The sequence below is a fragment of the Xiphophorus hellerii genome, chromosome 9 (assembly GCF_003331165.1).
Source record: "Xiphophorus hellerii strain 12219 chromosome 9, Xiphophorus_hellerii-4.1, whole genome shotgun sequence".
NCBI lineage: Eukaryota > Metazoa > Chordata > Actinopteri > Cyprinodontiformes > Poeciliidae > Xiphophorus > Xiphophorus hellerii.
The window spans coordinates 27333758-27477936 of NC_045680.1; the positions used below are offsets into that span (position 1 = coordinate 27333758).

General features: G+C 39.2%; 6 protein-coding genes and 1 long non-coding RNA gene across 13 annotated transcripts; 3 read left to right on the forward strand and 4 right to left on the reverse strand.

The window, feature by feature from the left end:
• Positions 1-2479: 2479 nt before the first annotated feature.
• Positions 2480-18882, forward strand: LOC116725164 (protein shisa-like-2A). The gene is made up of 3 exons (XM_032571051.1): positions 2480-3268; positions 6163-6299; positions 14664-18882. Exons 1-3 carry the CDS (start codon positions 3087-3089, stop codon positions 14849-14851), a joined length of 507 nt encoding a protein of 168 aa, XP_032426942.1. The 5' UTR covers positions 2480-3086; the 3' UTR covers positions 14852-18882.
• A 12515-nt stretch (positions 18883-31397) lies between these two features.
• Positions 31398-40821, forward strand: c9h19orf44 (chromosome 9 C19orf44 homolog). 4 transcript variants are annotated; one of them, XM_032572881.1, is made up of 11 exons: positions 31398-31831; positions 32696-32857; positions 32983-33104; positions 33181-33676; positions 35055-35382; positions 35505-35516; positions 37196-37257; positions 37363-37774; positions 37859-37948; positions 39514-39680; positions 40655-40821. In XM_032572881.1, the coding sequence occupies exons 1-11, from the start codon at positions 31712-31714 to the stop codon at positions 40700-40702; spliced, it is 2019 nt and encodes a 672-aa protein (XP_032428772.1). In that variant the 5' UTR covers positions 31398-31711; the 3' UTR covers positions 40703-40821. The 4 variants fall into 4 exon arrangements, with proteins under 4 accessions (XP_032428772.1, XP_032428773.1, XP_032428770.1 ...); XM_032572882.1 differs by having other exon boundaries at positions 35508-35516; XM_032572879.1 differs by having other exon boundaries at positions 37196-37774.
• A 58-nt stretch (positions 40822-40879) lies between these two features.
• On the reverse strand, positions 40880-47813 carry akr1a1b (aldo-keto reductase family 1, member A1b (aldehyde reductase)). 2 transcript variants are annotated; one of them, XM_032572888.1, is made up of 9 exons: positions 47651-47813; positions 46535-46630; positions 45399-45518; positions 44999-45150; positions 43928-44123; positions 43653-43852; positions 41458-41530; positions 41277-41363; positions 40880-41146 (listed from the first exon to the last, which is right to left on the reverse strand). In XM_032572888.1, the coding sequence occupies exons 2-9, from the start codon at positions 46613-46615 to the stop codon at positions 41081-41083; spliced, it is 975 nt and encodes a 324-aa protein (XP_032428779.1). In that variant the 5' UTR covers positions 46616-46630; positions 47651-47813; the 3' UTR covers positions 40880-41080. The 2 variants fall into 2 exon arrangements, with proteins under 2 accessions (XP_032428779.1, XP_032428778.1); XM_032572887.1 differs by lacking the exon at positions 47651-47813 and adding an exon at positions 47515-47643.
• Positions 47814-48830: 1017 nt separating this feature from the next.
• uhmk1 (U2AF homology motif (UHM) kinase 1) lies at positions 48831-63434 on the forward strand. 2 transcript variants are annotated; one of them, XM_032572885.1, is made up of 9 exons: positions 48831-49609; positions 50313-50442; positions 50827-51016; positions 51088-51279; positions 51565-51659; positions 51738-51814; positions 51950-52048; positions 53335-53423; positions 54117-63434. In XM_032572885.1, the coding sequence occupies exons 1-9, from the start codon at positions 49315-49317 to the stop codon at positions 54261-54263; spliced, it is 1314 nt and encodes a 437-aa protein (XP_032428776.1). In that variant the 5' UTR covers positions 48831-49314; the 3' UTR covers positions 54264-63434. The 2 variants fall into 2 exon arrangements, with proteins under 2 accessions (XP_032428776.1, XP_032428777.1); XM_032572886.1 differs by having other exon boundaries at positions 50830-51016.
• Positions 63435-63849: 415 nt separating this feature from the next.
• Positions 63850-75768, reverse strand: mep1ba (meprin A subunit beta a). Its single transcript, XM_032572884.1, has 15 exons — positions 75670-75768; positions 75560-75587; positions 74561-74611; positions 74440-74483; positions 74169-74247; positions 73964-74081; positions 72160-72338; positions 71381-71599; positions 69101-69250; positions 67543-67758; positions 67093-67349; positions 66236-66446; positions 65978-66154; positions 65177-65439; positions 63850-64162 (listed from the first exon to the last, which is right to left on the reverse strand). Exons 1-15 carry the CDS (start codon positions 75709-75711, stop codon positions 64118-64120), a joined length of 2079 nt encoding a protein of 692 aa, XP_032428775.1. The 5' UTR covers positions 75712-75768; the 3' UTR covers positions 63850-64117.
• A 509-nt stretch (positions 75769-76277) lies between these two features.
• s100p (S100 calcium binding protein P) lies at positions 76278-89971 on the reverse strand. Of its 2 annotated transcripts, none has more exons than XM_032572891.1 (5): positions 89095-89971; positions 81511-81618; positions 81224-81394; positions 79729-79924; positions 76278-78080 (listed from the first exon to the last, which is right to left on the reverse strand). In XM_032572891.1, exons 2-5 carry the CDS (start codon positions 81558-81560, stop codon positions 77796-77798), a joined length of 702 nt encoding a protein of 233 aa, XP_032428782.1. In that variant the 5' UTR covers positions 81561-81618; positions 89095-89971; the 3' UTR covers positions 76278-77795. The 2 variants fall into 2 exon arrangements, with proteins under 2 accessions (XP_032428782.1, XP_032428781.1); XM_032572890.1 differs by lacking the exon at positions 89095-89971 and adding an exon at positions 83392-86403.
• Positions 89972-132007: 42036 nt separating this feature from the next.
• On the reverse strand, positions 132008-133126 carry LOC116725339 (uncharacterized). Its single transcript, XR_004340386.1, has 2 exons — positions 133079-133126; positions 132008-132910 (listed from the first exon to the last, which is right to left on the reverse strand). It is a non-coding gene; the product is annotated as an uncharacterized LOC116725339 (long non-coding RNA).
• Positions 133127-144179: the final 11053 nt, after the last annotated feature.

A 144179-nucleotide genomic window follows, 5' to 3' on the forward strand; every position in this document is an offset into this window, starting at 1 on the left:
TTGGACATTTTCTCTCTTCCAACTTGAAAATAATGCATCTATCTTTTCATAAATGTACAACAAGGACAGCAGCTTTAACTTTGTGGAGAATTGATTCTAGTTTCATTATTATTTTTGTGTATTTTAATAATATTTTTATTATTTTCATTATTATCTCATTTTGGTTAGATCTGTCTTGTTCCTGTTTTCCTCTTAGTGTTCCTGCTTATGTTCATTTCTTGATTATAGTTATTCTTTGTTAGTCTAGCTTTTCTTAATGTCCTGGCTGCTTTGTTATGGTTTGTTTTTGTTCAACTCTGGATTTCTGCATTTTTGTAAGTTTGCCTTTTTCCAAATTTTTTATTAAATATTCAAAAATCACCTGCTGCCTTCCTCTCTGCATTTGGGTCACCTTTAAAAACATTCAAACTGCATAATGCTGCTTAATCTATGTAAACGATCATCTGCTATTTAACAGCTTAAGTGAACGCTGTCACATATGAAATGATCCTTGTATGATTCAAACCCAAAAGTCAGAGGATTTATTGACAATAAATGGAATTTCCAAAAAAATCAGCAGCTTCTCCTCCAGATAGTTTACCAGCCAAATTCTGCAGACTGCGGATTTATAATAACGTTGAAACAGGAAGTGAGGCTTTACATGATTAAAGTGAATTCTTGGCACCAAGGAATCCAGCAACCTAGGAAACTTGGAGGAAGTTCTTCTGGGTGACAAGAGGAGAAAAGGTTGGGGTTTACTGGGGATTGTTTCACTCACAGGACTGTATGAATATCAGAACTCTATAAGACAGAGCTGGCAGTGGGGGCATTACCGAAACAAGAAGTTTAAAGCAGGGTTAGGTTAGAAAACAATGTCACAAGCTTTGAACACCTCGCATAACTCTGTTCAGTCCATCATCTAAAAGTTAAAAGAGTGCTGCAAAACCACAAAAACGTGCTAATCTATCTAAACTAGCAGACTGGGCCAGGAGAGCATTAGTCAGAACCCCCTCTCATAACAGAATTCATCAAAACCCAAAAAAACATACAACTATTACAAATTAACTCTCTAATGCTCTGCAAGGTTGCTTATAACATATTTGTAATTTAGGGTTTGCTTGTATTCATTGATTGGTAATCCAATAGATGATCATCATCCCTAATAATTTCACAAGTGCTTGTGCCCTTTTTCTGTTTTTCTCTTTGCACCTGCATGGTTGCTACGGTGAAGTGAAACCTTTCAGCGAATCTTAAAACCTCTTAGGAATCCATAAAACCAAACCGCATTTCCTTTCATTGGATGACTCTCAAGAGCTACTGTTTGACATACAAGTGGAACCTTTTTTACATTTTTATTTTGCAGTTCCCATTCAATCAGCCTATTGGACCCGTTTGTCTCTTACCATTCAGTGAGCTGCAGTTCAACATTAATCTGGGTCAGAGATCAGATGGACCCATAGCAGAACCAAAGAGCAGAGATAGAAGTAGGAAGTTTAAACCATCATGTCCTCGATTCCAAAATCTCTCTCCGAGACTTTCTAACCTCACAGAGATTTAGAGGGGAGAGGCAAAAGCAAACAAGGTGGATTAGCAGTGCTTGCCAACAACCAATGATGTCATCCAAGACGTGTTGAACATTGTCCCTCTGCTGTCGAGGAACTGAGCTGTTATGTCATGATCGTCACTGGACTCATACAGGAAAAGTGTTTAGTCAGAGGCTTCTTCAGATCTGTTGCAACCCTGACTGCTTCCTGCCCACAGAATCACAACCCACAACGAGTCTTTGAAAAGACTGAGATGATTATGAGTCGCGGCAACATTTATGTCCCTTTTTGGAGAAATAACAAAGAGCTGTTTAAAGACTTTGATGAATGTAACTCCCTAGCAAGCACATTTGATTTCACATCAATAACACATCTTTCAGATATGTTATATTCTATTTTTTAAAATATGTTTTCATATATTTTCAATTGAGATGAAACTATTGACAAATGCCTCCATTGGTGTACAATAAACCTTTTGTATCTGTATAAAGCTGTCTGTTTTACAGCGAGGCTCCACACATGAAAAACTTCTCTCAGTGTATTTGTACCAGACTTCTGTATAATGAAAGAATTTAGCTGACTTCTGTCAGAACAAAATCACAGACTAACTATATCAGTCCTTTTGATTTCCATCTCTAAAACTGACTTTATATTTACTAAACACAGCCTGAAGCATTTCACAAGCATATTTCTATAGCAATGTTTTTATACAATGTTTTCTTATTTGCCATTTTCTCTTGCTCCACATTTTACCTTTTTAAATTAGCTGGGGAGGAAAACCTGTTTGTTCACTGTCTTGTTGATATTGCTGTAAAATTTAAATTATATACAAGTTTACATAATCAAAAATATCAGTTTTTCATTTCCACACTTCCCCAGTTTACCATGAGGTTCATCACTGTGACAGTTCTGTAACATTTTTACAACACAGGGAAACAGTTTGTTGAAATTGTCACTATGTAATGACAGTATAAGACTATACTGTCTCATAGCTACTTCTGTGGAAAAAAAATCAACCTCTTCTGTCTTCTTCCAGTTCTAATTAACGGCCACAAATGATGGCAGATTATGTTTTTCCTGTAATGGTAGGTTGTTTCTCTTCCTTTAGCATATTTAGCAACAGTCCATGAGGATGATTGACAGCGCTAAATCCTCCTCCTGGCTCTGATTGGTTGTTATTGATCGAGAGCGGTGCATTGCTTCAGACAGCAATAGCAGCTCAGGGAGGAGGAGGAAGAGACTGATCTGCTCACAGATTAAATGTCTCACACCAAACTGTCAAACATTTTTAATATGCATAAATAAAAGTTATGCTACAGCTAAATATATTTAAAGTTGCGCTTTTTACATTTTTTTTCCCACCCAACTTTAGTCCATGATATCTAAAGGTGAGTGGGGAGCTTCTGGAGCAGGTGAGGCAGTGATGGAGAGAGGAGAGGCGGGGGCTCTCTCTGTCTTTCTTCCTCTCTCTCTCTCTCTCTCTCCCCCACTCAGCTGCAGCAGCTGGATCAGAATGAGAGCAGTCTGTTCCCACTGGCCGGTTGCGCGTCCTGTGCGCCTGACATGAGCGCGGTGTGCGAGAGTTACCACTCCAGGGAAAAGCTGTTCGTGGACAGCTTCACGTGTCCGAAGGCGGGGGGCGAGTCCACGGCGGTCTTCTGTTGCGGCTTCAGTGACTTGAAGTACTGCTGTGATGATCCGAACAGCTTCTTCCCCTACGAGTATGGATACATGTGGTGGCTGAGGTGAGGGACCACTGTGACTGTGTGCAGAGGTGGAGCTCCGTTTGGGTTCAGGAGGTGATCAAACTGCCTGTTGCTCAGTTCAGCAGCAGCCCACATGTTTCAGGAGCAGACTGGTCTCTGCGTTCCTCTCTGACCTGCCTGGCTGAACTGAACACCTCCGGTTCGCTCAGGAAGGTGTTGCTGACATTTAGCCTGCAGAGTTTCCGCGCAGTGAGGAATTTGCATGCTGTGTTGCTTTATGTCAGATAACAACAGCGGAACTGCTTCTGGGTTGATTAAAAACGTTCAAACAATGAAGCGTAAAATAAACGAGGCGCTGCTTAATGTCAGCAGGAGCTGATGAGTTTATGAAAGCTTTATTAATGAACTGAGCAAAGAGCAGCTATTCAACAAGTATTTCAATGAACAGTGTGTGTGCTGAAGTATCTCAGTGTGTCTGACAAACCGGTAATAAAACCAGAATCTCGTTAACACTGGAGTTTGGGGCGTGCTGTGGTGGCATAGGGGATAGCGCGACCCACATTTGGAGGCCTTGAGTCCTTGACGCGGACGTCGCGGGTTCGATTCCTGGACCCCGTGATATTTGCTGCATGGCTTCTCCCTTTCCTGTCAGCCTACTTTCATATAAGGGACACTAGAGCCGACAAAAGACCCCTGGAGGGCAGAAAGAAAAGAAAAAAACACTGGAGTTTGATTTAGTAGTGAAACTCCATTCAAATGTTTAATTATAGTTATTGCAGCATCTGTAATTAATAAATTGCAATTAATAGCTATTCAGGCTAAAAAATAGCTGAAGTGCTTATTTTAGGATAAACACCAATGTGTTTGACGAAACACAAACGCTCAATTTAAAAGCCTCGTTTGCTGCTAAATTATTGAATAAATAGCAAGTAGAGTTCTGTTTTATTTTTAGTCTGTTATACCAGCCATCAGATTGGATCAAAGTTCTGTTCTATCGCTTCATCTTTCCAGAGTTTCAGGAACTCCTGATGATTCATGAACTTCTTCAGAAATGTCGCCTGTAGATGCTCACATTAATGTTAGAGACTCTGCTGCTGCTACATGTTTAGCACTGAGATGCTATTTTAGCCTTGAGTAGCTTCATGATAGGCTAACTCCTTTTAGCACAACTTGAACACAATAGTCTTTTCCAGCAAATGGTTTTTGAGACGGGCGTTGACTCCCGATGGACCAAGAGAAGTAAATGCCTGTACTTATATAGTTTTATCAACTCCAGAGGATCCTAAAGAGCTTCACACCACATTCATCCATTCACACATTGATCGTGTCAAGCTACCTGATAATAGCCACAGCTGCCCTGAGGCAGTCTGACAGAGGAGAGGCTGCCAGGCCCTCTGACCAACACCAGCACTGCAAATATGGACGACAATACCAGAAGTGATTTTATGGGATCAGTGTACCTCTCACACTCTACATCTATTAAATCAACTCTTAAACTTTTAATAATTTAATAGTTGTTGCAACTCTAATTTCTTGTCATAAACCAGAAAAACAAGAGGAGTACACTGATCCTGTAGTGAAGCTGCAGAGTCTTTCTAGTGGTCTTTTTTTTAATATATAACCCTGAAGACGTTTCATAGTTGAATCCACAAGTCAGAAGTGATTTTGTCATTCATCACTGCTGTTCGTGTGTGGATGTCGATTCTGCATCAGATAAATGGAAATACCAGAAATGCGTGAATACAATAGTTCCGGACGGAAACTTTGTATGTTAGGGAAAAAAAGTGGATTAATTGCATTAAAGTTTTCTGTGTTTTTATTTTAAGATCCACGTAACACTTCAAAATCAACACGTTAAAGTCACGGTTGTAGTTAGAATAAGTCCTTGAAGGTTAGACTTCTGCTGCCAGACGGACTCCATGAAATGTCATGATTATTGCCAGATTGTGAAAACATTCCTAAAGACGTGTTAATTATTTAAGAAGTAATTCATGTTACTGTTTCATTCCACACCTGCATTCCACGCGGACAGAAGCAGCCTTGGATCAATCCAGGTGTCTGTCTTCTCTGATGGAGGTGGAGCTGAGCTGCGTGTCGCTCTGTAGCTAAAACATATTTGCTGAAAATGGTTTATGAGCTGAGCAGTCACTAAGTACATTTGCTTTTATATGTTTATGAAATGAATATGCTGTTTTAGTCCCAGCCAGACTGTGCAACAGCTCTGAGGTCCAGGAGAATTACTGGCTCTGGTCTGTGTATGCTGGCCACTATGCATCGTTATGTGGCATTGTGTGTAATGAGTTTGTGGCTGTGCTGTAGATTCTATTGCTGCATAATGTATATTTTGGGAAGCACACCAGAATCTCAATATGTTTTTATGAGCGCAGATGTTTCAGTTCAGTTTATGCTGAATGACTGTTGCTTTCAGCCGGTCGGTATGGGTGTGTGTGGGTGTGTGGGGGCGTGTGTTTGTGTGTGTCCGGACGGTGAAACCAACAGAACCAGCACATTAAGTCCAAATTATCCATCATGTTTTTAATGGACACACTAATCTGAATCTGACATCCAGCTCGGAGTCTCTGCCTGAAAACTGGACCGTGTTTCCAGGTTGGCTGATTTTCTTGACTTAATTTTCATTCTTGTATTTGCAGAATATAAAGGTAATCACATGAAATGATCTAGTAAAAGATTAAGCAGGCTTCATTTCTCTCATCACAGAACAGATTCTGTCTTATCACTACTATGCAGACAAAAAAGTTGTCAGCTTTAATTACTCGACACACCTGCAGTTTTTATTTTGCAAAATTGGAAAAGAGGTGCAAAACTATCTTTCCTGCAGGAAGCCGAAGTGCTGCAGCTGCGAGCGGAGACAAAGAAACCTTCTAGTCCCGCTCTGTTCTCTGCTCTAAGCTTCCTTTTGCTGTGCCCTGCAGCCTCGGAGCTCTTGTGGGTCTCACCGTTGCGGCTGTGGTCCTGCTTGCTTTCGTCATCACTCTGTGCGTCCTCTGCTACCTGTTTGTCACCACCAAACCCAGAGGTCTGGACAGCGGACTGCCCCTTCGAGCACCAGGTACTGTCTCCAGATGCAGCGTCTGTGTGGGGCCCAGTCTACTAAAACATTGACATGCTTTAAATTATTCAGTAGTCCACTGACAATAGTGTTGGGGGGGCGAAAAAAAGATGGACTGGGCTGTAAATGTATTTTCAAGGTCTTAAACTTAATATACAGAATAATGTCAATAGTTTTAGCCTGTCTGTCTTCACACACTTGACATTAAGTGTTACCCCACAGCATTCATCCCTTTGGGGTTTGAATAATCTTGGGAAGAATTCAGTGGAGTTTATAGGGCTGTAGAGGATCATCTCTGTGTGACAGGTCTCTTACTCGTGTAATGTGCTTAAAATGATGTTTCAAACTAAATTTACCTAAGTTCCAGAAGTGAAATGCTTTAAACGTGTTTTCAGTTTAGAATTGGTGAGTGGGAAGTGATTGAAATTCTAACAATAAGCCCATTGTGACAAGGTCAAATAAAATCCAGGCAGCATCAACCAAGTAGGAGAAATATTCCAAGTTTGAGTCTCACCTGATGTCAAGAAAATCCGAGCTCATCCCACTTCCCCATGCTGGAGATTTTAGTTTAACAGTAATAATAAATAAAGTTATCTTTAAAATGAATCACTCAAGTGACATCTAGACCCAACAGTAGACTTAGGTGTCAATAAAATAAATCTGGTTGTGTGTGTTGTTTTTGTCTAAAGCAAACTTTGCTTTAATTCTACTTTTTTCTATCTAATCATAAGAAATCATAGTCAGTCGGAGAGAGTCATTAAACAGGAAAAGCAGGTTTCCTGGAAAAAGAGGAAGTTTCCAGCCTGCAGATTTATAAAAATAGCTGAGACTATTTCTTAGGTTAAAGCATGAAAGTTTTAAAGAATGAAATCTAAACATTTGAGTAATTTGATAAGATTCAAAGTAAAATGCTTATATTAATATTGGTTTACTTGTAATAATACTTACACTTACATTTGTGAGAACATTTATAAGAAAAACAAGTAACCGTAACTTTAGTATCAAATAATTAGAATCATGGATTATTCTTGGTTTCTTTTCAGAAAAACATCTGTAATAACTCACATTAGGATTATAATAAGGATAATTAATAAGTTATGGTTATAAAATCATAAATGAATGATAAATCAGAGAAGCTGAAGAAAATAAATGTGATATAAGTTATGGTTATAAAATTATAAATGAATGATAAATCAGAGAAGCTAAAGAAAATAAATGTGATATAAATGTGATTTTGACATTGAACTTGAAATGGTGTAAAAAGGTGTAACTGCAATTAAACATCACTGATATGTTATAGGTAGATAGTAGGTGAAAGGTGAACGGTTAAGGGAAAAAGGGGAACTATAGGAGAGCAGAGATGATCAACGCCTTATTTAGAGAAAAGGTGAAAGGCAAGAGACACAGGAGGTTGAGCAACTCTGAGACATTAGCACAGACTTCAGGACATAATGTCTGAAGGACAGTGATGGATGTGAGGTCATCTGTCTAAGCAGACAGCCAATGAAAACGCACCAAAAGGGTGGATAAACCCTATATAAGGTGGGTGCAAAAGAGGAACCTTTCGTTGGATCCTCCGGGCAGCTTCGAGCCAAGAGATGGACAAAGAACTCTGCAGCTGAAGAAGAGCCGGGGCCACGGAGCCGAAGACTGTCCTGCCATGAGGACCAACCCGTCAGCCCTGCAACATGTGGCTTCGAATCGCACTTCTCTCATCAGCTGGGTTCAGACCCCAAAGACAAAGATGAAGACAAAGGCAAAGACAAAGAAGAAGAACTGGTGCCTTTTTTCCTGCCAGCACCACATCCTGTGTGACCTCACCATCCATGCGGAGAGGAGGCTCATCAGACCTGCGGAGATCCCTGCCTTCATCGATCGGCGTCTTCCTCCTGCTGCAGCACCTTCTTCATCTTCAATCATCACAGAGATTCCTGCCTTCGCCGATCAACGTCTTCCTCCTGCTGCAGCACCTTCTTCATCTTCAATCATCACAGAGATTCCTGCCTTCGCCGATCAACATCTTCCTCCTGCTGCAGCACCTTCTTCATCATCAAGCCAGGTCTGGGGTTCGAAACGCCAAACTCCGTCCGTCTCTCTCAAAGGTTCTCTTTTTTAGTTCTCAGTGTCAGCAGTAGGGAAAGATAGACTAGATGATTGATTTTACTTATTTGATTATTTCTGCTACTGAATTAAGCTGTACTGACCCTTGCAAAACTGCCTTATTAATAAAATATTTAGCATAAAGAAAATCTAAAAGATGTTGTGGACATTCAGTTAATGAGTCACCTTAAAGTTCTTTGATGGTTGTAAAATAGCTATGATGTTTGATTCTGGAGAGGAAAAAGTTTAAAATGTTTTATAGGTTGCTGGTAGCCCAAATTTAAAACGTCATCCTTGGGACTCGCCCGAGTCACTAAAACCTACCTGGTTCAATAACAAATGCAAGTTGTAAAATAGAGAACGAGCGACCGTTAACAGGTGTGCTCTGTGAAACTAGTTGGCTGTAGGCTGCTCAGTCTGGCTAATTCACAGGGGGAAGAAGGGTGGGACACCTGGATGTTGGCCGTCAGAAACCAGGCGAATCGTTTCTCGAAACCAGCTTAAACAGAGTTTACTTCAGTTCTGGGCAGGGTAAATCCCAGCAGATTTAGAAAACTCAATTAACCCGTTAGAAGGAGAGCTGGTAGCACATCTCCCCTCTCAGAAGAGGAAGTAGAGAGTGAGACAGTAGAGACAGAAGGGGGGGGGGGGGGGGGGTTGCGCAACAACACTGAGGCATTACTGCATCAGACTGCAGGATCCCTGTGCCTGTGGGGCTTTTCTCTGGGCTCCTTCTTTTCCAAACTCACATGCATGACAGGTTTAGTGGTTGGTGTGTGACGGTGTGCACGACCGACAATATATCATGGTGTTAGCATTAGCTCTGTAACCTCTTTGACCCTGGAAAGAATGAAGCAGGAACAGGAAGTCAGTGACTGGCTGCTGGGTTCAGATTTACATGAATCAATCAAACTAAGAATTATTGAGTATGAATGTTGTCAACCAGCTTTATATAAAAATTAAAAGGCTGATGTACCTTAACTGGTTGTTGCCCATTTTTAGAGTTTTCAGATTCTGAAAATGTTTGGATTAGCTGACTTGGCAGCTTGAAGGATTGATGTATCTGTTTGTGTAACCAGATGGCCAAAGATACACTTTTGCACATTTGACCAGGGACGACCCATGGTTTTAAGAGACCTTAAAAAGACTTTAGATGCATTTCCATTATCCATAGAATAGTGCAAATTAAAACTATGACAATAAATATGCTCAGTGGAGGCACGCTACTTTTGAAAAAACTCAGGTTTTTCAATAAAAAGTTTTTGCGCTAGGATGAGTTGGTTTTTCAGCCGTATCATATTTCAGAAAGGTTGCAAAGGAAACACTGTTTTCGCATCTCATGAGTCACGTGATCAACAACTAGAAGTTACTACTGGCGAAAACAACAAAGAAGACAACAGGAAGTGGTAGCAGGATGATGTTTTTTCTCAGACAATGTACAGCTGGAGCTACACCAGAGCTCTCACAGCATCACACAGTTCATAAAATGTCATGTCATTCGGATATGTTGAATCCGCATCTCCTCTGTAAAACAGCCAACTACGACATCCCCAGAACACAGCCGCTGCCAGGTAGGCGGAGCTTGTTGTTCCAACACCTGAATTAGATGCTGAAGTCTCCTCTGATTGGCTGATAGACGGGGATCGTTAGCACCATGGCTGAATTATGAATAAATCTCATGTAACTATTTACATCCGTCGCTGCCATGATTTTAATGACTTATCACATGAGCAAGCTTATTCACATAAAAATAATACATTTTATTTATAATTTATTTATTCAGATCAAAATATTAAAGGGACATTACTAGATTGCCCTGGGCAGGCAAGGTGCCCAGAGACCGAACCAGCATGCCACTCTGTGCAGCTGAAACTCCTGCTTCCATCTCCACCATCACGCTGTGTATTACTATGCATATTGTTTGATATGTACACATTGACATTTCACTTTGACAGAAGATTCCTGGCACTATTTTTACGTGAAATGCTCCGTATGAGTTCTGTTGAGTTCCACTCCAGGCTTAATCAGGGCTCTGCAATGCCAGCTTGATTCATGAAGGCTCACATCTGTTTGGGTCTGTTTCTGTAGGAGCCTTTAAAGTAATTTGTCTGATGTTCATTTATTTAGGTTTCAAGTTTCATAGTTTTCTTATTTGCTTATGAATATGTAGTTCAACTAAACTTGTAACTAGGGGCTATTCACCCCCCTGCTTGAGTAGCAGGGAAGAGAGTGTGACTGCTTCACCTATTGCAATCATTTTTAGTTTAATTGTGTCTTGCACATAATTTTTCTAAGTTGTATGTTTTTATGTAGTAAATTAGTGAAAGGCATGTTTTAATCTCAATGTCTCTTTTTTAACCAGCAGCGTTTTGGTCCTCCTCTGAATTTGCTGCAGTATCAGTTAAGAAATCAGCAGCGGATAAAGATGAATTACTAGAGCATCAAAGGAAACAATTATTGAACTCTTCATTCAGAGGTAGTTACGTTAACTATACATTGTGTCTGTATCTAATAAACGTCATATCCTGCTGCCTCAATATGATAACAGAGAGAGGACAGTGCATCAAAATGAAAGCATTCAAAATGTGAATCACAGCTCAGGAAAGAGGATCGTAACTATATGCTGTACATAATGAGGGCACAACACAATGCCTTCCATCTTAACAAAAAAAAGAAAAAGCTAGGTGTCACGGAGTGGTTGACTTTATCTTCTGGAACTGAGGCCCATCAGACCTCAGTTCCAAAAGATAGATTGATGGGCTACAGGAGCCCATCAATCTCTCAATTCTGAAAGCAAAAACATTATTTAGCAGAAAATTGCCCATGCTTTCATGGAACGAGTTTTCTCACAGCCTCCAATAAAAAGGGATGATGCAGAAGTGCTTCAGGATCACAGCCGTTTCTTAGAGGACGCTCCAGTGAAATGGAAGGAATTCATTACCTGGATGAGTTTGACATCAGATAGAGTAGAGCAGTCACCACAAAGGTGCTCTACAAACTGCAGGAGAAATTTAAAAGCCAACTTTATTCTCTCTTCATTGAGAGAAAAATGATCCTAACTTTCCCTTTATTTGGAAATGCCAACAATGTTCCCTTATCAAACATAAATAATTGTGTGAAGGAGCAGAGATCACAACCTCATTTTGGTAAAAAGCACAGGTGTCAAACTCCAGTCCTTGAGGGCCGCTGTCCTGCAGTTTTTAGATGTGCCACAGGTACAAAACACTGGAATGAAATGGTTTAATTACCTCCTCCTTGTGTAGATCAGTTCTCCAGAGCCTTAATGTCCTAATTATTCTATTCAGGTGTGGTGCAGCAGAGGCACATCTAAAAGTTTCAGGACACCGGCCCTTGAAGACTGGAGTTCGACACCCCTGGGTTAAAGGGAACTACAGATGCTACAGATGTCACTTTATTGGATTAGAAAGAACAAAATGTGAAAGTGAAAGAGGCAATTCTGACAGCACAAAGTGTCTTTGTTGTGGAGGAGTCGATGTGCCGGTATTATGTGCACAGTTGGAACAAAAGGTTCACTGAGAGACGATTGGGTTCTTCAAGGAGAATGGCATCTGTTTGGCTGTTTGTGTGCTGGATACATCAGTGATGATTGAAGAAAATGGATTCCCATTGAAAAACCTGGTTCTCAACACCCAACTGTGTTACTCTTTCATCCAGAGGAAAACAAAGACAGCTATGAGTTTATTGATATGGACACAAAAATTGTAGAAAACAATACGTCTGTGTCAAGCGGCTTAAAGGGGCAGTATTATGTAAAATTAACTTTTTAAGCTTTACATTATGTTATATTATTCCCTCATCAAAAATATTCCTGGAGTGTTGCCTTGATTCTTTCATGCATGTTTGAGAAATCCTTTAATCACTATGGCAACCATTCAGCTGTGCAAAACGTCTGGGTGGACCTAGCTCCGCCTTCAAGACTCAGACTCAGTTTCCAAGGACAGTTTCCTGAGGAAATGTGCAAAAGATGAATGAATGAGTTGAGTAAAGAAACTGTGGGTAATTTGTTTCTTTCTACATGGATGACTGTTTGGTGTTTGTGGCTCCTAATAACAAAGTGTGATTCTGGATGTAGTCATCTCAGACCAGGGGCCTCTCTATGAAACTACTCTCTACAGCCTGTCTGTGGCGCCTTACTGCTCTCAGAATAGGTATTTTTGAAATATGTTTAATCTGAAGGTAAATTCTTTGTAGCAGTTCATCACATCCCAGGAGTTTCATCTTTGGCATTGTGGGACACTTTGAACATGGGGGTCATAACAATTTCATATAGCAAAAAAGGAATGTCTTAAACAACTAACCAAAGAGCTTCTAAATGTGGAGGAGTTTTACCGTAGATCTCCGACAGCAGAACGTTTTACAAAACACTAATCACTAAAACTGAATTTGATATTATTTCTACACAACAACCTGAATATATTGTATCCAAAACGATGGCTGAAAAAGTAAGAAGACAGGTTGATTGCTTGCACATCAGCTAACATCAGTGAAACAAACAATCCCAGTGGTAAAACATGGGAGACGAGGGGGCGCGACACACTAATGATGCAGAAATAAATTCCTTCTTTAGAGATTTTTACAAATCAATGTACAGTTCTGACTTGCCCGCTGGCGCTGATGAGCTGAGAAAACATTTTCAGATCTCTGCAAATCCCTTCTGTCACTGCTGATCATTTTAATGAGCTTGAGGAAGATCTGACAACTACAGAAATAGCGTCAGCATTCAGAAGCATCCAAAGCAGGAAAGCACCCAGTCCGGATGGCCTTGCTACTGTCAGTGTGACCTCAAAGGCAGTACCAATACTCATCCATCACGCAGTTTTATCTTTATTGTTCAAAAAAGGCAAAGATCTGCTTAGTTGCAGTTTTTAATCACCCTACCTCTCTTCTTAACACCGACTCAAAAATTCTTGCTAAAGTATTGACATGTCATCTTCAGAATTTAATCCCAATGATTATGTTCCCTGATCAGACAGGATTTAGAAAAGATTAATATTCTTTTAACATCAGACACCAGTATAATATTCTATACCATTCATCTACATCCAGAAACAAAAACCTGTGAGGTAATAATGTCATTTGATGCTGAAAAAGCATTTGATTGGTTGGAGTGAGACTATCTTTTCAAACCTTTAGTCTTGTGAGGAACGAAAGTCTTATCTTCTAATATATCTGAGTCTCTGCAGAGGAAAACCTGGGAAACCACCTGCTGCATAAAACACAACTTCCTGTTTTAGCATTCTGTCCTGGTTGTGTTACCAGTCAGTCACCATCCTGTCTCTTTTACAGTCTGACCTGAAAAAGAAAAAGGGTAATGTTCTGTTCCTGCTTTCACCCTTTATTATTATTTCAATAAAACTAATTGTGCCTCTATGCAATAAAATCTTAAAGTTGATTTTGTCATTAGACACTCAAATTACCTGACATTTAGACTGTATGCTTCCGTCTTCATCAGAGGTGTGACAGCTGTTGTTCCTAAGCCTAGCAACAAGACGAAAAAAAACAGACATTGCAAGAAATCTTGAAATCAGCTACAGCGGACCACGGTAAACGGGAAAATCACATCATGGGTTGGGAAAGGGCCAAGATCATCTAAAGGGCAAACAACAGACAACAGACATCATGGAAACGGTGGAGGTTAGGAAACAAACCCACACAACCATTCTAGCCTTCCTACACCTGGAATGACATTGCACAAGCAAAAAGCCAGCAACAGTAGGCGGTGTTAGTTTGTCGTCATAGTGATGGGTTGATGCTCCCTTTGGAAACATCTAGGACACCTCTTCAAGTTTTCTTTTTTCTGGTTTTTCAGACTAAGGAGAATACCATGGAAACATGTCAGGTATGCCTGAAGAGACAAAGTAATCTGAGCGTCTGATACAAAAGAAACTTTAAGACATTCTTGATAAAAACTGTTTAACCTTTATTGCTGCCTCCGTCTTGGGTGCAATATATTATCTCGGTCTCAGTTGGGTTTTAAGAAAATTATTTTATTTTGTGAAACACAGCTTGAATGTATGTGGGTCCCACTTTTTCAGTATCACACCAAGATTACTGGCTTTGTGCCATTTGTGTCATGGACAAGCCTATCTCTTCCTCATTATGAATCGTGTCTTGGTGCATGTTCCTCATAGTCATCATTCAAGCTTAAATGGGTTAAGTTGCTTTGATAAATCTGTTAGAGAAGCAGCAATATGTATTTCATACTGAATCCAGGCTCAAGTTTTCTTTTTTTAATTTTTCCAGACGCCATCATCAGTCAACAAGGAGCCGAAGCCAGCCACAGCAGCGCCCCTGCTGGCCCACAAGGCCTCAGGAAACACTTTGTAAGAGGCAAGCTAGACTGTGACAACCAGCAGCCAGACCCCGACCGCCTTTTCCAACGCTGTTTCATGGCCACTGTCACATCCATCAATGTGGAGAACCCTACATAGGACGACACTTTTTTCAACATTTTGGATTTGAGTTAACGTCTTTTTTCTTCTCTCTGCCCCTATAGTATAATCTGAGTTGTTGTTATTTTTATTTTATCAACAAATACAGTATTATTGTGTAATTGAACAGAACAAAATTGCAAGTGCAAAATCTTTATTGTGGCCCCCATCTGTGGGAAAACCTGAACTGCAAGTCAGATTTTTGACAGGTAACATTTAGTATTTGAGCTTAAGTTTTGTAGCTGTTTAATTAGTTAACATTCAAGTAACCATTATATCTGTCTTGATTTTAAAAAATGGGAGCTTTACTGCCCATAACAATGAACAAAAATAATTGAAATTCCGATGGAGATTTATTCTTGTTTAACAGCTCAGATTATCAGAACTAAACAGGCAGATGGGAAACTGGTTCTCTAATAGGAGAAAAGTGAACACTTGCTTTTCTGGGATTGCTGTTGTTAAGCCCTTATTTGGCATATGATTTACTTCATGTCGTTAATTACTTGTACTTTTATTTAGCAAAAACAATGTGAGCAGTAAAGTCTGTTTATCACCATCTATCCTGTAATTTTACACATTCTGCTCTAGAAATCCAGATTGAATTCCCTAAAAGCTGTCAGTATTCTTTGAGATCTGAATAGACTTTATAACCACAGTCCATTAGCACATCATGCCCGTCTTTTCTCTTGCATCATTTACACAGGCGCACATATTTAGCTCAACAGCACCCACACCAACACCATACTAATGTCGTGTGTGTATTTTCAGTTCTATTTTTAAGGATTCAGGGATAATTGTGTTTGTCTGGTATCAATGGAGGAAAACCTTTACAACCTGAAGATGTCAAAATTAGTTTTTTGGTCATAGTAAAAGAGATTCAATGTGGGGAAAATGAGGACTGAAAGCATATACTGTATTTTGGTGATAAAAGTACCTAATATCTTTAAAGCTCTAGAAAAAAAGCAACATGCAGTTTGTTAGGGCACCTTGGGTTTCAAAAATACACTCATAAAGGTTAAGCACACAAATAGCTTAGTGGAATGAAATGGGTGAAACAATATTTGACTGTTGTGAGGATTATTAATATCAGATCAAATAAGTAATAGGTGGCATAACCTCCACCTTGGATACCGGTGATGATGTTATCAGAGTGTTGTCATGCAGTCATTCTGTCTTTTTCTACACTATGTTGGCACAGCTGTTGTAACTGTGTGCCAGATTATCACCAACTCTAATCCAAGTCTAAGTCAATTTCTACACGTTCCCTAGTAGTGGAACGATTTATACGGTTCTCTCTCTTAACAATATTGGCGGGACTGATCCTCTTTTGCATCTTTGCAGGTTGCATTCACAGCCTGCAAATCAAACTTTTTAAGGCAGTCTGAACAGCCCATTTCTGATCTTTTCACCCTCTAAAAAATCTGTGTATGTATTACATATAGAACACAGACACACTATGAAAATACGCATCCATATTTTCATAGCATCTGCAGCCTGAACTGTTATGTTTTTAATCCCACTTTTACGTCATTAACATGAAACATTCTGAAGAAGCCAGATGCTGTAAATCCGGACCTTAGCAATGTTTAAACTTATGTCTAAATGTACGTGTATCAAGTTTTCGCAAGTATTTCTGCGTCAGTCAGTCAGTCAGTTAGTCAGTCAAACTTTTATTTCAAAACAGAAAGTAACTAAATTATTCCGTTTTATTAGATATGTAGTTTAATGATATGTGGTAAAGACCCTCCCTTATGGGCCTTTGTTAAATGTTAAATATTTATCACTCTCTCAGCTCAGACTGTAAGTGCCAAGCAGACCATTTTTCATTCTGCTAATATTAAAGTGGTTGCTGAAAAGTGAAGAGAAAAAAAGAAGCAAAAATTCCATTGCCAATTCTTAGAAGCATTAGTAATCCTGCTGAAAAGTTCTGCTGAGAAAACCCACTTACACACTCCAATCATGTTACAGATGGTCAAAAGGGACCAGCTCCATTTTCTAAGGATATTAGAAAATATGGTAAGCACATTACAGCAAACTGATTTAATCTACCTCAAAAATGAACACACTAGGGATAAATTGAGCAACACGGAATTATGGGGATTTGATCCTTTTGAACTGACTGCTTTCCCAACCGTTACCAGTTCCCATCATTCATACAAATGGGGCTCTTCTTTATAGATAGACCAATGGCAGCTGTCTAAGATTGAACTCACGCTGAGGAAAATGTAAATATTAAAAGGTTATTATGGCTGCTAAATATTTATCTGTGTGGCGTCTTGTTGTATAAGCTTGTCACTTTTGCTTTTGTGCAGATAGGAGAATGTTTTTCGCGCCGTTTTAAACCTGAATATAAATTCACATTGTAGTTTTTGGCTGTTGAATCAAGCATAGAAAACTACTCACCAATAGAAGAATATGGTGGAATGAAGTTAAGTGCCTCAATGCATTCTCTACATCTCTTCGCTGAGGATGCACATGGTTTTCAGCCATGTACACTCATGGCTGAAAACCGAGATTTGGGTCTTTGTTGTTGGCTTTTTGACCAAAGAATGTCAGGCGTCTATTTCAGATCTCAGGAACTTGCGTCAATACCTAAAAATAAGCAGAAAATGTCTCCTGAACTTTGGCGATTGTCTGTTTTTAGCAACATAGAAAAAGAAATGGCTTTATGTGACCTTAGTTGTGACATGAATTATACAGTGAAGCTAAAAATATGAGCTGTAACACATGCTAGCAAAGTGATTTTGTGTCTTGGGCTAATAAGCAAACAAGCTAGTACTGCTTTGTGAGCCTCCAACCATCCTGTTAGCATTTGGCTCAAAGGAAAACTGTGCCTATGAACAGAATTAGTACAAATCACTTCCAAATTAGTTTTCGTCTTTTAAGCAAACGTTTTAAGTAGTAATTATTACAATTTTAGTAGCAAATAAGTTCTGCTTTATTTAGCACTTTATAGCACCATTTCGTGTTACCATTCTGCTCCTTTCTACTTTGATTTCATACCCATTAACAGACAATTGGTTCTAACCCATAGTCTCATCCGATATAAGATATTCAGAACTCTTCACAGAACTACATTTCCTCCTGGAATACTATGAGTAGAATATAGAAAGCTACCTAAATAACTTTTTGCCAAATAGCAGATACGAAATGTTCCATCAGTGGGTACAAACTGATATGGTTGGTAAAACTCATCTCATGGTTTACAAATTGATTGTGGATTTGAAAAGACGGGTACAGGAAAACCAAAACCTCAATGTGATTACGGTGCAGGTGAGGCCGTGCTTCGTTTTATGCCTGTAATTTCTAAATATAAACACTACACCGGCTTTTATCTGATGAGAGGTCTGCATAAGACCTCGTAAAAATTAAGTACTGAAGCTGTTAGGTACATGTAATGCAAAGCTGAGATCCTTCAGTAACTTCAACTTTTCACACAAACATGGGCCATGAAACATGTCACTGTAATATGGATCTTTTTTGCCAAATGAGTTAAAATAGTCAAGGTGAAAGTACACAGGGCCACCAAAATTCAAACTACAAATGTAGTCTTTTTTAAGGGACTTTTTGGTAACACTTTATTTGAATAGGTGTGCATAAAACTGACATGACACTGTCATAAATATGACATAACTCCTGTTATGAACATGGAGTCTTCATGAATGTTTATGTTACCAATGTATTTTGGTTTTTTGTCTGTTTTATTTTAACAACTTTAACAATCCACTAATCATGCAATATTTGAAAGAATTGAAATAAGAAAAAGGGATATGCAAATTAATGCACACCCAAAATATATCAAGGGTCTTATATTTGCCTTACTTAGAGACAAGCACCTAATTTTCAAAAAGTTTGTGGTTGATTCTTTTCTATCTTGATCACCAAGAAAACAAAATGTTTTGTCTGTTCTCTGCCAGGTTTAATGCCCCAAGTTTCCGACTCTGTAACAAATCCTAGATCCTTGTGGCCCCATTTAACGGTCAAATTTAAACAGAAGCATAAAGTGTGGCAAATAAAAGACAAATATGTTTTATTGTATAATTTTTTAAAATATTTTATGAAGCTTTAAAATTATTTTTTTTCCATCTGCATTCCAAGAACCACACTTTTGCCACCCATTGGTGCCTAAAGAAAATTTTACCTCTTAGCTTACTAAGAAGTAAAAGCCATTTTAATTTAAGCTTTAAATTTGGCTTTTGATATTGATCAGGGGCTGCACAGTGGTGCAGTTGGTAGCACTGTTGCCTTGCAGCAAGAAGGTCCTGGGTTCGATTCCCAACCCGGGGTCTTTCTGCACGGAGTTTGCATGTTCTCCGTGTGCATGCGTGGGTTTTCTCCGGGTACTCCGGCTTCCTCACACAGTCCAAAAACATGACTGTCAGGTAAATTGGTCTCTCCAAATTCTCCCTAGGTGTGAGTGTGTGTGTGTGTGTGTGTGTGCATGGTTATTTGTCATGTCTGTCTCTGTGTTGCCCTGCGACACACTGGCAACCTGTTCAGGGTGACCCCGCCTCTCGCCTGGAACGTTAGCTGGAGATAGGCACCAGCACCCCTCCTGACCCCACTAGGGACAAGGGTGTTAGAAAATGGATGGATGGATATTGATCAGTAAATTCAAAAACTAAGAATTACTCTACAATCCAGCTTTTATTAATCCTGTAAGATGTTTAAATGAAGTAACTCTCAACAGAGCTGCTGCACCACGCCGCCACATTGTGTGGTGCCACATTGTGGCAGGTAAGGTTGGAGCTTACCTGCTTTAACCTTGTTGTCCCGTTGTGTTGTGCAGTCAGAAAGAAACAAATCTTGTGACACATGGATTCACCCGTTCTCCACTCTGATATGATTTCTGCGGAAAGGATCTAAGTGAATTTCAGAGCCACGATGCTCACGGAACAACGCCACAAATGCAGCTTTTAAGAATATTCATGAATGTAAATATCTTTCAAGATAGTTAATGTTGTTTACACAAATGTTTATGTTTCATATTATTGTACTAAATATTCGCTACTGTACCTCTTGCTTTTATGTGTGTATTTTCCATTCTGAGGACATTTTTGTGTGTTGTTTTCATTAAATCTTAAATTGCTTAATCTTTTTTCCCTCTTCTACAGGTTCTTTTTGCCGTATTGGTATAAGAAAACAGTTTGTTTTTCTGTTCCACGTTAGGGGGGGAAACATGCGACTTTTTGCTGTTGCCTTGTTACTCTAAAGTTTTTTTTAGTGGGATTTGTGCAGATCGAAGAGCCTTTCTACTCCTCTTTCTGCCTTCTGCATCCCTGCTGAGTTTCAGCTGTTCTTATCCTCTGTGGAAGCTAAAACCTGAGACAAGCACGACAAAGCAAAACATGATATCTTTTATCATCATAGCAATAATGCATGGCACAATTGTTGCTATGACAGCATAAAAAGAGTAAGTGCTTTATTGTAGACAGAAGAGGTCAGAAAGGTGTTCAAATGACAGGCACTAACAGAATGTCTCAGTACATTTGCCTTCATCCAGCATAGTGGTGGGAGCTGATATTAACTAATACAAACAGAGATCATTTATATTGTATTCAACGACGAGCTGCAAAGAACATAGTTAGTTTGATCTAAACCAACTCAGATGTAGTTCAGTTTAAACCATGAGGCGCCTTGGGATTCAAATGTGTTTCTGTTTTGCTTCTTTTTTTCTAGACTGACAATTTATTGGTCATTTTTAAAGCTAATTATATGAAACTTGAAACAGTTATTGGATATCTTGGTGATTTTAAGGGCTGGGCGAGGCTTATTATGCCTTCATAGAAGAATTAGATCATGAAGACCTGAGTGCATAATATAATAATATAATGTAATAATATGTCATACACATATGTATATGCCAATATTACTATTATTGCTGATGTGGCAGATAACTTCCCTTTCAACACCTTGGGGAAAACGACCACACTGCTATCTTCACCCCTGCTTCTCTGCTTCAGTTAAACTTCCCACAATCTTGTGACACTATCACTGTCATGTGACCAAACAGAGACCACATGACCGACCTCCTCCTGTCTCCAGAAGAAAATGGTAACAAGAAGGAAATAAATACCATTAACATTGACCCAGTTTTATTCATCTGACCAATACGATACGTAAAAAAAAAGACTAATATCGGCTGATAGTCTTGAAAAAGAATTACATAAGGGTTAGCAAAGGTTCCCTCTAAAAAAGAACTTTGTGCTATTGTCACATGATATCAAAATGGCCTCACGTGTAGGAAAGTTCTTGCTGACAGTCACTAAGAACTTTAAGTTGCAAGGTTCAGTTATAATGAAGGAGGCCTTGAAAAACATCCAGCAAGTTAGTGAGGGAGTGCATCTGCTGACATAGTGAAGTAAATCCTTTTTTTAATGGCCTTGTAGTAAGAAAGGGAGAAAAGAGGGACAGGGAGAAAAAGACAGGTACAATTTTGTTTTAGTTGAATACTCCTTGTTCTGTGTGTTTGTACCTCCCTGTCTGTGAGGTACAAACAGCAACAAAAAAATTCTTATACCATCTATGTGTGCATTTGTTGGGTGGGATTACTCCCAAGTTCTTCCGTAAAGACTGCCATGAAATAAAATGTGGGCTGAAAACATACAATGGCATCTTCGTCCTGCAGTTTAGGCATAATTTCATAAAGATCTGAAAATTGTCATCATTTACTTTCAACTCTTTCATGGATTCCCCACTAGCTTCATTTCTTTTCAGGAGAAACAGAACTTGTTAGGTTATTACAGTTTCCATCCTGAAGTTCTGCTGCAGGTACAGCTCAATGATAGAAAGCTTTGAGTTTCTAATACTGCAATTTTTAAACATTCGTAAGCATGAAAGTTATTAGTAAAAGTTACTTTTCTGTACTATCTCCCCTCCCAGTGGAATAGTTCAACAAAACAAATAACTTTAAAAGTGTGAATTGATTGTAGATTTTTTTCCAACCCACACAGGGTCACTATCATACATATTTAATGCAGGACTAAAGGTCAACCCCACTGATTTCTGTTTAGTAATCTCATGAGACAAAAGAAGATTTTGTGATCATTCTTATTTTGAAGTTGCTGCTTTTCTCAATCTGTGAAGGTCCTAATATTTTTTAAAAAAGTATTAAAAACAATAAAAACTGTAAAATAACAGTTCAGTGAAACATCTTCAGGTATACTGCCAGAGATTTTTAGCAGTAAGCAGTAAAGGCTGTCACGATGTCTTATTCACATGTTGTTTGTTGCTATAGCTTCTCAGTTCTGTTTTTGCTCTTTTTCTGCAGGTGTAGAAGCAGATTTCTAAGGTTTCCTTATTCTCTTTATCCTTCTTTCTCATCTCTATTCTTATCTCCTCCTTTTTAAATGTTCCCTTTCTTTCCCTTTCCATTGGTGTGTATTTGAAAAAAAACTCAACACCCCAAACCCTTAGGTGGCTCACAAAAGACGAAACACAAACAAACAGATTTAGAGGGGTATGTGGCCTAACAAACCCATTATTATCAGAGGAAGCTTGACGATGCAGGACTCTGAATGTTAAAGTCTGGCACAATAAGCTGCTCAAAAAGAAACAATAACTGTGCCATTAAAGTACTGGAATAGTCCATAAAACCCTGAGCCTGGACTATTCTGAAAAGCTGAATCCATGCAGGAATTCAACTATTTTAATAATGAACACCAATCAGAGGGATCAGATGCTGGTGGTATTACCTCAGTGGTGGAGGAGCAGATTTCAAATGAACATCAAACAAAATCTGTGTGAGGATGCATGTAATCATACTGGAGCCTCTGTTTGTAATTTTGCTCTTTTGTGGATTAGAGAAAATCCACAATAAGTTCAGGCTGGTTTTCTAAATTCTTGTTTTTGAACATCCTGTGATGCTCAGCCTAGAAAAAAAAAAATCAGTCAAATCATTTGAAGCCCCATATTAATATGAACACCACTCTGTACTTTCCAGAAGCCCTTTATGTTCTTTGTGTTGAAGAGATTTCACTGTAACACCAGAGAGACAAAAACTAACTTTTTTTATTTTTAGTCCTCTTCATCTCAAGACTTTATTACAGATGTTCTCATGCGCAGGGGAAAGAGGAGCTCCAATTAGGGAGAGGTTTTGCTTGGAAAGTAATTCTAGCAGAAGTCTGACAGAACCAGGTGTTGATTATCCATCATGTCCTCAAAGAAAATTTGTAACATCCTTGGCAAAACAGGCAGACAAAATTAGACTTTGATACTTGTCTTTGCATTAAAATCCACAAACAACATTTGTTGAAAGACAACATTTTGGGTATTGTGAGTCATCAGCGCTGTACGATGCAAACAATTTAATATTTGAGAGTGACTCACCAGGAGACTGGCCCAATTCTGACCAAGATACTCCAAACAGATAAATAACCCTGACTGCTGGGTCCCATTCTTGTTTTTATGAATAATCTTTTTAAAGATGCAAAAATATTTCTTCAGTTCTGTTGCCATCTTTGACTTCTGAGTGCAGACTTTGAGAAAAATCTCTGGCATAGTGCAAGACTGACTGCCTTTTTCCTAGAGATTATTCTACCTCTTTTAGCCAAATGAATAAGTAAGTTTGCTTTGGATAGAACTGGGGATTTGTCAAGGTGAAGGCAGTTATGAATCATTCCAAATACCAATCAGACCGTCGACTAAAACCTTTAAGCCTCTGCTAAAAAGCAGAAGACTGGCATGGCCTGGTCAGAGTGCAAAGCTAAATCTGGCCAAGAGTCAGTGGATTCAAATGAATCATCTGTGGACAAGAGACAATGTGGACCAGAACATCTGTAAGGCAGAGTGAACAAATACTAATCAAAAGACGCTTCGACAAAGTTAGTTTAGGGTCAGCACAGCTATGTCAACAGAATCCTTTTTTTCTTCTTTTAATTTTCTCTAGAACAGATTGGTTTGTTCTTCAGGTTAATTGCGCAGAATATTGTATTTTTTATTTTTTTAAAAAGGGGTTTTGACTGATTTATGGTCTGATTTTTTGCAGCACAATAAGCTGGCACTTTAATAGCGGTCAGAGCCCCTGTAAATGAGTAGCATACAAATATTCACGTTTGCAAAATCCCCCTGAAATGTCAAATAAAAATGGCTTTAAAAAAGAAAAATTCTGAATGGAATTTAGCAGGATTATGAGCTCGCAGCTTTTCAACATGACATCCAGTTTCATATTCACATTCCAACCTGCTCAGGATTGTAAACACATAAGATATTTGGTCATGGATGCTGCCTGGACATTTCTGACACTTTTCCAGCCATTTGTGTTCTAAAGTCCCATTTAAGCATTCAAAGAATGAATCCCCGTTTATTTCTGTTCCTTTTGTAGTTTCTGATTGAAGCTCGCAGAGTGGCAGATAAATATTCAGCAGTTAAAGGAAATACTCCTTCAGAGACATCGTGCTATTAAAGATTCATTGTACATACACAGACTTGTCAACATGTCATGTTGTCATGACAATGCTTATCAAGCAAGCTGCTGATGCTGGCAGACGTGTTTTACAAAAGTGGACAATTATGTTTCTAAGATTAGATATTTCTCTTAAAGTAAAAGGTTTTTCCAAAGAAATGCTTCCATATTTCACCTATTTTAGCTGTTTATTAAAATATAACACCAAACAAATAACTTTATTTTATTTATACCTTAATCTCTTTAAAATGGATTGGTTCCTCTCTGCTAATACCAGTATGAAGGATCACTGCAGTAAACGTTCAACATTCCTCAGAGAGAAAACATTTTAAAAACTGGCATTATGACCTGAAATTGGAAAAACAACCACGCAGACGCACATTTGCTTAAGCGTTAACTTAACATTCATGGTTTTGGACTGTGGGAGGAAGCTGCAGAACCCAGAGGGAACCTCATGGATCAACATTAAAGTATCAGAATCTCCATTTGTTCTGGTAGAGCAGAGAACCGGTCAGTAGACGGACCACAACCGTACGCACAGCTCAAGAAATGATTCCTCTGATTTTAAAGACTTAGCTGGATATGGATAATAAAACACATTATCATAATCATAATCAACTTAGAGCTCTGTGACTTTTATGCTAAGATTTAATGCTGATACTGGCCTCACTTGAAACTTGCAGGATCAACATAACTAAACATTGCAGGGGAAGTTATCAGTTCTTACCAGCATGTTTTTTCTAAGTTCAAAGGTCTTTAGAAAACAACTTATTTTTGGAATTACAGTCCTTGTGTCTCAATAAGGTTTCTGGCAGCTGCTCCTTTGTGTAGCAGCAGACAAATCTTTCTCTTAGTCAGGGCTATGGTCTAATTGTCATGTAACTTATCACGTGTCAATGACTGTATATTTTTAGCTCCATTCTCAACTGCAGTGGTTCTGTCATGACAATAAGCTGGTCTGTGATGAAAGCACTTTTTATTTCTTATCTTTCTGTGTAAATAGATGTTAATTTTTGCACAACCTTTATATTCTTCATATTGATCTGTGTGATGCGATTCTTGCATTTGAATTTTAAACTGAGTTTATCCAGCAACTGTAACCACTTTCATTTATTGCTATAATTATTTGCTCAAAACATTTTTTTTGAAGACACAGTGAGTGAGACAGAGCAAACACTGGAGTCCAGCAGTGTCTCCCAGGCCAGAAGGGATGTAGTGCCTCTCCAGCCTGTTGTGGGTCTGACCCCGGGGGTCTCCTCCCAGCTCCCCCCAGATGGCACAGTTCCTCAGCCGTGACTGATCTGAGCCAGCATACTGAGGATTCTCACTTCATCCACTTCACATGTTGCTTTTGCAGTCATGATCTACACCATGTGGCCATATGTGACGGGGGAAATAGGTGGATTAAAAAATCAGCTGGGCTTTTTCTGCATTACTGCAACCCCCCCCCCCCCCCCCGAAAAAAAACACAGTATCATAACTCTTTAACAAAACACCTAAATCTCTTTCACTTAAGACTTCCAGGAGGCATCCAGATGCTTTGTTCCTGCTCTATTGGAATCCTAAAAAGCCAAGATTGAGCTCATGTGGTTTTTCTACCAGATAGAAACTGTAACCAGCTGCAGCGCTGTGTGTGTTTTGAATTTAATGGAGAAACCTGGACCAACATTCATTAATGCACTGATTGTTCTCTGCATCAATGCTTCTCAAAGTGCAAAGCCGTTTTTTCACAACCTGTTTTGTACTAAAACTTAACCTTTTTTTGTTACAAGGACATTCAGAAAGATTTTAAAATAACACATTTTTACCCCTTGATTAATAAAAGTCATTGATGTGTAAACTCTTGATGCACCTTTTTCTTCCTTTTTATTGTCAACATGTCTAAGACTTTGGAGTAGTGAGCAGCTCCAGCCAGCAGCTCATATCCTTGACAGCACCGGTAGGAAGAGTTATTCTTGTCTGTTTAAACAAGGTGGTGAGAAATAATCTATTTCTGTTTTTCATTTTGCTAAACGTTCCAAACTCCAGCTGTGGCTGTTTGATCCGAGTTTCCAGCGTCTCCTCTGAATGATGAAGCTCATGTAGTTGTTTACATCCATCGCTGCCAGGATTTTGAATGACTTATCATGTTAACAAGTTTATTCACTTGTGATTTGAATTTTGCTTTCTTGTTTAATGGAAACACCGCAATTGCAAAATTGCATTTTTTTTCAACATCAGCAGAGTATAGACAAAGACCTGCTCACATTTGTAATGGAGATGTAGCTGGTGTTAACTTTACTGTTTTTGATGAACGTACACAATCTGTTTTGTACCATTTTAATGGAATAAGTTAGTTTCATGATTAGAAAAAAAATTACCTTCCAGACAGATTTTTCAGATGGGTGAGATCCATTTTATTAATCAAAATCCTGAAATTTGTGAGACATCACAAAATATTAGTTGCAAAAATTACCTGCATAACAATGGGAAGTTACATTTATTTCCTGAGGACTGACCCAAGATCAGCCTGTACATGAGGAATGACTGAGGGCATGAGGTGAGCTGCTGAGGAAAAACATTCTCCCAAACTGCAACGATAAACTTCTGTCAGATATGATTCAGTCCAATTCAGAGCAATGTACTCGAACGTTAACCACTGTCCAAGTCATGACAATATGCTATCATTTAAGATTCAAAGAATGCTATCTAAACTTCTCAGAGATGTTTTTGTGCTGTGACATGCTTTATAAATAAGTGGAACATTCTTTAGTTAATTAAAAGCTTCTTTCTTTTAAAAAAACAACAACAACAAAAAACAGCGCTTTTCAATGTGATGTTTTTCTTTCCTATAGCTTGATGTCACAGATGCATAGCTTTGCTTTTCATTAATCATTTCACAGCCTGACTGCTACCAGGATAACAATGGGAGTAGACTCACCATGATTATTACATTCTTAGGAGGTTGAGCTTGTTAAGACTCAAATTGTTTTCCACATGATCTCTTTTGTTCAGAGTTTGGTCAGGATTAACTCAGAGTTCAGTTTGGTGATGTAAGTTTATGATTCGATGGGAATGGGAATCATCCATCTTCAGCCTTGAAGCAGACAGAGTTTAGGTATAAACAATCCAGGCTGCTGTTCTTTGTTTGATGTACCTGATCAAAATACCTCATCTGTCTGGGAAAGCTTCCGAAACTCTTCCCATTCAGCCAGAATTGCGAGGCGCTATGAGGACGTCCATGATGAGCGCCCTCATAGCGCTCATCATGGAGCGCTATGTATGAGGGCGCTCTAAAACGCAATGTGTTTTACTCTAAAACAACTGAGGTAAATATCCATTAACCCATGTCTTCCAGAACAAGTCAGACATGTGCTGAACTTGTTTCTGTTGCCGTTGAGCGTACACATGCTAGAAGTTTCCAGGTGGGAAAGAGAGATTTTCTTAACTGTTGCTGTTGCTCTGATCCAATGAGGTTTGTCTCATTATCTGAAAGCTCTTGAAATTGATATCTAAATGTAAAATGTACAAAGATCGATTCTTTCTTACTGAACATTTCTGAAGAAATCCCCGTCTGATGATGCTGCAACTTCAATATAGATATAGCTGTCCTAAGGTTTATGTGCTGTGATTCATATTTTGAACATTTTCTTCTTTTGTTGTGTTTTCTCTTGGTACATTGATGACATGATGTTTATTAGTTACAGCCATACAATGTAACTGTTAAGATGCTGGATGTTCTTTTGGCCTTGCAGCTGGATCAGAACATTTCCTTTTCCATATCTCTCAGTTTCATTGTTATGGAACAAATGATTTTGTATCAACAGGAGACAAGCCTGAACTCCACATCTGAAGATTTTTTCGTATTGGATTTTTTTTGTATTACATCTACTTTGTCCACATGAGCTTCAACCTCCTCCTTTAGTTTGAGTTGTTCCTTTGGTTTTCTTAATCTTTGTTCAACTACTTCTGTCCATGTTTGACACATTGTCACTCAGGCTTATATCACCTTTCAGATCCTTCATTTTCTCTGAGGACACAAACTTCATTGCTTGAGAATTCAGTTACTTGAAATTCATCATCTGTTTTATCATTTTGAGCTGTAAAATTGGGCTCCACAGAGCTTTGATTCTGAAGCAACTCATCAGTTCCATCCAGTCATTGCTAAGCGACGCATTTAAGGGTGTTTTCACCCCCGATAGTCCAATAGACTCAATGCAGTTGGGAACCAAAATTACATTCGTTACATTTTCAGCTGGTGTGGTTGGCTTTCACTGTGTCAAATGATTCAAATCCTTTGAAAAATTTGTTTCCCCCCATCACCTGTGGGTGGCACTGCACCAAGAACCACTGAAGGAAATAACACAAGAACCTCTGCAGAAGACACTGAGCACAACTTCCTTCTTCACAAAATGCAAACAAATGGAGTGACTTCAAATTTTTGCGTTTCTAGAATTTCTAGACCACATTTCTCTTTCTAAGCGCCAGATACATGTGACTTGTTTGGTTCTGTTTACCCAGAATGCCCTGCACTATTGTCTACTGCCAGCTTTTGGAGTGGTCTCCAGTCCGCTTGCTGTTCTGCATTAGAACCTCACCAGGTTTCACTTAAACAAAACTAGGTTTTTAGGTGGACTTGTTTTTTTTCGTTCACCTCAGAGTTTGATTACACATTCACACCTCACCAAAAAACTGGACTTCCTAGGCAAGAAAAGCAGAGTACAATTAAAGGGGCCCAAATATGGGCTGGTGTGAATGCACCTTCAGTGCAGTGTTATGTGACTTTCTTGGATGTTTGCACTATTGAACCAAACTCTTCCACTAAAGAGTGGAAGATATAAAAACCTTTTTTATTTTGTTTTCCAGAAATCAAGCTTTTAATTTTATTCACAACTATACGTTCTTCCTGCTGCTTTTCAGAGCTAATGGCCGAGGCCTGAACAGGTAGTTTTATTTCTCTTTTACAGTTTTTCATTGTATAATCAGCCTCTCCCAAGGTGTGTGTGTGTGCTTTGCGAGTCGGGAGTTGGTTAATGGCCTGGGCTTGGATTTGATAGCACTTTATCAAATCCAGAGGACCCCAAAGCGCTTCACACTACATTCAGTCATTCACCAGTTCACACACACATTCACACACTACATTATAGCGACAGTTGCCTGGAGGTGGTCTGACAGAAGTGAAGCTGCAATGTGCCGGCTCTACCAGGCCCTCTGACCACCAGCAGTAGGTAAGGCAGGTGAAGTGCCTTGCCCAAGGACACAATGACTAAGACAGATGGAGCGAGAGTTTGAGCCAGCAATCCAAACTTCCTAAACCGTTGCCACATTTTCTTGTTATGCTCAGTCACTTAGTGTCAACTGGATTTCAATCAGTCTACCTTAGTGTGGTTGCAAATTATTTGACCATTTTGTGTGCCCATGTTCTGAAAGCTGAATAAGGCAACTACACGGCTTCCACAATCACCAGATCTTTATCGAACAAAGCCTCTTTGAAATGTGGTGAAATTCAAGATTGGCATCATAAAATGTTAAGGCTACAAATCTGCACCAACTTCATGATGCTATAATGTTGATATAGATAAAAATTTTTATGGAATGTTTCTGAATCTTTGATAAATGTTTGCCATGAAAAAGTAAAGAAAAAAACTGACTGAAAACTGTCTATACCAAATTCTGTCTAATACAGAAGCGGATGAGGTTTTTTTTTTTTTTTTACTATTTTGGATTAATGGACTGCCTGAAGTTAGTTTCAGTCCTCAGCAGATTATGCTGAGTTGGAGGTAGAGCTGGAAGCAGCCAGAGCTCAGGTGCAGGTTTTGGATGAGTTCAAACTCTCCAAATTTCTGACTTGCTGAGAGCACATTAAGTACCCACATCCTTTTAACCACTGCTTGTCTCTTCCTGTCCTTCATAAGCAAACTATGGACAAGCGGTTCCTCAAACACTTTTCCAAATGATTATGGAAAAAACAAAAAAGCTTTTCATGTCTATTTCAGTGGTTGCACATGCATGTGATGGAAAAATGAATGGCATGAGTGTGTTTGTGTGTGTGTGGGTGCGTGTGTGCGTGTGTGTGTGTCATCCCCTCTTGAAACGAAGAAGCTGCAGAGATGGGAATGACTAAAAAACATAACTAGCAAGATAAAGTAGACTAATGCATAGTGGACTTTTAATTAATATTCTGATCTGGAATTTTAACAGCTTACATCCTGTGAGTGTTAAACTCTGAGTGCGTCAAAAAGACTAAGCCACCCACAGCCTTCTGATTCAACAACCCAACCCTGCATCTGGCCTGGCAGCATGGCCAGGCCCTAAGCATTGGATTATTTTGTTTATCCCTCACCCAGATCTGGACACACATAATCAGAGCAATAGCAGAATTTCCTGGCCAACCCAAATACATTGTTTTGTGACAAAAAAAAATCACAAGGTGAGCTTACCTCACTGATTTTAAGGTACTTAGGGGCCTAATACCCATTGCTACTTAGATTTTCACAGTTGAACTGATAACCTTGCCCTAAAGTGATAAGAAAAAGCAAGTAGAAAAATAAAAACTCAATTCTAGGACTTTTTCTTACCACCATTCTGTTGTGGAAACAATAATACAATGCAAATATATTTGCATATGATTTCCACAACAGAATGGCAGTAATCATACAAACATCATTTTTATGACTAGGCTGTGACTGCATGTTTTTAGTCTTGATTTGGCATATTTGCAGGTTTCATTCGAGAAGACATTTTGTCTTCTCTGTAAAAAATGTGACATTTTTCTTTATATCAAAACTTAGAATTGCCTCCAGCAAGCAACTGTTTCTCATTAGCTGAGGGTTCAGACCCTCTGTATGAAGCAAAGCGCAGAACAAGGGGTGGTTTTTAACCAGGCTAACATTGTCATGACCGGATTGCAGAAGTGGACAGGATTTCCCTTGATGGACATGGGAGGACTGTAAAGATCCAAAGCAAGGCCTCTTTTTATGTTGAACATTGGATCTCAACATTATGGCTTTTTATCTCATAAATATGGCTTTGAATCTCATAATTTTCCTTTTGAACGTTGAAATGATCATTCTAAAAGGAGATGCATGAAAGACTAGCTGATTCATGCATTAACACGTTCAAACTGTAGGTGGCGATACAAATCTGATTTCGTCCTACGTTCGATATCAAGAAGAAGAACAGAAGCTCTTCCATGGAAACAAGGGACGCCAGTCTGCTGGTATGAGAGAGTGAATAGTTAAAACAAGATGAAACAGGATATATTGTGTTATTCTGTAGATGATGAATTGTTCAGAGGTTAGGAGATTTCCGAATGAATCCAAAGAAAGCGCAATATGCAGCTAAAACTAGCTGCTATCGGTTTAGCTCCAAGCTAGCTTAGAATGTTTCTCCTGTGTGGTAAAAACCAAAGGAGAGGAAAATGTAAGGGGGAAAACGACTGACTACGTAACGGACAGCTCATGAGAACCAGCTGAAACATGTGGAAGGTAAGCGGTCGGAGTTCGGCTCTGAACCGGGCTGAGGCGCTGCTGTCAGCCAAGAGGAGCAGCACAGGAGACGGAGGAGGCTCCACACAGGACTCACCCACCAAAACACAGGTGGGCACTCAGTCCGGAACGTTTTGAAAATGTGTTTTCATCGAAATCATGGCGCGTAGAAAAGAATATAGATTTTCATATTAGAAAGATATGGATTGTGAATTATGCAGTCACACTAATAATTATTTGTAAACATATCCTTTGTATAATCCATGAATAATTTTTTTGCTTCTGTCTGAATATCATCATGGCTACTTCACTTTAGACATATCTAAGGGAACTTAAGAAACAATACCACACGAAAAAAAAGTATTAGGTCTCAAGGTCTTGGATTAATATCTGTAGATTGTTCTGTGTGGAAGGTATCAGCAGGAGCTGAAGGTTGAACGACTAGTGGGATCAGGTCAGGTGTTTAAATTTACTTTCCAAAGTGAAGACTTTGGTGACATGCTGTCACCAATAACAGAAAAAAAGTCACTGTTCACTTTTATGAAAGAAAGAAAGAAAAAGAAATGTGACTAAATATGCCAACAAAGTCGCAAAGTTGGGAACAGTGCTCATCTGGGTTACTGTTAGAAAATGGTGAGTTTTTATGACATGGAAAATAATAAAACCAGTACAGTCAGAGTTCTTGTTCAACTCTATTGTTAGCAGGAGAACTGCTTGGAATCAGCTGATGCCATTTTCAACTGACTGAACTTTTTTAAATGGGCAGAAACTGGAAGCTAGTGCTATTAATTGAAGGTCATCTTGTCAATCCACTGATCTAGCTGGTCATGCTAACTGTAAAATGTTAATATTTTATTTATGATAGTAAAAATGAAACAGAAATGTAAATATTTCATTCTACCGCTGTGTTGTAAACGTGCTTTTTGCCAGAGATTAGTACACAAACGAATTTGTTGCATTTCTCCTTGTGTTTAGGGAGCCTCCTTCAGAACTGGACCTGTTCCTCCAAACAGCCACAACTTGTTCTCTGACCTGAGTGACCTCGCCTCAGAGACCTCTGCTTCTGAACAGGGTGCTGCATCTACCACACTTGCTAATACACAAGAAAACCTTGAGAGAAAGGGAGATTCAACCCAGGTAAGTTATAGTGGTGTCATCATTAAATATGGTTGAATGTCATGGGAAATATAAAGAGACATTTTTGGTTCCCCTTGAGAAGAGGTGTATAAATTTACCTCTTAGGTTTGATTCTTTTGCTTTAGGATCTCAGGCCTCAGAGTTCACTGGGAGAAGGGAGCAGGTTCCTAAAGAAGGCTCCAAAACCAGCTAACAGCAGCCACTCGCCGGTCAGCAGGAACCGAGCACAGGCTGTGGTGCAACCAAGGTGAACTCCTGTTACTATACAAGAAGTAGGTCTAAATAGATTGTCAATTGATCTATTTTCTGGTTTCTTTGGTCAGATGTGTGTCATCCTCCCAGCATGGCTCTCAGGCTCCAGCCTTGCGTAGGCTAGCTGAAATCGAGAGTCGTGTCCGGAGCCGCAAGCAGGAGCTAGAACAGGCTAAGAAGGCCTCAGCAGCTGTCCTCAGTCAAGCCTCGGATGTGGAAATGTCGCCAGCTGCAGCCGTCCATATCAGGGAGGCTTCTGCGGCGCTGTCAGCGCAGTTCGACACTGACCAGAGCCAGAGGGAGAACTGTTTCCTCAAAAAGAAAAACCAGAGCATCTCTGCTCCCGCCGAGGCAGCAAAACATGCTGCTGCTGGCGTCGGGTTCAGATCACAAGCCGGGAATGCTGTTGAACATTCTGGAGGGTTGGAGAGGAAGCCAAGGAGACCAATGAGCGGTGTGAGTCTGGAAAGTGATGAAGAAGACATGAGGAAGCTGCTTGGAGACTCAGTAGAATCGATCAGCATGTCCGGACCCGGGAGATCTTCATCTGTGAAAAGACCACACAGGGTAGGTTTGCTTTCACTCTGTCTAATTTATTCTCTTTGAGATAGTTCAACTATAAAACCCTCTGGAAAAAATCTGTCTTCATTTGTTTATGGTCAAACAAGAAATTCCACTTTAAATATGTGACTGTTTGCACAGGTCAGTGTTAGCCCCGCCCACAGCCCCGGCTCTTGACTTTATTGGACGATTTGACGGAATATTATTTCGTGGTGATTCTGCATTTTTTTCATGCAACAGGAATCATGAAATATTTAATTTTATATTTAATAAATTACCTACATTGGCTATTATAAGTTTGCATTTTAATGATTTAGTGACATATTTAATAAATTACATGTTTATTAAATGATTTAGCCATTTTTGAAAACAAATTTGTTTATTTCTTGGTAGATTTAAATAATCATTTAAGGATGTAGTTATTTGATCATTTTGTCCCCCTTGGCCCTCCATACGGCTGCTCTCTTATGGAAAAAAAATTATGATCATTTTGGTCAATATTAGAAATATTCTAAACGATTGCTTACTGAAAAAAATTGGTGTGTTTCACTTAAAAAACAGCAAATTGCATTAAGCATTACATGTTCTCTGAGACGTTCTTGTCTAATGTAGTATTTATTCAAATGTAGATTTTTATGTAAATATTAAACAGATCCTCTTCCCACTACTCAGTCTTGGTGTGGAACATGCCAAACTAATAATAATAATGGAAAGATACTTGTTTATTTGCTTTTGTGATCATTTGGATCAAAATGTAACAATTTATTTGATTAATTAAGCTTTATTATTTAGCTGTTTCCAAAGACTTTGAAGTCAGCTATTCTTCAATGAATTTGTTTTTAGATATATATATACAAAGGAAAACTTTTCCAGGAGTGAATGACTCAATGGGTTTACCACAGGGTCAGTCTGTGAAATGATAAAAGTCTGATGCTGAGCACAGCAGCAAACTTCCATGGGAACAGGATAAAACAGATGGATGGGATTGCTGAATAAGCCGGCCGAGGTCTGGACTCCAACCTTACTGAATCAGTGGAGGGGGACCTGGAGACGCCGCCACCTGAACGGGGGGCCACTAACCTCAGTTACCTGAAGCATCAACAGAAAGAGAAAGAGAACTGCTGTGGACGTCCTCCACAGTAATGTCGCAGACTCATACAGTCACAACAGAGACAGTGAAAATTACACATTTTTGGAGATAGGTGGGGGTTTTTTTTAGATGGTAAAATGTTAAAACTAGTGATTTTTAAACCAAAAATATTGGATTTTAAATTTTTTTTACCTGGATTGTTTCACTGAATCCATCAGGGGATTTTCGTGAAGCTGTACTGCTCTGAAACCCTGAGTGGATTTAAAAGCCTGGCTGTTCTTTCCTCTCATGCAGACACTCAGCAGTCCCGGTGAGGAGGGTGAAAGGCCAACTGCTGCCCATCCTTCACCGCCCTCTCCTTCCTGTCACAGCTCTCCGTTCCGATTCACCGGTCAGGCCCGGGCCCAGTTCAGTCCCTCGGTGCTGTCCCCGTCGCCCTCTTCACCCCGTTGCCCCTCCACCACCCCAGAGAGGCAGGGCTCCTCTCAGAAGGCAGAGGATCCGCGACGCAGCCACTCATCCTCGTCAAGCCGTGTGGAAGTCCTTTCTCTGGAGGAGCTGTTCCCTGTGGGGCCGGGATCTGAGCATCTACACAGTCACATGAGTTCAGCTTCTTCAGAAGGTGAGAGGGGCCCATCAGGGGAGGAGAACAGCTTTACCCCTTAGTTTGACTGAAAGCAGAGAAGATCAGAGATCAGTAGGCTTTAACATTGTTCTTGTCCCTCTTCCTCTCATGCATCCTAGAAGGCCCAGGAGGTACGTCCATTTTTCCTCTGCAGAACAAACACACTGTGCCTGGTGGATTATTAGTGTTTTGGGGAAGTTTTGCTCTAGAACAGCTGGATTTGTTCTCAAAATTAAACAAACCCTATTAATTATTTAGACTTCTGAGCTCAAGTGATTGGACTGGATTTTATTTAGGAGTATCAGAGTAAAGGGATTCCAACAGACTGGTGACCTGTCCAGGATGTACCTCGCCTCTCGCCTAGAACGTTAGCTGGAGATAGGCACCAGCACCCCTCCAGACCCCACTAGGGACAAGGGTGTACAGAAAATGCATGGATGGAGAGTAAAATGGGGCTGAATTAAGTCTATACAAAATATCATGATTATATTGTTTTCACAGTGAGAGTGTGTAACATTTTATTTTTGAAAAGGATTGTTTCGGATGCAACAATTGTTGGCCAAAATACCATTTATGATCAATAGGATTATTTAATCAGTTTGACAATGCTGAGAAATTTAAGTTATATAAATAAACAATAAAAAGTTAAATCTTCAAGAAGGTCAGGCAAGTTTATTAGTGCAGCACATTTCAGCAACAAGGCAGTTCATGATAACAACGACAAATAAGACATAAGTTGAAAAACAGAAGTTATGATGTTCCAGTTATCCTAAACAGGTGAGTTTTCAGCTCTGATTTGAAGGAACTCTTTTTTTTTTCCTGTTTTTCAGTTTTCTGGAAGCTTGTTCCAGATTTGTGGAGCATAGATGCTCAATGCTGTTTCTCCATGTTTGGTTCTGGTCCTGGGAATGCAGACCAGACCACAATACATGCTTAATGTATTGTGGTGCTAAGCCGTTCAGTGATTTATAAAATAACATTTTTTTAAAGTCCATTCTCTGAGCTACAGGAACTGTAGAACTAAGTGATGTACTCTATCTTCCTGGTTTTGGTCAGAACTCCAGCAGCAGTGTTCTGGATCAGATGCAGCTGGAGGATTGATTTTTTTTAGGCCAACCTGTGATGACACTGTTGCAGTAATCAATGAGACTAAAGATAAACTCATGGATGACTTTCTCTAGATTTTGCTGAGTCATTAGTCCTTTAATCCTGGAAATGTTCTTCAGGTGATAGAAGGCCGACTTTATAACTGCCCTTATGTATCTTTGAAGTTTCAGGTCAGAGTTCATCACTACACCCAGATTTCACTCTAATCATTAGTTTCCACCTGTAATAGCTGAAGCTGTGTGCATCGTTCCTCTTTAAGTCCAAAGATAATAACTTCAGTTTTGTTTCTGTTCAGCTGAAGAACATGGCAGTAATACCAGTACTGTGGTTGAACTGTCCTCAGATCAGATCACTGAATGTTGGGAACAGAGAAGAGAAAGTAAAATGTGGACTTATGGTATCCAATACAAGCATAGCTGTCTATGCTATTCTTCCAATAGCATAGACTGAATTCAAATCCCACAACATAGATTTCAGATTTTTGTCTATCACATAACATCCCTCTAGAGATACATTAAAGTTGGTTGGAACATGACAAAATGTGAAAGGTTTAAGGGGTGTGAATACTTTTGCAAGAAACTAAGCTCTCAAAACAGAGCTGCTGAAACTGCAAAGATGCTACATCCATCTGAGACATCAGCATGCATCAACATCTGTGGCCTCATTTATTAAGAGAAAACTATTTTCTGTTCCTTTTCTGCAGAGATCAGGGTCAATGTGATGACTCTCGATGAGCTGACTCCCTCTCAAACGCCAGGAAAACAGGTGGGAACAAAACATGTGATGGAAAATAAGCGTAATAATGTCAACTTAATGAAATCAAATTACCAAAAGACTCATTTTACTGATTTGGTCTTGGTGCCAATGCAGAATCAAAACAAAATGGCCGACGCTGTCCCTGGATCCCAAAGTAAATGCCGGCTGTCACCATGGGAGGGGGAGGAGGAGGAAGAGGCGGCAGTGGACTATCACAGCGACTTTGACACTGATTCTAGCGCCAGGCAGATTTCAGAGTACCTGGGAGAAGGTGATGATGAGGAAGCAGAGGTCAGATCAGAGGTCAGATCAAAGGTCACGCAGGCGGTTTCCAGGACAGTTGAGTCTCTCAGGAAGACGGAAGATGATTATTCCAGTACTTTCTCCAGTGTGAGATCAGAATTGTTCAGCAGAAGCAGACAGAGCTTCTCTCAGCATTCAGGAAGGCATGCTTCAGTCAGGAGGAGTTTCAAAGACGCAGCGGCACAGACGTGGCCTGATCCACCAGGTTACTCCTGGTCAGCAGGTCAGTCTGCGTTCTCATTGATATTTGTCAGACTGATCATGTTCATGAAGCTTTGTCTGACTCTGGGCTCTCTTTGTTCTGTAGGTACGGCTCCCCTGGACCCCATGGTTGGCAGGATCTACATGGGGCCCACACATGTGGCCCCCCATGCCTTCAGTGCAGACAGGTTAGAAGGTACGTCCACTGGCCCCGGGCCAGATTGAGATGCACAACCTCACCTTAGGTGCTGAATTAAAGGGAGCTTATGGTTGTTGGGTAGGGGCGGGGATCACAAACCACAGAGATTTCTCTTCCTGTGAGGTTCAACTAGATCTTTTGAAATCATCACTAACACAGAGATGATCGGTTTTGAAAAAGATGGGGGGAAATCTAGTTCATCTCAGCTGGCTGATTGTCTTTCTGAAGATAAAGATGTGCTGCATCGCCATCTATGGGTGGAATTCTGCGTTTGCAGATTGCTTCATAAGGGACTGCTTTTAGTTATTGCAGCATCCAGCTTTCAGATTCCTGCTCTTCTTGTTTCATATATAAATATAGAATGCTCTTATATTCTATTCATGTACTTTGTTGTAGCTCTATCTACTTTATTATGCGATCCACTGTGGCGCTATGCAGACTAAGAATAGGTCATATTTAAGGTAAAAACCTAAAATACATATTATTCATGTATGATCTTCTCACATTTTGGCCGCTATTATTTCCATTTTTGAAAAAAGAAAAAATAAATTTCATAAGTTGTGGTCAAAGTTGCATTTTTTTAAGCTTTTTTTTTTTTTTTTTTACATAACATGATCTTAAAAAAGGTGAAATTGCTGCACATAACCTTCCCAAAAAAAGACAGGATTTTAATATACTTAATATGTAAAGTGCCAATAATATTTTTAAGTACCATCTTGAAGTAGAACCCAAAATCCCAATAAAATCATATTCTGATGAGTTCTCATAGTGCAAAAGAAGAATTCCAAATTGTTAACTCCTATTCACATGAATTGTTTACACAGTAAAAGCAAATCCTACGGAACATCTTAATATGGATTTTACAGCAGCCAAACAGCCAAAAACGTTAACATTTAGCATCAACCAAGCTTCAAGTATCTTGTACATTTGGCTTTCAAGGGCTGTAGTAAAACAGGAAGTTAAATTAGAATGGGGCAACGGCGATTGGTTAAAACTCAGCCGAGTTGCAGTAATTGGTCAGATTTGCAGAAAACTTCCAATGACTCGTGAAAATTCTAAGTCTGTCCAAAATTTACAAATGAGTGAATTTGCATTAATAGTTGTGATCTCAACATCCTGGAGGGACTGATATATCACTATATATGTACTCTACAAGCACTATAATCATCAGGGATTTTGCTATAAAGCCAGTCAAAATATTGAAGTAGGGGTGCACTGTTTTCTGGCTGATCACAGATCTAACCTGCAGATTCCAATTTTGGCTTATACAGTTTTTTTATGTGAAAAATTAGAGTGAAAGTTGGCAACAGTAGGGTGACTATTGTTAACCACGCACGTGCAGAAGTGACCCGGTGGTCAGCTCCGTCAGTCAGCCCTCTCTCTGGGCTGAGCAGAACGGGACGGTGGCTGATTTTCAGTCCTGTGTAGGTAGATAACACCAGTGAATCATTGGTTTCACAAAACTAAGAAAAATCAGGTCGGATTTATCGGTGCACCCCTATATTTAACGTCATGAGTTCTGCAGAAGCCGTACTGACCAGATTTCTTTTTCACTCCATCAGCTGTGTGCATGTTGGACCCAGCTGGATTTGCTCTGAATGAAATGCTGAAGCAGCAGCTGGCCATGACCAAGCAGTTCATGGAGTGCAGTGAACACCTCCATGCCTGCTTGATGCAAAGCCTGGAACCCCCCAACTACAGATACACCACGCTGGAGGAAACCATGCGGGTCAGCCTTACACACTTGTTTCTTTAAAGAATTTGAATTAACATGAGTTACAACAATGTTCAATTTATCTTTGGGGTCAATAAAGCGTTTTTGAATTTAAGGTCTATATTTGCAACTTATGTCTTGTCTTCAAATGATTTTTACTATGTTAAGACAAAAGAGCTTTTTCAAATGTGGTTTTGTTTCTATCATATCTCCTGATGTTTTAGAAGTTGTTGTTTCAGGTTAGTTTCAAAGTTACTTGGAAAGTTTGAGTCTGATTATGAGCAGAATTCAGTGGGATGTCTAGAACTGCACCTGCATAGGAGTATAAATGCTGCAGGTCAATGGTCTAGCATATTTACCATTCTATTTTCTTGATATATTCATGCCTCTGCATTATGACATGTTTGTTTAAAGCTGCAGTATGTAACTGTTGTAGAAAATGTTTACATATTTGTTAAAATTGTTGCCATGTCATGACAGTTTATACCACAGATAATCTGTGAAAAGATCGATCTCCTCCGCCTGCTCCGAGCTTCTACTGCTGTCTGAAAAAATGCACCACTCCCCGACCAAACACAACCAATCAGGGCCAATAGGGACTTAGCATTTCCAATCATGCTCATGTGTTTGCTGCTAAATGTGCTAAGGGTAGAAAACAGTTTTTCCATCATCGGTGGCCATGCTAACTAGCCTAGCATTCGCAGTAGGCTATGCTAGCTGCAGCGTAGCAGAAAGCAAGGGGTGGGGTGATTGACAGTACCAAGACCCGCCTCCTAGATTTGATTGGGTGTTTCTAGTTAGCACTGGGAGCAAGGAGCTTGATTTGTTTTTGTTTTTCCAGTTTATTTCTCATACCGTACTGACAGTTTCAACAAATATGTAAAAAATATATTTTTTAAGTTACATACTTAAAAGCTTTAGGACTGTAATTCTTAGTTAAACTTCAGAATTTTTAAAACAGATTGATGATTAAACTTTGTTTTTCACAGAACATCTGCAGGCGCAGACGTCCCAAACCTCACAGGGAGAAAACATAGGAGGTTTTACAGGAAATGGAGGCTGAGCCAGCTGACCACTTTCTACACATTCACTAAAACATTTTAACAATGGATTGTTATAGCAAAGACAAAAAAAATAAACAAACGGTCAGAGTTAATAAAGTACTGTTTTGCTTCATGATTTTCCATGGTCTGCTGTGGAAAAAACCCACCAGACAACGTAACAAAATGTTTATTTAAAAAAAGAACAGGTGTGCATTCAGTTACAGTAGTTCCTTTACAGTCTCAGACTGTTATCATGATGCATTTAAACGACAAGTGCAGAATCTAACAGAGTGAAGATGGATGGCACAACTACACTGGTGAGCGATGTGAGGTTAAAGTTGAAGGCACAAATTGAGGCTATAGTGTTGGTCATCAGTAGGGGTCGTTGAAGGGGTAGTGAGGATGTCCTGCATCCCTGGGAACTCGCTTCCCCTCCACCTGAAACAGTTAAAGCCAAAGTCAGTGCGCTTCTCTTGCCTGGGCGGATATTTTTTGACATCTAGGTCATGTTTTTGCTTCAAACGGCTGCAGAGGAACTGCAAATCATGTTGACATGCTGCCTACTCACCTCAATCATTGGTACGATGTAGCGCCAGCCTCTGTTTAGTGCTGTGATGCTTTTCATTTCTTCTGCTTCAAGGGTAAAATCAAACACCTGATGGAAAAAGAGTTTATTCAGCAAATAAAAACACCTGAGCTCACCAAACATGTTATCATGTGGAAGAAAACTGGTGTGACAGACAGATTACCTGGATGTTCTCCTTGATGCGCGACTCTGTCACACTCTTAGGAATTGTTACTACGCCTCGTTGTGTCTGCCATCTGAAAGGACCAGAGTTGAACAGACTTGGAGAAACCGTGTTTATGACTACATAAATACAGATATGGGAGAAAAATTGGCATGTGGCCCAGTATCCTTAACCACAAAAGAAAAAAAAGTTACATTTATATTTAAAGATCCAATTCAAATCCATGCTTGCATGGTAGGAAAGAGGTTATATCTATTATATCTTCATGAATTACAGATTTTTTTTAAAGGGGCAGTAAGTATTTTCCAGGCTCATGGTGCCATTTCATAGCACTATCAAGAAACTATGTTAACTTCAGTTGTTATAAAAATGATATATAGATCAAATATGACTTAAAAGATATTTTACTTTCTAATTTAACATGTTGAAATTGGGCCTCTGTCTCTTTAAAAACTCTTGCTCTGAAACTCTGCCTTCAGAAAGTCATCACAACATGGCTCCTCCATTAACCCTTTAAGGATGTTTTTACCAGCACTGATAAGTAGCTCCTATAATAATTTCATCAGATGAGCTGCTGGCTAGTCTGAAGAGCTGAGTGGGAGAGCTGCTCCGTGAGGCGGAAGCTCAGAGGAGGAGGATTTCTCAAACATGCATGACAGAATCAGAGCAACACTGCATGTATGTATGTGGTGAGGAAATAATTTAGAACATGATGTAAAGCTCAAAAATGTTTATTTTACATAACACTGCCTCTTTAAAGTCCAATTTTCATTTCTCTTCTCCTATTGTTGCCAACTGACACTAAATTTCATTTAATCACAGAATGTTACTTCTACATTTTGGCTCAGGAGATGTAACGCTACTCTATGGGGCTGAAAAGTTTCCAGCTAAAGACTCGTCGCAAGATGTGCATTACTGGAACCCACCAACCAGTGACATGTTTCATTACTGGGATTTTTCCATACTCTAGTCATTGCTGCTTCCTCTTGTTTGTCCTTTTACTTCTACTAAATCAGTGGGTTTTCTGACTCACTGACTTTTTTCCAGATTTAGCTCATGGTGCTTCCCTTTTTTTCTTTGACAACCAACTAAATTTGCAATAGTTTTAAAAGCTGCAGCATATTCTTGTTTTAAAAATTTAGTTGTCAGTTTATAGGGTCACTGTCAAGACAGTTTTAAGTCTGTAGACAAAAAATGTATGTAGTTTCATATTGGAATGAGTGGTGACATCCTGTGTCACTGTTGAAAAAATACAGCTAAATAGCAGGAATTGGCACCAGAAAAGTAGCAACAGAAAGCAACAAATGCTTTTTTTAAACTTATTTGTGTGTGACCAACAGAAAACCTGCAGCATTTGTTAATACTCCAATGTAAAGAAATACTGTCACTATTTTTCATAAGTCATCACCCAAATACTGCAGATGTCTCTTGCTCCTATTCATTTTTTTTTTATTATGCCACATTTTCCTTACACTAGACTTTCCAATCTTATGCTTGGATACAACCCTCTGAAGACCTTGCTTGTTGCCTGGGCCAGATACAGGTGTTACAGTGTCAACAACTGTCATCTGGACAACTCTCTCTCTATAATATGTAACATAACATTTCAATGCTAAAATCTCTATTGATTTTATGTAATATAGTAATTTAACAAAAAGCTGAATTTAGAATTTATATTAGCCATAATTACATAAATTGACTTAAAATACTTCCCCTATGAGCAACAAAACAGGAGAATAAAATAAATATAGAGTAGTTAATATTTCAAAACATGCATTGTTACTAGGCCTGCCTCAGTAAACAATAAATCAATTAATCCATGATAAATTTAAACAAACTCAATAATTTCCATTTGTATATTTTATCGTTTTTCTCTTTCTACCAAAAACTGGATGATAAAAGACTTCCGTCTGGTGACTTGGTCTGAGCCATTATTATTTTATTACTTGGAAATGGTGTTGAAACCACAACATTATTGTTTATTGAAATAACTTCTCAGGCAATTTATCGTGCAGCAACAGTTGTTATGGTGACAGTGCTCCTTGACGAGTGCTATTATAAAGTCCATCTAACATACAGTAAGCACCAAAGCAGCGTATTACTACACAATATGTGACACAGTTTGATACAGGAGGACAAAGTCAGCACTACATGCATGTGGTGTACCGTATATACACTGTTATCAGTAAAATCACCTGAGGATGATCTGAGCAGGAGACTTGTTGTACTTCTCTGCCAGTGACAGAACTGCAGGCTCCTGCAGCAGGACGGGTTCATCTGGATGTTTCCAGGCTCGGTCTGGAGACCCCAGGGGGCTGTAGGCGGTCACCACCAGACCCCGGTCCCGACAGTGTGCCAGCAGGTCTACCTGGGCCAGGTACGGGTGGCTCTCTACCTGCCAGACAGATGCACAGAAGCCCCTTCAGCTGGTTGTTCTCCGTTCCTCAACCTTTGAAGCAACGTCATGTACCTGAAGAACGGTGGGCTTAATGCTGGCCACAGACAGGATGTCGTCAATCTGCCTGCTGTTGAAGTTGGACAGGCCGATGGATCGGACCAGGCCCTTCTCCACCAGCTTCTCCATGGCTGCCCAGGTCACCTTGTAGTCTGTGTCATCGTACAGCAGGGAGCCGTCCTCCTTCCTGGGGAACAGAGCGTCTCCTCGTCTGGCAAACGGAGTCGGGAGACAGGTGTGAGTGCTGCACACAGTTTGACTCCCAACCTTACAGTATCTCTGCCTGTTTCCTGTATGATCACTGAACAAAGGCACTAGTACAGTAAAACTATTGGGGGTGGGAGGGAAGTGATAATAGCTATGCTAAGCTATGCATAGTTATTATCACCGACTGAAATTAAATCTGGCAAATCTACAGCACCATGGCTGAAAATGAAAGTAATCTAGGTGTACCAACGGCCCAGTCAAAGTCCAGACTTAAACATGATTAAAAAGCATTGATAGGTCCTTCAGGCTAGCAGTGTATAAATGTATCTCAGCGCACCTCAATGAACAGGAGTAAAGCTGCGTTTCCATTACAAATGTGCATAACTTTGTCAATATTCCACCGATATGTAAAAAAAAGGCTGCAATTCGCAATTACTGCGCTTCCATTAAATAAGAAACGCAATTAAATTCACATGTGAATAAGTTTCCTCATGTGATAAGTCATTAAAAAAATGTCACATCATCATCCTCCAACTACTTCCTGTACTTCTTTGCAGTTTGTGCCAGTGACAATATTTGGTTGTTGGTCAAGTGTGATTCCATTCCAGTTTTACAAAATAAAGAAATTTTGATGACTTTTTATCAAAATCCAAAGTTTTTTGCAAAATAGGCGTGTTCCTATTAAGCAGATTTATTTTCAAAATGTCAAACTACAAAATTGTATGGTCAGAGGAAATGCAGCTAGTGATGAGGCTGATAAAGTTAGACAGAAAACAGCCACAGAGTTATTGTTCCTACAGGCGGTTCTATAAGGCGCCGAGCCACAGTGAGGACAGTTTTCCCATCACTACGTTGATCTAAAAAAGCTGCTGAACTTACTGGAAGGCGTAAGGCCAGTGAATGAGGTACAGGTCCAGGTACTCCAGCTTCAGGTCCTTTAGTGTTTTCAGGAGGGAAGGCTCAACATCCTCTGGGTGATGGCGGTTGTTCCACAGCTTAGATGTGACAAAGACATCCTCTCGTCTCAGAGACTGAAGAACGAGACGAGAGCTCTTAGGAAAAAAACACTTTAAATAACTTTGAATGTGTGACATAAAAGGAGGGAATCGGTAAAAAAAGAAGAAAAAAAAGTTTTACATGAATTATTATGTTAAGAAAACTGTAAACATAATATTTCAACATCCATGTAAGTGGAACATTTATGTGCTTGATAAAATACAAAAAGATAAAGAGTGCAACATCAGCTCAGGGCTCAGTCTGATGAGACGGGCTGCTTCACCTTGTCTGGGCCCAGAATCTCCTGCAGAGCTTCTCCAATCTCAACTTCATTCCCATAGATAGCTGCACAGTCAATGTGACGATAGCCAGCCTCCAAGGCCCACACAACGGCTTGTTTCACCTGTCAGTTCAGATGAGCAGAGACCTGAGCAGTTATCAAAACTCATATGAAGGCCTGGAGAATGAAGAACTTCCTAAGAATGATAGAATTGTCTGTACCACTTTAAAACTCGCACAGAAAAAATTATAAAATCACATCAGTTGTTAAAATCACTGAGACTTTTGTCCAGTATGGGCAGTGAAATACATTCAAAACATTCTTAATTGGTAATGTAATGTGGATGAGCTAAATAGTTACATTCTGTAGATTTGTAGATGTCAGTTCACAACAGTTACAATCCATATCCAGAAATGTAAATTCAAATCAATCCAATCAAAACAGACAGATTCACATTTAATTGCACATTTCAAAGAAGCCCAGAAAAATAACATTAAATTGCTAGTTTGGCACTACAGTGTCCTGTGCAGTTGTCCTGGTAACCACCAAACCCAGACTCATCCATTGGATTGTCAGAAGGAGACAATTAATCGTACATTTCAACAATACTTCACTTCTCCAGAGTCCAGTGGTGGTTCTGACCACCATGTCATGGCCTAGTAGCTCATGACTGAAAATGCAACTCACTTCCACTTTGTCATAATAACTCCAACAGTTGACTGTGTAATATTTAGCAGCAATAAATCTGTGTCAACAGAAATCTTCTGGCATCTGTTGTGAATTCACTGAGCTCCTGAGTGAACTTCTATGCGCTGGATTTTATCCATCTGGACCACCTGAATACAACGATGTATACATTTTTGAGAATATAGAGCATCTCTTAAAAGGGTGAATGGGGCGTGCTGTGGTGGTGCAGGGGGTTAGCACGCCCCACGTTTGGAGGCCTTAGTCCTCGACGCGGACGTCGCGGGTTCGACTCCCGTTCCCGACGACCTTTGCCGCATGTCTTCCCCCCTCTCCTCACCCTCCTTCCTGTCTGCCTACTGTCGAAAAAATACGAGCCACTAGCGCCACAAAAACTCTTCGGAGAAAAAAAAAAATTTGAAAAGGGTGAATAACATAAAACATCCTATTTTTACCTTTCCAGGTTCACTCTTCCATGTGCCCAGTCCAATAAGGGGCATCTTCCGCCCAGTGTTGAGAACTGCAAAGTCATTCATGCCTCTCCAAAAAACCTTACACAGAAAAGATAAGAGAAGGTAGTTTACCCGGAGGTTCAAAGCTTTAAGAAATACACTAAACTAACTTCAGACACGTCTGATCTTTTTTAACAAACATTTTTCTACTCTGACTAGCATGGTTGAGGTCTATCCAAAGGGCAATGAGGATGCTATGATACAACATAATGGGTGAAAACTGACTTCATATTTTTAAATATGCAGATGTGACAGTGGAATAAATGCAGGAAAATTTTATCTTGAACTTACTGATACTACTTGGGTTAATTGTAACTACTTCAGTACCACGCTCCTAATGGAAAGCAAAAATTTCAACTAACTAAAATCTGCACACATAACAAACCGTGTCCAGAGAAGAATTTACCAAACAAAACTTTCTTCATCAAAGACCTTCTGCCACAATTATTCATAAGTTAGACTCAAGTTTAACAAAAAACTTGAAAACCTAGCCCAAAACGACGCAGGCCATAATATTTCACATCGGGTCCTTTGAATGTCACGTGACTTTCAGGATCTAGGAACCAGCTGTGCGCGTGACCAAAGTGAATTTATCTTGTAGTAACTAGCTGCTTCATCTGTTAGCTGCTGTAACCACCGCTCTCGCGTTTATTGGACTTAAAGTACTCGCGCTGGATATTTTCAAGTCAACCAATAACCAAGTGCTAAAAATCATTCCTCATCGTCTTCTATTTATTATACAGTTCAAATTGTAAAACCAAGTCGCTGCTGCCTGCAGCTCATTTAATTAAGGCAGCTAGCCAGCAGAATGGTGCTCCAGATTGGAACTCCGTAAATGAGCAGGCATATTCCCCATTTTCTGTTCCGTATTGACGGCGAAAAATTACACGCAGACCAGAAAAGGCAGCATTTATCTAACTCACCCTTTCAGCGGCCTCACAGAAAAAACGAGGTAACGCTCGCTTTAGGATTTGACACCTGAATAAGAGCATGGCTGCTTATCAGCAGTGAAATAAATGACAGCACAACCAACATGGCGCTCCGCGTCGCTTAACTCACCGAAGAGCTGTTCTAAAGGTTGCACCGCCACCTGCTACTTCAACAACAACTCCTTTTCTTTTAGCTTCTCCGGTGCAGAGCTGCCACTTTCTGTTCAAACTGTTCAAAAACACCACCCTGATTTTGCTGACGCTTCCTTTTCCCGGAAGAGTACATTCCTCGATTTCCGGCGAAAAATACTATGCATTAGCTCTTTTTTACAATTAAAGTAAAAATGGTCAATTAAAGAGAAATGTTCACATTTTAAAATGCACTGAAATCTTCAAAAGACTCAGCCATGTCAGTATATATTAAAGAAAAATTAATTCAAAATGTGAAAGTAGCGTATGAAAACAGTAATACAATCCAGCTGTTTTCACAGGGAGTGTATGTCAGAATTCAACTAGATGCTTCTAATGGGCTGTTTGCTGGTCTGGACCACACAGGTGTGTTGTTAACATAATACCAAGTTTTAAAGAAATCATAAAAGTGTTGAGATAAATAGTTATTGCTGGGAATTCAATACCAAAACATAAAGACTTGGATTTGGCCATTTCCAAACAGGCACTTGAAGTCCATCCAGTGGACATCCAGACATCCTAACAAATCTTTTGACTGCAAGGTCAGGAAACTAAAGAAGAAAAGGAAAACAACAAAACAACAAACTTTCTCTTAGAATGCTCGATAACAAGAGTAACAGATCCAGGAGGAAAAGTCATTTATACATCTACCCAAAAACTTTGCCAAGCTTGTTCTGGGGGATCCCCAGGTGTTCCAGAGTAAGTTGAAATATATTCTCTCCAAGAAAGTCTGAGTTCGGACTTAGGATCTCATTATTTTGGTCAGATTATCTGAGTCGACTTTTTCTGTACCATGACAGAATGACCAGAGCCACCATCTTATGGAACATAAACACCAAGATGCAGAACCTCTCTACTGGGTAGCAGTCCACCTTTATTGATGTATTTATTTTATTATGAACAGTTTTAGAGTCTCCTTATTCTTAATATTTTGGGGTTCAATTACAAGCCCGTTTTATGAAAAAATATAATTTTTATTTCTACTATGGTATAAAACTGTCATAGTGGAAATTTAATTAGCGTTAAGGTTTTCAGACGCAGCTTCATACAAAAACACTAAGTGTGAGCACCCTCCTTACCGAGAGGGGGCAGACGTTTCGTTTGAGAAGACGGAAATGGACCCAGCAGAAACGGAAGTTAGTTAAGTGTCAACAACCTGAATTTACAACTTCAGCGAAACTTCGCTGTGGTCTGAAACACTAGTTTTGGTGTAATTTATATACATCTGGCCGCTTTAGAAGTTATTGGTGCATTATGGAGGAATTTATCTCCCATCCGCCGTGGGAGCGGTGTGTTTTTGCCCTTAAAGTCGGTGGCTAGTTAAACTGTTTGTGGAAGCTAAGTTGGCTAACTTTATCTGTCAGCTGACTCGTTTTGACAGCGAACCTTGTCGTAATATGCTCCGACGTTACTCTGTGCTCGCTTTAAACAGGCTTGTTGATGTAACCACCCTGTGTGTTAGCTGGCGTTGACTCGTCCAGGTGTTTAATTAGCAGCGCTGATAAGGTGACCATAGAACTTGGCTCGCAATGTTCCCGCAGCTGCTTCCACCTTTCAACTAGCTGCCTCCCCTCCTCTGCTTTTCTCTCCCCCCGTCGCCCTCCGATGGCTCACTGCGTCCCGTCCGAGCCAACCTCCAAGGTTCAGGCTCCAGAAAGTATCCCGTCCCAGGTCAGCGTGGACCAGAGCATGAGGCCGGTGCTGTTTGAGATTTTCGGCGAGATCTGGACCGTTCAGTCCAGGCTCGGTCAAGGAGTGTCGGCCTCGGTTTACCAAGTCAGCTCCGGCAGAGCCGCCACGGCCGCAGTGAAGGAGTTCCAGGGCGACTCACAGGGAGGGGACTACGGCTATCACAAAGAGAGGGCCGTGCTGGAGGACATCCAGGGGCATAAGAACATTGGTAAGAGCAGTATCAGTATTCCACGTCTTCAGTGTGTGCTTGGTTGCAGAGGTGACTTTGCTTACTGTGTGTTTAGTTGCTTACTTTTTGGAGAAGAGTTACCTGAGTTTTGACTTTCTGCAACTGTGGCTAGTAATTAGCCACATTCAGCAAATATCCCAAAGGTATATTGTTTTTCCTTAAAGAGTGATTCTCCTTCCAATAGTTAAGTCAAAAGTATTCACACCCTTTAGTTGTATTCACATTATGTCATGTTAAAACCCAAACCTGAGTCTCTTCTTTGGGAGTTTGTGAGATAGATCTAAAAATGAAGTACACTTCAAGTGAAGTGGAAGATAATTATTACACTGTTTTCAAAACTTGTCTGGAAAAAAATCTCAAAAGTGTGGTGTGCAGTTGCATTTAGTCCTTCCAAGTTAGCACTGCAACACCAGCTTTTGCTGCACTGGCCACGCGGTACCTGTTTTGCAGGTACTTTGCAAAACATTCTCCAAGTCCCTGAACATCCTCTGGAGTTCAGTTAAATCCACCATCAAGAGATGGAAGGAATTTGCTTTCATTCCCAGTTATACGGCACTTTGTGTTGGTTTACTGCTCGCTCTTTCTTTAAAATATGTTGTAGTCTGTGTTTGTAAGTTGATCACAACTGAAAAAGTGTTGATTACTTTTCTAATGATGCATGATGTGTCCTCTTGTTTCTCAGTTACACTGTATGGCGTGTTCACCAATCACAACTGTGTGGGCGTGGCTACGCGCTGCCTCCTGCTGGAGCTCCTGGATGTCAGTGTATCGGAGCTGCTGGTGAGGCGCAGCAATGGAGTCAAGGGTGTAAGGTAAGCAGCGCCATGTTGCTGCTGATCGCACCGTCAGTCTTGGTCTCTGGTTGGAGCAGGCGGGTTACACGTCTTAGCTCCTGTCTTACTGCTGGAATACTTTCAGACAGGAAAGTCAGGGAGTTTCTTTAGCTTCAAGAACCAGTTGCAGTTGTTGTCTTATTGTTATTTGCCATTTGATTTATTTCTTAAGACACCTTTTACCAAATTCTTGGATTTAAAAAGCATTTTTTTTGTCTTTGAATCATCTCACCATGGAAAACAAGAATGGATTAAATAAATTGATTAAAATCAAGGCTGTTGGCTCTGCTACTTTTATAGTTGCAAATAAAGCCAATAACTTGAGAAATGAATGGCTGTGCCCCTGTGTTTGATGCCTTTCAGCAGACCCCAGAAGGGCCACTCCATGTGGCTGGTGCAGCACTGTGCCAGAGACATCCTGGAGGCTCTTGCCTTCCTTCACAGGGAAGGCTACGTCCACGCTGACCTCAAACCTCGCAATGTCCTGTGGAGCGCCGACGACGAGTGCTTCAAGCTCATCGACTTCGGGCTGAGCTTCAAACAGGGAAACCAGGTATGTTGGGCTGTGAGAAAATAGAAGGTGGGCTGGCAGGGATTCTTAAAATGATCCATTTGTTTTGTCAGGATGTGAAGTACATCCAGACGGATGGGTATCGAGCCCCGGAAGCCGAGCTCCAGAACAGCCTGGCCCAGGCTGGGATGGAGGGAGACTCCGGCTGCACAGCCGCCATCGACCTGTGGAGCCTGGGCGTCATCCTGCTGGAGATGTTCTCAGGAATCAAACTGAAAGACACCGTCCGCTCACAGGACTGGAAGGTACCGCCAAACTCTCCACAGAACCAGGACGACTGGATTTATTAAGGAAAATATTGAGTTTCAGCCATTTTTTTTATCCTGTTAAAACTAGAAATGTTAACATTTTAATATTTTTATTTTATTAAATGAGTTTCTGGTGATAATGAAATGCTGCTGCTGAGTTAATTTTTATGCTCTAGTAGAACGCTTCTGTATTTTTCTACTCCTAAAACAAGGAAATGTTTAATAATGCATTTCTGTTGGATAATGAAATCAGATCACACTGCCTCTGTTTCTGGGCTGCAGGACAACAGCGTTGCCGTCGTCAACCGCATCTTTGCCAGTAATGGCGTGATGTGCCCTGCCATCCCAGTCTATCACCTCAGAGACCTTATTAAAAGGTAAGCGTTGGCTCCTGGACTCTGCTTCTGTTCCTTGATGGAGTCTGCAGTGAAGTGGGCTGTTTGCTCTGTGTGCAGCATGCTGCTCAACAACCCAAAGCAGAGATGCACAGCTGAAGCTGCCCTGCTCAGCCCGTTCTTCAGTATCCCCTTCGGTAGGTGGACATACTCTGCATGTCTGCAGTCATCACTGAAGTTCCTACTCTGCTATATTTACCTACGTGTTTGTGTGTGTGTGTGTGTGTGTGTGGGGGGGTGTGTGTGTGGGTGTGGGGGGGTGTGTGTGTCAGCCCCTCACATAGAGGATCTAGTTCTACTGCCTTCTCCTGTTCTGCGTCTGCTTAACCTGATTGACGACAGCCACCTGCACAACGACGAAGAGTATGAAGGTATTGTGTGTTTCTATGGTATTTTTCCATTTTTCTTTTTTTTTTATTACAATTAAAATCTACTGTAGGCCAGTGATTCTCAAACTTTTTTGAGGACCAGTTAACCCATTTAACAAACAGTCATGGACCATTTAACCTGAAATTGCCCACAATAGCACAACTTAATATATGATGCAACCTGAAATGAAAATATTAGTCTCTTAACTCAATTATTGTTGTTTCTTTGTTTTCCTAATTAGAAAAGTGGTGATCTTTGGTTAATGTGACTGGCCACGACAAAGCCATGAACATTTTGAGTTATTTACATATTCTGAAAGTGTCTAAGCTTTCCAATGATTTCAAATACATGGAAATAAAAAAAGAAGTTGTTCTTTACTGCCAAGTGTTAACATTTAGGGTAATTTAGAAGCACAATTAAAGAAAAATAGACTTGAGTTGCTTTAACAGAAACAAAAAATCTTTTTCTGCGACATTAAATATAAAAGTAATTAACCCATTTCTAACAATTGTATTTATTTAATTTAATTACTTTTTTAAATTAAATAAAAATAACAATTGCTCTGAAAGCAGAGCATCATTCATTACCAAGCAAAGTCATAAAAAGCAAAGAACAGTTCTGATTAACTGGAGCGATTCCTACTGCTAACCGTTCAAAGGAATCCATCGCTAGTGAACGACACCCATAGACCACCGGTTGTCCGGGGACCACAGTTTGAGAAAGACTACTGTAGGCATATAAAACAGCATTTGAGATCTTTTTGGAGGAAGTGGAAGTCGTGGCGACACACTGTCATCCAGCCAGTAACGATCTCTGAGTGTGGTGTGGGGGTGCCTCATCACCCGCTGCCATGCTGTCAGCAATAATGCAGAAAAAAATTGTAAGAACATTAGAGAATTGCACAAACTTTTAAGGTCTGAATGTGCTGCACAAGAACCAAGAAATTTCTTCTCTCTCCCATTTTTAAAAAGTAAAGACAGGAGGGCCATCGGTTGATCCAAGCCTTAGTTAAACGTTCTGGTGCCAATGTTGGCATCTCTGCTATGTGAGCTTCCTTCACTTCACTTCAGTGAAACATGAGATACATTCTTGAGCACAAATGGATGAATTAATTGAGCCATAACAATTAGAGAAACCAGCTTGTGACTGGAATTAGTACAGAAGAATGTATAGATGGTACATGTCAATGTAACTAGAGGTTAATATCAGCAAAAACAAAAGGAAATCTAACTTATAAAAAATATTCCCACAGTGAAGCTTAACAGTCTGTGTTGATTATTGTTCTCAGACATACTGGAGGACATGAAAGAGGAGTGCCAGAAGTACGGCTCAGTGGTTTCTCTGCTCATTCCTAAAGAGAATCCTGGAAAAGGGCAGGTGAGAGGATTTAGCCAATAAGGTTACATTCACATAGCAGGTAAATGTTCATGGCAGTCTGAACGGCCCAATTACATTTTTTTCAGAAAAAATATCTGAATTGTGTCACCTCGCTATGTGCTATGCCCTGTCCATTGCCTTCCTACAGAATTCAGCCTGTAGAATTTTTCTGGGCCAATCAGCCAACAGAAGAAGTTCTGTACAGTGATGCCCAAAGTCGGTCCTGGAGGGCCGGCATCCTGCATGTATTAGTTCTCTCCCTGGTGATAGTAACAACCTTTTCAGCATGTCAATGTTCTACTTAGGCCATCTAACGAGCCATCATTGGATCCAGGGAGAGAACTAAAACATGCAGGATGCCGGCCCTCCAGGACCAAGTTTGGGCACCCCTGCTCTAGTAGATCTAGCCAGATGCGGTAAAGCTAGATGTAAACAGTGGCTGGAGCAAGCAGTGCCAACAGTGAAGCATCTCTTAAGTTGTTCACACTTAAGTCTGATTTGGGTCACATTCAATCAGTAGAAAGAATGGCCACGCAAAAGAAATCAGATTTCAGGCAAAATTTGGGATTGAGGATCAAGATCTGCTGTGTGAACGTAGCCTTAGACAGATTGAATCAGTGCTCAATGTTCTGACTGTTTCTACAACATTCAGTGTTTCTTTCACTCATCCTTTAACCCGTTCGTTCCCACCAGGTATTTGTGGAGTATGCCAACTCCAGCGACTCCAAAGAAGCCCAGCGGCTGCTGACCGGCCGAACCTTTGACGGGAGGTTTGTGGTGGCCACCTTCTACCCGCTGAGCGCCTACAAGAGAGGTTACCTCTACCAGACGGTGCAGTGAGGATCAGTCTGCTCCTCCATCCGCCTCATTTAAAGAACAGCGCTGTGTTTTGGCCTACAACCCGTATACTGATACTTTCAACACCGGGAAGCAGATGCAGACTTTAGATTATCAAGCCTCTCCTGTAGGGGAATTGCTATATTAATTCTACTCTTAAGGAGATAAGTTAAAGTTGGAGTCCTTCTGACAACTCATTTACATTTCTAAGATGAGTTTACAATAATCTTTATGCAGCAATTAGGAGCAAAAATCAAGACTATTCCCATTTAACACCTCTGCAATGCTTACAGGCTTAATCTGCATGTCTTCACTGTTGCGGAAGTTTTACAAAGCGCACAAGAGATGAGTTGTTTAAAATGCAGCAACTGCTTTGCTGAAACTCATGCTGCTCAGCAATGTTTCCATGCAGAGCAGCAGCTGAAACTGGCTGTGATGTTTGGTGTGCAGACACCCTCCCAGTGACTCTGCTGGAACATTAACAGTCTGCTGCAGGAGAAACTGCACTCCGTTGCCTTTGAATAGTGCAGTCAGAGTGGCTAATGAAAACCCATTTGACGTTGTGTGTCATGTGATTTAGATGTTTTAGATCTTCAAACTATATAATCCTAAAGAGAAGCTGAAGGTTCACTGTGGTGGAAGCTAACATGTGGTACTGTTGTTATAGCAGTTTATTATTTTTAGCTATTTATTGGGCTATGTTATGTATTTTAAGGTGGAGGCGTGGTACTGAGGGATATACTGCCCCCCTGTGGCTGCTCTCCTGCCTGAGCACATGCAGGGCTACAGGAAGCTGCCCTGTAGCCGTAGATGGAATGTTTCCTCTGACTGAGCTTCCATCCAGGAAAACTTCATGTTTTCACTGTAGCACTGAAAACACCACAAGAACTATTATACATCCTCAATCCAGAGTTCATAAGGAAGCTGTTTGACTCCTTTACACTCATGTACTGGATAAGTGTAGAAAACATGTATGGAAAATAATTTAGTTTTTTTCCTTCCATCAAACCTTTTTCCTATGGTCATCCTTCCTGTCCTCTTCCTCTCTTGTTCTGGCTCTGAGCTGGCTTCCTATGTCCTTCTTTTTGACATAGATTCTTCCACTCTGTTTCTTTCTTTGCCATTTTTTCTTTGTGTCTTCATTTCCTTCCTTTCATCCTGCCTTCAGTCCTTTCATCCTCTTAGTTTCTTGTTGCTGCAGTAGCAATATGAAAAACCTGCCCACTTTAGAAACATCCATCCATTTTCCATACCTGTGTGTTCTAGGCAGCAGTGAGGGAATCTAGAGCTACATCCTGGGCAGGCATCCAGTTTATACCGCAAAAAAAGAAAACTTTAAATTTACATTTTAAAATGAGCAGAAGGAACAAAGAAGTTTTAGAGTCTGAGAATGTCTGTGATGTTTACACAAAGATCAGGTAGGAACCCTGTAAAACATTTACAGGGTTCATTTACAGAAATACAGTTTTTTCTAGTTCAGAAAATGTTCTGACCAGAAGTAGAAAACGACTCATAACGGCAATCGGGATTGCTGCCAGTTGGAAACAAAGCGTTGCTCCCGGTGCAGATTTAAAGCGAACACAGTCAGCCACAGCAGAGAACCACCTACATGACATAATGTCATTCCATAAACATTGCTTTGGGATGATGGCGTTTTTCTTGTTGGCACCACTTTTTATTTTCTTCACTTTGTGGCACCTTTAAATGTTCCTACACAGGCTGCTGAAGTGACCGTGAGGAAGACAAGGAATGTTTGACAATCTCCTGGTGTGTTTGGTTAGTTGGTGCAAGAAGCAGTGGGTTGATTTTTAACCCAGCATTGTAGCAGAACTGTTCTGCAGAAATATGTGTATGACATATCAATAGAAAGTTTGGATTTTTTTTTTCAAGCTGGCAAATAGAAAGTTTTTTTCTTCTGTGTTTTCCATCTTGACTGCTTCAAGCAGATCACTGTGGATGACAGAAAGCTGGATATTTTTGCAATGTTATGGACTTACTGTTGTAGAATAAGCAATTATAAAACTCCTGGTTCATCTTCCAATTTATGACAAGATGTAGAGGTTCAGTATCCAAAAATTGTACTCAAGTAAAAGTAATCCAAAATATATCCATCCAAGAAACTACTCGACACGAGTAAAAAGGTATTCTGTTAAAAATGTGACTCAAGTACTCAGTAACTGATGAGAACATTAATATATTTTTAAATGACAAACAAAACAAAGTTATGTGCATTTTCTAGTATTTTGAAAAACCAAAATGAAAATAATTAATGCAAATTAATTACATAATTACAGACAGTTTAAGGAAGAACAAATGCTTTTCCAAATACTTTTTTTTCCGAATAAAACATATTAAACTAATACAGTAAGTTATCTCTCTTTATATAAAGTAAAGTACTTCCAGTACAATATATAGTGTTTACTGTCTTTTTTCACCTATAATTATCTCTTCAGAAAAAAAAATTAACATCAGAACAACAAAGCTGGTGTTCAAACAAGAGGTCTCACTTCAACATAAACTGTAGCTCTGCATGTCTATATCTGGTACTTTTTTGGTTAAACTGTGTTTGTTCTTCATTCGGTGAAGTTACCTGCAATGGGTTGAATACCCAGTTTTATTTAAGTTAGAGCAGTGACACTTCATAGTAACAATACTCGAGTAAAAGTAAAACATGTGGTATACTAAAAATACTACTAAAAGCACATTTGTTTCCAAAAAGTTACTCAAGTAAATCTGAGTAAAAGTAGTTATTACTATCCAGTTTTCATAGGGGTTACGTTATGCATTTTTATTATACTATCACAAGTGCCGAATGACATTTAAAATGCTGTTGTAACGACAGGAAATGGGTAGAGTATGTTTGTCTGTTAAACAACACTACACACAAACTACACAGTCTAATTGAATAATTAGTTTGATTGAAGACAAAAACAATCAGTAGAATGTTGAAATGAATGAATCTACTCCATTACCACTCCTGTGTCCTTTGCCTTAAAGACAAGCGCCATTTAATCTCCATTATTGCTGCTAGACAATAAGAATTTATTGCAACCTATTTTATAAAAACACATTCACTCTTCACATGCCAAGAAGGACAATTAGTTGATGAGGTTTATTTATGTATTACATAAACAAATGGAGATGTGATATTTTAGTTACAACAGATCCACGTTTCATATGCAACTTAACTTAAGCGATGTTGGAATGTTTCTCCAATTGCTTTTGCTAGAAATAGGCTGAAAAGCTAAAGCACTGATTATGCTTAACTATTAAATCTTCCCTGATTAGCACTGCTAACAAATAGCCACTGTTTGCTATGCTGTTGAGCAGAACGATCGAACGATTCTGCAAAAGTAAAAAAAAAAACCTTTTTGTTACTAAGAGACACTTCACCTGTAAATTGACTAAAACAGACAGAATGTGGGTTTGAACGTGTAACCCACCGATTACAGGACAAACCCCTACCTCCTGAGCCACCGCCGCCCCTAAATAAGCTGTGATACAATGAGTTAGAGTTCTCCACAAGTTTGGGGGAAAATGCTTCCAAAAGTGTGGCAGTATTTTCAATAGCAGTGATTTTTTTCTGAGAATAGAATCATGTCTATAGAGTTTAAGTATCAGAAGTTCAAAATGGAAAAAGTTTATACCTATACTGCAAGCAAATCAGACTTTTTAAAAAGATCTTATGCACTTCCTTAGATTGAAAATAAATCATTGATTTTGTTCAACAGAACTCCTTGAAGTTGGTATGTGATGGGAAAAGTGCAGTTTTGGTGTCAAGAAGGTTCTTCTCAAATACTACTGTTTTTCTATAAACCATATAGCTATGTGTCTGAAAAAGAGCTAATTAAATGTTATAGTCTTCCATTGAAAGCAGTGGTGCAGTCAGTTCTGAAGAGCTGCTATCCTGCCAGTCTTAGTTGTTTCCCTGGTTCAACACACCTGAATCAAATGATGGATCATTAGCAGAACATTGTCACGCTGATGAGTTAGTTGGACTATTTGAATCAGCTGTTTTGGAATGAAGACACATCTAAGACTGGCAGGATACTAAACCTTAATCACTGGAGCTGGACACCCAAGACTTTATAGTACTTGAACTAATTTAGGATAATTGTAGTTATGAAACTAAAGAATTTTTTCCTTAGAAAATTATGCAATTATGTACAAGTAGAAATACTTTTAGATCAATATGACCCTAGGTGTAGTCTCCCTGCTGCAAACGTCCATTCATTATTCCAATTCATTTAATTTCAAAAAGACTTTATTAATCACAAAAGGGAACTTTAATGTTTTAACTCATATTATCTTAGTTTCTTCAGAGTTGATGTAGATGCTGATGGTTGTGGGCTGTAAGGATTTCTTGTAGCTATCTGCATCATAGTAGCTTACTGATTGAAGACGCCTTGTGGTTGCATAATAGTCTCACATTAAAAGCAGAGGCAATGTCACATGGTGTGTGTGACAGTGCATTCATAGTAATACAGGGTTATACTATTTTAAAATGTCAAAAATGATTACAGAGCTGCCATTTAAACTTTCTGTAATATATTAGCAACTAGCATGGCTAGCATTAAATAACAGCACTGATGGGTTGCATTATCTAGAGAATGTAGATCTTTACCTTGCCTCATAGATTTCTAAGAAGTATTCTTGCTTCCTGTTGTTGAATGCTTGACTTTCTCTTGCTGTCTTACAGCCTGAATGAGTAGCAGACATGTAGCGACATGTTTTAGCCGACAGCTTCCTACATTTTCCTCACCTGCAAATGGCAAACTTTGAGTCTCCTTCACTCAATAACAGCATCCCCACTCAAGAGTGGTGGTGCCAGCAGGACTTGGCCATGAAAATATTACAGGGAGAGAACAAGGTGATCAGCCCCATCATGTTCTTCATTAGAAGAGCTGACTGCTATATGGGAACCTGAAGAATTACATAACTCTTTAAGGAAGGTTTAGACTGTGCGAGATATATTCTGTGCTCAGACATGTGTGTTATAGCTGTGACTAGACTGAGTATGTTTTAGTGTCTCAGTGTTTGTAAGAACTGCTGATTCAGGGATGTATTTGAACATGTGACTTGCTGACAGGCGAGGGCTTTAGCAAAGCATTTTGCAGTTTGGTCGTTTCTTTAGAACAGCAGTAGTTTCTTACAACTCCGCTTTAGACAAAATTTAGTGTGAAACACATTATCTGAAAACCAAAGTCTAAAAGATCATTTGATCAGCTGACTGAACACTTCCAAGGGAACATTATGGGTTGTTCACACAGAGTGACTAAAAAGGAGATTGGAATTATGCAGAATTGCCTCATTGCCTTTTCTGTTGTGCCTGGTTCACAGGGCAGGACTTTTAAGTTGTCGACCAATTTTCAAAACCCGAGAGACACATACAATAATAAAATCTTAAACGTTGATCTCCATGGCAGTAGCAACACACCACATACGAACCAATTTCACTCACCAACATTCAGATGTCAGAAATCTCACAAAACATCTCAAGATCAAATGTGAGTCCAGAGCATGGCTGACGAGTTTGTGGACTCTTTTTAATATAGATAATAATGATACAAAAAAATATTTCCAACATCGACTGGACTGTCTAGTGCACCATGGCAGTTTTGTCTTCTGTGTATTTTGTATTCCTTTCTGTGTTTCTGTCACCTCGCTTTCTGATTGGCTAAATGTCGCATTCAACAGGCTGGGTTCTCATGTGTCCTTGGGGAAGACCACACACACTGCGATATCGGACCAAGACAATCCAGTGTGCTGAATATGTCGACATAAGGTCATAAAGTCCTTCTGAGCGGACCAGATCACTCTTAAAACACCACACATGACAGGAATATCTCTTATGATCATAAGAGATATCACAATAATTGGGTGTCCTTAAGATTGTTGAAAGGGGCAGCGGGGATAAAAATCAGCATAAAAATTTTGCCATGTGAACTAGGCATTTGTTGACAGAGCAAACACAAGATTTTTTTTTTTTATCACAGGAAGTATCCAGCCCTTATATTGACGTTGTTCCCTTTGGAGAAAGACTTTGGATAAGTTTTGACTCTCATCTGGAGATACTGGCATACAAAATCTCCAAGTGTAGCAGAGGCTAAGTGTTGCAAGTTTGCAGATATGCTGCCAAGAACTGCTCAAACTCTTTGAAGTTTTGACAGTTTACGTACATTCAAGTTGGGGGAGCCTTTGAGAAATTGCTCGTGCTGCCTACTTCAGCAGTTTACAGTTTTCCAAGTGTTATTTGACGTCCCAACCTGCAGGCTTTGGATGCATTTAAAGTCGTTAGCAGGTTTGCACACAAACACTAAGCCACAGTAATTCAGTGGCACAACACTGAAAAACAGGGATAAAATCACTCAAAAAACCAACCTAACCTATAATGTGAAGCTTTTGTTTAAAGATTGAGTATGAGAACTAGGGACATCTAGTGGCTTAATTTTTATATTGCAGCAAATGCTGAATGCTTCCTACTCCTTGTATGTGTGGGAAAGGTTTTTTTGTTGTTGTTGAAAGAAAATTAAAAATGTTGACAAGTTTGTCTTGGGCCTCTGTAAAAATGGCAGCCCAGTCACTATGCATTAAAATCAATATAATAGTGATTATTATAAGAGTTTTCTGCTCATTTAACAGCAGTCTAAAAGAGGGATCTGGTAGGCCTGGTAGTTTACGCATGTCTTGATTTTTCTCTTCCTATGCATGATGTGTTTGGATTAACAATGTCAAAATCCAACTGCACAAGTTCTGGCGTTTCAGACCCTAAGTGAGAAAACGAGCAATAAAAGACGCTACATTAGTCTTTCCACATGGAGATCCCTCCTCCACAGTTTTCAGACTGTCTGGAATGAGATCTCTTCTCATATCCTTTCTTTGTGAAAGGCAAAAATATTCTCTATAATATTTACTTGTCCCCTCCTCATGTTTTCTACTCAGATAACCTAATAAAACACACAGTCTGGTTCAGACATCAACATGCCTGTGTCTCCCAGGCTACTGCTGTCACTGGGCATGTGGCAGGCGAAGACGTAGTGAATACAGGCTGTTAAATCTTTGTCCGTTAGTTGGACTGCGTGTTGCAAAAAGATTTTTTGGAACCGTTTCATATTTTTGCACTTTGTTCCGACTTTATGTGAAATTCCAACACAAAGTAGTGCATAACTATGAAGAACTACTTTGTACTTTTACTTAGCTTAGCCGTTGCCTTCCCGTGCAATTCCGCTCAATTTTCATCTCCTTTCAGTTCTCCGCCTGGGATTTATCTGGTTGAAATTTAACCAAACCAATCAGCAAACAGAAGGAGACGTTGTGAACAATGATATAGATTTACTGTGCTGTTTTAGAACTGTTGCCTGGCAACATAGGGTTGTAGTTTGACAATGTTGGTTGCAGTAAGTGAATGAAACTGCTCAGTCTGTGTTGGCCACTCCTCCATATATTGAGCAACTGAAGTCGGAGCAAGAGAGAGTTGAAGACATTTTATTGCTGGAAAAGATCTTGTGGTCTTGTGGCCTTACTCCTCACCGGGTTGTTTACAGCGCACATAACTTCCTGTAAGCTTCATGAAGTTGGCCATTACTTATACCATGGCTAAACGTTAGCAACTGGGTAAAATTAGATCAATTATTTAAAACTTCAAGAGTCCACATCTCCAGCAAGCAATCGTTTCTCAATACGGCTGAGAGCCAAAAGTGTAGAACAAGAGGCTGGTTTACAACAGCCTGCCTTTTACTGCCCTTCAGCTGGGACCCTTTCAGGGTGAGTCTCGAGCCTTTCCACCCATGCTTAATTGATTGGATTTGTAAGACTGCACTTTGACTTGGCCATTCTGCTTTGATCTAAACCAGGAATGAACAATCCTAGTCTCCAAGGACCAGGAGAAATGGCTCTGATTCCAGATTACAGGAACATCTAAGTAGCAACTTCCTGTAGATGAGAAGTCAGCTGTTTGATTGACCCAGTGTCCCGCCTGAGGAGGGACACTGGGTTACATCATGTACCATTAGGCACTGGTTTGTGTTGATCTGTCACATAAAACCTCAATCCCTCATTAAGATTGTGCAGTGATGGTTTGTTTACTTTAAACTGGGTAGCATGTTCTAGAAACAGCTTTTCTAGGTCTCAGTTGCAGAGTTGTGTATGGTATTCCTTTGTCAGCAGATACAAAGTGAATATTGTGTGTGTGAAGTGGAGACTGGTGCAAACCTTTTATTTCTGTCATCCAAGCTTATCTCCTACACGCACAATAACTGGAACTCGATGAGAATCCGAGCTCATCTTGGACAGTTTTCACTTTGGCTTTTAAAATGTCACACAGGAAGGAAGTTCTGCTCAGTCAAGAATGCTGCCGACACCGATCAGCTGAAGGTGACGTAGAGCAGTCTGGTTGTAGCTGGAGTTGTCCTATTCCATCTTAGGTCTCAACACTCTTTTTTTTTTTTTTTTTTGAATTTGGATGTGAAGCATATCTATGAAATGAGAAAAAAGAAACATGCAGTGTTGCATGGAAAATGTTTCTCTCTTGTTTTCAACGTGGTTTAATTGTTTTTTTATTTTTATCAGACAGAAACCAAAGGAATTGTAGTCTAAATTTTTAGGGAAGCAGATTTGGTGACGACGTCTTTAAAGGTCATTTACTATCCTGCTTTGCACAGCCCTAAAATGCCTTAAAATGTCAGTATTAAACCAAACCCGAAGCGCCTGTTCTACAATGTGTCTCTTTTATCTCGCTTCTTACAAACTAACATGTGAAAGAAAAGTAAAAGGCAGCGAAGCTATAAGGGTCAACAAAGCTCTTAGCTGGATCAAACCAAAACATTAAGAATTAAAGGAGAAATTGCACATTATTGATAGTGACTGTTGGCAATTCAAAAATGTCTGAACCATTCTAGACAGTCAGAAGACAATCTGTGGCCTTGGAAGTCTTCCTCGCAGCCACTGTTTTGATGAGAGGAGTAGTAGCCATTTTGGCTCTTTAGTTTTTCTGAAATGTCCCCCAGGTGAAATGATTGTTTTTTCAGCTCCTGCAACTTAAACAGAAGCACAGTGGACAAAGGTCACTATACATGCAACATGTGTGAAACTTTGTGAGTTTATCCTGCCCTCCATTTGTGTGAATTGTTGCACTCATGCTGTTTGAGAAAATCACAATAAAACTTTTAATGTGAACTCCTTGTGGTTGGTTGTTTATTGTATTTGCTCCTCTTTTGATTTCTAATATATAATCTTGCATATTTTCAAACATCTCCCTCATAAGATGATCTGAACATCATGTCTGTAGTTCTTCATTTAATAGTGTGGTGACTTGTGGTTACTTTTTGCCACCTGTCTCTGCCTTACTGAACGTACCTTTAAAACTCTTGATGATCCTAAAAGTTCTTCTTTTAGTCATGACAGCTTGGAAACTTCAGCTTGAGGGAACAGCTCTGAGGAGGAGCTGCGTCTCGAAGACGGGCTAGATCCACCCAGACATTTTGCACAGCTGAATTGTTGCCATGGAGATTTAAGGATTTCTCAAACATGCATGGAAGAATCAAAGCAACACTCCAGGTATGTTTTTCATGAGGGAATAACACAAGGCTCAAAAAAAGCTGATTTTATATAATACTGCCCCTTTTAAATCCACAAATCCCTTTTTTTATCAATGTCCCACCAGCTTTAGTGATTCTTGATTCATTAGTGGGTCAAAATGTCATTAATAGTTATACTGAAGTGTTGTCTCCCTGATGACAGACAAGCTAGAGGGATGATGGAAAAAGTCAAAGACAACTGGTGTCATAGATTTTATTGGAGAGTTTGATAATTGTCGGACAGCCTGGTCAGCGGTCGGTGGTTCTTTCTTTTCTTGGCCATCATGGAGCAGATAAAGTAGAAGGTGAGTCTGTGGCTGGATGCTCCTGTGGGGGAGAAAACATTTTTCTCACATTAAACAACTCGATGGATCAGAAGAGACAAAGCACAATACAGCTTGAACTGCAGAAGTATAGCGCCTTATTAAAGTATTAATAACCCTTGAACATTTTTACATTTTGTCACCTTATATCACAAACATCAGTGGATGTTATTATCTGATAGAGCAATGCAACTAGAGCATAGTTGTGATAAGGAAGGAAAGAATACAAGGTTTTTCACCACAAACAATTTGAAGTGTGGCTGAAATAAAGTCAGCCACACTGACACAAATATATTTGTTTGTATAATATGCTACATACAAATTAATGACCAAGATTCATCAGTGGCATTTTTGAAAAAAGGCGTGACTGTGAGTGGAAAAACATGCTGAATGGTTGTTGACCAGTAAAATTCTGACAAATTTTAGAATTCTGACCTTTTTTCAGAATTATGACTTGAATCTTAAAATTCAGACTTTTTTTCTGCATAATTCTTTCCTTAATTTTTGAATTCTGACCTTTTTCCTTCAAAATTCTTGCTTTAATTTTTAAATTGTCACCTTTGCTGTGGAATTCTAACCTTAATTTTAGAATTCCGACATTTGTCCTCAGAAGTTCAGCTTGAATCTTTAAATTCATTTTTTTTTTCCTTCAGAATTCTGACTTTAATTCTCACCTTTTTCCAATAGAATTTTGACCTTATTAGAATTCTATGTTTTTCTCAGAATTCTTACTTGAATCTTAGAATTCTGACAAATCTTAGAACTTAGTTTTTTTTTTCTTCAAAAGTTCTATAATTGTAGAATTCAGAACTTTTTCCTCAGAGTTCTGTTGGGTTCTGCTCTGTTCTCAGTGTGGCAGCTGGTTGCTCTACATCTTATTTAAGGTTATAAACCATTGAGCATGTTCTTCCACTTCACAGTTATGCTCTGCTTTTCTATAAACGTGTCAAAGTTTTTGCTGACACAAAGTGAAGAAGGAGCTAGCTGTAGGGATTTGTGCTGACTCGGTGTAACTCACACTGTCCATGAAGCCTGGCATGTTCTCTATGACCATGCAGTCACTCCTCACATCTTGTTCCCTCCTCCTCGTTCTTCTCCTCACCCTCCAGACATTACCCACAATCATCATGGCCACCAACATCATGGCTGCTGCTACACACGCTCCCACTGCTGTAGCTGCAGAGACCCGACTGGCTGGTTGGTCTGCTGCTCCAATCAGACGGCCAACAGCGAAGACTGCAGTCTGGGGCAGAGGCTGAGGAGCCAGCAGTTCGGATACATCTAGGAGAGGATAAATAAAAGACCTCAGGTTAGTGTAGAATTACTGACCAATCAGGGAACGACAGATCTTATCAGTGCGTTTTATCTTATCAATGTAATTTGTAATTTGTATATGTTATATGTTTACATAACCACGCAAAAGATTACATGATTATGTAATCTATTGCAAAATACATAAATAATCGATATGTAATTCAGTGTACTTACAACATAGAGTGTGTTTGAAAATGTATTAGGAAAATTATATATTAGAATATATTACAATATATTTCCAGTAATATGTTTGTAAATATATTTTCCTTTCATAAGTCTAAATCTAAATAGTTTGTTGTAGTTTATAAATTAAATGTAAAAACATAGTGCCCTTTTTGGTCGTGACTGTAATAAATTCCTTTATATTCATCAATATATTCACATATGTTGTCTGTGGTGACATTGCAATATATTAGAAAATTTAAATACTAAATCTCATATAATGGAATATACTGCTTTATGTATTTTCCCATATTAAATCATCATCCTCAGAAACTCCGCCCACCTTCCAGACTGAGTAGGAAGAAGGCGTCGTCTCCCTTGGTGAAGCTCCTGCTCCTCAGCCCGCTGTGTGAGATGAAGGTGCTGGTTCCGTAGCCGGGGCCTCGGTAGTAAGAGCTGCCGTCAGACCCGGTTACCTCAGAGCCCACCTTCCTGGGGTCGTCCCAGTAAAACTCAGTACCTGAAACCAACAGGACACTGATTGGCACAGCAGCTTCCTGAAAACACCTCCAACAGGCTCCCACCATCAGCGCCCTCATACCATCTGAGGACATCTTGTTGGGGTCGGTGGTCACCATGCGGTGCATGTTCATCTGCTGTCTGACATCAGACTGCTGATCCATCAGGGCCATGGTGGCTTGTTGCCATGGACACGGCCACTTCAGATTGTGGTCGTTGGGACCTGATGTCAGGTGGAAGTAGGTAGCCATGTACCCAGGAGTGCTACTCTGTCCGTTCAGGTACACACCCACCTGAAGACACCAGAGAAATATGGAGATAAACGGGTAAACACACACAGTAACAAGTTTAGTGAAGGTTATTTGTGTAACTCTAAAGAACTATGAAAATGATTTTCTAAATTAGATTTTTGTCTTGTCACTTTCATCCGTCTAAAATAGATATTACCAGTCACCTAACCGCCATGTGCACTGGGTTCCACTGGATGGCCATTTTCCAAATGTTCGTCATTCAACAGGGAGAAAGAAAAATCTCCTAAAAGGTCAAATCATTGGAATGCTCCTACAATTTACAGAAAAAACCTCTGAGGAGCTTTGTGTTTAAATCTACAGTTAAAACAATGTACGTTTTAACTAATGTCCTAGTCAAGGTTCACGACAGGTTTTTAATAATGTATCATGTGGAAAAACTTATTCAGGTGTGATTTTAAATTGTGTTTTTTTTTTTCAACATTAACAGAATATCAACACTATACAATGACCCAAGGGCTCCTGCCTTCGGGTCAATGAATTTAACCCCATTGAGATGCCTCGCTTGAACTTTACTACACAGGAGGAAAATATTTCATTGTATCTTGAGGTTGCAGAGGTTACATCAAGAATAAAGCTCAAGAATAGATTTTCTCTTAGGTTTTAAAGGTGCGTTATAATTCCTCTTTACCTGGAAGGAGTAACCGGCTGGTGACAGGAAGCGAGGGCTGTAGAGTTTCTGTCCTGGTGGCATGGTGGCCAGCAGGTGGCTCATGTTCCGGATGTGCCAGATGTGCTGGGGGCATTTTGTGGATGACAGGTTGATGTCATCCAGAGAGAAACCTCCATGTGACGGACTCTCTCCCTTCACCCCCTCGAAAACCAGCCGGGCCTTCCGGGTCACGCTCAGGTTGATGGTGTGCAGCTCCCAGGACCCCATCACTCCTCCTGTGGAGGAAGCAGAACAAACACTCAGAAGATGATTCTCTGCATCAGCTGCATTTGCATTTAAATGTGACTTAGTTTAGTTCTGAGAGCATTAATGGGTTTACTACAAGGTGGCACCAGAGTCCCACATTTTTGAATCATACTCAGTCTGCTCAGTACAGGTTCATGCAGGTTAAAATGAATTATTTCTCACCTGAAATGCTCTTGAATAGGTTGAGTTTGCCGCTGGGACTGGCTGGGTCATACTCTCTGAGCCAAATGTTCAGAACATCATCAGCTGCCCCAGTGTTATAGAGGAAGAACTGCAGACACTGAGCTCCAGCTTTGGGGTAAAGCCAACGACTCTCCAGGGAAGCGCTCTCCCCCGGTTTAGCAGATTCTGTGCTGAAATGCATGAAGTAGCCATTCCCTGTGCAGGGATAGCCAAAAACAAAACAAAAAAAAACTCATTCCACAACTACCTTTATATCATTATATTTCAAAATCAGAACACCTTACAAGCAAAATAAATCTGTCTGATTGTCTTAGATGAGAGGTCTCCAAACCTTTTGTCATCTCAGAAAATATATGAGAGAATAAGTAGATAAAATCACAAAAACATATATTGTGACTTTTCTGTTTATGCAGTGTTTTACTAGACAATTATTAAGAAAAAGGCATCAAGGCTACAAATTCCTCTGGGATCAATTGAAAAACAAAAAAATAAAAAACACTTGTGTCAGTTTTTAGTAATTGCTTCTTTGAAAACTCTTCCAGTTTTCATCCAAGTTTATTAACATGTGAAACAGGAAAGCACTTTGTCACATAATGCCACACTTAACTGTATTTATACGATATGTCAACATGTTTATGGTGTGATGAGAAAACCTAATGCTGTATGTTGAATAATAATAATAGTAAAAAATAAGTTGATGAAAGCAAAAATGTATCTTGTTTATTCTAAAACATACAAATTAGCAATATGTTTTTATATTTGCATGTCATTGTACACTGATATGGCAAGTACAGGTGTGATTTAATCAAAAAGTCTGTAAACGGCTCAAACCTCCTGCTCTTAATAGGCATTTAAGTGCTGCAATGTCATTGGTGCTATTTGACCTTTGACTTGTGGGTTCAAGATTCAGAGCTAATAGCAAGTACAGGGGAATCTTGGAGGACCAGTGCTTTTATTTTGTTTTTATAGCATTGCTGTTGCTGTTGTTGTTTATCTTTGTTAACTAACCTTAGATAGAAGCAGGTTGTAAATTATGTTGCCTAAGAGTTTTACAGCATTGTGTTTGCAATTAAAGGTCTGGTCTAAAGTTTCTGACAGTGGTGTCCAAAGCTCGGCTCGGGGGCCATTTCAGGCCCTGGGCTGATTTTGTGCAGCCCCTGACTCCAATTCATGAATATCATCAACTGATGAACATGGAGACGTTTTCACAACAAATTAAAGTCTTCTTGTTAGAAGATTCAGGAAAGCAAAAATGTGCTTTTAACAATACTGCTATCCGGTGGCTTTTTATGATAAATACTTTTTTGCAAATAAATCTGCTTTTAATTCATTTAATGTGAGAATACCACAGGTTTGAGGAGTGAGCGCTGTTATCTTTCCACTATTTTACTTCTATTTGATCATATCTATCTTGTAAAATCTCTATCAGCATGATCCTACACTTGCCTGTATTTGCACAGGTGGCTGTTGTAAAAGATCCTGACCAGTGAATCATGCCATCCTTAAGCTCAACACCTTGTAATGAGTTGAAGATCACCTTTGCATTGTCCCATGTTGGTGAAGTCAGTGTGAGGGCCTCCGGACACAGAGCTGCGCCGTTCCCACATGGCCGTGCTGGAACCCTGAATCATCCCGCAGATGTTCTCCTCCTCAAAGTTACAGCTGTCTACAAAGGTGGAGGACTTAGCTGTGGAGAAGAAATAGAATCAGCTACATCCAGAAAATGTATCTGTCTATCTACAGACACATTCAGTAAATTAGAATATAATTGAAGTCAATTTGTTCCAGTAACTGTCTTCAAGTGAGACACATTACATAGATTAATTAGACAAAAATTAGAGGTCTTACAACAAACCTCTTGCATTTTGTAGCCTAACCTACAAAATGGATATTTTGTCACTCTTTCTTATCACAGTTCTTACCACTCTTTGTTAACTACATGTTTTTCTTGCCATGTGCCTTTATGGTCCATACATTTTCAATAAAGGTGGGAATATCACAGAATATCACAGTCCAGAAATTGAATTTGGAGATAGTCCTCCAAATCTCACTATTTTATCTACTTTGCACTATTATTAGAGGAAAGAAATCAGTCCCATAGGATGATGCTTCCACCAGCACGCTTAATGGTTAATACATTGTTTTTAACTTTAAAATTATTAATCTGGATCCTCCAAATATTGTTCTCATCTCTTCTGGGTAGGTAGTTCAGCTTTTCATCATGAAACATTTTCCCAGAAGGTATCAGGCTTCAGGGTGGCTGTATTTGCTTTGAGATTGCTGGTGTTGGTTTTGGATTTGGGCTTTTTACCCAGTTGTTTGTCACCTTCTCAGTACATAATGATATAAAAGTAGCTTTATTTTTATATCAGAGACAAGCATGCTCCAGTTTATAACACACTTGAGCCTCAGTGGTTCCTGAGTTATTTCTGAAGACCCTAAACCTTTTCATCTCATGAAATAATAAACTGGCCAGGCTGGGTGGGTAAACATGAAAGAGACTGTAATGCATGTCGAGTCATGGTCATTTATAGTTTTAGAAGTAGCGTACTCTGCACCTCCTAGCATGAATCTTTCTGTTTACAGGATTCATTTTCCACAGCACATTTTTCACCTGTTAACATGAAAGGCTGTGAATGCTGGCTTTTCTGCAGTTCAAAATAAAGAATGGTAAGATACAGCCTCAGATAGTATTCATCAACTATCTACATCAACAATTTATCAACAGTCCATAAACTATATTTGTTATGTAAGTGAATTGAATGAGGCACCTTTGATCTGCTATGTTGCCTGATCTTTTTTACTTGAGACACACGAAAGGGTTGGCTTCAATAAGAGGCTATAACTTAATCTCTTGAATGAGGGCAATGTTTAATTGCAATCAATTTTTATGATCAGCTCAAATGAAATCTACTGAGATACATTTGAGCCCAAAGGACAAAAAGTAAAACTGAAGAGAGCAGAAGACTGAGAACAAATAAGCAGAGGACCTGGATAAGTTGCTGAGTGTGAGAGATGCTAATCTCCTTAATAAAGTGGGATAGAATACCTATTGTCATCTCCAGTTTCTGCATGCTTGTGTTGCAGCTAAGATATTCACAGCTCCCCGACAGCTGAAGTCTGAGATTATCACAGCATGTCAGCAACATGAAAAACAAACTTTAACAATTCTGTTTCATTTGTAATCCATCAGTTTATCTCCAGTTTGGTTTTGTATAAAGGCCAGAACATAATTACCACCAAATACTTTAAAAATACTACAAACTTCTCAGTAAGTGTTGTTAATGCTAAGTGTTGAGCTTAGCATATACCTATATGATCTTATGATAAATACAAATATTTTCTTAAAGGGGCACATAGAGCCATTTTATAGCACAAGCAACTATGTTACCTTCAGTTGTTTTTACCAGCTTTGCACTGCAAAGTAGGTCATATGATGAGCTCAGCAGATGAGCAATTCCACAAGGTGTTTGCTAATTGCTGCTGGCTAGTCTGAAGGAACTGAGAGGGGGAGTTGTGGTGGAAGGGCGCTCTGTGAGCTGGGAGCTTTGAAGCTTGGAAACTTCAGCTAAGAGGAGGAGCTGCATCTCAAAGGCAGTGCTCAGCCCCACCAGGTGTTTGCATAGTTGGATGGTTGCTATGGAGATTCAAGGATTTCTCAAACATGCATGAAAGAATCAAAGCAACACCCCAGGTATGTTTTTGATGAGGGAATAACATTATTAAGTGATGTAAAGCTAAAAATAAAAGTTAACTTGACATAACACTGCCCTTTTAAACGCAAACTTGAACTTGCGGACAGAATGTTGAAACTCACTGCAGTTGTAGAGCAGGTTGAGCTTGGCTAGGTCGCTGGCACTGAATTCCATCCTCTGACCAATCACATCCATGAATTGTGGGATCTTTGTGACGATGGTGGGCTCAGAGTTGATGTTGAAGGCTGTCTTACTGTAGTGCATCACAGAGCCGTAGTCATATGGGACCCCCAGCGCGTTGGACACAGTGTCGTCATAGGTTTTAAAGTTGTGCTCCTTACCTGGAGGATATGAACATATTGGGAGATTTCAGGCCTGTCATGGAAGAATATCACAGGCTGATGAAAATCGCTTAAAAGTCTGCTGACATTTTGCCTGTAAGAAAAGCACATGTGCTACTAGTTCAGTGATATCGAGAACCCTTATGTACACACACATTTCAATCTAAAGTCCGTTTCACACTGATCTGACTGAATTCAGCCAGTATCTTTGCTAGGTCTTGAGTCTAGAGAATGCAAACAGGGCAGAGGTGGAAGTTGGTGATGAATGTAGCAGCATAAATACTATGCTGCCACTTTAAGAAGGTCAATTTTGGCTTCTGTATATCAGCATGTCTCCACCTGTCATGGTGCTGCTGCTTGCATTGGGACGTCTGTCTCTGTCTGTTGCTATAAACTGTGCTGGGTAAGCGTGGCTGTTGTTATTGTTTTAGTTTGCTTTAATAGTAGCCACAAAATGGACTCCAACATTTTTGTGTTTATTGTAAATTCACAATTTTAATGCAGGTAAAAAGGCTAATTGATAGAAATCAACTTGAAGAGGAAAAAGAAGAAGATGTTACCAGGTTCAATTTGTTCCCATATAATGTTGACGTAGTCATCGCGGTCCGCTCTGGACTGCTCATGCCAGAACCCCAGAGCGTGCAGGAACTCATGCTCTACTGTGCCCAGTCGGTCGCAGTTTGAACCAATGGACAGCTGCTGCTTCCCAACACGCCGGTTGCCTACTGAGGAGTAACATCTCCAGAGAGAAAGAAACTGTCAGGATACACACACTGTTATCTCTCAACATTCACAATGTCTGGCTCATCATTCCAGGCCTGAAATTATGATGTTTTTTTGTAGCATTTTTAGTAATATTCACCCTGGTTGAAAGAATTTAGTTTTGGCAACAGCCTGATGCTCTCTAAGATCTGTAAATACCTCCTTAACTAGGAGAAAATGATTTAATCCAAAGAGTTGCTCATAGATCAGGAGTCTAGAACCTGCCTCTTATAACTTTGAGCAATAATGTTTTGAAACTCAGTCATTTTATGTTTAAAGTAGTATGAAGACTCTTGTGTAAAATCTGCAAAGAACTTGAACAGGAGAATGAGTGATTACGATTTTTATGTGTTGTAGAAAAATTATAATTCAGAAGAAGAGCTTGATTGTCTATGGACCTATAGTCTGGGGAAAAAAACCTCTCTGATTATGCAAACACAGAAACCAGTCATGATGTGTTCCAAAGCATGGCAACTCACTTTGAAGATGTGATAAACTATCAGACAGAGTTCACATCATACAGACCTCGGGGTCTTATGCCATAGAGAGTGGAATCAAAATATATTGTGAAGAAATATGATCACTCAGAGGAGGGGCTCAGATGCCTTGAGAATGGTGTGAATAGTTTCCAAAGTGCCAGCTTAAGAACAGAAACATGTGGGAAATCAGCTGTGACTCAGTGGTTTAGATAAACACAGCAGGTCCAGAGTCAGACTGGAGAACTGCAGCCGATAACAGGCTGCTTCATCTGGTTCTACCTCCAAACACCAGCAGGACACAGAGAAGATGGCTCCCTCTGTGCAGATTGTTCTGAACAGAAGCCAGATAATGCATACTGATAACGAAGTGCATCAATGGGGTATCTATGTAGAACCTCCACTAATTATGTGATGCCATAGTTGGCATGACAACTGTGGTATGAGTTGTCATACCAACTCATACCGTGGTATGAGTTGGTATGGCATGTACCATACCATATGACTTGTATGGCACAATTCATATGACAGCATTACTTGTGCCATACATCACTTCTTTGCATCGGTGATGTATCTGTTTAGGGCAGGAAGTGACTATGGAACAACCGCAGTTTAATCTCATTTGTCGTCTTTCTAAGGTCCAGTGTCCTGCCAGTTTTAGACGAGTCTCTGCTCCAACACAACTGATTCAAACAGCCCAACTTCCTCCGCAGCATGTCAACGTTCTGCACAGGTGCTGTTTGAGTCAGGTGTTTTGAACTAGGGAAAGAAAATACCCAAGATACTGGCTCTTGAGAACTGATGTTAGACACCACAGCAAAGATACTGAGGAGGATGACTAATAGATCAAATAAGAGAGAGAAGGAATTGAGAGGATAATGCTAGCAATTAGCTTTCTTCTCTACATATATGTTTAACTAAAATAATATTTCTCATTTTCTTTGACTTAGACCATGACAAAATGTATGTGGCAGTCAGATATTATTTAAGGGAGCAAGGGGGCCTGTCATGATTCCTTGTGCGATAGTTTTGGATTTCACACCATGCTCCTGGTTTTTACTTATAACTAATTAAGCAGAAAAGAAACAGAGACTTGAAGTAAAGGCAACAGTCAGGCTTTACTCACCCACTGCCTTTGAACACAGAGATGTAGTTCTCCTCTCCCTTCCATGGTGTAAAGTCAATGCAAGTCTTTAGTCTGTACTGATCAAATGCCTTCAGTATTACTCCCTTAGCATTGATGTCTATATGTCACAAAGAGCAGGAGGCATTTAAAGCAGTGTGTTTTAATGAGTTTATGGTGTAGTATGTCACTTTTCAGTACATCTTACCTAAACTGTCCTCCAGGTAGTAGGGAATGGTTGTTGGCCAGCGATACTCATCTCCTATGATGGAATTTCTGTCAAGTTTCTAGATTGAATGAGGAATGCTGTTATGTTGTAGAATTAATCCAGAGCAGTTGTAATCAAAAGTTGTCATGTGATTGCTGTCTGGATTTCACTATTACTGAGAAGTGTCCGAGAATATATAATAGTCCATACATTTTTGGTTTGGATCAACAGTGAAGAGATTGGAGTGAAAATACAGCTTTATGACACTCACTTCATCCTGCTCTATATCTCCCTCCAGCAGGTCCAGGTCAGCGGCTGGAAAGGATCATGGTTATTGATGAAAGGTTAAGCACAAACTCTGAGAACAGAAAAATGACCAAAACTAAACAAACCTTTATTGATGTCAAAGATGTCCCAGTCTTGGCCCTGATCAACATCAGTTTCTGTGGATGTGGAATAAGTCAAGATATTAAGATGCTGCAACACTGTTTCCTAACTTGTCATGTACAGGATGGTGGCATTTTGAAAAACAAGTTACACAATACTAGACATGAGGAGATTGTGAGAATTTTGTGAACATCAATTCCTGTCGTTTCTGAAGTACATGTTTTACTTTGGATGAAGCTTGGCCATTTCTTTGTCCACAATTCCACTCAATTCTTCTCTCCCTTCAGACTCCCTTTGAGCTCGAATTTTCAAGATTAATGTCATCTGGGCCAATTAGCAAACAGAAGGAGGAGTTGTTAGCTGTTTTCTGCACTGCTTTAGAATTGTAGCCTGCCTATGGTTGTTGTTTGGCATTGGCTGTTGAGGAAGTGAACGAAGCCATTCAGTTCCTGTTGGCCAGTCTTCCAAATATTGAGAAATTAAAGTCGGAGCAGGAGGAATGTTTAAAGCCTGCAGCTTTCATTAACAACTGTCTAGTTTGGCTCAAAACTTCTCTGTTCGCAGTGAGGGATGGTTGTTTACAGCACACACAATTTCTGGTAAGCTTCATAGTGTAACTTCCTTCATGATCGAACTGGTGGCAATCACCCATGTTCCTGCTGCAGAATTTTTTGACATACCCAGTATATACATGGCAGGCTGGTTTCCTGTCTTGTTTCTTAGGAGGAAAGTTTCAATAAATTTGCTTCTTGGAAGAATATATAGATCTACATAAACAGATAGCTATATGCATACTTTCAAATCACAGAATGACTTTTGATGTCATTCCTAACTTTGCGTTTTGACCTGTAAGTAAACTGGACAGCAGAAGAAACTCAAAGCTAGTAAATGAAAGCTTGAAAGCAAAAAGCAGAACCTTGAGAATTGAGTCATCTTGTGCTAAATGTGTTTTTCTTTGTCCAGCTTTTCAGTTATCACCTTTAGAAACTCTTCAGTTCACCCACCTGTTTCACTTGTCAGTTTTGCTGCTGTCTGTAATATAAAACATATTGAGTTGCATTGCTGCATATCTTCACTCCTTTGAGGCATCTTATCCAAGAGACACAGTACTTACCAGTCCAAACCCAAACAGCAGAATGATCCACCTGAACATCATGGCTCCAGATACAGACTCCTTCACACAGTAAATTCTCTGCTCTTTTTGAACAGAGGATTCTGTTTAAAAAAAACAGAATCCTCTGCGCACATAATGCACATGTGCTGATAATTGTGTTGATAATGCGCAAACTATCTAATCAATTTTATGAGTCAAGGGCAGAGATATTGTGGTTATTTGCCTAGTTAATTATTACCAACATCCCATTCACTCTTTAATGTTGTTGCCAGACTAATAAACTTAAGCACAGTTCAGGCGTATTTTTGCAGATGTAGTACAGTTTAACACACGTCAGTAAACAGTTCCTGGAAACACTGAAGTTAAACCTGGCATATGTGAGAAAAATAGTCATCCACCTCTTTTCATTGTGACTGTCTGTTTATTAGTTGTTTTACTTTATCTTTGCTCTAAAATAGGGCATACATGTAACATTGTAAAGCAAAAAGCAAAAATGTTAATGTTGAATCTACAACATTCAATTGTCTATTTGCTCTAAGATATAATTCTCTGACAATCTATTTGATCACAAAACCGACTCTTGACATGTTTCGGTGAGACAGAGAACATACAGGTGAAAATAGACGTTTTAATGACTGAGAAAAGTTCCAATAAAACACAAAAGATTAAAAGTAGTATGAACGTTAGTTGTGGATTCTCCACAAGTAAACAAAGGATTTTAGAGCAACAAATTGCACTGACTTCACATTTCTAAACCCAGATTAATTATTCCAAAACAAACTTATATCCCATCAGAAAGTTTGTGTTTGTTTCTTTAAAATTGTCCAGATACAGTAAACATTTATGTAGTTACTGATTCATCGCCACTCTTAAAAGCTGCACCAGTAGTTTAAACTGAAAAGAAACATTCTTTACAGTCCCTCTTAGTCAACATGAGTGCCATGTAGTAAAATAAAAATAAAAATAAAATAAAAATGAAAACAACCAGTCAGAAAATAAAATAGGTCCCTGCACAAAATTAATTTGCACATGTGCTGAGTGTTGCACTGTATACTTTATCTACATATAATTATTTGGTGTCAGGAGACAGTAAGCATCAAACCCAAACCTGTTTGTGCTACTGATCAAAAACACAAATCAAGTCTTCATAGGGTTAGGGTTAAGGTTATTTTTGCTGACGGCATTTGGCGACATGTAATGTTTATTGCTTGTTTCATAATTTATCACTTGATTATGTTTTCTTCATGTAAAGCCCTTTGAACTGCCCTGTGGCTGAAATGTGCTGCACAAAGAAATTTTCACATGACTTCTTTCTTGTGCATAGTTGTGCATAGTTGTTAGCATAACAAAGCACTTTGCTACAATAAATTCAAATGACTCCACCTGTACATCTTTGAATAAAAGTGAAGATTACTTGTGGCTAATGTATTTTTGTCAGGTCAATTGCACTTTACGGAGGTTTGTACTACAAACATGCAACTTTCCTCTTGTTTGATTAGGAGTGTAGACATTTACTTGATTATTTATTTGTAGCCCTCGCATCCACAAGGTGTAGCTTAGACAGTGACTCTGAATAAATGAGTAATGCATTTAAATACTCATTTTATTTAACTACACCCACAATTTCCAATACTAAACAATTCATTCACATATACATAGTACTGGTATTGACCATACAATCTGCTGGGCTACATAAAGACAAAGGAAGACATCTTAATAATGTTAGCTAAAACATTTAATATGCATGTCTGTAAATAACAGGAAAGAAGGACAATATTTCAAGTGCTGTGTCTACAAAAGAGGCCATTACAAGATCTATTGAAATTCAGCTACAGTTAATGAGCTGCACTCACCATCTGCACCCACAGAATTTCAAAGAAAACTTAGAAAATCAAATATATACGACATAGAAGCAGCTTTGTCTATAAGGAATACCTACTGTATATTTGAGATAGACTTCATTCCAAAAGTGTGTCTGCGTCTTCTGTAGGTTGCATGCAGGTTGTAAGAAAATGAATGTCTTTAGTTCACGAAACACAGTCAGCTTTTACTTCTACCCTTATTTTATTATGGGGGCAAAAAAAACCCCTCAATTTGTCTTTGACCTTCCATCTGTTAGGTTCTCTTCACCTTTTGATGTGGCTGAGTCTTTCGCACATGATGGAGAGATACTGGGTCAGCTTCACCATGGCAATGATGACGGTTCCTCCAATCAAAGAGCAGGTTGGCCAGAATAAAGAGTGGAAGACGGCAATTCGACCATAAATCTGGGTCATGATGGCGCTGTCTGTCTTCTCTGTTGGGTCGACATAACACTGAACTGTGAGCTGAGTCCTGAGTCTTTGAGAAATGTCCTGAACCATGGCATGTGTGGCAGCATAGTCTCTATGACACTTTGGAATGTAGAAACACTGAAAAAAAGAAAAAAATGGAATCATTGTGATTTGTCTGGTAAAAAGCAGATTTATATTTCACACTTTTCTTTTAGGCTTGACTAATACTTAGATATTATGGTAATAGTTGCTGGTTAATGAATCAACACTTTATAGTTTTAACACTATATAATTGGCCATGTAGTTTAACTTATTAAAAGGAACAAAAAGGAACTGTTTCACTTGAAATCTACAATCATATTCTTTGTTTTGTTAACATTCAAGATGAAATAATTGTTCCCACAACATGACACAAAGCAGTCTACCAAAGCGGTGCTGCCTGCTGTGTCCAGATGACAGTGGGTTTGTTGAAGCAGGTGTGTGTTGGTGTCTTCAGTTCCAACTCTACAGCGATAAGCAAACTGCAGAGAGTTCTGATATGTCCTTGTCTGCTTATTCAGGTGGGCCAACAGGAGTCTCTCCAGGACCTTCATGTTATGTGTTGTCATGGCAACAGGTCTGTAGTTGTTAATGGCTGACTGCTGAGTTTTCTTTGGTACCTGAACCAGGCAGGATGTCTTTCACAACAACAGAACCTTCTGTTTGGTCAGGCTGAGGATGAGGAGATGTTGCAGGATCCCACAGAGGCCTTCAGGACTCTGGGGCTCACATCATCCAGACCTGCAGCCTTGCTCCGGATCAGTCTCTCCAGCTTGTGGAAGTAGAAGAGTCAAAGACTGAGGTAGTAGATAAAACATTTGAGGTTTTACAGAAAAGCTGTGGGTCAGAGAAGGGCAGGATGCCTGTCTGGTTGGGGACAGGAGAGGAGGATGATGAGCTGGTTCCCGAGATGAACCTGTTGAAGAATGTGTTCTACTCATTTGATCTATCCAGGCTTCCATCTTTCCAATCCTGCTTTTGTTTGGAGTCTGTGTTCTTCATGTCTCTGATATTGTTCTGCTGGAGATTGATCTCCAGCTTCTTCCTCTACTTTTCTTCGCTGTCTTGACTTCAAGTTGTTTCTGTATACTCCTCAATGATCCCTGTTTCCTCCCTAAAGACTTTGTTCCCCTTTTTAACAGTCCCTTCAGATCACTGATGATGCATGGTTTGTTATTTGGGAACATCTCACTGTTCTGGTGGGTAGTGGGGAGTCAGTCAGTCACTCAGTCGTGCCAGTAACATCATCTCTGTCCTTCCTAGTGTATAGACACATAACAACACAGAAGGCCGTCTTTAACTTCCTGTGATCATTTTTCACAGTTATCTTTTTATGTCTTTGAACAAGGGATTTATATTCTGAGCAGAGAAAGACAAGATTGTGATCTGATTTGCCAAGTAGAGGTTCTCTGTGTGGAGGTGTACGAATCATTGACACATGCATACAACCACAGCATTTTACTTTCTCTGGTACAGCAGCTAACAAACACATTGGCGTGTTCTGTCTGTAGCTTAGCAACAAGTGACAGGATGACATCACATGCAGTGTCAGCAACAGCTGATGGTGGTTACTGAAATAACACTCTTGGTAAATGACACAGATAAAACTTACTAAGAGTTCAATATCCAGGCTGCAGAGACTACCCCTGACGGTAGCGTGTTCTGGGTGACACCACCTGTTGTTCAAACCAGACTTGTCCTTCGTAAATTACATGAAGCCACAGCTGCAGCATCTGTGGTTGCATACCTCGGGATTGCTGTCGTGTGTCTCCTCATTGTGCAGCAATCGGACCAGCCGTCCTGATGAGTTCAGGCTGACAAACACGTGGAGACAGGGGTAACGGGAACTCTTCCAGCACTCTACTCCACAGCTGTATGAACAGTTTACATCCCACAATATGGTGGAATTCACAATGGTGCAGCTGTCCTCATCTGTCCACACACTGGAGAGACAACAGCAGTCACTTTTTAATACCGCGTCTTGGAAAAAGTATTCAAATTTCCTGATCGTTTCCACATTATGTCATCCAACATAAAACTGCAATGCATTTCATTGGGATTTTATGACAAGACAAAGTAAGACATGATGAGTAAGCAAAAAGAAATTGACAGTCTGAGAAAAAAATGAAATTCACTGTAACCAAACATCATCAAGACTATATTAACTGTGTAGTTAACACCCCAAATAACACTGAACACATCAACCTAACAGTAATGCGTGGTGACAACAGCATCCTTCTGCGAAGATGCTTTTCTTCAACAAGGACAAGAAAAATTAAGCAAAACATTTTTTTTACATTTCTGCAAAAGACTTGATAAAGACTTGAAACCACAGCAGAGGTTTAGAATGGTCTAGTCAAACCCCTAAAGATCTGCAGCTTTAATCACAGTGGAAGGTGGTTCTGCTAGACTCGTGTAAAATAATACATTTTAGATTTTTTTTAATGTTTATCTTTATTTTGAGAATCATTTACCATTTTCCTTTTATATCAGAATTCACAACAAAATTCACACAAAATGCATTAAACTCGTGTCTGTCATGTGATGAAATGTATAGAAGAGGAAGTAGTTAGAGTACTTCTTTAAAGCTGCCGTGTACAAGTTTTTTAAAAACAATATTTTTTTTTATATGGTTATTCCAACGATCTCCATACTGTGGCAGTTTGGTATGAGACAGATAAAGTGTGAAAAAAATCAATCTCCTCTGCCTTCTCCCAGTTCTGACTAGAAACAACCAATCAGAGCCAGGGGGAGGGTCTTGGTGCTCTAAATCACCTCTCCATGTGGTGCTGCTCATCCCCCCTCTAACATCCACCTTGCTCTTTGCTACACTGCAGCTAGCATCGCCTGCCGTGAACGCTAAGGCTAGTTAGCATGGCCACCAATGACAGGAAATAAACGGTTTTCCTGTAAGTTGTTTCTCTGACATTAGCACATTTAGCAGCGACTACTTAGGATTGATTGACAGCATTAAGACCCTCATCCTGGGTCTGATTGGCTGTTTTTGGTTGGGGGCAGTGAATTCATAAACACGGTAATAGTAGCACAGGGCCACTTTACAGATTATCTGTCTCATAACATCCTGTCACAACATGGGTGACAGCTTTAACACATATGAAACAAACATATATATATACAGTATATACAGTATATTTAAATAAAAAATTACATACTACACCTTTAAGGGACTGTAGATGTGATCACCTTTCCAGAAGTTGGTCCAGTATAAAACAGGACAGTACCTGTCAGAGTAAGAGCGCAGGATGGTGATGCCCAGGACGAAGTACATCATGACAGAGAAGAAGACCATGCTGAGACCCAGCAGTATGGCTCTGTCCTCGCCCGCCCTCAGAGCCGTCACCGTCTTCCTCCTGTCCAGCACCTCATGGTCCCGAATCCTCTGGTAAATAGAACTGGACAGGGTTAAAATGATGTGAGTTTCTTGTCAAATGTGTTTTCCGTCTACGTCAGCAGGAATGACTTCATCTAACAAACTCAAAACGAAGCTGGGTCAGAGTAAAAGTGGTACCTGCGTTCCTCCTTTCTCTCTGTGACTTTAGTTCCTACAAAGAGAAACATCGTTTCTGAGAAGTCTGGAAACAGGAGTCCACCGCTGCTGCTGGAGGATGTGATCCACCTGCAACAAAGAACGCAGCAACGTTTCAAACAACCTGGATTCATTGGGGCTGAATCAGGAAAGATCAACTATAGCTTTTGTGAATTCTGATTGATTTTCATTTTCTCAGAGGAGAACTTTTGTTTCAGCATGCTCTAACCTTGCAATTGCAAAATGACTTCAAGGATCACATTTCTCCTTTAACATATGAGCTGATGAACAGACTGCAGTGCACAACAAGTGTTCAGAATACACTACATTTAAATATGTCATCATACTAGGTGATCCATCATGGCTCCCACTTATATCCTAAATTTAACAAGTCTAATTCATCAATCAGTAAAAGCAGCTGATGCTCTAACTATGACAATCAGGGTTTATTTTCAGCCTTACATGCACTAAAGCTGATATGTTCAGAATCTTATTTCATTGCTATTAGCCAAGATTAAATATGATGTAATTAATATTCACCAAGGAAAGCTGTATTTTGAGTGTTAATTTAGTTCTCAGGTATCAGTGCTTCATGCTTACTGGGTATTTGGCAGCAGCATTGCCTTTTTTTGTTTTTTCAATTATTTTATAAATATGTTTTGATATTCTCCTCATGCTATCATTAAAATGTCTTACTCCATTGGCGAGAAATGCGGACTGCTTCTTTTTGTCTCCCGTTGCCATGGTGAATAGCGTTTATGTAGGTTTATTCAGAGTGTCTGCCTTCCACTCCTGGTTTGTTAACTCTGCTTTCTGAAGCGGGGCCCAGGTGTTCACTGAGGTTTGGATTTAGTTGTTTCCAGATCTCACTGAATACGTCTTATGTTAATTAGTACTGTGTGCTTCTCAGTGATGTTGTTTTCATATGTCTACATGTTATTGGTTACTGTGGTTTCTTGTTTTATTTCTCTATTTCTGCAGGTGTAGGAGCAGACTTTTAGGGTGTTTTCTTGTATTCTCTATCCTTCATCTTTTTAAGTCTTACCTCCCTCTTTCCTCTTTAATTTTCTACCCCACCCCTTTTCCTTTGTCTTTTTTCCTTTCTTCTCTGTCTCCACTGCATTTGAAATAAACCCAAAGAGTTGCTCCAAACAAAAAGAAAATCTGGTCCCAATCTGCAATTAACTTCTGTCAACTGAAAGTACAAAGAAATAACAAAAAAAACAAAAAAACAAAAAACACAGAAATCTTAATCCAATGCACACATCCATCTTTGGTTGCAGCTCAGGCATGGCTGGATGCCAATATGACTGTTATAGTGGCCTTTGCTGATAAATTCATTGCTGACAGGTGATGGATAGGATTCAACACATGGGAAGGATGCAACACATGCCATTCAGCAGGACAATGATTTGAACGTTTGGTTGTGGCAATCCACAAGCTATTCAGGGTGAAGAGGTGGAATATGATGAAAGGCAGAGCTGGAGCGCTGACACTGCTGAGCACCATTCCATTAGCTGATGTTCAGCAAAACGACACCAGGCAGCAAAACACTAAACATGTTTGGAGCTGGAACAACGCCACTGAAGAATTCCAATCCTGCATCTCCATTCTGAATAAACGGTTCACCTGAGCAGTGCTACCAGTCTGGATGTTTTCACTACTGAGAATTTAACTGCTTAAATTCTAACTCACCTCTTAGACAGTGATTTTAAGCTGGGTGGATAGAATTGCTACTTTTTTTTTTCATCTGAGGTGTCAAGGAAATACTATCTTCCTGCCATAATCTGCAGAACAGATTGAATATAAAACAGTCTTGTATTTTTCAGGCCAGGTGAGAAGTGACGATGAAGCAGAACTCACCTGGTTTCTGGTGGCGCAGCCAGACAAAGATCAACTGTTAACTTGTAGGAGCATTTCTCTCCCAACATGGCACCAGTCACCTCAGCTTATCCATCCATAGACTTATCCTGACTTTCCTTTTGCTGCCTTTCGATACACTTACTGCCTGTGACTGCTAAGTAAAATTTGCCTGACACAAAACCCTTAAAATAGAGCACATCTACAGAAGAGAGGCAACAGTGTCTTGTACCCTTGAAAAAAAAAATAGAACAAATGAAAAATAATTTCTTTTTTTCTAACTTAGAAGTCATAAATCTAAAACTCAACATTCTTCTTGGGTAAAAAAACCCCTGAAACATCAAAGAGCTGATCACTTATGATCAACAGTCCAGATCCAAGCTATCATTCCAGACAATGTGTCTTTGTGATGGAGGTGAAAAGTGTAACTGATCTGTGTTTGGCTGGTCTTCTTGTCTGACAGGTTGGGTAATTGTAACTGAGAAGAACATCAGCATCTGTCAGCATAGATGTGGGAGGTATCTGCAATGTGTGGAAATAGAATGGAAGAGCGTGGAGTAAGAAGAGAGGTGGTAGCTCATAGGTCAGGGGTCAGTTCTGAGTCTTCTCTTGTTCGCAGTTGTGGTGAACAGACTAACTGATAAACTCTGGGTGCAGTCTGAGCAGGATATGTGATTTTTAGCTAAAGTAGAAAGGAACTGGAAGACAGTGTGGAGAAATGAAACCCTGCTCTGTAACGGGACAGAGCAGGGTTTGAGACAGGAGGCTGAACCAAAGATAGGGCAGAGATACAGGAAGTAGATGAGTTTAGGTATCCAGAGTCTGGGAGTAGTAACATTTAATTTTTACTGCTAAAAGCAATTTTAAAAAACACTATATGATTAATTTTGTAATTGACAGGGTCCCAATTCTTTTCTATTTCTATGAACAAAAATATATATATTTTGTGGGGGTTCCCCCTGTCGGTCAGTGGGCCTTGAAATTATCCTAACTTTCCCCCTGGCGCCCCTGTCCAGAGGTCATCAGTTCAAATCAGCAGACAGTCACTGGGGTGAATGAAAACTGAATTAGTGCTGCCAACAATTAAACTTGTCCCTTTCCTGCTAATTAACTTTTTACTTTAACATAGAACACACTCCTTCACCAGATCTTCTGTTTCTTCTTGGGCGTTCTGCTCTTCTCAACCCTCGGTCGGTCGTGGCAGATGGCAGCTCAGGTTCTGAGTCAGGTTCTGGTTCTGCTGAATGTTTCTTCCTGCTAAATGGGAGTTTTCCCCCTTCATTGCATTCTCGACATGAGAAATTGTTGTAAAGTCGACAATCTCAACGCAAGAGATTGTCTTCGTCACTATGTGCTGGTCCAGGAGGGGGGAACGTTGCAAATCGATAACTCAATCCAATCTGTTGGGTTTCCTTAAATAGAAACTTTTTTTTTTTTTTAGCTAATTTGAATAATAAACTACGCTTGCTGTATAGTTTGATAACCAGGCTTGGAATAAATGTGTGATTAAATGGAAATTAATTGGATTTTTTTGCTAATTTGTTGTGAATTTACACCATGTACACTTGTGTAAACAATTGTTTGAGTCCTTCCTGATTTCCTACTGGTTTTTTTTACGTGTTTATCAGACTTCAGTGTTTCAGAACATCAAACCAACTGAAATATTTGTCACAGACAACAATAGTAAACACAAAACTGCAGTTTTTAAATGGAGGTGCTTGTTTTCATCACAAGGAAAAAAGAAAACACTCAAACCTACATGTCCCTATGTAAAAAAAAAACAACAAAAAACATACCAATGCACCACCAAGATGTCCCTTCCTTCATCCTTTGATGCTTACATAAACACATGCCACACCAACCCATGCATTCAATCACATGCACATGCTGGCTTCATCTGGAGCAGATCATAAGATGCATGTCTCTTTCTGACGCATTGAGTGTTCCTCTTCCTGGAAGGCCGGACTGGCAGGTGGCATGGCGCTGGCACTCTGAGTGACATGGTTGGGCTTGCTGGCATACATGCATGCTTTTACATGGAAACTCATGCTCACATAACTCTATGCTTGGATACCCTTTTGGATTCCCTAACCTAACTTTAAATCACAGCACCAGTCTCATGTCATGACTTGTGCTTCAGGACTTTGGTTTGGGAGAAACCAGATATCTGGACCTCCAACATTTGTAACATGGGCAGACGTAGTTTCAGTAAAATTATGATCTTGTTACAGAAAGGTTAATTGCATGACAGTTTTATTACGTTAGTATTGCAACAGCTTGTCTATTAAAGTTAAACATACGTTTTGCGTAAACCTCAAATTCAGACTGAACGTCGTTGCAAAATTGGCCTTGATATGACTTTCCTGCACTGTTCTATTTCAATGAATTGTGAGTTTTCAAGTGATGTCATGAGGACTTTAGTCAGCTTGTTTTTTGGGGTGGTGGAGGTTTCTTACCATCACTGTTGTGAAATTGGTTCAAATTAAAAAGTTTAATACTTGCTCAGTTCCATGAAACAAGGTGACTTAAACTACTGCCTGGTCCAGTGATGGGAAGGTAACCGAATCCTCAGGATCCATTCAAAGAACCGTTCAAATGGTCCATTTCTGAAAATATACTTTCATTTCTAAATACCAACAATTTACCATTAATACAGTTTTATATTAATTGTTTTTGAATCATCAATATAAAGCAACAAATGAAAAAGGAAAATGTAACCAAGAACAGAGGACAAAACTGGTCTTGTTTTGGCTGAAACAAAATTCCTCTTCTGCACCATTTAATATAAGAATTAAGGCAACACACTAATGGTAACACTTAACTAGGAACTTTAACCAAGAAGCAACAAGCGAGATGAAACCATGGAGAAAGGAGGTCACAGTGACCATCAGTGCAGCACCAGGTGGCGCACAGAGCCGCCATGACACATGACGAAAACAAACAGTAGGCAATGAGAATGATGTATGTTCAGACAGCTGGCTCTCTTTTGGTAATTTTTTTTGGTAACAATTATCCATCCATCCATCCATCCATCCATCCATCCATTCATTCATTCATTCATTCATTCATTGTCTTACACCCTTATCCCATTGGTGTCAGGAGGTGTTGGTGCCTCCAGCTGTCAACAGGAGAGCGGCGGGGTTCAGCCTGGACGGTTCGCCAGTCCATAGCAGTAATTCAACAATTACATAAATATAATTTTTAAAAATAGAATAATAGCTACTGCGGTGTGTGCAGAGCATTACAAGTTAGCAAAGTCTGAAAAAAAACAAGAACAACTGTCACTACCTGAGGCACAAATCCTATCATTCAGGATAAAGAGCTGCTCAAAAGAGTCAGGTCATTTGTGAAGGTCACATCATTTGCACAGCCAGGATGTAAACTGTTGAAATGTCTGACAGAGGGCTGCACATGGGACAGTCAGCAGCCCTGTTGCCTTGCATCAAGACAGTATTGGGTTTGAGTCCTGGCCTGGAGTCTTTGTCTATGGAGTTTCTATGTTTTCCATGTACATCCATAGATTCTCTCTGGGTACTCAAGCTTTTCTAACACAGGTCCAAAAACCATGACTTTATTAGCCTCTCTAAGTTGTCTAAGTTGTCCTTAGATGTGTGTGCACAGTGGCATTGTCCTGTGTGTCTCTGGTGAATCCCGTCTTTTTCCCAAAGAGCACTGAAGATAGGCACCAGCCCCCCATGGCCACGCAAGGACGAGCTGGTATACTAGACAATAGACGGATGGTTTGATAGATTATTTATGAATATGCTGCTTTACCTCTGGGACCAAACTTGGATCTAGGAAAGATGATTTTCTTAACATTTCTGTTACAATATGGGAAACCACAGAGGTTTATATTATGCTCAGTTCACTACAGATAGCAACACAAGCTGATGACGTATTTTTCAGCATTTCATGTTCAAACACTTTCAAACTGTGGGTGAACTATGTAGATCTATATCCAACGTTTTTCAACAGAAAATTAAAAAACCAAAATAAGCCAATCCAGAGTTCTGGTCTCTGGTCAGCATGTAGTTGGTCACCTCTAGGAGGCAGAGGACACATATTTACTGGCTATCTAAATATTTAGGTCCAAGTTAAATATTTAGCTAGCATGCATATACTTAGCTTGGACCTAAATATTTTGTTACAAGCTTAATATTTAGCAACCTAATATTTAATTAATGAGCTAACCATCCAACTGGCTTGCAAAATATGTTAGCAAGTTACAGTATATATTTAGGTCTGACGTCAATATTTTTTTTTGAAAATTGGTATATATTTTTTTTTATAAAATGTTTAGTTTGGAAAATAAATATTTAATTTGGAGCTAAATATTCCCCCCCCCCCCCCCCAATAGAGAGGAGGAAGTGAAGGACAGTGAGATTCAAACTGGCTCATCTGTCACTTCTGTTGTGATTGTTAGAATGAGTGAATGAGTAATAGTAGAGCAGCAGGGACAGCTGGTGTTAATAGTCAAGATCAGACTCCATGTCTCCTCACAGCAATGTAGCATTAATGAAATAATCCAGATTACTAAAGCATCATACTGGTACATGTAATTAAATTACTAAAGAAAGCCACAGAACAGTAGCTATACTAGGCTTGTTTGAACATTCTGTTATCAAAGTGCCGCAAGACACAAAACAATGTTACTGTCATTAAACACAAACAGTAGAACCAACCCAGACCTAAATGATCACATGGACTAAGAAACAAATATCAGCCTGAAAAAATAAAATAAAAACTGGAAATTTAGAAATGTGTCATTTAAAAATATGGATTTTATTCAAAACTTTATAAAACACTAGGAAGTAAATACAGAACGATAGCTAACGGAAATCAAACTTAGAACCATCTGGAGTCATCAAAATTTTAAGAATCACAAAGATTAGAAATGTGTTACAGTGCAGTTCTAGCTTTATTTAACTCTTATAATGTAGTGAACTGTTCAGTCATCCAGCTGCTTCTCCGGTGGATGCACCAATATTGTGTATTATTTCATTCAAGTAGCCAATTAAATGATTCGGATCAATATTTTCTACGAAATATGAACTTTAAATTGAAAAGCCTGAATTGAGCAAGCTTTTTAAATCTGGCAACAGGAATGCAGAAATGAAATTTAAGCTAAAATTTTAAGGGGTGAACTTTTATTTTATAACGAGTGAACTTCCATAACGGTGCCAATGGGTGATAAAGCAATATTGGTGCATACATATCTTAGAAACAGCAGCAGTTATGAAAAGCATGTTATCCTAGTTCCACTGGCAGATTAATTTACTTATGACAAGATATTTTTCCCATAAGTAAAATAACCTGCCAGTGGAACTTATCCTTATTCATCAATATTAAGGAATTTTTGACTTCAAACAAGTTACTTGTAAGTTAGTTTTGTCTTGTTTTATATTTACTAAGGTATTTGCAATAGAAACTAGACAAAAACAAAAACACTTGGTAAGATTTTGTTTTTGCAGTGAAGGTCATGTTGAGATAAGCATTTTTAAAAAAAAATCAAACTGAATTAAAATGTTAATTGGATCAATCTTAATTAGGTATTTCCACAACCACATCTTCACATATAGTCACGAGATACAAGAGATGCCACAACTTTGTAAACATCACATTGTAAACTTCCAGTCAGTTATGATATTCCTGGCCTGCAACACATTCATCTAAACTGCTGTACAGAACCTACGATTCTGAACTTACCCTAAAATGAAGAAGTCACCAAAACGTTTCCTTGCTCTAGGTTTTCATTGAGGCTGTATCCTGCTGTGTCCTGCAGGATGTGCATCATGTAATGAGGGTTTCATGAACTGAGCTGCACTGGCAGTCTTCAGCATGCCTCCAGACTGTAGAGCGAGCAGCAGTCATTGGCCCTCACTGTGTACTCTGATATGCAAGTGATATTATGTGTCACTTAATATAGAGGGATTTAGGGGCAAGTATTTCAACAAACAGGTAAAGCAATGAGAGACTGTAAAGCAAAGAAAAAGTCAATGTACTGTTTCTAAAATGTAAAAATATTATTTTATGCACAGTGTCAGTTTTGACAGAAGATTATCCAGGAGAATGTGGAAAAAACAAATTATAATCAGCGATTACATTAGATTGTCCACAATACAGTAAAGATTTTAAGAATATGGAGTCATTTCATTGAGAAAAAATGCAAACCTAGGCTCAAAGAGTATATTTCTGATCTACAATCCCTCCCATTAGTCACTGATTCATTGCTAACAGAACCCCAAGGACAGGGGGATTACTTACAAAAGCTTTGTGGAGCACAAGTCACATTAACACAGGCTGCTGTAAACTTTCCTGTGTAATAAATAGATTGGCATGTTAACCCGAATCACAAAAGCTCACAGGCTTTTCAAAATGGAACATCACAGAGTGTAAGCATGGCTTTTAAATACAGGAAAAAATCTTCAGGATTTCTGTTTTTGTTCAGTTTTTGTGAGAACACTCGACCCTGTGTGTACTGATGCAGAGGTAGAAAAGAAACGGTTGTCCGTAGGTGTTGGGTCTATTTTGGCTCCCAACCTGCAAGGAATCAACCAAGAACACAAGTTACTCTTCTGCAGAAGAGGGAAGAGAAGCCAGTCAAACACTGTCTGGGATCAACTTCGTCGGTTCTCAGTCCTCAACTACCTTTTATTGAAACAGAGTATGACCTAATCACATGAACATTGTAGCTCTAAACAGCTGCAATGTGGCCTAATTGATTACACAGCATTTAAATACAAGCTCTTTTCTTTACGTCTGAGCGTGACTATTGACATGGCATTGTTTCCTGTGTCTCTCTGCAGATATTATCTCAGTGAGTCACAAGCTTCTGGTCACCACTGTCCCCATGTCCTGGAACAGTTAATAATGTACCATAAAAGACAAGGAGCCCAGTAAAAAACACAAAAGAATAATAATATGAAAACATAACCTTTCAGACAAACTCATTTTCCCCAACAGTAGGAAGTCCAGCGCCAGGTTTTCTCAACAAGTGACTGCAAAATGCCGTTCTACATAATCCAAACACTTGGGTGAAGACATTTCAGATTCGGCCTGCCAGTCCAGACTTGTCTCTGGTAGAGAATGTGTGGAAGATAAGAGACAAAAAAGTGACAACTTGGATCTAGGGCAAATCTGGAATCATCAAACCAAGTAACTTTCTATCATGCCTCAAATGTTTTATATTAAAACTCATTCATGATTCAGTCTGCTACTACAAGTTTATCTTCAACCAAATCAGAAGATGCTGTTGCTCCCTTTGCTTCCCCGCCCCACTAGACCTCAGGTGAACAGCATCTAGTTCAGGCTCAACAACCCGGTAGGCTGGTTCTGATCCAAAAACCAGCTTTGAAATTTCTGGACATGAAATTCCAAAGCAGTGTGATGATGTAAACACAGATCCTTAAGCATCTTCTTCCTGAGACGGTCAGACAACAGTAGAGTGTTTTCAGTCAGAGGCTTCTTTAGACCTGCTGTAACACTGACCACTAGAAGCATCCAGCCTGAGGCTCTTGAAGGGATTTTTCAGCAAGTTCAGCAAAACCTTAAACATTGTAGTAAATGGTTAGAAGAAAAGAGTAAGATGGGAAAACAGTCTTTGATGTGATAAAATATATCTTTCCTAAATTTGTTCATGCTTTTATAAAAGCCGTTTAGTTTTGCAAAACATCTGCTATTATTGGCTCCTTTGGGATGTAATAATAACTGAGTAAAGTGCGTAAACAAATTAGTGTTTTTCAAAATCATACCAAAGAGATCAGACAAACCATAAAACAGTTTAATAGTAACTTAAAAGAGGGACAACCTCCATTTATATTATATACAATATACAAGTATATGTGTCACAGCATAAGGAGAGTAAAGCCAAGATGGAGAGGACAGAATGAAAACAAGAACTTACTGTAAGTGTAACCCTCGTCTGCAGAGGATGATGGTGAGCCTGAACCTCCTCAGGTGCTGGATGCAGTTGTTACTGTTTGTATCAGACTGAGAGGACTGCCAACGGTCAGGCCCACAGGATGGACTGGAATCCCATAAGCAAACAGATGGAGAATAGGAGGAAGTGGAAACTGTTCTTACCTTCCGGATGGCGGGAGACCATAACTGCACACACTTCCCATTTATTTAATGAAGCCAGGGGTCAAAGATGTTCCTTGCTCTATTATTTTTATTTCTTTACTCAAATCATTGATGGGTATTCAACAACATTCATTGAATTGTGTGTTTTTGAACTGCCAAATGTCAGGTCCAGTTCATTCTGCAAAGACAATAGGGAATAGGGAAAAGTCAAAACTTGTTCTATAGTGACAGAGTGTAAGTAGTGTAGGCGTGTGTGGGGGTGGGTGTGTACTTGCTTAACTATCTCATTTAGGACAATTTCTACCTGAAGACTGATAGGGTTTATGGAGACTAAAGCCCTTTCCTTTAGAGTCAGGGGTAAGAGATGAGGTGGGAATTAAGATTTGGTTAAGATTAGGGTTAGTAATGGTTAGGGTTGGGTAAAATCCCTGGATGAGACATAAATGTAGTTACTAAAATAAATGAAAGTCAAGATAAAGGCCTCGTATTGGTAGTAGTACAAACTTTGTGTGGCGAGGTGGCCGAGGATGGAGGCAGGGAGGAGAGGAAGGAAGTGAAAGGAAAAAACAAGCAGTCAACACTGCAGAAAAACAACCAGGAATAACTTTTCCTCTAACTGTGCTCCAGTTGAAACATGAACAACCAATTGTTAAATGTTAAGGTGATGAGGCTAACAACATTTAGCTGTAAAATCAATATGGTATTTTTCTGTTCCTGAAGCATGTTGGTCATTTTGCCCCTTCACCGTTAGCTTTGGTTTTCTTCAAACCTGATCCTTTTGGGTAAGAAATGGAGGCGTACTCATTGTCTATTGTCAGGAAATTATTCCAATAAATAATATCTCCCAGCAAGAGACCATTTATTGCCTATAACTGGAATGAGAATATGAATCAAAATCAGTGAATAATTAAACTAAAATAAATGGAAATCAAGTATAATACAATGTTTTCATTTAAAAATTTCCAATTCATTATGTTGCATATGAGACTTTCTTTCTCCATAATTCTTGCATAAATAAAATAAAAAGGAACTGATGTGTTGTGATTTGCATCTTTACAAGTTCAAAATGAAATTCAAAAATGATAAAATGGTAAAGTCGGTTGCACTGTTGCCTTGCAGCAAGAAGGTCCGCAGGTCTTACTGCAAGGAGTTTGCATGTTCTCCCTGTGCATGCGTGGGTTCTCTCCTGGTCTCTTCCTCCACAGTCCAAAACATGACTGTCAACTTGACTGGTCTCTCTAAATTCTCCTTAAATGTGTGTGTGTGTGCATGGTTGTTTGTCCTGTCTGTCTCTGTGTTGCCCTGCGACGGACTGGCAACCTGTCCAGGGTGAACCCCAGCTCTCGCCCGTTGACCACTGGAGATAGGCACCACCACCTATCATGGTCAACCTGTATGAAAATGGATGGATGGCAAAAGATTGGTACAGCATAGGTACAAAGGTGCTAATTAACTCGGGTTATAGCCTTTACCTTCACACTTGATAACAAAAGTGGAGCAGCACTCATGTAGAGTGTGATGCAATTAAGTAGAGATGATTAAAAGTACAAATAATATCCATATTCTATTCGGTTACCACTACCTCTCATAACCATGACAGCCATAATGAATCTGAGTTTGTAAACCTTTTTCTTTATGTTTTGACACCATTTCTGGTCTTTATTCAACAGCAAGTAGACAAAAAGAAAGGTAGAGAGAGAAGGGAAAAACAAGAATCACAGAAATTTAAAATGTAGATTTCAGGTCTTCTAAACACCAATTTGACATAATCTAGTTCAATAAAATCAAATCTTTTAATCTCTATATTTTGTCTTTGAGTCTAACTTCTACACCCTGACTTTCACACATACTACACACTGCAATATGTAACAGAATGAAATGTATTGTGTAATGTGGGTTATAAGACTGGGTTAAAAGCTGTTATAAGACTTACTTACCACTTGGTGTCAGCAGAGCTGATCCGGCAGTGAAATCATAACCGAACATGATTGCAATGTTGCCGAGGACTCTGCAGGGGTCACTGTGGAGCTTAAAAGCGCAGACATGAGAGAGGTGGTGGCTGTCTGTAGGAGGTGATATTTCCACACATCCTCCATAGTTCCAGCCTCCGACATGCAGTGTTTTGGAACAGGGTTCACTCAGGCTTAGCTTGGCTTCTATTTTGGAACTCCACCCTAACAGATCCAAGTGGACTCAGTGACTCCACCTCACCCAGATCCTGCTGTGTTGGCTAATATGTTTGTAGGGTTTTTTTTTCTCCACTGTGTTTGGCATTGGAAGAGAAAGCAAGACAGGGTGAGACCAAAGCATTAAAGGCGAATGTAGGTCAAAGGCTAGGTAGGTGGGTGGAGGAGGTGAAGCGAATGTAGATAGAGTCAAAACAAGAAAGGACCAAAGAGGACAAGACATCTGACCTCTTTCATGTGGGTTGAGGTCAGAGAAACACAGTAGCAGAGAGATGACCACTCAGAATCAGTTATGAGAGCACTTTCTGAGTGTGTTTGTGTGAGTGAGTGTGTGTTCTGTCCAATCAACAGTAGTTACTGTAGCGGGATGCATTTTTCATTCTCCATCTCTCCTCCCAGAAAAAAGGTGACCTACATACAAAATCTGCAAAACTCTCAGAGATAAAAGTGAGAAAGTGCTTTCTGCCTGTGTGAGTGTGTGTGTGGGTGTGTGTGTGTGTGTGGGGGGGGGTGGGCGTGTGGGGGTGTGTGGGGGTGGATGCGTGGGGGAGGATGGTGTTGGGGTTATGGTAAATGTTGCATCAGTAATGAAAACCATAGTGCTGCTGCTCAGTCCTTTATTCTTGCACATTGCTATAGCAACCACTGAGTCAGACCGGGAAGAGGGCCCTCTTTCATCACCCCTCTTTCATTACACTGATATACATGTTCCATGTATATCAGTGTCTTTTTGTTTCCTTTTTTGCTCAAAGATATACTAAGCATCCATGATGGAGAATTGCTAAGATACAATGGTATCCCTGTATATCCCTTAGAGATATCTATTACATTTATCTGACAGAGTCTCAGTTTCAGCTTACATAGCACAAACAGGTACGTCCAGATTACCATAAGAGATCCTAGCTTTTCAACCAACCAAAAGACTATGGTTGGTTATACTGTATTCCATTCATCACTTGCAAATTAGTCCTCAGAACGTAGATCCAGAAAAGGTGTGACCTTCTACGGCAGGTTTAGTGGCAAAAGTAAGACTATTGCACCCCTTCCTTGTTGCAGGAGAATATATCCATTCTGAAACCAGCTGCAGATTTGATTTAGGATAGGTCAGCAGTGCTGGCTAAGTTACCAGCCAGCCAGCCAGCCAGCAGTTACTGTATGCCAATGTTAAGTCTAGCCTGTTCAATGGCAGTATATTCAATGTTAACACTAGCCTATCTATTCAAGTGGTCATTAATCAGATCAGTACCTGACTTCGATATTGGATTACGGTAAACTTCTGTGACAAGGATGTAGCCAAAGTTGGGAGCGCAATAGTCTTAATTTTGGCACTAAAATCGTGCCGTAACTTCCTGCTCATGGTTTCAAGTCAGAAAACTCTTAGGAATGGCTTATTGTTTGGCTCAGTGAACATCCTAACTAGCAAAGCAAACTGCTAAAATATTTCTCACCCCTTCATACATTTAAACACTGTAGCAGTTTGTTCATTACCAGAGGTCCCATTGAAATAATATAATGACCCCTGAAGGGACAGTATTGACCTGTCTTTTCCACACTAAAGCTACGTTTACTCGGTAGGTCTTGATGCTGGACTTCTGTGTGTTTAAACTTAAGGGACACAAAATGGAAGCAAGAAGTCAGAAAATGGGGCTAAAAAGTGATAAAGGGTAGAAATAACCCAAAGACCGAAAGATAACCTTGGTGAAAAAATGACTATGCATGGGTTCTGTTAGTGTCCATAAAGAAATTTATTTAAAATTTAGAAAAAGAAGAACGACACAAAATAACTAGACTTGTTTTGAGAGGAGAACAATAAGCTGTGACGTATAAAATGCGGCAAATCACATATGTTGCTGTTGCCTTAAAAATAAATAATAAACCTCGAATTGCTCCCCATTTCATTCAGTCAGGTGACTTCTTAAATGCACGTAAACATTAGTAGTTCTTTTCTTTTCCTTGTCCTCAGTCAGGTGGGAAACCAACAGTCAAGGTTATACAGTTCTAGGAATCCTTGAAGCTACAGTAGTTTAACAAAGAAAGCCCCTGGAAGAGCAGGTTTTATTGCTTCTGTCAGTTAGGAGAAGAACTGTAGTGCTTTTGTCTTTAAGCAAGAGAAAAAGAGGCTGTGCTTTACAGTCATGAAATGTATGCAGCGTGCAGAGTCTGCATGGGGGTGAGCCTGGTGTTACAGAGTTATAAAAAAAACATGCCATCATTTCTCAGAAACCACAGAGCTGGTTGCCATGGGAATGCTGCAGGGAGCTCCTCATCCTCCCACCAATGGGCTTCAGTGATTTGTTACCCCAGGAAACCTGGCTTGTTGCCTGGGAGACCAGAGGCTGTGTGCTCCACTTCAAATGAAGAGTGGGTTCTGCCTGGCTGAGGCACACAGTGGAAAACAAAATACTCTATTGATGCCTGGGATTATTTTAATGTGGATGGAAGGAATATTGATTGGTCCAGAAAGCTGCTCATTAAACTCAGTGTAGATGGTAGAAATGGCATCATTCTGGTAGTGTACAATTTGACAGTATTAATGTTTTGTGTTTTTGTTGTATAATACCAGAAGAAAAGAAATGGATTCAACTCCAGACTTATAAAGAATAGAAATACAACTAACCGAACTTGATCTCAATAAAAACCATAGCTGTGTCAAAAGTCATCTACAGAATTGGAGCCTGACCATGGATCCACATACGTGTAGACAACTTTATAGATTGCACAGATCATCACTCATGGATAAGTGATTCATTTTATAACTCAAAATCATTTGGAGTTTTATTTCCAAAAAAGCAACATGAAACATTTGAATAGTATTTTCAAAGTTTTGCTCTCTGAGATGATGGGTAGAGGTTTGTGGATCTTAAGGCACAGTTCAGATTTTTGTGAGGTTTTGTAAAGAGATTATGAGTAATCACATCATTTTCATCTAATCCGACTGATTTCTTCCCTGTGGGACGTAAGACAATGATAGATAAGATATAGCAAACATATGACAGGGGGACCATTCCAGCCGTAAAGCAGGATATGACTCTGATTATCCACAAGTCATGATGGATGCTGCAGTGAATGCCCAGGCAGAAACCAAATGGTGTTGAGGACAATGATTGTTTGAAGAGAAAATTTAAAAAATCAGAAGATTAATCTGCCACCCACACTAAATCCAGATCGGCCAATGCTATACCCAAACATAACAAATACAAAGAAAATGACCCAATTTTAACTACTTAATTATAAAACCATAGAGGAAATAATAGATCAATTAAGCGCAACTTCCTGCTGTCTGGATGTCCTACCCACATGTTTCTTTAAAAAAGTCCTGCCTGTCATTGCTAAGGATCTGATCCAAATAGTAAACTTATTGCTCTCATCAGGTGTTTTTCCCCTTTAAAAACAGCAGTTATCAAACCACTGACAAAAAAGAACAATCTGGACAAATCACTACTGCAGAATTACAGGCCGATCTCTATCCTCCCATTCATCAGCAAAATCATTGAAAAGCTGTTTAAGCAGTAAATTAGCTTCCTTACTATAACCAACCACTTTGACTCCTTCCAGTCTGGTTCTCAGTCTCACCATAGCACAGAGACTGGCCTAGTCAAAGTGTTCAATGATATCCATATAAACACGGACTGTGGAAGAACCACAGTGCTGGTTCTGCTGGACCTCAGTGCAGCTTTTGACATTGTTGATCCTGTGGGACTGAATCGACTGGAGGGTTGGGTTGGACTCTCCGGTTCAGTACTCAACTGATACATAAAGAACAGGGATTTCTTTGTTTCAACAGGAAACTTCTCATCGAAGTGGACAAAAGTAACGTGTGGGGAACCCCAAGGTTCAATCCTAGAACCCCTATTATTCAATATCTATATGCTCCCATTAGGTCAGGTTATAACAGGAAATAAGATTAAGCGGATGATACACAACTCTACATTACGATGTCACCAAGGGACTAATATCTCAGCAAGATCTAGAGAAACTCATTCATGTGTTTATCTGTAGTGGCATTGATTCTGCAACAGTGTCTTCACTGGTCGGCCTAAAAAATCAGTCGTTCAGCTGCAGCTGATCCAGAATGTTGCTGCTTGCGTTCTCACTAAAGCCAGGAAGTTAGAGCACATCACACCAGTTCTAAAGTTACTACGCTGACTCCCTGTAGTTCAGCGAATAGACTTTAAAATCCTGTTAGTTGCTAAATCACTGAACAGCTTTAACACCACAATACATTAAAGATCTGCTGTTGTTGGATCAACCTTCCAGACCTCTCAGGTCTTATGGTTCTGGTTCTGCTCTACATCCAGAACCAGAACCAAACATGGAGAAGCAGCATTCAGCTTCTATGCACCACAAATCTGGAACAAACTTCTAGGAAACTGCAGAACATCCGAAACACTGAGTTCTGTTAAATCTAGACCAAAATCCCACCTGTTTAGAGCTGCTTTCAAAACCTAGTCATGAAACATTAATCAATAATTTGATGTGCAAGATGTAATGTTGTTGACTGTGTGTTCCATGACTTTGTATTTCTGTGTTTTTATGATGTAAACCACTTTGAAATGCTTTGTTGCTGAAAGGAGCTATACAAATAAAATTTGATTTGATTTTGATTTGATCCTCAAACTTAATGAATCCATTTATATTCTTTTATTTCATTGCTTTTTATGTATGTTCCGCACTCTTTCTGGAATTGCCTTGATATGTCATGTAACAGGCAGATCTAGAGCCACACAGACTGCATTTAAATCCAAAGTGATATACTGTTTTAGAATATTAGTTTCACAGTTTGCAGTACTGTATCAGCATAATCAGGCAGGGGAAGTATTTTCGACAGATGCATAACTGAATCATGCCTTGTAAATGCTTTCTGGCAGCAGACCACCAAGCTTTGTGTTGTAATAATAACATATCTTGGATCACATCCACAGCTTGGAGTATGTGATTCTCTGAAATGATGCTAATGATGTAGGCTGTGTTACATGGTGGAGGCTAACTGGTTTGACTTGGCCCATTAGAAGTCTGCCTGCTTGCTGCTTACTGCTGGCAGTAAAGCAGCGGTGCAGCAGCTCCTGGCAGCATCTTTTGTTGGTACTTGAAAATCAAACCTGAACTTTGTTTTTCGTCTGCCCTGCTTTTCGTCACAAACCATTTTCTTGATTTTTTTGGTGACAAATTTTCTGATACAGTGTTCAGGTACAGCATAGGGATCTTTCTGCATCACACACAAGTAAACACCAGTGAAAGACAAGTGTGATTAAAAAAGCAGAAAAAAACACAAATAGTCCTAATCTGAGTTCATTAGTGTTCTTTGCGGTATTGTTTTACAAATGATTATGGAAATTTGTTAACAATTTATATGCAAATTATTATAAATTCATTTAAAAAAAGACAAAAACAATTAATAATTCAGCATAGCATTTTTTTTTCCGTATGAGCAGCATATGATGTGAGACTGATTCATCTTAAAGCCAAGATGAATCAGTTCAGTCACCTAGCAGTTCATATAAATTTCATCTTAAACCATAGAACCACTTTCAGACTTAACAGTAGCCAAAGGTCTAAACTTATTTGTGTGAAACACGTACTGCAAAAAATGTTGCAGTACTTTACTGTCAAACCTGCCAAACATTGCAGTAAATGTTTTAGACTCATGACCAATCATCTGTAGGCCGCCTTAAGATAGGAGGGCATGTGGTTTCATCCTACATGTTCTCCAAACAACAATAACACAATACACCGTTACATGCATAGAACCAAACTAATAATTTGACAATGCAGGGCTGATGTTTCAAGATACACCACAGGAGTTTGAGTTCCAAAGGTTTCTATAGTGTTCCAGAGAAGCAATTTGAATTTTAAAATCCCAGTGAGACAAAGTATGCCAAACATGATGAATTATTCAATAGAATGCCATATGGAGATGCAAATGATATCTCAGTAATTCACCTGAGTGAACAACAGCACTGCAGGGGGAAATATCTCAACATAATCTACAGGATGAATTTTTGTTAAAACTCAGAAACAGCGAAGGCCAAAGCTGTTTTTCTTGTATTTGAAGACCCTGTTGATGAGTCAGAAGAGGTTTGATACACTAGAGTCCCTTCATCTGCTCAACTAAACACCGTTTTTCTGTTAATCAAAGTATAAATGTTACTGATGAGGAGGCAATCAGCGAGGTTTCCATGAATAGATGCTATGTTGTGTACTTTGTTTCTGCCATCAAAAGTCAAAACTAAATTTAGAAAATTTAAGATTGATTCACTGAAGTAGCTGTTTACTCCTAACACCTCACATTTCTCTTATCCATGCACACACCCGGGTATCTGTGTGACATATAACTCTGGAAACCATTCTACCTGTGAAATACAATTAAAGCAATTAAACCATCATGTAGATCATCAATGATCTGCTTTACAACTGTGACATTAGCTGCTTTTACTTTGTAAAGGATGAGACTGATACATAAGCAAACTTATGTCTTCATTCAGGTAATCGGTTCATTTTATCTTGCCATCCTTCTATCCACACCCTCATGTACAGAATGTCTGATGATGTGAATAAAAACAAACAGTGAGAGGGCTGGATCACTTCGATGACTCGTTCTCAAGGTTAACAGAGCACTCTCAGTCTTTCAGCTACTATTGTTTCTCCATTGTTTTAAACTAGAAGCCATGTTTGCTGTGTGCAACAGGAAAGATTTCATAAAGTGAAAGTAATTTTAGTCTAAATTGGCTTTTCAATGTGCTAATCGGGTTCAGGAATGTTGTTTTCCCTCATATTTAAGTGATGGACTGTGAATTTCTAAAACACAGACATCAGATTGGGTCATGAAAAACTCATTCCTCTGTTTTGTGGATTCAGTATGTCAGTTTCAGGTCTGTAATACATATTACACAACAACACTCAATTTTACCTGAAGTTAAAAATTGCAGTTTTCTAGTTTTCAGCTGGAAAAACACAATAGAATGTAAATTGAGCAAAATCATTTGGTTAGACCCGAAATGTTAACAAGGCTGTTTCTTGCCTAACAGTAGACAATAGTTTCATCCAACCATCCAACCATGAGGAGAGAAGTCTCTAATATATTTTATACCAACAGAAGCTACATAAGATCATCAATAACTTAAAGATACTGGAGACTGAACTCAAAATTTGGGGGTAAAAATGCCTAAGAATGCTTTTGAAGTCCAATTCTCCCTTCAGCTACCTTCTGGCTCCTCATCTGCTTCCTGCTGAATATTTCACTCTAACTACTGAAGGGATGCTGTGTCTTTTCCTCGGCAGCAGAAGTCTGGAGCAGGACAGAAATATCATTCTTTTCTTTTCCCCAAATGTTTCACACAATAACTCTGGCTTGGCATAGTTCTAGGACAGAGCAAAATTGGCACAACGATGAAAACTTGTATCGAAAATAAAAACATTGACAGAGTTCATTCTTAAAAAGAGATCAACTGGGAATCCATCATATGCATGCAATGTTGTCCTCAATAAAACACAGTAAAGTGAGCAGAGAATTGAAAGATTCTCTGTGTATTGAGCATTTTCTGAGGGAACTTTAAAAAGAAACAAAAATTAGGAATGTACCCATTCATATTCCTTAAAGGCAAACTACCAACAAGATTAAATAATATCAGACAAAGAAATACAACATGGCATACATTAATTTGAATAAGAGACGTTCTTTTACAGTGTAGGAGTGGGGAATGACGTTGATTTAGTTTGGACTGAACACTGTATGACGATTAAATTTATAGATGTTGGTCTGATAGATATCAGTTTGTATCGTCCTCTCTGTGGATCAGATGTTATACTTCTGTCAGTACAAAATTTTTCTTCAGAAGAAAATGTAGTTCACCTTTTTTTTCTTTGCTGTAGCGATACATCTTGGCAAAATGGCACATTTGTGAGGAAAACGTGTTGGTGGAGCAGTAGAACTGAGTATGTGAGTTGCACCTTGGAAAAAAATAGTCAAAACTTCACTTTCGATGTCAAACACCACTTGATTTAGGCAGTGTCATGGGCAACCCAACAATGGATGGACAAGGATTGTGATCTAAAGGCAGAAAAAATTAAGAGTTTTGCATTTTGATGTGGGAGCTTTTTCCATTGATGGATGAATGGAGCGTCAGGCTGAGCGGGGGCTGTAAGGCTGTAAGGCTGTGAGGCTGTAAGGGGATGTTGGGGGGGACAGGCATCTTCACTGAAGGTCCTCATCTGTCCAGTGGTGATTGTGTCTTCAAAACGACAACGCTGCAGTTGACAGCCTTCAGTTATGTTGGGCCTGAGTGCAGCAATCCCCACAGCGACCTGTGACCTTTCACTAACAACTGCACACACCTGTGTACATCTTCATCCACAACAGCAAGTCAACAAGAACATCAACAATAAGATCCAACAATAACATTTGTGTTTCTCACTCTTGGGTCCTTTTTGTAAACTACTGCTTCTGGTTTGGATTGTTTCTGGTTCATGCGCTCAAACTTTTAACAACCTGTGTGTGTTTAAACGTCATGGTCAATAAATTTCCCAATCTATTGCTTGTCTCTCACTCCTGTTTTTCCCATTGCAAGCTGGTTACAATACAGCAGCATGAAATTTGGACACCTGTAAAACTTTTGGTCTTCAGTGTGTGTGAAAGCATCACTGAACACATGGGCAAACCTGCATTAACGACATGAAAAACGAGATATTACCATATTTTCATAACCATATTCCAAACATATTTACACATATCTCACTGTGTGCAAGCAAAAGTAATCTGTGTTTTGCACATCTGAAAGATGAGTTAGTGTTCATTTTTTAATCACACCAGATCCCAAAGCATATTAGAAACCTTCAAGTCTTTCCCACCCCTCTGTCTGGCTTTCTGTCCCTCTACACACACAAAAAAAGCCTCTGGAGGAGCTTGGTGTCCAATGTAGAACCAAGAATCAATCCACAGCAGCCACAGATGAAAACATTAATTATTTTTTAAGAAAAAATATCAGATGACTACTAAAGTAGCATGGTTCAGCCAAGCTTGTGCCTTATTAATTACTGCCCTTTACCCAGCAGGACAGAGGAGAACATGGGATGGTTTTACTTCTAATGATGAATGCACAGGTATCCAAGCAACAGATCAATGCCTATTCAGTCTGGGAACAAACTGAACTGTTACAGCTGATAATGAAAGCTCTGTTATTATCATGCAGAACATGCTGTCAAGCTGTATTTCTGTGTGAGTGCTTTTGGGTGTGAGCTGTGAGCACTGGCGGCCATGCTGCTATTTATATCTGACATTGGCAGAGTTGAGTGAGGACACTGAGTTGCATAAGGACAGACTGTAGAAGAGATGCAATGGGAAAGCTGCTGTAGAATTCCTTGTTTAGCTTCTATTCAACATTGTAAGGCAAAGCAAATTATGCATGTATATATATATATATATATATATATATATAGTGCGGGTCTCTGCAGATTCATCTCAATTCATTAATTTATTCACTAATTCAATTCAGAGAGGAAACCTTCTGTGTTACATAGATTCATTGCATATGAATCTATGTGCAATGAATCTATATATATATATATATATATTTATATATATATATGGGTGATATATGTATAGCATTCAAATTAATTTTACAAGTTAGAGTAACAGTAATAGCCATCAAAATCAAGAAATAAACCAAAAGAGCAATAGAGAAAACATAAGTATCATGTTAAAAAAAAGAAAAGAAAAGCCAAAAATACTACCTTTATTTGCATCTGCAAATAGATTTTTCACAGTATGCTTACTGGAGCTAGATATTATGAACAGGATCATTTTGTGAAACCAAGCACCTTGTTTTCAGACAACCGGGAAAAAGTAACACATCCTGATAAAAAGATGCAGGGTCTACTGTCGTTTACCATGATTTTAATTCCATCACCAAGTAAGTTCCAAATATTAAACAATTAACTTTCTAACAGGGAGAATTTAATCTATGTTGGATTGTCAAGCAGTGGCTACATTGGCAGAACAAAAATGGAATTGCACAACACAATGCTAGAATCCTCCACAATCTATTCACACAATGACTTATGAGTTGTTACTCTTTCTGACATCCATATTCTAATTTTAACATTTTCAGCTTATTCACTCCCTATAGGCACAGAAGCTTTTCATTAGAAGTGGTTAAACTCCAGCAGATAACAGCTGCAGTCTCCGGGGGTGATGTAGGGAATAACATCCAGACATTCAGTCTCAGAAGTCATTGGTAGCCACTTAACCTCCGACCCTTTCCTTTTTAATCTTTAGCAGTTGGCTTTGTTGTGACAAGCAGCAAGTAACTCTCCACAGGGACTCGTAGAAGGTCTGCTCAGTCTGCGTGGCTCTTTAATTTCCTAATGAGTTACATGTCCTGCTAAACTCATTCATCATCGCTGGAACACGAGTTGATATACCCAGAAACCCAGTGTCCTCTCAATGTGGGAGCCAAGCATATCAAGTATTATGTTGAAAACAAAATCGCATCATACAGCGATAAATGTTCCACATTAACACACCAATTTCATCTGTATTCCATAAAATGTAAATTTAGTCCCACTTTATGTAAGTTTTTTCCTCTACATGCAGCCAGGAGGTTCAGCATGACTGAACATATAAAACAAACCATCAGAGGACCAAATTTTACAACCCTCAAAATATAAAAACTGGCTTTATTACGTAACAGAATCACCCAGGGAAACAGTCTATTCATAAAACATGTTACACATTTCCCTTCAGTGTTTGTTACAACACTCTTAACCAGTGGAATGTGTTTGTTTGGACGTCAGTCGAATGGACTTGAACATAATTCAAACCAAGACTTCACTAATCCTGACAGGAAATTAGATGTCAAATTTTCTACATTTCTTCAAGGCATCATTGTAGCGGATCTAAAGAAACTTTTGACTAAAAGCACACTGTTGGATTACTGTGCTTTGAAGGATGCATAGACGCTCATTTTGTCTTTAAGAACAGCTCCTCCAACAGACGGTAAATGGACTGAACGTAAATAGCATTTCCAGTCATGTTCCATCGCCTCTTACTGTCTTGTTCTAAAAATCCTGGCACCTGCAAAGTCATCGGAGAGTTTTCATCTGCTTCTGCTGGTGACCAGGCTCTGACTTGTGCTAAAAGGAAATGGTGAAAGTATTAATAACATGCATTACTGCAGAACATCTCAGAGACAGCAGGAAAAAATCTTCATGGCGAGGGCAACATGATGGACTTTACACTGAAGAAGATTTTCCAAATTTACCAAAATTCATGGCACAACCATAATCCTGTGTGAAGATTTCATGGAGTTATATCTATGAATTTCATCACCTGCTGCTGCTCTCACATGTGTTTTTGCATTGATGTTATGCTAAAGTTTTTCTTCTGTAAAACCTAAAGCTGTATTCTGCATATAACGAGGAGCAGACCATGATTATTATTATTTTTTAAGTACCGATAATCCAGTCTGGTATCATGGACGTCCTGTGCTGCAGTCATTGTGTTTCTGTGCAGCTTAATCCCTGGATCAATAACTGAAGTCTCTCTTTTACTCTTCACAGTGGCCTCAATCTGTCGCATGGCATCATGTCAGCGTCTGCTCGCACACATTGCCACAATGAATAAATACTGACTCAAGAACAAGCCATGGTGCTTTAAACCACTGTTGCATCACCCATGTATTTTTGACAAATTGTACATTGGTATAATTTTCCAACTGTGGCATCAGATTTCCCATCATCTTTGGGGTGAAGTTTGCCTTGAGGAAAACTTTGCACTTATTTGCATGCAGATCAATCCCCCGTAACGTTGCTCTGTAAGATCTTTGTTTAGTAACAGTAACATTGAATGGACGTTCATTGAAGCTGGTGCAACAGGACACCTCAAACACTTACAGCAAATCTTTTCACCATCTTTGGTTCACTGTAGAGACACACTTTTCAGTAACTGAATGAATGAGAAGAAATTCAGCATCTCATTTCGCCAGCCAAGAATGAAAGACATCAGTTCACCTGTCACAGCCGAAGAGTGCAATACTGTAAGGCAAGAAACTTCAGAACAAATATATAAACCACCCTAACAAAGTTTACATGCTTACATCCAAGCTAAGCCAAGCTATTTTTTCCATATTTCCACAGACGTCACATGAGGAGTACCTCAAGATTCAGTCCTAGGACCTCTCCAAGTTAATATCTACATGGTCCTAATAGATCAGGTTATAATAAGAAAAAAGATTTGTTGCTACAGCGATGTAGATGATACACAGTTCTACATTACGATGTCACCAGGTGAACACATTCAAGCATTGAACACATGATTAGAACAAACCCATGCTGAATGTTTCAGTTCTGGTGGTTGTAACAACCTCCTCAGCCTCAGCCTCCTGTTCTTCTTAGCCCTCTAATGAGTCATCATTTGATCCGGGGACAGAACTAAAACATGCAGGATGCCGGCCCTCGAGGACCGACTGTGGACACCACTAGTCTAGACCAAACTTTCTGATATTAATTTTAACTAACAACTGCATTACTGTTTTCTGTATAATGATGGATGTCAGTGATTTTCTCATCTACTGATGCCTTTGTGCATTTTCTTTTTCATATTTTCATGTCTTATTGCCTGGAAATCAACTTTAAAAGGGGCAGTATTATTATTATTATTTTTTAGCTTTACATCATGTTATAATTAAAAACATACCTGGAGTGTTGCTTCGATTCTTTCATGCATATTTGAGAAATCCTTCAGTCTCCTGTGGCAACCGTTCAGCTGTGATAAAAGCCTGGGTGGAGCGGCAGTTTCCAAGCTTCCACCTCACAGAGCAGCACACCATCACTGAGCTCCTTCGGACTAGCCAGCAGCAAATAGCAAACATCTGGTGAAATGGCGCATCTGCTGATATTATTATACAAACTACTTCTCAGTGAAATCCTGGTAAAAACTTTGCTAAAGGGTTAATAGAGGAGTCATGTTGTGATGACTTCCTGAAGGCGGAATTTCAGAAGGAGTAGGAGTTTTTCAAGAGACTGAGGCCCAATTTCAAGGCATTTAAATTACAAAATAAAACTTGTTTTAAGTCATATTTGATATGCATATAACATATTTTAACAATGGAAGGTAACACAACTACTTGATCGTGCTATAAAATGGCACTATGTGAATGGAAAACACATAATACTGCCCCTTTAGGACTTTTCCACGCAGTGCACAGAGTTTTCCCTACATTGTATGACTCTGACAGAGTCAGAGTCATACAATGTTAAAAGTCTCAGGCACCTTCATCACCACTCTTCCTCTTCATCCCCTTTAACTCCATCTGTGAAGAAAATACCACAAAAAAGCTTTGATTTGAAGCAGTAGTGTTGGTTTTTACCAAAAGGTAAATCAGAGACTGATTCAGTGACAACACACACTGTCTACTTCTATAAATAAAACTAGTTTCTGTCACGGAAGCTGGTGAAGCTGTACATGTGCCAGTGCTGCCTGCTGCTGGCACCGATCTCAGCCTGTTTCATGTATGCTCTCCACTTCTGGCTCGCTATTTCTGGTCCCCTCACTCTGTACACGGCTTCCAGTCTATTTATCTCTTCCTGCCTGTGTGCGCAAGAACATATGTGTGTGTGTCCTCTTCAAACATTCACACCCGCCTTCCAGCAGGTTTATCATTAATTCATCAAATTACTTTGTGTTCCTCTTCGCCTTCACATGGCCTCAGCCTCTCTGCCTCTTCACCAACCCACTGCTTCTCTCCACCTGCACTACTTTTAGACTGCAGAGCTTCAGGCTACTAAATTCCCTCTTTTTCCATCTTAGAGTTTCAGAAAAATGGACGATGAAAACAAATGGCAAAACTATGCACCTTGAACGTTTTTCACATTTTGTCTAGGTCCGGGACTTTAATGCCTTAATTTTGATTCATTGATTATGTCTTTTGACCTACCAGACATTTCCAAAGCCATGACATCATTATCTTTAGTGTTTAAAGAGATAGTAACACTGGTCAGCAGCCAAAAAATTGTGTGGGTTTTTATCAACTGCTTTAGGGTCATGTTGGTGAGCTGAACCCAAAAATCACACTGGTTTTGCTCAATCAGGTGAACTTTGTGAACTATGGATGTGTGTTTTTTGGTCTGGAAGTGCACTGAAAAAATGAGAATTGTGAAGAATTTGAATTTGGACAAACAAAATAAGTTAATACTACACAAGACAGTCATGTTTCTTGTATTTACACCATTGATTAAAGAACCATGTACTTAATTATCAACAATAATGAAATTACTAATTTTTCTTATGTTGATTTAACATGATTAAATTAGATTACTAAAACCATTGTAATCATGTTTTATCATCACCGGAAATTATGCAATATATCAAAAGATAATTAAATATAATTGGACAACATGTCATTGTCAAATATATAAACTACTTTTCTATATCATGGTAATTATATATATATATATATATATATATATATATATATATATATATATATATATATATATATCCTGATATCAATGTTATATCTTAAATATTAATATTAATAAAACTTGATATAATTTAATATCTTAAATAACATGTTTAAACATGTTTGTTCATAAAAAATTGTATTTCATGTAAGACTCAATTTAAAAATGTTATGCGTCTTAAATATAAAAAACATACAAAATGGTGTGATTTAGGAATGTTCATTTAAATAAAGCTTATTTAGCAGCACTTGGATTCTTTGCCTTTCTTGTGAAACATCAGTTTCTTTTGATTTCATTTTTTACACTACAAAGGTAGATAACTTGAAAAATTAAGCAGGACTTAAAGCTGTAACACGTGTTCCATTAACATGATAGCATCGTCTTTACATAACACAATTCCATTGAGTAATACTGGCAATCAAAAATAAGGTGGTGTTACTCATAATATTGTTGCTGAGACATAAAAAACGTTATCAATAATACATAAAATATTTATATTATGGTAACAGATAAAATGTTTGTAATTTCAACTTAATATTTTCAAGTAATCTTATGTAAATAAAATAAGTTGATTTGACAAGCTTTAAGTATTTGAAGGAAGAAGGGAAAATGTGTTTGTTCTACTAATTTGCATTGTGTGGGACGGATGTACACAATAAAATCAAGTAAATTGAACAACTTTTTTCTTTCAATGTGGGAACATTACATTACAAAAAACATTTTTACTGCTAAAAACAATCTTCGAAAATACAACATGATTAATTTTGTAATTGAAAGGGCCCCAAAAATTTGTTTTAATTTCTATGAACAAAAAATAAATAAATAAATTGTGGAGGGCCCCCTGTTGGTCAGGGGCCCTTAGAATTGTCATAACTTTTGCCCCCTATACGGAACCCCTGCTACAAACTATCTTTTACCTCCACCCCACCTTTCCCTCACCCTAACCATCTCCCTCATGTAGCCCTATACCTACCCAACCCCCCACCCCCTGAAATCCCCCTCACCACACAGAACCACTTTAACCCTTTACCTACACTTTACACTAACCCTAACCATTCCCCTCTCCAAAATCTCACCCTAACCATCCCCCTCATGTAGCCCTAATCCTAACCACCACCACCCCATCTCTCCCTCTCCTCTCTGACCCCCTGCCCCCACCCACACACACCCACACACGCCCACCCCGCCACTTTTAACCCTTCTCCTACGCTTTACTCTAAACCTAACTATTCCCCCTTCCTGTTTTGGCCCCTTGTCTCTCTTCTTCCCCCACTACTAGAGCCCAACTCAAGCAGAGTACCAACACTCACAGGAATATGCCAGCCATATTCCATGCACTTTACACAGCACATACAAATCAAAAGGATGTTCCTAGGAACAGCTGCAAACACAATGCACCTTCCATAAAGGTAGCATCCCGTGGCCCAGGATAGTTCACAGATCTCGAGTGAGTGTGCACCACCTGTAGGGGTACCAATATGGACCGGAACCAATTGTGGCGAGTTCGGACACCCCAGAGTGAAAATCTCTAACACCTACCCTTATCCTAACCCTACATGTGCTGTGTTGCTGCAGTCCTGTAGGCTTAAATCCCCATCGCTGCCGTCAGCCTCCAAAGTTTCAAACGTGTCTGCTGTTCGCCCCCCTTACTGTCAAACTCCCCTGATGTGGGGTAGGGCAGGGTTTAAATATGCTTTTTTTTCTTGGTCAGAGACATACAGTACAGACCAAAAGTTTGGACACACAGTTGTGTCCAAACTTTTGGTCTGTACACACAGTTGTGTCCAAACTTTTGGTCTGTACTGTACATGAGTGCATTCATCCATCCCCAAATATTGGCCTAATCACACTGATATAACTCCCAGAAGCCTGGCATAAAATAAAAGTTTGGACTTCCAGGAGGGGGAGACATACCGGTATCCTGCTGCAGATTGAGGCCGCAGGCAGTGGCCTGTCTCTGGGCTTAATTTTCGGGAATACCGGTTCTTTTCCACTTCCATAAAAATCTTTAAAAATGCATTTTTCGGGGAAAAACCTATGGGCCGATAGCCCAGAGTCTGAAGAATAGCCTGGTGTGGTTGTCTGTTTTGAAATCAGACAATCATCTCAAACACGCGGGGTTAGCTCTTCAATTTTGTTTATTAAATTGTTGTCAGTGGGGATCATTTTATTCATAATGCCTCTTGCTTTATAGATAATTTCAGCTAAGTTATCCAACTGTGCCGCTATCTCCATTGGGAACTCAGAGTTTTGATTCATTTTTCCTCAATGCTCTTGAATTTTTTGAATTCTTGACTGAATAAATGTTTCTTGGTTGTCACCTAGAATTTAAGATTACAGTTTTGTGCAAATGATTTTAATCAATCATTTGAATTTCTCTCTTAGACCGCAACCCACTTCCTCCATTATTATTATTATTATTATTATTATTATTATTATTATTATTATTATCATAGTCACAGTTCTCTAAATCAAATTAAAATAAAAATCTGACCTGATTGAGAAAAATGGATGTCATTTTTGGATTCAGCGGTGCAAAATAGTCCTAATTCAATTGAAAAAAACATAGACAAGTTCCAAAAATTATTTTGTAACCCAGTGTAATAAATCTGTATGTGAACTTCTGATTTTGAAGACTGTGCTGCTTTTATTGTTTTGTGTTCATTTTCACCGCAGCATGTGAACGAGCAAGTCAACAGTAAATGGTCGACCTTACTTCATGTCTCCCTCTCATCGTTTGCTGTGGTTTAACTAGGTGTTTATTCAGAGTTGTTAGACTCTTGATGAGAACACTACAAAGACATTATTAAACATCTCTGACATATTTTCCTCATTTTTGTGGCATTTTGAAAATTGAAATAATTTTGACAGTTTTATCCAACCAAAAGCAACCGGGGTTTGGTCTGATTTAACTTCAGACAGTGATTAATAAAAGCTGCACGTTTTTATTGGGTGTATGTAAACTTCTGGTGCAGGTGCTTTAGATGTCGTTCTGGGTTTTTCGTACTGTGGTCACTTTCCAGATGCATAAATGTTAACGATCTCCTGAATTTCTTCATATCAGAACACGGTGTGTTGCTTCTTCAGATCTTTCATCCTACTTCATGTTGCCAGACAAGACCTGTTTATGTGACTGTTGATTCCCCAGGTCAGATAGTGACTGGATGTAACTGGTTAAAACTGAGCTTTCAAAAGATTTTATTACAGGTAATCCATAATTTACTTGCTCATATGGAGCTAAGTTGGAAAAGCATTAAACAAGTCTAGTCCATGCATCACTGAGCAAAACATTCAGTGGGATTATTTAGACCAAACAGTTTTCTAGCTTTCTGGTGTGTCCCAAGTAAAACAGAAAAACATTGCTGTGCATGGCATTATGAATTCAGGCTAAAATATAAATTGCATTAATACATTCATTTCAGTTTGAAAAGCAGCAAAATCAAGCACATTTTTAAGGCGAATGCCAAACCCATCACACACAGAGACTCTAATTAGTGTAGCAACACCGACACTTGGTAAAAGCCCTGGAGTATTTATGCAGCGTTTCAGCATGAGCTGCTGATGAGACTGGAGAAGTGATGGGTGTGAATTTAACGCTGGGTTTTTTCAGATGTTCATCTGACATCATTATCTGCTAAGGGAAAAATGTACAAAAATATATAACCAACAGGAAATGAAAATCTTTTTCTTTTCTCTCCAAACATGATACATGCTTCACAATTCAGTCTCTATTTGACTCATTCAGTAATCTACTGTTCAGGTCAGGAAAATAATTAAAGCAAATTTCAGACTTGTCAAGATCACAAAGGAAACGGCTCTGTGTGAAGGTTTTGAATCTTTTCTTCATTTCCTTATATTTTGTTTGTAAAAAGTCAAATGGGAACAGCAGAGACTCTTCGACCTGAACAAACCTATTCCTGGTGCAGTTCTCTCACAGCAGCTGGAAGGAGATTAGAAGAACTTGGCACTGCTTTAATGTGCATTATTGAGTGAACACTAGACCCAGGAGACCCAAGCTTCTTTCTAAATAGGCAAAAACTTCTGACTGAACTCAACATTTATTGACAATAAAAGAGGACAGAAATGTATTAGGTAGAAGGTTTTGATTCTTGGTGATTTCCATCAGATTAATGCTTCAAATCTTTTTCAACATGAATATAATGCCTCAGAGTTGGAGAAGTTATGACATCTAGATAAGGTCACCAATAACAACTTCAAAGAATTGTCACTAGCTCAAAATGAGAATCCTGGGCTAGAAAACAGTGCAGGAATAGAGTGTTATGCTCTAACAAGAGTGTTTTATGTCTGTTCTTTTAGATCTATAAATAAATGCACTGATCATTCAGCAGCAACTCCCTAGACTCTGAGTGCAACACACACTCACAAACACACACCCGCACTTCTCACTCTACGAGTCAGCCACAGTTTTACACTTGTGTTTTGGCTTCACTGCCATTTTTCTTTCTCTCTCTGAGTTTTTTCTCAACTTTTTCTCCCTCCTGCTCTGCTTCTGCCTTTTAATCCGTTGTTACTCTCCAGAACTCTTCTGCTTCAAATGTACAACCTGCATTCATTCAGCATTTGCTCCGGAACGGAACCATGGAATTATAACGCTTCTGTTTTTCCTCGTCACCTGTATTTGACTTACATAAGGCTGTGTATGTGCATAACACACGCATAAAGTGGTGTGCTGTAAATGGTTTTAATATAAATTATTTTTCAGTCAAATTTGTTTCTAGCATTATTATAGAAAGTTTAGGATTTACACTAGTAGAGTGTAGAGTAGAGTGACAATACTGATATTTTTGATGTTTTTAGTTCGATAAATCATAACTGTGACCTTCGGGTGTTTTTGTGGTTTTCCTTTGAATTATTTTGCTAAAATGTTGGACAGAATTTGGACAAAACTGATAGGTTTCTACAAAATACTTTAATAATGTATTTCATTGCATGATAAACAGACACAATAGTGAACCAAAACAAATTTGTGTGTATGTTTTGTAAATTAAAGCAGTGCAAAAAGTGATCATTTGACAGCTAATCAAATCAATGTTTTTGAGGTAGAGTTGAGAAACTACAACAGAAAAATGTAAGTAAATGTTCAAGAGGGGATCTGAAACTGAAGCAGAAACCTATACTTGGTACCAATATTATTCATATTTTGGATCAATCTGTCCACCTCCGTATGAAAGACATTACATCATGTTTTCAGTCTGTCTGCATATCTCAAGTTTTCTCAAGAGTTGAGGAGCATAGAAGCTAATGTTAGGTCCTCTTTTCCAGTTGAACTGAAGTTGATTTTTCACTGAATAAGCTAGTAGATTATTAGAGCCACATAAACATATTTTCCCACAGCACTAAGATTATATGAAAAATTACTTTATGGTAGAGAATGCTTGATGATTGCATCTTTTTGTATCCAGAAAGGTTTGAAAAGAAAAAAAAACTGAAACATGTAAGAGTCTTAGGAGACAAACGGCCAAAATGAGCTCTCATCTTTAAACACGCACACAATAATACAACAAAGGAGTTGGTAGTTTCTCCAATGCATGGATCCAAAATACTTCTAACATGTTATTGTAGTTCTTTCTTTTTATGAAATCTCCAACATCCAAATACCAGCTTTACAAAAAGACGGTTTGTTTTATTCATATTTATAGCACACATAACATCATCTATTATTTCTACAGCAGCAGCAATTTCAGCAAATAGATCAAATCAATTACAGACGAAAGAGTTTCCTTGGAGACCAAATAAAAAACGTTCTGAATAACAAAGCCGCTGCTGCAGGTCAGCGCTGAACAGCAGGAGGCTGGCTGAAGGCCGAAGGAGAAACACTTTTCGCAAAGCACAAAGCTTTGTTAGCTGCAGTTTTGCACTTTTACTCAAACTTTTTTTTACATTTACAACAGTTTGTGCTTTTAATTATTTTGAATTCTTATTTTTTTGGTTTTGTCTCAGAAAATGAGTCTTTGACAGCATTTTAAAGAAGAATGTCTCAGTCTGAAGAAAATTAGATTAAAGGACAACATTTTTCTGGTGTCAGTAAGTATGAACTTTCCTTCTGGTCCGACCTGAATTCTGGTCCAACTTGGTTCTCCCACCACCAAAGCAAAGAGAAAGAAAGTGGGGGAAAAAAACAGGACAGTTGATCATTTATGGAGGCATTTCTTTTTCACTTGTACATTGCTTGTTGTTTTATGCAACATCCTAATATTTCTTTTTTCACACTGGTGTGCAAGCCGTATTCATTTTCAGCTTCAGCAGTCTTGTAGTACATCTGTTTGTATATCTGTATGTTACAGCAACATTTAATTTCCCTTTGGGATAAATACAGTATTTTTGAGTTTGAATTTAACCACATCAAATGCAGCAATGGAATTCAGCAGTAGTCAATCATCTGAGACCTTTAGCCTGTATGTGTCTTTCATTCGTACTCCCTTTGTTTCCTTCTTTTCAGTATTACTCTGTATGTTTTCAGAGTCTTGTTGGCTTCAGCTCTCCTGCCCCACCCAGCTGTCCATCTCTCCTCGTTGCCCTGTGCTTTTATTTAACAGTCTAATCCAGTCGAGTCTCAGATACGCCCTGTGCTTTATTGGGACATGCACTTAGGGGAATCACTTTCTCTGACCACTTTGGCACACTGTATCAACCCAACCCCCGAACTCCACACACCACTAGTGCTCCATCTGTCACACACAAGCTGCTGAGAAAATGCTATTCAAGATCAGCTATATTTCAAATACCTACCATTCCCATCCAGCCATTGAAGATGGAGAGCCTCCCTATTTTGCAGAGATGTTTTCCACTCTCTTCAAAAACCTTAGTAATGAACTTTTGTTAAGTCACATTAATCGTCATTTTCTGTTACTTACAACGAAGAGTTTGTGACAGACAAAAAAAACCTTCTGTCCAACAAAATCTGAGTTAGAAACACCAACTGCCTCAAAGTTGGTGTTTCTAACTCCAACTTAACTCAAAGATCGGAGTTAAGCAACAAGAGTCAAACAAGATGGCAAGAAGGTTCTTACAAATGAGGCTCAGAACATCATTTAAATTGTTACTCTCATAAAATAATAGCGTTCAGCACTATTTTTCAGTTGTTTCTCATGCACACAATAAAATCATAAAACAAGAAAATGTGACAGTGAAACAGCAGTATTTTGATGCCATTTAAATCGATCTGCAAGCAAATTGACGAACCAGTTCCTGAATCATTCACCTTGTACGGTCCACTTCCGAGGTTTCAAACGTCACAACCTCCATCAACACAAGTCTTGAAAATCCTCCTGGGTCACTCAACACGTGCTCCGAAGCCTTGACACAGAACACACATCACTACCCCTAGTGTCTTTGCAGAACTTCTTATGCCCCTTACTTAAAACTTGTGTTCTTTTTGGAACCTCTGAGCTGGATTTCCCTGAGCTCCTGAGTTTCTCTCATCTGACTCCAATTGTGATTCTCCCTCCTGAACAAACCCCTGGTTACGCCTCACTTGGAAAATCCTTTAGTCATTTCATGCAACACAAGCAGCATAACCGCCCCTCCATCGGAGCGTCTCAGCACGAACATCGCTGGGTTCAACACTACCAGCACAATTTCAAGGTCGAAAGTTTCTGTGAGTTTGTTGGAAAGCAGGTAACTGAACACAACGTGTCACCGGATCACATCGATGTGTCTCAGGTAAAAGGTCACGGGTCATTTCTCCCACTAGCGTTAGATTCACATGTTAGTTTGGGTTGCATCTACCCAGAATGCCCTGCGTTGTAATCCACCTCCTGCCTTTGGAATGGTCTCCAGTCTGTTTGGCGTTCACATCTGAATTTGAACTGCCCTAGAGTTCCTTTCAATGACCCAAGACCACACTTCTCCAAACAAACTAGAGTTTGGTTAAAGTAGATTGCTAAAATACAGCACCTGCTGCATATTGTTGTATGTTTAAGGAAAGGATGAGCACACACTCTTACTCTAACAGGTAATATCTGCAGTGTTCCAGCTCTGCAGTGTTTGTGGGAAAATGTTTACTTGGAAAGAAGGATTTTGTGATCCTTTGATCTTCCTGTTTGCCGGCTTTGTTTAGCTGCTCTGGTGTAATCTGTTGGTCCCTTGAGGACAGTTTGGCCTGAAGTGACCTCAACCTTACTCCTCTGCGCCCCCGCCCCATCCCTCTCAGAGCAATTCATTATCTCACCTAGCCAAGCGCTCACATGTACCCTGATTCATTTTTCTGCCGTCTCTTGGCTGCACCTCGCTCACACCTTCGCCCTACCAGCTCTCGGTTGCCTGGAAATGTTGATTGTCCTTCCCGGTTTGTGCCTGCAGGCAGCTCATGCAGGTTCCCACACAAACATACACACTGACAGGCTGAATCTTTGTCTTTTTATAGCTCAGTCTTGTTAAGCACAGGAAGCAGATCTCTCCCTGGTGAACAGTGAACATCTCCTGCTGCCCAAACAGCTTTGTGTTATATAACCAAAGACTTTTCTAAAGCTGTCTTAGGAAAGTATTTGGGTTACTTAAGGAAGTCTGTCTTTCTGCAGCTGTGCTGTGGATGAATTATGTTGATTTGATCTTTTTTGTTTTCTCTGACAGCGTTTACTTTACACAAGCCCAAAAGAACAAGGTACATTGTGTAATTTTGTCTATCTGTAGTGTGTGTATCCTTCTTGAAGCCGAGCACCACAAACACAGAGCGTTTGCACATTTAACATCCCTGCATGCCAGGAGACCCATCATGATTCTTTAAAAGTAATTTTTCAAAACGGAGGTTAGTCAAGCTGTTTCCTTGATTGCCAACATGCCCCGAATGTCTTCGGAGGAACCAGTGTCAAGTTGGAACACATGTTCAGCCTCGAATGTTTTGTATTAACCACAAGTGTTTCGGTTTTGTGTCTGTTCTGTTGCTGAAACAGGACCTAGGATCCGTCAGTTGCTACCACAAATACATGTTGCAAACGGACCTGAGATCTCCAGTGGAAACAGAAATATGCACCAGTGCATCATCTGCATGTGGATGCAGAAGATAAGACGTGGGTAAAGAGAAAGGAACAACAAACTGAAATACTGTATGTGGAGGCTTTAAATGGAATTTTAAAAGATATAGCTAAAGGGGGGAAAGGTTTTTGTACATATAAATAAGGAGAGAAAGCAGTAGTTCTGATTATGTAAACATTGATAATAAATCAGGACGATTTAAAAATTAAAATGAACATTATGTGTAATGATGCAGATGAAAACTGTCTCCCCTTCTCCACACCAGGACCTGCTGGAGCTCCGCTGTGTGATTGGTCAGATGTCTGTTGCCGTATTGTGTGCAGAAATGCCTTCAGACAGCAATATTGATATAATCCTTCAACTAGTCTGCTTCCACTATCTGATGTTTGTATCTGCAGGCGGCATGAATAACTTTGGGAAGGCCCATAGGTAAGGTCATGTTATTTATGTAGCACATTTTCAGCAACAAGGGAATCCATAATGTTTTACATGAATTGGAAGGAAATAGAAACAAAACAACAAAACCAAAAGAAAGACAAAAAAGGTAAAAGTATAAAACTACATATTGGTTCCCCATGTTTAATAAGAATAAGACGTAGTAGTCCATAATTCATAAGCTAGTAGGGGGTTTTCTGGATTCTTGTTCTGATAAAACTAAATGTTGGTTCTCCATGTTTGATTCTGTTAGTAAACACAAAACCAAGTGTTGGTTCCATTGTTCTGGGATGAGTTCTAGATTTGTACAATATAAAACTAAATGTTGGTTCTCCATGCTTGATTCTTGTTCAGGGTTGTTTAGTAGATTATACTTTATAAGTTTATTCTACATTTGTAAATTAGGAGTTTCCTTAGGTCTTGCTCTGATATTAAAAGTATAAAGCTAAATGTTGGTCTAAAGTAATAAGTGCTCTACAGTTTATAAAAAGCTCCAACAGCTGTATGGAAGGACAGCTTTCATAGTGCCATTTCTAAAGCCTAGTTATTTAGTTCATCCATAACTCTCCACCTCTCTGTTGCAGTTTTGAAGAAGACCTCTGTACTTGAACTAGGCCTTGCTGAGCCATAAGCTGATGTTTCTACTCTCTTTCTATGATGCGTTTGTGTGAGGATAACTGCAGCCTGAAGGAAGGAGAAAACAAACTACTGATAATTTTTCTGCTTGCACACATGGCTGGTCCAGAACATGTGGAAAGGAATTCTACTTATACCACAAGATGCATAATCAAAAAGGACAATAGTCTGTACGCGTGATGTTAGTTGACTCCATAAAACTTAAGATTTCCATAGCAATAAAGTGGAAGCAAGTAGTTGACCAGATTTCCTTGCATCATTAGTCCTTAGTATTTACATCTATTGAAGACATCCACTCATAATAATAACTGAACAATACAGCCCCACTAAAATACACACATTTCCTGTTTGGACAGACTCATGTGGGATGGCCAGTTGGTTTGAGTCTGAGCTGACCCCAGCTGCTCCTCTTCTCTCCCAACTTCCCTGCAAGGCCATGAAGACGCGACACTGAAAGACTTTCGCATGAGACAGAACACAAAACTGCCGCCATTGTTTCAAGAGTTAATCAAATGGCTTCAGTGTCTCACCTCCTCCTTCCTCCCATATCGATCCGCCTCTCCACCGCTCCACTCTGCTCTGCTGGGCTCTGCATTGCCTGGCTTTGACAGCAAAGCCCTTTCACCTACATTCACTCAGAGCTCCTCACACACCCCCACACTCCCCCGCACACACACATATATAGTATGCCTGCTCAGTCTTGTCAAGCAGAGAGCAGCAGTGCTCTGCAGTCTGCCATGGTTCCTTACAGCAGGAAAGTGTTGCCATCTGTCTACATCCCCAAACTCTCCCTTCAAACGTGGCTGAAAGAAGCAGATTCAGGTTCAGCAAACGCGCTGCGCTCTCCAACGTTAAAAACCTTAATGCTACATTTTCTTGCATTCATATTTAGCTGAAGGGTAATGCTAATCCATTATAGTTCAGCAGCAAACATCAAATTGAGCAGTGACACACCAGGACAGATAGATAATAATTAACTTAATGTGGTGGATCACCTCCTCAAACACAGTGTTTGTGGTACATGATCGTATGAAGGTTGATAAAGAACCACTCATTCAAACTTTTGTTTACATCCCAGAATAATATTTCAAAATAAAGCCAAGATGAGAATGTCATTGTCTAACTCAAGGTTGCCAGCATTCATTAAGAACAAAATCCGCACAGAAGCTCAGATAAGCTAGAAGTAAACAGCACAACAAGTTTTTAGTAAAAAAAAATAAACAGTGTAAAATTGTTTAAATATGTTAAATTTATGTTAAATCGTTAGAACTTCTAATGAATACGATCTACAGTATTTACTACAGCAGAAACTGAAACAAATCAATGAGAGCATTAACTTGGCTCATAGACTGACGTCTTCCATACATTTTTAACTGTTGGCTTTACTTTCTGAACATAAAGCACGATCAGCTGGGGAAGCCTGAAGCTCTTTTTCTCCACTATCCTCCAATGGAGTGTGTAGCGGTGATGAAGTGAGCATGAGGCCTGGCTGGGGCTCTTACTTGACAGATGCATGTGAAGGTGAGGAACTGAGCAAATACAAACTGAGTTCTTGTTTAATAATCAGTGGGTTAAAACACAAAGAAGCAGAATCAAAGGTAAATCTTTATTTGGCAGCCATGGCTTCCCCTCCAGAAAGTATAAAATTACACACAGGATCAAGGAATACAATAAAGTGTTTTGTTGTACCACAATAATCTTAACATGCTCGAAAAGGAGTAGGAAGAAGTAAGAAACTTATGAACTCCTACACCCCAAACTCATTCAGATGGACCTGCATTATTCAATAAGATAAAAAAAAAAGAAAAACACATAGGTTAATTAATTTTCCATTTTATCTGGGTTTACATATGTTTAAATATATACATCCATATCCACACACACTCATATGCGTTAGCCTCAATTTACACATACACATTAGTGCTATCTCTCACCCATATCTCTATATCTTGTGAAAATGACCTTTTAAATTGTATTAAATTTGGACTTTGGTTTATCTCCTCGTTTAACTTGTTCCATAATTGAAATACAAAAGCTCTTTCTTGTTGTGCCTACACTACGAATTGAGTAACCCCTTAAGTTATATCATCCTTACAGCCACCTTCTCTTTCAAAAAACATGTTCTGTTTGTGCTCACACAGTGATCATAAATAATACTGTAGTCAGAAGTCCCATTTCATACTGGCATAATTTGAAATTGAAATTGCTTTAAGTACTGGATTTGTACTGGATTTGATCTAAGTTCACTCGTTTTAAGCGATACAGCTCCAGTCTGGACCAGATTAGTGGAAATGGTTTGGTTAATGGGCAAAATGAAACTTCCTGATTAGACCTTTTGATTCAGACACTCTGCTGTGTCTATTTAGATTGTGTGTGCTCGCTTTTTCATCAGTGTCTATCTAAGGCAGCACATAAATTGTTGATTTTATTGCCGTTTTTACTCAACAGATGTGACCAGTTGTGATAAGTCTTTGTTCTGCTGACAGCTGCTTCCTGCTTCCTTCCTGTCTACCATGCAGGGTGCTCAATAAGAAACCGCAGTGGGATTAGGCAACGCTAAAGCATGTCAAAAAGTTCTCACACTGTGCCAACAGGCCAGCTTTAAACATTGAAACAGTCATTTCAAGCTCAAACATTTTTAAAAGCGAGTACTTCATGTTGAATTGCTGAGGTTTCAGGAACATGCTCCATCTCTCGCTGCTCTTCTTTCAAACATCTTCCAGGCCAAACAACACCGGAGACACAAAGGAAGGAACTGGATGTTCAGTGTTTGTACTTAGCATGTTTTCTATCTTTGTAACATCATACCTCATTCACAGTAAAAGTTGATAGTGTTGCCAAGGAAACTCAGGAAGTCTGTCATTGGTTCAGCTGTATCCAGGCAGCAAATCCTCACCAATGACAAACTCAAAACCCAAAGCAACATAACAATACTCTCTCTCTCTCTAACACAAATACTTGGCTTGTGCTTGGGGGCTGCAGCATATTGAAATATCACACAGTGTTCACAATTTGTTCTTGTTATTATCGCAGATTTTTCAGTAGGTCTTTTACATCAACAGAACACCTGCTATTCTCATGATGTATTGTTGAGCACAGAAAAAGAATACATTTCATGTGCAGAATTTACCTAAAGGCTGCATTTCAAAGGGAAGACCCAGGTTACCTGATGCAGGGATTCAGACTTACATGTTTGACCCAGAATATGACTAATGATCCAGGAGCCACGAGGATCAAACAGTCCATCCATCCGTCTGTTGTCTATTCCTGCTTATCCACGCAGCCCTTCAGAGGACAGCTGGTTTCCATCTCTATGCTGAAACTGAATAGGATATTGATTGTCTTCAGAACCTAAGCCTGTGTTGTACACAAAACCACTCCAAAAAGTGCAGAAACATAGTAGTGAACCTACAGTAAGTGTGTGTTTTATCCAGGACTGAGCCTGTTCCGACTTTGCTACAAGACACTTGATGCACACACTGAGGGCTAATGCTGTTTCATGTGGATCAGTCAACAGTCTGTTTCATTGTCCATCATGATGAATCATTGGAGGATTGTTTGCAATTGTTTTGCAGATCACAGTCTGACTTTTAGTTGATAATTGAAAATAAAATCTGGCCAGAGTCTGTCTAGATTTTGTGATCAAATTATCCAGAACCCTGTAGCCTATACAGAACCCTATAGTCTAGCCATGCTATCACTATAGCGCTATGCTTTTTCTGCAGCCATACAGAACATAAGTAAAACCCTTCAATGTGACAGATAAAAACATAAATACACATATAAAAGCACAAATACATCTATCGCAAGCATTAGCATTAGCCATACTTACCAGTTCTCCATTCTGTGGTGTATTACAAATGTAATATTTAAGAATTTAGAATGAGTTCTAAAGAGAGTCATATGTAAGATTAAAAGTACTTTTGGAAAATAACCTTTTTCAAAGGTTCTTTTTCATACATCCATCTGTGTAATTAATCTATTTAATGTTTCACTTAGTGATACAAATCCTAAAATTGAAGGGTTTTTCAATAATATTGTCATTTATTCAATGGGTCTGTACTCCTCCAGTTCTTCCACAAAGATAAAGAAAAAAAACACAACTCCAGCATCACAGACTGAAACATACAGAGGTCACTAGTTGATTGAACCAGATTTTCAAACTTCAAACTTGTTGAAGTCCAAAATAAACCACAGCTATTTTTTTATCTGTACTTAACAAATTCAACATAATTATAACAATGGTTGCTTTAAAGATGGTTAATTAACCACACATACTTGAAGTTCTTTAATCCACACTTCTCCGTCCGGAACAAGGTGTTGTTTCTGCCATCTTAGAAATCAGTGCCGGTCAGTCAGCTTAATGACTGAGAGGCTCCAATCAGCTTCCAGTTTCTTGGTCTTGATCGACTTCTCTGCCTTCCTTATTGTTGCACTGGTGAATCACAAGTAGCTGACGTAATGTTTCCAACGTCTGATTGACTTTTAGATGAAAACCTGCAAACTTTACCAACAGTAATTGAAGGTGCAATAAGTCAGGTTTATTTTGCATAATACATTTCAGCAACAAGACAGTTCAAAGTGCTCTACGTGACAAAAACATTGACCATTTATGAAATATGGAATAAACATGCCATCATGTCAAATGCTATCATCGAAAATCATCAATGATTGATGATAATAACTAGTACATAGTACACCATGGACTAGTCATCAAGGAAACACATACAGGAAACATAAACTCTTACTTTCCCAGTGTTTAAGGGACTCTGAATAGCAATTTGTTTTTATAAATGAATAACTTTAGAAAGTATTCATTTTATCAATTTTCAAGTGGACAAGAGATTATGTCATGATAAGTGCTGGCATTCTTTGCAAAAAGTGCCCACAGTGATTTCTATATTGTCATTGGTCGACGGTTAACCTTCATCCTGTGCCAACAGAATGTATGAGTGGACCACAGAAAAAGAGATAAAAACAGAAATATTAATCTGACAAGAGGCTGACATCATTCTTTTTAAACACTTTTTCAGAAATGGAACTGAGCCATCAAACTTCTCGACTTCTCAAAGTTACGAGGGGATTGAGACCAAGAACGTTAGCCTTGCAAACAGCAGAGTGGCTCTCTGCCAGAACCTGGGCCTGTGCCCAAAGCTGGTGCCTGGAAAGAGGTCAAGATCAACTTTCACTGCCACAGCGACGTTTGAGGAGGACAAATACAGTACTGGGTCTGCTCACTGCATGCTGAGAGGCTGACAGAAGGTTGGACAGCTGCCAAAACAAGAATGCTCATTTTAACATCAGAAACAACAGAAGTAGCACCTTTCCAGTTACCACTTCAAACGCCAGCTCTGAACTGGTGAGTACACCCAAGTTCTCCATTTCTGTTTTGGTTAGTAATAGTAAAAGCCTGCCATGACACATGATTTATTCCACTATATTGTAAAAAGCGTTTCCCCTTACATTGGAGCAAACATAAAACAGTAGAAAAGTCTGGATGCTTACCAGTTTTTTTCTACATGCTAGGCTACATGATGGAGGGGGATCCTCTCAGTGGTTACTAATACACAAAGACCTTCTCCATAGTGGAATACTTAATTGCATTTTAGTAATGTTACTTACTTGTGAAGTGCATGAATGTTAATATTTTTACCTTGTAAAAAATGTTTGCTGCAAATCTATGCTGGGGGGCTGCCAATATGAGGGCTGCCAATCCTACGATTGATGGCTGCTGTCCATTGCCGTCTTCTTTCATCAAAAACTGGTTTACGATAAAATAATGTCATGAAGGGTAAATGGATGGAGGACCCAAATGCAGGGGGCAGAGGCACTGAGTAGATTTTGTAGATTTAGTTAAAAAAGAAAAAAACAAAGACCAAAAACTTTCAACAAAAACCATGGAGAACAGAGGGAGCCAAAGCAGAGCAAAAAACAAAGGGATAAGAAATGAAAGTCAGCAAGGTATAAACGGGAAAGAAACAGGATTTCATGGGAGGAACCAGGGAGTGGTGAGAGGAGAAGAGGCTTGTAAATATTGGGAGACTGAATGCTGGAAAAATGGACCTGGGCTGATAAGGTGATGAGGAGAGTAAGTGACTCCTATCATGACCTACTGCTGTCTATGAGGTCGTTCCTTTATTTTCAGTTCTCTCTCAAGCTTGGTTCACAGTTGACGCATTGAATGCGCTTCAAGCCACACCGCTTCTCAGCTTCAAACCTTCAAACCTTCAAAAATACCAACGTCAAAATTTACAAAAGCTGGACGAAGGCATGCGTTTCTATTCTGTCACCGGCGCTCACACACGCTGAGTGCTGTGGGCTCGCATGCGAGTGAACGAACACACACTCCCACCAGTAGACAGAAAAAGACTTGCAAAAACAAGAATATCAATTTTTTCAAATCCGTAAAATTTTGTTTAGAAAGCAATACTTGGTCTTCTTTAGTTAGCAGAAATAACTTTTCTATTCCTGGTTCATATGGCAAAGGTACAACGTAGAATTAGCCTAAATGTTTAATCCTCAAGACATATTCAAGTACTTCTTCAACAGCTGTTGAATGTATTTTGTTTTTATTAATGGTCATTACTCAGTTGTTATTTAGACAGATTGCTGTTATTAAAAAAGTAGGAGTGCACTACAGTTTTCTGGCCGATATTTACAAACCCTGAGTGCTTCTGGCCTACATCGATTTGTTTCTGTACTAAATGTAGCAAAAAAGTTGCAAAGTTTGGGACAATAGGAAGACTATTGTTGAACGCAGCTTTGTGGTGGTAGTGGTAGTAAACACTGGTGGATAAGATTAGTTTCACATGCAAGTATTGACCGATCACCTAAAGTCAGGATATGGCGGTGAGGAGGCGATCATTCTGCGCTCTGTGAAGTCCCCCAAGACCCAGCCCCTACAGGAAACACTGGCGGAATGGGCCGCTTCCTGAAGAGCGTTCACACAAAGGAATGAACTAATAAAACACGACCTAGAAAAGATAATTCATTATTTCCATATGGAAAAATCCAAATGACAAAACACTCAGAAATGACCAGAAAACAAACACAAATGGAAAACAACACTCAAACACCCATGATAAATTATTTTTAAAAAATGTTCAGATCTCACATATAATTTATTTATCCCATCACATATTTTGAAGCCTTTGCACTGAAGGTATTCAAAGAGAGAAACAGAATACCTCTGAATAGATTGATGCTTCAAAGCATCGGGGGGAGAGGGAGGGCGCCATTCAATAAGTCAAATCTAAAACAATTCAGATGGAGAAATTGTGTCAGTCAATACCTAAATGTATCATGGCCTGACATACTTCAGCCAGAATGGACTCAGAAACAAATATTGGGCTGTAAAAGAATGAGAAGCTGCTGAATACCTGGAGTAGTTTCTTATTTGCTACAAATATTTTCTATGGGTGTGGAATGCGTTGAGAGAGCCAGGGGAAAGACTCTGTCAGCTCCAGTTTGATGCTGACATTTCTCATCCTTCCTTCCCTGTGACGTTACACACACCTCTAACCCAAAAACAGCACTTCTTCTGATGGGGCTCCAGGCTTTGGGACCAACCAGGAGCAGTGGGTCTTCACAATATATTATTTATTGAAAAAAAACTAGTCTTACACCATTGGAAATGCTAAAACACACGCAAGTGCACGCCCACATTACTCCAGAAGAAATTATGTGCATGTGCTTGAAGACGTGCACGTGGGGGTGGGTGTGTGTGAGTGTGAGTGAATGCTTTGATCTGCAGAGCTCTCTCAAGTTAAGCTCCTCTCCTCTGAAAACAGAAGATCCGTCATGGCAGCCTCTTCACTGGAATCAGTGAGAGACGGAGAGAACAGGTGGCGCAGCGCAGATAGAGAACAAAGGAGGGTGAAGGAAGGAATCTGCTCACTTTTCACTGAATCTGTTTCTCATTGGTATTTACTGCACAGGCCATTTACAACACGAGGAGGGAAAATTGGAAGTTTAAGGTACTTTTAGTCAGTACTACAACGAAACATGATCAAAAAATTATTTATTTTTGCTCGGACCTGTAATGCTGCAAATCACTTTGGTGGCACATATTGGGAATACAAATAAAATAAAATGCCTTGGAAAGGTTTAGTTTCCAAACTAAATATTTAGCTCCTGAAATAAATAGTTAACTAAATATTTACTTTCAGCTAAATATTTAACTTGTGAAATGAATACTTAGTTTGGAACCTTTATAAATATATAGATAATATGGGTAAGAATTGACTGAGAAATGAATGGCCATTTTTTTTTCTGTATTACAAGCTAAATAAACCAAAATATTGCTGTAATTTTTTTTTTTACAAATGGCACCCCATGAGTTATGTTGAGTTTTTCCTGGCCAAATAAATGTTCACAGTCCACCAAAAGCGTAAAGTCTGCTCCAGAGCATGTTCCTGCTGAGCAGATGGTTCTATGTCTTATAAAGAACAAAAGTTGTAAGGGGAAAATGGGTCAGAAGATGAACTATGTTCTGACGGTCCAGCAAAACCATCTGCCAGATTGGTTGCAAACAACCTACCTGGAACTGGCCCATTAGTTTTTTCTGTTGCTTCCTTTTTCTAATCCAAACTATACTGATTTAGCTCAATTATCAAGAGTAATAACATTAAATTATGACGTTAATTATTTTATGCTGTGTTTTTTAACATAATTGTTTTAAACATTGTCATCCTTACAGTTCCAGTAGTTTGAGAAGGAAACCACGATTCAGGACTGTTTAAAAAAAAAAAAGCCAATCAGAAGGCCAGTGAACTTGGGTCATTTCTCTCCCTGCAGAGCATGAAACCATTAAAGCATTTGAAGAATATGAAATAATAGCCCAGCTATCAGAGAGCTGGTGATGGAAGAACTGGTTAGGGTGGTACGGGACGAGTCGATGTCTCCTGTCACGATGGTGGCTGACGAAGTTACGTCTAAACAAGATCGCTGAGAAGATTTTTATAAAACGTCTACTTATAATATAATCCCTGAATACGAGGAACATCAGCACTGATGAGCATTCTAATGTGAGAGGAACACCCTATCCTTCAGGAAGCAGCCAATAGGCTCTAATGTGCTGTAATGGGTCTCCTTAATCCTCACCTCCAGTCGCCACTGGAATGGATTTCTAGACTAAGCAGCTGAGACAGAAGCTGACCCAGGGGAACATGTCTCTTCAAAGATTCACTCATAAAACCTCTGTAACCCTCCTTTTTTCTGCTTCCTGTTCAAGCACACAGTCACAGTGTGTGCCACTGCTTCAAGTAGGCCATATACAGTATTAATCAATCAATCAAATCTATTTGGATAGCACATTTCAGCAGCAAGGTGGTTCAAGGTGCTTTACATAACAAAAAGAGAATATTACACAGTTATAAAGAAAACACCATGCAGTCATCAAATGACTAATCATTACATTTTGATGAATGTCATCACCAAAATCATACACATCAAATATGTTGCTCAGTGTTTCATTTATTATGCTTACAAAGTAATTCTAACACCTCTACACTTTCCCCGAAACATGGATTGATTGCAAAAAGTTAAAACTAAGTTCATTTCAGTTTTTTTGTAGTCCTGATAATAATAAAGCCCAGATCAAACTACAACAGAAACATGCCAACAAATCCATTTCATTTCAATTCAGCCTCCTTGAAATACAATTGAATTCTGTCTGAACCAAGGAAGGGATTTCAGACAGTGATAGTAAATCCATCTATAATTCAGTTCAATAGCTAAGAAAGCACCATCCATCCATCCATCCATCCATCCATCCATCCATCCATCGGATGCCATTTTGTCAGATGTCTAGAACACATTGGTTTATACAACAGAAAAGTTTGGTCAGATAGTTATTAGTCAAATTAATTAATCAGACAGCATAAGTTTCCCTTTCAGTTTCCAACATCTCACATCCACACGTTATCCGGTCATTGTCACAACATTTTGGTCACAGTTGCAGTGTTTCTGTGGCAGTTCATACATGCATCCACATGACAGAATATTTCAATTCGACCACTTCTTCCCACAAAAAGAGTATTTTCAGCTTCAAACATATAGTTTCCTATGACATCATATCTTTCAAGGCTATTTAAATGAAAGACTGATTTAATTCCATCAATTTACTCGATTTGTAAAAAGTAAAACTGAGGACTTCTAATTTTCCCTAGCCTGGCCATTGTCTTCAATGCTGGTTGATTCTCATTTCCCTCTAGTGCTCTGTGTGAGATTTCTGCCTTTGAGCTGTATTTCTACTGTTAAATTTCAAACTAGCCAAACAGCAAACAGGAGAAGTTGTGAACAATGATGTCAATTTTCTGCTTTGTTTTACAATTCTAGCCTGCCTATAGGTTGGGAATGACAGTGGAGGAAGTGAAAGGAAGCCGTGCACAGTTGGATCAGTTCTCTCCAAACTTTCTGTTGTTAGTATTTATACCCATTTCCACAAAGATTTCAGCACCATTAGAAACTGTTGCCTGTTTCATATGCAGTGGTCCCTGCTGATCGCTGAAGCATTTCCACTTACATGTTTACATGTCGCTGACTATACTACCACAGCACGGTCGGGACCAGCACCACTGAGCCGTGAAATTACCTGAACTGTAGTCAAATGTGTAGCCGACTGCACACAAAGCCCAGCTGAGCTCCTTCAGCTGAGGAGACGATGTGTTAGTGTGGACAGCAGGTTTTCTCTGTGCTACATGCACATCAGTGTACATGCTGATGAGCAGCGTTCATACAAAATGCAGCAGAATGTCTGACAATACACTGCTGTATAAAGATACAAGCTTTATATTTTCCTCTCCAGATTAATGAATGTTTATTTCTCACATGACTGTGGTTTTTAGAGCTGTGTTTTTATGTGGAGCGGATTGACAACATAAAGTTGTGTTGACATTTCTTTAAATCTGAATTGCTTCCATCCATATAACCTTACTTTATTTGTAGAGTTTAAAATAAAGACTGGATTTTGGAACTTTTATAAAAAGTGGTTTTTTTTGTTTATATATATATATATATATATATATATGTGTGTGTTTATTTATTTATTTTAATTAAAAATTTAATTTAGAAGCAAAATCGGAAAATTATTGCATTATTTTTCCTCAACTTCAAAAAATAGCAGTGATGGGCACATTTTTGCTAATCTGATCATTTTTTTTTCTTTGTTTAGTGCTTTAGCACTTTTGCTAACTTTTAAAACATTTTGCGCACTAAGCTTCCCCCGAGTTAATTTTTAAAGAATCTTTCTAAACTGATGATTTACTAGAAACAAGATCAAAATAAAAGACCAGACAACAAGATATAAACATAAAATACAATATTATTTATAGTATTATATAACAGGCAGATTATAATGTCAACATCAAATTGGTGTTCAAGGGTAGAAGATGTAATTTGATTTGACTTGATTTGTGTTGGTCTTTAACGTTAGTGAAACTAACGTTTATGTTAGCGGTGTCCACTGCAAATAAAGTTTACTTTTGAAGCTTGTGGTTAGGATATGAATATTTCTGCAAGTCATTTTATAGGAGTCCAGTTTTGAGGTGGGAGGGTAGAGCACTTTGTTGGCTGACATGGATCAGAAACTGAGCTCAACATGGCCCCCTACTATAACAACATCTACAGCTTTTTATCCACACAAACAGACACACACACCAGCAGACTACTGCACAAGGCTGCCTGTGTTCAGTGAAAGGAGAGGAGCTGCAAGGCTGGAATGCTAAACCCAGAGTGTGGAAAATTGATTGGAATGTTGTGTAGGCTATGTGTGTGCATATCTGTGTGTGGGTGTGTGGGCGGGTGGGTGTGGGTGTGTGTGTGTGTGTGTGTGTCACACAGTACATGGTTTGTCTGTGCCTGTGTGTAGTGGGGAAGGGCACAGCAGTTGTGGCTGTAACTACTTGCCTGTCTGCCTTTCAAGGAAAACATCACTGCACTGCAAAAGCTCTGTTTTGTTTCTGAGTGCTGGGGATTGTAGTGATAACGGTGCAAATACCACTGTGAGTAAAGAAGTGGCCAGACTAGTTTCACATAAACAAGAAACAAAAACTAGAGGGAAAAAAAATCACGAGTCTATCTATTTTTACACTTTAGCCAAAAAATACATAAATAGATTAAAAGCAGTTAAATTTAGCAGGTTGGTTACAGTAAGCTAGGCTAACGGTGCAGCTAGGTATCTATCGGCATGAATCTCAAATAAAAACATGCAAAAATAAATAACCTTCAGAGATGATTCCTGGTCTTTACAACAAATGTTGGTAACACTTTATTTGACGTGTTGTGAATAAGACTGACATAACACCTGTCATGAACATGAGTAAATCATGAATATTTATGACTGCTGTCATAAAGTATCAATCATGCCACTTTTAATACAAAGTTGACATTATTCAAAATGTCTTTATTATGACAACTTGAAATCATGATCTGACATAAATTTGTTATAAACGTATTACTGATTAAACTTTAGCTTTAATAACATAAAACTACATCATTTTTAAAGTTTAAAGTTAAAGCCAGAAAATAATATATAAAGTAGCATTGTGCTTTGGTATCTCAGCCTCCCAAGCTGCACTTTCTTTCAAATATTTTAGATCTGCTGTACAAAAATATCCACCAATAGGGGACTTTGGAGTGACGATCCTCAGTGAAAACTGCGAATAGTTGAATCCACAAATACTGGCCTAGGCAGGGGTCTGCTGTAGCTCCAATAATTCTGATCTTTGTCTGAATTCTGTTTCATAGTCATGATCTGACATAAATTTCATGTTTGTTTGTTTTTTCCTAACGAATTATTCTTTGTCTTCATATGAATTGCTTGGTGCTTTCAAACAGGTGTGTTTCACTCAGAAATATGCAGTTTTAACTAAAGGCCCTCAGAGAGCAGTAATTTGCTGGTTAAGGACGTCTCTACTCAGAAGACCATGAGAATAAAGAAGTAAGAGAATTTATTTCAGACTATCAGTACCCCAGTGGGCAGCTACACATGGTGAAAATTACATTACGCAGTATGAGCAGACAGTGCAGCAACAAAGAAGCATAATTGAGGCATTGGAGAGAAATAGTTCCTTTATGTAAACCTCCAATAAAATATTGTACACTTTCACATTGAAACGAATAATGGCTTTAGGTCTTATGATGACATTTTAGGATGTTTGGAGACTTCTTTTTGCATCTGGCGCTCATCTCTCAGGACAAAGAGTTAGACCTGAGTTTGATGGGAGTTTATTTGAATTTCCTACACTTGTAAGTATTTTCCACAAAGACAAATGGCTAATTTCAAATCCTTCTGAGGCCTCTTTAAGTCTCTTTTCAGACTCATAAACTGCTATAATCTGATTTCTCGAAGTCTCAGACAGCAAATTTTAATATGCCATGGTGTTAAAGGAGCATTTAGAAAGGTCAACTTTAAGTACTTCCTTCTTTTCTTGAAAAGTTAATTAATAACCTAATTGCCAGAGAAATATGGGGATTCAAATAATAGTACTAGTATATTAGTACTAAAGGGAAGCTTTGTGCAATCTAAAATAGCATAAATGGTCACCCAACATCTGAGGAGTTTGATAAATAAATCAAATAATGGAAGACTGAGAAGACAACCCAGTGATGTGTCTCATTTAACATGTAGACAACTGGATCGTGAATATCAGTAAAAACTGAATGCACCTATTAATCAAAATCAAAAAGTACGGGAAATTAAATAGAAACCAGACTGATAAAGTTGTTGGTAACATGTTCGTCCACCCATGGTTGGCTTGTCCCCTTTAGTTGCAATAGGAGTTTTAGACATTTTTATGTTCAATATTTTCCATTGTCTCTCTTTGTGACTATGCTCTTTGGCCAGTACTTCCTTCTCACTGTAAGTTTTTTCAGACTTTTTCTCAGCCGTAATGTTTGTGGTTACTCACTGAAACATAAGCTACAGTCGTGGTCAGAAGCTTCACAAGTTCCGGTTTATGTGGTAATATTTTCTGTTCCTTCCTCAGTTCTCTCTGTATAATGAGCCTTCAGCCAGAGCTTCTCTAATGAGCTGTTTTCTCTCATGTAACCTACTGGTGGAGGGGGGGGGGCGTGCTTGTTACGTATCATCCAACCACAGTACTTTGTGACAAAAGAATACCTAAAAATTGCTGTACCAGAAAAAACCTTGTCAACATTTTTTTTTAATCCAAGGTTTATTTAAATAGAAAATTATGGAAAATTATGCTTCCTCTTTATTTTTTTTTTCAGTATTTGGTTTCTGCTAAAAACACAACAGCTGTTAACAACAGATGTGCTTTGAAGAACCCGTATCTGTTGAGCTCAGCAGAAGAGTTTAGCCCTGCATCATGGCTTAAGAAGGACACAAAAACACCATTTTCATTCTGGTGCAAAATAACTTTTTTCTTCCTCTTTAGTTTTGCTGCTGTATGCAAACTGGCATGACGCAAAAAAAAAAGAAAAAAATAAAGTTTTTCCATTGCAGTTTTGTGAAATACACAAATTTTGATATGGCTGACAAACCTTCTCCACTTGTGTCACGTCAAGACAATCACCTGGATCCACAACTACCTCACAAACAGACCAAAGTTTGTGAAACTGAAGAACTGTGAGTCTAACCAGGTGGTCGGCAGCACAGCAGCACCACAGGGAGCTGAACTCTCACCATTCATTTTCACTCTGTACACTTCAGATTTCCAGCTCAAGTCCCATGTCTGTCATCTATTCAAATACTCAGATGATTCTGCAGTTGTCTGTTGAATTAGAGATGGACAAGAATCTGAGTACAGAGATCTGGTGGACTCTTTGTGTCATCGTGTGGAAACAATCATCTCATCTTAAATGTGAACAAAACATGGTTTAGATCAAACCCTATTTCCATCGTGGGAGAAGAAGGGGTGATGGTTGAGGATTATAAATACCTCTGTGTTCATCTGGACAACAGACTGGACTGGACCGGAGCGAGAAGCATCTATATGAAGGGACAGAGCAGACTGGACTTCCTGAGGAAGCTAAGATCCTTCAAGGTTTGCACCAAGATGCTGCAGCTCTTCTATTAGTCTGTTGTTGAGAGCATCATCTCTTCTGCTGTCACCTGTTGGGGCAGCAGCATCAGAACCAGGGAGCTAAAAACAACCTGGTAAAGAAGGCAAAACACTGTTCCCTTTCTTGTCCACTGATTGGCTGTACCCCTAAAAGTGGATATAAGGAAGACTGTGGTTTTTGCAGTAGAGTCAAGAATATTTGACTCTGCGTAATACATATTAAGATATATTTGGTGTTTGAAATATTAAAATAGGCAATTATGAGTGCTTTTAGAGGAGGTCTCAAGTATTCCAGGATTTCAGCTAAACATGGGCAGTTGTAGTCAATAACCCATGTAGGGTCCACTCCATCTTGACTGAAGTTTCAAGCTTTCCACATGGACAAAGCAAAGGTATTCTAGACAAAAAGATTTTATGATCAAACAAGGCAAAGATTGCACGTCTGTTTGGAGGTGCGAGGGTAAAGGCCTGAAGCCTAAAAGCACTTTAGCAACCGTGAAACATAGCAGTGGTAGCATCATGCTAAGGGTCTGGTTCACTGCCAGCAGTTGGGATTATGAAGACATCCTCATATTTAACCCTAAATCTAAAGCTTGATGGTATCTAGCTTTAGTTCTAAGGGTTAGCGTTACACAGCGTGGTGTTCCGGTAGGACAATGATCCCAAAGACACATCAGAAGTGGGTTTGGGAATGCTTAAAGCAGAATGACATTAAGCTTCTGGAATGACCCTGACCTCAACCTTATTAAAAATGTATTGCCCATGCTTAAAAGCCAAGTCTGTCCTGAAAAGCCAGTTTAAATGAACTCTACTGGTTCTGCCAAGAACAGCGGTTAGCTAACCAGCCAGGAGTACACCAGAAACTTTTGGATGGCTTCAAAAAGTGTGTGGCTTTTCTTCATTTTGCTAAGGGGCATATGGTGGGTTTATATTTCTGTTTCACCCTGGATGGATAATTCGGAGTGTTTACTTTAGAAAAAAATCCCACAATAAATCTAAACTTGTGTGTTGTTTGCTTTGGAAAAAAAAAACAATGTTTTATTTTATATTTTTGGGACACTCTTGAATAAAGGCTCAAAGACTCATTCAATGAATGTATTTGAACATCTGACTAGAGAGGCATATTGAGTTGTTTCACACAAACACATTAGAATATGAAGTGAGTTATCTCCTGTCGTTGTTCACAGACCTTCAAGGCAGCAGATTCTTTGTGAAATGAGCTCCAGTAATTGAAAATACACAGCCTGCTTTGTAAGAGGAACGCACAGAAGGCATTACAAGAAAAAAATTTTTTTCACATTATCTGAAGGTTTATAGCTTTCTGTGAGGTGAAGTGCACTTGGTCCCACTCAAGCATTTTTATGGACACATTACCCAGAAAATGGTTACTGAAGATACATCAAATTATTCTGCTTCACAATACACCCCACGATTTCTCACAGTGCTTCTTATTCTGTAATTTTGAACAGCGTAGCTTATATACAGCACATCATCACCTTCCTAAAATAAGATCTTGAGTTATTTCTTACCAAAAATGACTTTTTTTGTGTGTGTGTGTGTGTGTGTAAATTATATTTTGCCGAAAAGAATTGGTGATTTTTATATATATATATATATATATATATATATACGAAATATATATATATATATATATATATATATATATATATATATATATATATATATATATATATATATATATATATATATATATATATATATATATATATATAGCACAAAGGTAAAAAAAATAAAATAAGGACACATAATTTTGCAGCTCTCTCTTTCTCTCTCTCTCTCTCCACAGAGCTTGGACCATCTTTAACTAAATGTCATGGTTATTAATATTCCCACAGGCAGCCCCTCTGCAGAAGGTCTGGAATATTTCATGGACTATTGTGCATGTGTCAAATGGCTCTGGCTACTTGTAGGCCACAGAAGAAAGGGTACTTCATGGTGCCCCTTCCCCTCCCCCATATGACATATCTCTGTCTCTCTCTCTTTCTCTCTCTCTCTCTCTCGCTGTCAGGGGTGTACAGGCCTGTGTTTGCGTGTGTGTGCAGGCGTGTGGGGGTGTGTGTGTGACCACCTATCTCCACCTGCTGACCTGCATTCTGCTCCTCAGCCTCCAGCCTCATCAGCAGCATGGAAGATGTTGCTCTTTTTCTTCCTCTCTCTCACACGCACACACACACACACCCCCACACACACACACACGCCCACACACACACATATGGCTGCTGGAATAAAGGCAGCACTGTATCCTACAAAACCAATGATGATGTCAGCTTGTTATTGACTCTCCCAGGTCTGAATGACTGAGCAGAAGATAGGGGGTGGGGTGGAATCTATCTATTGCAGTGTGGTGACCGGCCAAGCACAAATGAGCTGTAGTGTGTGTGCGTGTGTCTCTGTGCAGTGTGGGGGATGGGTGGGATCCTGCAGTCCTCGTTTCCGCAGACATAATCTGTCCCAGTTGCTGCACACCTCTTACAGTTTACAATAAGCTCCATGTACCCCTCCCCCACCGCTCTGTTTCTCTCACCCTGTTCCTCTCTCTCCCTCTTTCCCATGTGAAGGTGGATGATTCCATTTAATCTCCCAGGTAGATACACGGACATAAAGGTTTGACGATCAGACGTTGAAATCTTATGTAAAACTAATACAAAACGGTCTCGTTTGCTAGATCCCACTGCTTACTATCCCTCAGTTCTCGGCGCAATGTTTGTATTTGTGCCTCATTAAGTAGCACCAGCAGCAAAACTGAGACCAGGCAGTGATCTGCATCATACACGACTATGATGGTATAAATCCCTGCAAACAAAAATAAATTAGCAATAAATAATCTTTCAAGCCATATTGTCATATCATCTTGAGTACTATCTTCCAGTAAGTCAATTCTGTCAGCTTGCAGGGAGAGTTTGAATATATTGTAGGTTACTGTGGAGATATTATCAGTTATATTTCCCTACATGTGGTAGAAAGATTTCAGGTTGGAGGGAAGTAAAGAAATGGTCTGATGGGTCATTTAGAACAAGTCAAAGTGTAGCATTACAAAGATATGTTAATGAATACACTTCTGAAAAACTTCTGTGTTCTTTACTCAAATGCAAATATTTGGTCTCATCAGCTCTGAGTGGTAAATTCTCTCTGTGGTCGTCTTCATGCCCCCCAGTCCTCTCTTGCCTCCACTTAACTGAAAAGCCTGAGTGACTTAAATCTTGTCAGTCTACCGGTCCGACACACTGTGGGATTTTTCTGACCACACTGGCTGTGCAATCCGACAGCTACAGTAATAAATCTATCCAAAGGGAGGCGCCAAAAAGCAGATGAAGGAAGCAACAAGTCGGATAACAGACAGAAGAAAAACAAGTGTGTTTTATGGAAGTACAGCGAGGAGAGCTCTGCAGTTTTCCCTCTATGCACAGAACATCTGTCAGGGTTACGCCATCTTCATTCTGATCAGAAATAACGTTATACTTTTTTGGAGTTCTGCTGCAGCATCTAAACTGGCTTCATAAAAAGGAAAGTATTTCCGTTGCAGTTTTGCAAAATACACAAATCTTTTCTATCAAAAATCATGATATTTTTACGAAATTGTTTCCATTAAGCCAATTTATTTTCGTAATTACAATTTGCGCTATTTTATGGTCTTTGGAAACACAGTTACATGTTTCTGTGTTGTTTTGTTGATGCAGTAAAGGGGAGATGAAAACCAATCTGCCGAATAAGTCCTGGCGCAGTGAACATTTGATCAGCTCTTTCCGCTGTTGGAATGATTAGATTTTTTTTTTTAAAGTCTCTTTTTTCTTTCTGTTTACGTGATAAGCCATTAAAATTCATGGCAGTGACGATGCTAGCACTCACCAACCATCAGCCAATCAGAGGAGATGCCAGTGTCTTATTCAGGTTTTGGAATAGCAAGTTGCCTGATTCTACAGAATCCATAGAATAGTTATGGGTTCAACACATTTAAATAACAAATAACTTTTTTTAACTATAATGCTGTGAGAGGTCTGACGCCTACCTTGGTGGCATAAACAAAACAGCAAAACAAGTATTGTCCGAAGAAACATGAGTCCTCACTGGGGGTTACTATAAACCCCGTTGCAGGTGTAGCTTTTGTACAAGAACACCATAAAAAATTCAAATTCAAAATTTGAATTTGAAATCGTCCAGTTTGTGTAAGAGGTGGTTCGCAAACCGGGCCAAGGTAAAGTTCAGAGATGCAGCCGCAGCAGCGCGCCAGGCGGCCAACGCTCAGAGGCTCCAGTGGTGTGATTGGTGCTCTCCCGGCTTCATGCCCGGTTCAATGCATCAACCATAAACACGTCTTTCAGGAATTATCCTGCTCTTCCAGTGAAATGCTCAGCGTAGCAGAGACGCATGTAGTCCGGTGTTACTAGTACGTTAAAAAAAATCTTCTAGAGTCATTACCACATTGGAACACTTTTGTTCAATATTTTAAAAATAACTTGCAAAAATACAACTTGTCTCATAATTCTGCACACAGTGGATATTTCAAGGGACATGAGCTCATTCTTTGCATTCCAGTGGAACAGTCAGCCTGCTGGACGGAGTCTCAAAGCAATAAAATGGCTAAAAGCTCACAGATGAGAAGGATAGGAGTGTGTAAAATATGGTTTTTATCAGTACTGATATCTTCATCAAAGTGTTTCCAAATAATATCACCTTTCATGACATTTTAAAATCCTTATTTGGAATGAAAAATGCAGGCTAACGTTAGGAGCCCCAACCTCAGAAATCTATGAAGTTGTGTGTTGTGTAATCATTCATCCTGGTAAAATGCACTGATAAATTCAAGTGAGTATTACAGTAATGATTAATGAAAAGCCATATGACAGTGTGAGTTACAGGCACTCTATGCAGTGTAATCAATACAATCAATAAGTCTGAATTAATGATGTGATTGTGACTGTTTGTTTCAAACAGATGTCATTTTCTCTGACTGCAACACATCAGTCATCATTTTCTGTAGCCACTCATGCTGGTTTGTCCTAATGGAACATGGAACATGTGAAAGTAAAACTCTCCGCATGTTTTCCAGATACAGTCAGCCAGCGCTGTTCTCTATTCCATGGTATGAGTGTTTTAGTGAGATTCATAAAGATTTACACATCTGAGCTGCTCCCACACACCATTTATTATTCAAGCCGAGTTCTTCTTTTCACTCTGCCATCCTCGCCTCGAACACATTCTGCATGTCCACCATCCCAAGGACTTCTTACCCTTTAACTGATGCGTTCCTGTAACAAAAACACAGCAGCTGCTGCAGTTGTTTGTTTTTTTTTGTTTGTTTGTTTGTTTATCCCTTCTCTTCATGTAAGTTAACAATTTCTTTAAATGTTCTAATAAATAATCAAACTCATTCTCAGGCCTATTTTTATGGGGGAAAATGGTTGTTTTTGAGCAAGGGATTAAATCACAAGACACTTAACTTTATCAGTCATTGAGGCTGAGTGCAGCTCAGTATGGGGGTGGGGGATCATAGCTATAGCAACCACATCCAATTCCATTTCTATTTCTTATTTTCCCAGAACAATTTTCTTCTGCCTCCAGAGAGGAGCAGTGACCATTTGAAATGAAGGTTGGATTTAAACATAGGTGGGGACTGTAAAGGGCTCCTGTGGCTGCAGCACATTCTAACAGGCTGAGACCCATCACTGCAGACATTAATAGGTTTCTTCTTCCAGCCAGAAATAGCAATTAAGGTCTATAGTTCAGACCAGGGGTGTCCAAATTTTTATCATGTGGGCCAAAATTGTCGAGCCAAAACGCCCCGAGGGCCAAGAACATAATTTTTTAAAAAGAAAGATTTTTTTTTGCTTGCTCTACAATAAGTTAAATGCAAAATATTTTAACCAAGGAAAGTAGTCCAATGTTTTTTCTTTCTTGTGGTAAAGCAGTGTTATTCTTCGCAGATCTCAAACTTAAAAAAGGATTTTGTACGATTGCTGTATTAAAAGAAAGGTATGTAGTTTTCAAATGAATTTGGAAAGCAAATTTATTCTCAGTTATAAGAACAGGATTGTTACATTTAGCCAAGTTTAATGCATTAGACAAAAGCTTATTTTGGTGCAGCAAAGTTGGCTTCTCAGTAAAAATCAACTGTGCTAGAAATATTTTTGCTGATCAAATGTAGCACAATAGATTTATATCAAGCTTGTTTGGTTTTGTTCATGGGAAAAGTGAGGAGGGGGCACAAACAAAAAAAATTTGATGCACAAATATTGGACACCAATTTTGTTTAATTTGAACTGTTTGTGATCTCTGCAATGAGTTGAAAACAGTAACAGTGCTCTTCCACTCACTTCCATACACCATCTTTGTACCTATTTGTATAGGCCATGCCTATAAACTATAGATCCTAACAGTGTGCAGTTAGGATCTATAGTGAAAAGATGGGACTGAGGGTCTGTCCTGGGGGCCGCTAGGTTAGCCAGATCCCACGACTCCTCAGCAGGAAAAACAGGGCTGCTGTTTTCTGTCCTAACTTTCTGGAAACTCTACAAGTCAAAGTTTAAAAAAACACTATTCCAGATTCAGGCTTGAATATTCACCCACATCCATGCCAGCAGTCATTTTTGGGTTCACTAAAACACTTGAAATGGATGTTTTTGGACTGTGAGAGGAAGCCAGAGTCCCTGAGGAAAACCCACGCATGCACTGGGGGAACATGCAGCCCTTTTTATTTCAGGATATACACAGAGGGCTTTGCTGCCTTTGGCTGAAGACATGTGTTTACCATCTCACTCCATATCACCAACAAAAACCCTCTAGATACTGACTGACTGCATGCCAAACTAACCAGCAGACAGTAACAGCCTCATTTCATCAACTTTTAAGCAAACACAGCCTGGTTTATCTCAGGTTTGCTCCAAACTGAAACCACAGCTGTGCATGAAGTGTATATGCTGGACTTTGATTAATGTGCAGCTTTCCTGCAGACCTCTTTGAAGGAACTACAGTAAGTAATACACTGTGAGGGATGAGCCGCGACACGTCTTCACTGGGTTATTTTTCCAGAGTCTTCCCCACAGAGTTGTTTCCTTTTATGGAAGTCTATCATAACCTGTCACATGGCATCGCTGGGATGTTTGGGGGAGCCTTGCAGCTGCTGTTCAGGATTACCAGCTTAGCTTAGCATCCTGGAACCCAATTTAAATCAGAATCAAATGAGAATGAGTTTAGTCAGATTTTCAGATTGTCAGAATAGAACATTTATTATAGGAAAATGAATCATATAGGAGAAGACACTTTTTTAGGAAGCTGCATAGGTATGGCTGTATAGTTTACATAGTAGGTTAACCATTTAAATGTACAATATTTACAGTCTTCCTCTGTAGCTGCATTTCCATTAACCATATAATTTGCAATTTGACATTTGCTTAATAGGAACATGCCAGTTCAGAAAAAGCTCTCGTTATATGAAAAAAAAAAGTTTTGGCAGTAGGACGAAGTGTTTTTTCGGCCGTATAAAACTTGTTTCATTTCGCAAAACTGCAATGGAAACACTTTTTTCGCATCACGAGTCACATGATCAACAACTGGATGTTGCCACTGGTGCAAATCATGAAGACAACAGGAAGTAGGTGGAGGACCACTGTACAGCATGTTTTTTAATGCCATTGTATGAATAAACTTATTCAAATAGGATTTTAATTGTGCTTCTCATTTAATGGAAACACCACAATTGCAAAATTGTGGGGTTTTTTTTACATAAGCAGAATACTGACAAAGTTTTGTAATGGAAACACAACTCGTGTCTGTTATTTGCAATAGAAAAAAATTACCAAAGCTAAATCTGTCTTTCTTGTAAAAGAGAAAATGTAGTAACTCTTTCAGGCAATTCCAAATGAGTGCAAAATGTTCATTTTTAATAGAAACAAAAAAGTGTTTCTTATTGCCAAATTTTGAAATTTGTTTATGAAAACATTTGTTCACATGATAAATGAACAAGTTCAGCCACAGAACTGCTTCTCCTCAGACATCAGAGGAAACGTCAGTGTCTTATTGAGGTATTGGAGCAACAAGCTCCTTAAACTTGGGAGTGACTACATATCCAAAACTGTAGACTGCCATTTTGATTGAGCTATGGATTCAACACAATGACAAACTGCACTGTTGATAAACTGTGTGATTCTGTGAGACCACTGGTGGAGCCAGATGTGTATTGTCCAAGCTGGATTCGCCTAAGAGATATGATGCGAAAAACGTTGTTTTCTACGGAGGCTGCCTGATCACATGAGAGAAAATGAACAATTTGTGCTTGTTATAATTATGTGGTTCCTACAAAATAAACAAGTCGTTCCCACAAGATATTAGGTCATGGCCATGATTGTTTTGTTTTTTATTTTTCTCCCATGTCAGTAGACTGGCACCATAGTTTCCATTACAGTCTTGGTAAATTCACCAAATACATTATAGCTGAAAAACTACTTTATCCTGCCACAAAAACTTTTTTCATATAAAAACGTCTTTTTTGTAATTCCATTGAGCACGTGGACTACCTTCAGCCGTTCTAGTGTTAATCTCAATTTTATGTGAATCTGTTTTTAACCACAGACTTGTATGGTTGTGAAATTTCAAAACAGATTTTTTCCCCTATATGGTTTAAAGTCCTAGTAATGAGATGTCAAAGGAAGTGTTGGAGTAAATGGAGTTTTCTCCAGCTTTACAGAGCATACAGCTGCAGATCCTCTATCTGTTGTGCATCACTAGCTGTTCATCATAAAATTGCACAAATTGGAATTCTGTGAATTAAATCTTTCAATAATAATGCATTGAGAAAGATCAATAGTTTTGCTTTCATTTACTTATTTTATTGGTATTGTTTCTTTTTCTTCACTCCGCAGGCTGTGTCTTTGTCCAAGCTGGATTTTCTAGTTGTAAATGTTAATGTGTAACTGGGTGAGCTGGAATTGATGGGCTTATTAGATGGGCCAACTTCCCCTTTTGTCTTATCAGCCTGATGATGCAGAACACACTGTGCAGCTCCCCCTTTTATTGGTCAGCACACAAAAACACTCATGAAAGAGTAACTCATCTCTTTCTGTTTTTCCTCTACCCTGCTCACACACAAACCGCACAGAGACACCTTGCGATATCTTTTTCCCCTTCTGTCTCCATCTCTGCTGTGTTAAATAATTTAATCAGTTAACAGAAACAGCCGAGCGTGCTATTCCAGGCTCTGCTGCAGAGGGTAAATTATAACTCACTAGGTAGACGACAGTCATTACTGTAAGAAGACATATTATGGAGCCATGAATTGTTGAGACCTTTTTATTGTTTGAACACTAAATATCCCTGAGGTGGGATGAGGTATTGCTTGTCCTATGAATGTTTATGCTGTTTGAGGCTTTTAAAAGTGGAATTCACAAATGTGCAGCTTCTGAAAAGTGGTCAAAGGGAAAGCAGTTGCTCACACCAATATTGGTGTGAGCAACTGCACACCAATATTGCCAGGGATGACACAACCCCAAAACACATGTTTGTGCGATTCAGACACGGGTGCTGAACTTTTTACGTATACCTTTGAAGTACATGTATCTCTTAACAGCTGGTTCACTGTCTCATCTGTGGTTGTTATAACAAAGGCAAATGTTTGGATTTGGATCAATTGGAGGCATGTATTGATGACTAATAGGCCATGTTTCATGTTTCATGTTGAGATATGAGCTTCCTTGGTTCTGCATTTATACATATGATTGTTGTCTGAGTGCAGAATGGAAAAGAACCAATTCTGTCAATGCACTAGTGTTACTCCAATAATCGTTGGTCTGGAAAGTTGTTGGATATGTCTCCAGGTCACTGCTGGTGGTAGCCAGGAAATCCTGACTTCCACCCTGTCAGAACCCGTCTCAGACTGCAGTTTGGTTCTCACTTACTAAGACCACTCTGATCACTCTCTCAACAAGATCCATCCCCACATGGCACAAACGTCTATGAACTACCTTCACCATGTTAAGGTCCTGATGTGGACAGTCTCCAGATAATTTTTTCTCATCAAAAGTGTTTGGGATTAGTTTGACCTCCAATCCAATGCTACGTCTTAATAACCAGTTACAATAACTAAGGGTTTTGTTGCAGAACAGGCTGTGACAACCGTATGACTCAAGATATGTTCCTCCCTTTAGAACGGGTGGATTTCTGCAACACACGTTTTATGTGTGGCACTCAGCATTGACTCTGCTTAATTCAGGTGTGCCCAAATCCAGTCTTCGAGAATTACAATGAGAACCATTTGATTGAGGTGTATTAAAGAGAAGTGTCAACGAAAAGTTGAAGTATAGTAGCTCTTGAAGACTGGAGATGGGTACCTTTGGTTTGGTTGTATCTGCACAGAACACGGCTGGTTTGATTTTTGATTGATGAATGACCTGAGGCAGCTTTGAAAAGGGATTATATCTGAAAAAAAGTAGATGACTTAATATTTCCCAAAAGGCCCAACAATCTCCTTATGAAGCAAAGTAAGGTACTGCAAAACATCAACATATAAGATATATGACGTATAAGTGAATAATAAAAGCAAAAACAATATATTACTCAGAAAATGCAAAAATAAAAATGATATGTTTCAAGCTTTATTTGTAAAAATCCAGTGTTTTGCACTGTAGCTCTAATATGGACATTCAGTTGTTATTACAAGTTATGTTATGAGACAATATTGTCAAACACATCCACTTTAATAAAACCAGACTTCCTAATCTTGAAATTCAGATATTTATAGTAAATATTGGCATCATCACATATGCTGAAGTCATTTTGATTGGTCTGTGATGGACTGAAGACCTGTCCCTGCCTCTCGCCCAATAATCACTGCAGATGACACCATGCAAGGAGAGGCAGGTATGGATGGATGTAGAATAGTGGACCCGTTGCGGCAATGTAAAGTAAAAGTTATGTAATATTTCCTGCAGTCTCTGTACTATTAGACATCCTCCACTCCTCTATTACA

Excerpts from the sequence above, each read along its gene's own strand:
- LOC116725164 (XM_032571051.1), top strand. The coding sequence starts at position 3,087 with ATGAGCGCGGTGTGCGAGAGTTACCACTCCAGGGAAAAGCTGTTCGTG. Across the intron at positions 3,269-6,162 it reads GGATACATGTGGTGGCTGAG|CCTCGGAGCTCTTGTGGGTC; the intron begins GTGAGGGACCAC and ends TGTGCCCTGCAG. Across the intron at positions 6,300-14,663 it reads ACTGCCCCTTCGAGCACCAG|ACGCCATCATCAGTCAACAA; the intron begins GTACTGTCTCCA and ends TAATTTTTCCAG.
- c9h19orf44 (XM_032572879.1), top strand. The coding sequence starts at position 31,712 with ATGTGGAAGGTAAGCGGTCGGAGTTCGGCTCTGAACCGGGCTGAGGCG. Across the intron at positions 32,858-32,982 it reads GAAAGGGAGATTCAACCCAG|GATCTCAGGCCTCAGAGTTC; the intron begins GTAAGTTATAGT and ends CTTTTGCTTTAG. Across the intron at positions 39,681-40,654 it reads CGCTGGAGGAAACCATGCGG|AACATCTGCAGGCGCAGACG; the intron begins GTCAGCCTTACA and ends TGTTTTTCACAG.
- akr1a1b (XM_032572887.1), bottom strand. The coding sequence starts at position 47,583 with ATGCTCTTATTCAGGTGTCAAATCCTAAAGCGAGCGTTACCTCGTTTT. Across the intron at positions 45,519-46,534 it reads GGAAGAGTGAACCTGGAAAG|GTGAAACAAGCCGTTGTGTG; the intron begins GTAAAAATAGGA and ends CTGAACTGACAG. Across the intron at positions 41,147-41,276 it reads ACATCGTACCAATGATTGAG|GTGGAGGGGAAGCGAGTTCC; the intron begins GTGAGTAGGCAG and ends TAACTGTTTCAG.
- uhmk1 (XM_032572885.1), top strand. The coding sequence starts at position 49,315 with ATGGCTCACTGCGTCCCGTCCGAGCCAACCTCCAAGGTTCAGGCTCCA. Across the intron at positions 50,443-50,826 it reads AATGGAGTCAAGGGTGTAAG|CAGACCCCAGAAGGGCCACT; the intron begins GTAAGCAGCGCC and ends GATGCCTTTCAG. Across the intron at positions 51,017-51,087 it reads GCTTCAAACAGGGAAACCAG|GATGTGAAGTACATCCAGAC; the intron begins GTATGTTGGGCT and ends TTGTTTTGTCAG.
- mep1ba (XM_032572884.1), bottom strand. The coding sequence starts at position 75,711 with ATGATGTTCAGGTGGATCATTCTGCTGTTTGGGTTTGGACTG. Across the intron at positions 75,588-75,669 it reads TGCTGTTTGGGTTTGGACTG|ACAGCAGCAAAACTGACAAG; the intron begins GTAAGTACTGTG and ends TTTATATTACAG. Across the intron at positions 67,759-69,100 it reads CAACATGGGACAATGCAAAG|GGAATGGCTACTTCATGCAT; the intron begins GTGATCTTCAAC and ends ATCCCTGCACAG.
- s100p (XM_032572890.1), bottom strand. The coding sequence starts at position 83,459 with ATGTTGGGAGAGAAATGCTCCTACAAGTTAACAGTTGATCTTTGTCTG. Across the intron at positions 81,395-81,510 it reads GAGAGAAAGGAGGAACGCAG|TTCTATTTACCAGAGGATTC; the intron begins GTACCACTTTTA and ends AACCCTGTCCAG. Across the intron at positions 78,081-79,728 it reads CACACGACAGCAATCCCGAG|TGTTTCTACATTCCAAAGTG; the intron begins GTATGCAACCAC and ends TCTTTTTTTCAG.